The sequence below is a fragment of the Pelodiscus sinensis genome, chromosome 14 (assembly GCF_049634645.1).
Source record: "Pelodiscus sinensis isolate JC-2024 chromosome 14, ASM4963464v1, whole genome shotgun sequence".
In the NCBI taxonomy this organism is placed as follows: Eukaryota; Metazoa; Chordata; order Testudines; family Trionychidae; genus Pelodiscus; species Pelodiscus sinensis.
Genome location: NC_134724.1, coordinates 10,005,090 through 10,149,268, shown reverse-complemented (window position 1 = coordinate 10,149,268; position 144,179 = coordinate 10,005,090). Strand labels below are relative to the sequence as shown.

General features: G+C 40.8%; 1 long non-coding RNA gene across 3 annotated transcripts; it reads left to right on the top strand.

Moving 5' to 3' along the window:
- The first annotated feature begins 28,179 nt into the window (after positions 1-28,179).
- LOC142818262 (uncharacterized) lies at positions 28,180-135,640 on the top strand. Of its 3 annotated transcripts, none has more exons than XR_012895645.1 (4): positions 28,180-28,445; positions 32,698-32,826; positions 128,924-129,060; positions 135,417-135,640. It is a non-coding gene; the product is annotated as an uncharacterized LOC142818262 (long non-coding RNA). The 3 variants fall into 3 exon arrangements; XR_012895647.1 differs by lacking the exons at positions 128,924-129,060; positions 135,417-135,640 and adding exons at positions 34,737-34,817; positions 50,246-50,520; XR_012895646.1 differs by lacking the exons at positions 128,924-129,060; positions 135,417-135,640 and adding an exon at positions 50,246-50,520 and having other exon boundaries at positions 28,188-28,445.
- Positions 135,641-144,179: the final 8,539 nt, after the last annotated feature.

Below are 144,179 nucleotides of genomic sequence, written 5' to 3'. Positions count from 1 at the left end.
ATTGATGGTGGGGTGTAGGTTGTTAAAATCTCTGTGGAATATCTCCAGTGTTTCTTGGCCATGCGTCCAGATCATAAAGATGTCATCGATGTAGCGTAAGTAGAGAAGAGGTAAAAGGGGACGGGAGCTGAGGAAACGTTGTTCTAAGTCAGCCATAAAGATGTTAGCATACTGTGGGGCCATGCGTGTACTGATCTGGAGGTATAAGTTGTGCCACTGATCTGGAGGTATATGTTATTCTCAAACTGGAAATAATTGTGGGTAACATGGAACCCCAAGAAGAAGAACTCACCTCCAAGACCCAGCCAAAGATAAGAGCTGCCAGGACTCTCCTGCACAACTGTGACATGCAGCAGATAAGATCCAGAGAGACTGACCGTGCCTGGTCAAGAGGGGAAGACTTTATCAGGATTGGCAAGCATGACATTGTGCTTAGCATGTGTATTTTGCTTGTTTGGGAATTGTCAATAAATAGAGGATAAGGATATTACTGTGTGAGGCTCTTTCAGTGGCTAAAGATCCTGCAAAACCCGCAAGAAGATGCTCCCTGAGCCCTAGGAATTGGGTAGGGGTGGGTGTGTAAATGAATAGGATTGCACCTTGAGCCCTAGAAACTGGGTAAAGGTGTGTGTCCCTACAATGTGGAAGGGTTAGAGAAATTTGTGCAGGCAACACATGGACTGAAATATTAAGCAATTTACTGGAAAAGAAATTAAAAACATATAAACATAGCAATTGCAAAATTGCATCAGACCAGTATTTCCATGGAGACCACGATTTTGCCCTGACTGTAGTCTGTAGCAGCAACTTCAGAGGAAGCAACGTTGCATTATGAAGTTATAGAATAATCTGTACCCAAGGAAAAAAAATTCTCACTCAAATTTGTACGTTGGCTTTTGCCCGAAGCTTCAGAATTTACAGTCCTCCAGAGATCATGCTTATTTAATTTGAATATGTTTACTACTTTAACTTTGATCATTCTTCTTATCCATATAGAAGTCTCTTTCTTTTTTGAATCTGGCTAAGCACTGTCTTAGTGACACTTTGTGGCAATGAGTTCCCAGGGTTAATTATATTATTTCCTCCCTTCTTGAAGCACAGAGGGATGAATGGACTTGCCCAAGATTACGTAAGAGATTGTCATATTTGAACCAAGATCTCCTGAGTCCCCATCTAGTGTCTTCTCCTCCAAGTCCAAAACCTGATACTCTACCGATGGTTTCCCTTTGATTGCAAGGTTTGGAGTGGAGTCAAAAAGACAAAATCCTGGCAGAAAGGAAGTTAAATCCTTCTCCTTTTCACTCCAGGTTGACGACATATTGTTGGGCATGTCAGGCTAGAGTCTGTGTATGGAACAGACTACTGTATGAACAGCTACTTCATTGGGTTACTCTTCCAGCCACACAGAGGACAGCTCTAGGTATGTTAATATTACTGTAACTCACACCCCTGCTGGGTGTGGTTCACTCTCCCATCTAGTGACACTTAAACCACTTACAGAGAGAGAAAGAATGAGTTTGCTCTACCGCCTTAGCTGAGAGCCAGCTGGTTTTAAGCTCAAACGGCTCATGCACTAAGCTCCAGAGGTCCCAGGTTCCAGTCTGCCGGTTGGTGCTACATTGCCACTTGTCACTTTAAATTCTGCTCTGCACATTTGCCCCCCTTGCACAGGCTCAGCAGGTGGGAGCAGGACTCCTCAGCAATCTGAGGGAGAAAGAGGTCCAAGAGGCAGTGCAGAAATCCTGAGATCTCTGGAGATAGACCCTAATTTCTCCACAGGCCTGTAGGTTGATGATTCAGAGAGGCCATGCCCTCCTCCCCTTCAGTGAGGAGAGAATGTGAGTTTGTGGAACTTCTGCCAATCTTGCAGAGTTTGTTTACCTCTCCAGCATTGTTTTTCCTTAGGCGGTGAAAGATATCTGTTGGGTTTTTGTGAAAAATAAAATCTATTTTCAAAAATGCTTCAAATATTTTGCTTCAAGCAATTCAGAGACTTCTGCTATGTGCCCCAAAGGCATTTTCTGCTACAGATTTTGAAGCAGGACATTGGAAATGTTCATATGCAGTTTAACTCAGTGTAACTCTGAGGCACCTGCTTATGCATATGCTGAACAAGGATTCTTTTATTTTTTTCCCCATGGGTGATTATAATTTTCAACTAAGTACGTACATTAGTGTGGTGTGGGGAAGTGGAGATTTAGATCCTGGCTTTTGTTCTTTACTTTTCTGGGTATGTGACTTCAGTCATATCACTACAGTCCACACTTTCAAAAGCACTCAGGCTATGTCTACACTAAAAGGTTTTTATGCAAAAACCAGCAGAGTGTCCACACTTCAAGCATGTTTTTGCGCGAAAAAAAAAAAAGAAAAAGAAAAAAGAATACAGTAAATTGATAGGACAGAGGGCTTTTGCCGGTAGAGTTATTCCTCTCCCCGCAAGGAATAACTTCTTTTTGAGCTACAGCTCTTGCGCAAAAAGGCATGTGACGATGCTCCACAGGGGTTTCTTGCGCAAAAAGAGCCTACCAGAAAAAGCACAGGTGCTCTGATGGCCATTCTGTTAATGGCAATCAGAGCTTTCTTGAGCAAGAGTGTCCATGCGGTGTGGATGCTCTCTTGAACAAAAGCGCATCGCTTTTGCAATGTGCTTTTGAGATATGGACGCACTTTTGCGCAGAAAATTTTTGCGGAAGATCTCTTCTGCAAAAGGTTCTTGCTCAAAAACCCTGCAGTGTAGACAAAGCCTCAGTGAATAGTTTATTTAGAGAGTCTGAGCATCAGCAAATATGCTACCAAAGTCAGCTCGAGACTTGCAAGTTAGGCAAAAAGCCTCTCAATTTGAGCACTTAAAAATGAAGCCAAAAATAATGGCTATTTTAAAAGATTTTTGCTTTAACCATTCAATGCCTTAATTTACCCCTCAGTAAAAAGGGGCACAATACTTATTACCTACATGAATGTGGGGTGATCCTGAAAGTAATTAATATTGATAAAGTACTTAAATCTTTGGATGAACAAGCCAAAGATGTACACAGTTGCTGGACTCAAATGCCTAGGAATTTCAGTAATATGCTTTTAAACTTGCATCATCTCTGGTGCCAATTCAGCAAAGCATAACGTTAAGCATGTTAGTAGTTCCACTGGGGTTCTTCACATGCTTACTGCTAAGCTCAGGCTTCAGGCTGAACTGAGTCCAATATGAATTCTGCCTTTTCAGTATCTATGTGAGAATGAGCTACCCACTTTTTTCTTTCGAGATTTATGCTAAAACCTCTGGGGTATGGCAGAATAATGGTGTAGTCAAGAAACACAATAATAACAACAACACATGCATAGAAAAATGAGACCTTCAAAAATTAATGGAAATTACAAATGGAAATAAGTTATACCAAAATCATGTCTGGAGTATCTCTAAAATAGATTCCTGAATTTACGCCAGTGTGATCTGATATGCATAATGTATATATCACATGTGTGTAAAATTAGTGTGTATAAAATCAGGCCTTTTTATTTTTTTACAACTTACTCTATTAACCCGTCTGTCTTAGTAACAATTAACACAGTTTCATAGCTGATACTTAATCAGATCACACTCTGGCAGTTTCAAAGGCTGCAACTTCATTTCTTCTTTTTAATGGAATGGTATGTGTCTAGAGAAAGGAGACACACTGAAAACTGCACCAGAAACATTAACCAGCTCAAATGAGAAATACAAACTAAAAAGCCATCTGACCATTTTGGAAACATGCAGATAATGTGTATGTCACTTGAAATTCACATGCATTTGGGATCTGCAAAGAAAAGTAATATACAGCAATGATATCTTTGATCATCGAAAGAACTCAGAAACACAGGAACTGTGTCGAGTGTAGTTATCATCAACCCATTTTCTATTCCCAGTGCACAAATCATTTCATGCATTCTACAACCCAAGCCACGATGCTGGGCTTCAAAAGCAATTTCAGCAGCAAAATAAGGTGCTTTTCTTCAATTTTCAAGCCATTTGTACGAGGTTAGTGTTGTTTACCCACCTGGTACACTGATATTTACATACCCCTTTAAAGAAAATTGGTAGGTATGATTTATGGAGTACTGTAAGAGCACAATTTTCCATGTAGTGCACCTAATCTGAAAGGGCACATGCAAAGGTCACTCTGGCCATACAAATACCAAGTCTTCTCTTTGGAATAAGTTAGGATATTCATTTTTCTTGGAAAATGTCAGCAGTACCCTACTCCAGGGGTTAGTTTATGCAGATAAATGCGTAAGCCTTTAATCTTAAGGCAAAAATACTCTACACCAAGGTAAGAGAAGTCCATCTATCACTGTTAAGACCTGTAATTTGTTTTTATTTAAATCCCAAACCAGGGCAGCCTGGGCAACAAAATTGTTAACATGGTAGCTCACATCTGAGCCAAGATTAAAGCATATAAACATACGTCTGCTTTCAACCTGGGTGAACAATACACCATGTCTTCTGAAAGCCATAATCTGGATTTCAAACATCTTCAGTATCTGCTCTTGTTGTGCTGCTATATAGTCTTAGTGTGTCTGACCCTAGCATGTTAAATTGTCCAATAAGTGCACTGTACATTTCCAGCATTTTATCTTTCCATGAACAACAGAGACAAATGTTCTTCTAGTAAACAATCCATAACTTAAAGAAAGAAAAAAAGAATCATTTTCCATCTTTGGACAAAAAAGGACGTAGACCAAATAATTCTTTTTAAGTTTTTCCAATGCCATTTTTCATAGGGGGTATTGATTTTATTTTTATGTGGGAATGCTTCATAATCTGTGGTTATTATAAATCAAAAAAATCTTCATAAATACGGGAAGTTGTTGTTGGCAGCATGCAACAGACTCATCTTGATTGTTAATATATGTCCATGAGGGTAGATGTTTCTTGAGAGAGATTTTCAGGCCTTGTTTTAAATCACGTTGCAGGGGATTTTATAATAAGAGGCTTGGCTTTATCCCAAGCACTTCTTGAAACAGGAAACAAAGTACATAATGTTAATAGGTTCTAAGAGATTTTAAAAGGGAAATCTTATTACTTATTGAGGTAGGCTTATATAAAAAGATGGGAAAATAACATAATTATTGCAGGGGGGTGGAAAGATGATGTCAAATAGTCAAGAACTTTGTCATCCAGCCTAAGATCTTTTCTATACTTACCCCGAGATTGACTCTGGAGATCAATCTTCCATGGTCTGATTTAGTGGGTCTAGTAAGGACCCGCTGAATTGACCACTAATGGTGCCCCCATCAACCCTAGTACTCTACAGGGTCACAAGGAGTAAGGAAAGTTGATAGGAGAGTTTCTCCCTTCGAGTTCCCGCAGTGGGGATGCTGCAGAAATTTGAATGAAGGTACCTCGAATCCAGCTATACTATTCTCGTAGCTGGAGTTGTGTATCTTAAGTTAACTTCCCCCCAGTGTAGACCTGGCCCAAGTAAGATTCTAAATTTACATATAGTTTTGTGTGCATATGATGATATGGAGTCAAGTTTCTACCTAGGGCTCGTCTAGATTATGCCGAAGTGTCGAAAGAGGATTTAGTGGGTCTAGTAGGATTTAGTGGGTCCTGCGGAATTTGCATATCTTCTTCCGAAAGTAGTCGGGATGCATTTTTCGTCAATCCCCCCCTTTTAAAAAAGCCGCGTAAACCTCATTTTTTGAGGAAGAGCAGCTTTTCAACGGGGGGTGAGAGGGGGTGCCGAAAAAAATGCATCCCGACTACTTTCACTTTTGAAATCTCTGCTTTTGGAAGTGAGATTGGAAGAAGATATGCAAATTCCCACCGAATTTTGCATATCCTCTTTTGGCACTTTGGCGTAGTCTAGACATAGCCGACTATTCTCCTCCTACTCTCTCCCCACTTCCCACTTGTTTTCTCAGGGATGGCTACTAAATACTCAACCCTTGCTTCTCCTTATGCCACAAAGCTGGGCCACAGCATGACCCTAAAGAGGACCCTGTCAGAATAACCCAGAGGCCCTTCCCACAACCTCCTCATCTACAGCTGGACATTTTGCGATTTGCTATATAGTTCAACAGATTGTACGTGGCACTTTGCCAACAGGAAAACAAGACTAACATCTTCAGGACATGATTCAGTGCAATGTCTTTGTTTGGTTAAATTTGGAGCACTAATCAGCTTCATAGCATGCTACAGAGAAGTCAATGTGAGGACTTTTCTGGCCACCAAGACCTAAATATGCACTTTTTCTGGCTATATTGTTTTCTTTCTGCTTCAGCTCTCAGCAATCAGGAATTTCTAAGAACAAAGCTAACATTTTATATCGCTAGTATTAGATCCCCATCCAGAAGAGTGATATGGGTGAGCAGACTCAAGCATGCATGGAATCTGCCTCTGAGCATATCATTGCAGGTCCAGGAGCCTACTTACCACTGGTGAAGTCCTGCCCTATTGAAACCAAGGAGAGTTTTTCAATTTACTTCAATGGGGACAGAATTTTACCCTCCTTCCCTAACACATTTTCTTCCCAAAAAATGCTTTATTTTGATAGGGCAAATCCATTTTATAGGGTTGGCTATAGACTTCACTGGGCCCTGGGAAATTGAGGGGGCTGGCGCTGGACCCCCTGGAAGTGGCAGGGCTAAGGGCAGCCAGTCCTCAGCACCACTGGACTGTGCTGTGTGGGATTCCAGCAGTGAGTTAAAGGGACTGTATGGCCTTTTAAAATCACTGGGTCCCAGGGCAACTTTCCCTTTTGCTCCATGACAGTGCTCCTGTCATTGTAGTAACCAGGCATGCTACAGTTGATTTATGACTCTGAAAACAGGGTTTAGAGAGTTTCAGTAGACTAAGTCAGTTTTTTTTTTCAACCAGTGGTATGAGTACCTGTACGGGTACTCGAGAGAAGTCTGGGGAATATGTCAACACAACTGAAATTTGGAGAAAACTGAATTTTTGTTTTATGTTTTATGTGTACTTTTTACACCCAAAAATTTCATCGCCCACCCTTCTACGATTAAGTTATTTAAACAAATGTGTTGCAGTGGTAGAAGAAAAAATGTGTGTCTGAAAACTGTAGGTAATGGGGTTACTTATATATTTGAAAAGGTGGTACTTTATTTAAAAAGTTTGAGAAACACTGGACAAAGTTACATTGGTATTTCTTTAGCCATGGGAATGACCCTTTAAAAATTCTATTTGTAACTGCAAAAGAGCAGCAACTGAATTGTATTTGTAGATCTTTTGGCAGCATGTAGGATGTGGGGCTATTATATCTTGATCCAGATTTGTAGGGTTTCCTATATGCATACATTGAATTAATTCATTTGTCAGGCATGCAGCTGGAAGGAAAGGGTGGAATTGGATATTCTCCTGGCAAACACTTCAAGGGACAAGAGGTAAAGCAGAACCCTCCTCCTTGAAGCATACCTTTGACATCTTGCTAGGCTAATGCAACTCAAACAGGGAGTCAGTCCCAGAAGCAAGAGTGGCCCGATCCAGGAGAGAAAATATGTTGGTGCCCCTCCTTAGGCTGGAAATGGGGCCAGCGGCTGAGCCCCTGACCATGGGGCTAGCACCTGAGTGGGAGTCAGCATGGAGCTCCTGAGGACCGACAGACCTGGCAGTCAGGATCCTAACCAACAGAGGACAATAGCCAGAAACTTGGAAGAAAGGGCTTGTGACCGGTATGCCCAAATCCCAGGAGTGCACCCCCCGCACCTCCTCTTCCCTATGATTCCATCCAAGTCAAGCAATCATCAAAGCAAAAAAAAAAAAATGCAGCACTTTGGTGGCCCCTGGAAGTTGGTGGCCAGGGCACCTGCTCTGCTCTGTCCTCCTCACACCAGGCTCCAACCTGCAAAAGAGGGAGAGACGGAAGCAGGGACTGCTGGGGAACAGACCAACACCTGAACTGCAGAATCAGATTGTCCCCTGGGTTTTCTCTAGCCTTGCTGATTGCTGGTAAAAATATGTCTCCCCTAACTTGTAAGCTGTGTGCGTCTGGGGTGCCACGAGTGGCCATGCAGCCATCTTGTAACTACCCTGCACGAGTCACATGGCTGGGAGCAGTGCTACTGAGGCAACCTGGTACTGCTCTGATTCTATGCCCTCCACATGCTGAATCCATGGCATCTGGGGGTCCTGGGAAAGGGTAGTTATAGGGGCTTACATGTTGGGAGGAGGGTCAAGCTGTTGGGGTGGGGGTGAACTAGTCTAGTCTATACTTTCCTGGGTTGTTCTTATTTCCCTTTTTATAGATGGAGCACTCTATTTGCCCTTTCTCTCCAGACTTCCAAGATTTTTCAAAGATGATAGCTAAAGGCTTAGATACATCCTCTATCAGCTCCTAGAGTATTCCAGGATGTATCTCATCAGGCCCTGGTGACTTGAAGACATCTAACTTTCCTACGTAATTTTTAACTTGTTCTTTTTTAATTTTAACTTCTAATTCTACCCCATTTCCACTAGCATTCACTAAATAAGGCATCTAATCACCATCAAACTTCTTGGTGAAAAATGAAACAAAGAAGTCATTAAATACCTCTGCCATTTCCTGTTATTGTTTCTCCCTCTTCAATGGCCTACACCATCCTTCACCTTCCTCTTGCTTTAATATATTTGAAGAATGTCTTCTTGTTACCCTTCATTGCTCTAGCTAGATTGAGCTCATTTTTATGCCTTTGCCTTTCTAATCTTGCCCCTGCATAATTACATTGTTTGCTTTTATCCATCCTTTGTATTCTGACCTAGTTTCAACTTTTTATATGACTCCTTTTTGATTTTTAGATTATCTGAATTCTCCTGGTTAATCCAAGGTGGTCTCTTGCCATACTTTCTGTCCTTCCAACGCAGTGGAAGTTGACAGCAGACACCCTCCCATTCACTCCACTTACCCTTCACCTTTTTGGTGGAGTGCCGGAGCTGATGGTAGAGCACTACATGGTTGATTTATCACGTTTATACTAGACACAATAAATTGACCCCTGCTGGATCAATTGCTGCCCATTGATCCAGCAGGTAATGAAGACATGCTCTCCGAATTGGAGAATTGCAGAATATCACCCTGAGAAAGGTACAAACACATGGCTAACACCTGGAGGAATGCATGTAGAGAGAGGTCAGAGGTGTAGCAAGCTCCATAGCTGTGACAGACAGTAATTAGGAATGAGTGAATTTAGTCTGGCTAAAATAAGAACCAGTCTGAATGTCTGCCTAAAAGTCAAACCAAATGAAACACTAAACTTGGCATGAAAATGAGTCTAATTCAAACTCCAGTCAATGTCCAAAACTTGGAACTAAAATAAGAGCTAAAGTGGATGAAAAACATTGAGTTAAACCATTGTTTTATTTAAAATGTTCAAACACCCTAATGATCTTTCATAGGGTTTGAAAGGTGACACTTCTCAGTGTTTTTTTTAAAGAATCTGTTGAATTCTGTAGCTCATTAAAATGAATTCTAATGAAAGGAAATGAATTCCTTCCACAAGAGAATGTGATTCTGGGAAACAAACAGTTTAATTTTCTTCTTACAAATAGTTTCCAAAAGTGAAATAAAAATATATTCTTGGTAGAAAATCAAAACTTTTACTACTGACCATGGCAGACATCTCCTTATACAACCTCTCCATATTGCCATTAAAATAAAAAGTAGCACAAACTGGATGAGATTCTAAACAGCCTATTAGTTTGCCATTGAAGCATAACCAATACCTCAACTAAAACAAGCAAACAAGCAGTCAAACATGTTAACATAATTTTCTATCATTTCTTTTTGATGTGGGTTGGATGGAAAAATCTGGGATGCAAGCCATGATGTAGATTTTCAAAATTGATTAGCATTTTTGGACACTGGCAGCAATTTCTGTGGTGGTGTAATTTACTTTAAGCTAAAATTGATTAACTTTTTTTATAAAAAATGTGTACCAAAATTGCTATGCAAATCAAAGCAAATGAAGCCATGAAATGATGGTAGGAAGGAGAAATATAGTAAAATATTAGATCAATCCAATGAAGGCCAGTAGATATTGCAATTTCTGATATATGGCTGTGAATTGTTAGTCTTGTTTTTAGATTAGCTATTTGTAATTATCAAATACTTGTTACAGTGTATAAAGTAGTTAGCATGTTTGTGGAAGAAAGGTTGTTTTATTCAGTGTCATAACATTAATCACAGATAAACTCATTTTAGTTTTAATGTGGATGTAATATATAATTCCACAGAAGATCCATTGTGGCTTAATGTTAATGTCCACTTACTTTAATGTTTCAATGACTTTAAGAACTGTCATTGCAAATGTTCAGTCAATCCCAGATGACTGCTAGTGTAAATGGATTGTATTTTTACAGTTCTTTGACTTCCTCTCTATTACCAACGCACAAAAACAATCCTTACAGCAACTATGTTCCTTTGGTGTTATCAAACACAAACAGAAAGTTAAGGAGTGAGTCATACCAGGGCAGCTCTCAAAAGAATGAGATCCTTCAAAGGTCAGCCTTTCTTGCTCGTCAATTGTTGACATTTAAGCTTTTATTTCAGTCACTGATAATGTTTTCTGAGATAGTAGGGAAGAATTGCTGTGGTGGTATGCAATTATGGCTATAATGGGATGCAAAAATGCAAATGAGGTGGCATGTGCCAGTTCTTTGGAGTGCCTTTTGTCAGAATTGCTGGCACCATGAGCCTTTGATAGATACCATGTTAGTACTCGTAGTTAGAGCTCTGATATCTTTTTTTTTTTAAAGCATCTATAATATGCTATCTCCGGATGCTAATTAGAAGTAACCTTTGAAGATGAAAAATCCAGAGATCTGGAGGGTTTTTTTTTCGGTAAATACTAAAAACAGCATTGAACTAATTGTGACAGTATCACTTCACTGCAGAAGCAGATAGTATCTCTCTATAGGCCACATTTATCTACCAGTGCTTTTGTATCACTTTCAGTACTATTTATTATACCTTGTGTCCCTGAAATATTTTTCACACACTACTGTGCATTACTTTATTTTTATTTGCATTTTTGAAAGTAAGAGCTTATAAAACATAATGAACATGGGAGAATATTATTTCCACATATTTATTCACAAAATTAAACTTTACCTAAGATCTCTGCAACTTGAGTGTCTAGCTTTGTGTCAGGAAAAGCATAAGAAATATGATCTTCCATAATCATGTAAAATATCAATATACAATCTCTCACTCTCCCCCCCCCCCCAATCTAAATATATATTACACACTACATGATATAAAGCTTGATCTTGCAAGATGATAACCACTCTGGCCGTAATTCAGCAAAGAACTTAAATACATGTTTAAAGTTAAGCACTTGAAGTCATTCCATTGTCTTTAATGAAGTATCTCATGAATAGAGTTAAGCACTTACTTTATGGCTGGTTTGGGACTAAAATGTACAGCAGAATGAAGGATCAAATCTGTAATTCTCAGGGCCTACCACATCCCAATTTCTATCTAGTAATTACACTTAAAAACTCAGTGTAATTAATTATTGTGTTTTTGGTAGTTCAAAGTCAGGCTGATCTATAAATAATAATTTAAAAAGTGATGTCCACAGAGATATACATATCAAAGATGTTGGAATCAAGCATATGAAATGTTCAGACTTTTGTCTTGACTTCAGCCACCTGGATTCACTGTTATAAATTTAAAACATGCTCATGTATCAGACCCGGTGCAGAATCTGTATGTAGATAGGAAACAAAAAGGTAAAGCAAAAGGAAAAATGGTGAATCTCACTCAGCACTTCCTTATACCAATTCCACACTTTTAAAGCTCCATTCGTCTGAAAAAGTGGGTTGTACCCACGAAAGCTCATGATACCATCTACATGTTTTGTTAGTCTTTAAGCTGCTGCTAGACTATTAATTGTTTTTTAAGTTTTTCCAATTCTACAGTGTTATTACTCCATTTAGATCAATAGTGAATCAGGTTCAGTAAAATTCTTTTCATGATGTTTTAGTGTTTCTTAAATTTAGGTGATTCCAAATGCAAGAATAGCTATTCAACTGTTAGTGGAAAAAAGGGAGCACATCTGAGTTTAATTGTACAGCTGTCAATACTTCTCTCTCCTTTGCTGCCTCTAATATATTCAGATTTTTAATTTCTAACACAGAAACCTTAAAACAATTAGATTAATTTCTGTGTGTTTGTGGGGTGTTTTGCATACAATATGCATTAACTTTGATGTTACTTCACTAGGGAGTTGGCTGTCAATCCTTGCGTACAGTATACTCCACAACTTCTTTATGTGGTTTTCTTTTATGATGCTCTCAGATATAAAGCTACTGTACTTTGGCTACCAACTTAATCAATCCTCATTATAATTATACTCATCACATTAACAACTTTGTATTACACTCAAAAATACTTAGCCCTGGGGAATGGTGTTAATAAATGAGACAATACATATTCCCGGCAAAACTTGTGTCTTTTCTATTCCTCGCAGATATAATTTTCAGGTAGCTGTCTTTGCTTGTGAAATAAAGTAGATGATAGATTTTGAAGTCTTCCATCTAGTACTTGTGCCCGCTTGCTCTCTCTATTTCTCTTTTAAGAGGAGGCTCAGTTAAATAATTTCCTAAAGTAAAGCTCCATTAAACCAGAAGGGTGTGCAACCCTTAGATGTTTATAAATCAAAAAAGTAGTTTTGAGTCATACTATTCTAAAAACAGAAAGTTGGCTATGGCATAGAAACGTATTTATATTAATATCCCATCTAAGAACTCCAGTCATAGGCAAGGATCCACTGAGCTAGGTACTGTACAAACATAGAACAAAAAAGGCCCTGCCCCAAGGAATAAGGCCAGAGACAATAGATGGGTAGATACAGACAGAGCTATGGGCTGGGGCTATCCCAAATGGTGCTGGTGCCCTATGCAGTCCAGCGTTGGTAACCCCCACCATAAGCGGGGTGGGGAAGGGGTTGTCAAATCTCTTGGAATGGATGGACTGGCTGCCATTTACTGTAGTGATGTCCAGTCCATTGGGTCTATGAAAGTTGGCAACCTGGAGCAGGGCCAGGAGGGAGGTGCAAACCAGAGGAGCAGCAGGTGGTTGTGCTGCCGGCCGTAGAGAAGCAGTGCTGCCCCTTGTTCTGTGAGTCTTCTGGCCTTGCAAACGCTGCTTCTTGAATGGTGGGGCTGGGCACTGACCTCGAGAGGGGGCAACCAGGGGATAAGGGTGTGGCTGGCCAGATGATCACTGAGCCAGGGTTGGGCAGCCGAGTGATGGGGCTGTGGGCAGCCAAACCGGCACTAAGCCAGGAGTAGGTGGCTGGGGATGAGGAGGCCAGAGTCCATAGGCAGCATGTGTCTGCATAAGACACCATGACATTTGGGGGAATTTGGTGCCCCAAATTTCATGGTGCCCCAGTGTGGCTGTGTGTTTTGCCTATCAGTAGGGACATCCCTGTACAGGGGAGCATAAGGAAACTATGAGACAATAGTGGTTATTGAGACAGGGTGGGTGAGATTGTAGCCTATTTTGCTCTTGTCTATTACATGACGAATCAGTATGTAAGCTAAAACCAAGCTGAAGCCTCTATAACAACACTTTTAGCTCCTCTCTGTAGCATGTCAATAAGCCCTGATCTATAGAACAGAAAACTTTAAACAAGTTACCATGATATCCGGTTCTTGTTGAAGTCAGTAGCAAAATTCCCAGGATTTTACTCTCTATACAACAAAAAATTAAGCACCTCAACATCGGGCTGACAAGAACGGATTGGTTTGCTCTTCGTGGAAGTTCTTATAGTGCAAAAAAACTCTTTCCAATATGCTCTGATCTTCTGCAGCCGTTTACTTCGGAATGAGTGATTTTCTTATGATTTTCTGTATCGGAGTTCCATAAGTCTTCTCCGTGAGAAGGGCAGTCATAGTGGTGGTATTAAAAGTGTGTATTTTTGTGTCCATGACAATCATGTTACTTTTCCAAATCTTTTGGGACATGTGCTTGTAAAAAAAATAACTGATGTTATTCCAAGGCTATGTGAAGACTGCATCCCAAAGTATCCTGAAATACCAACACTGCGTCCAAGGAACGTGCCTGCTATTTCGGAAAAAAATTTGAAATAGTGGATGCTTTCTTTCACCATCCCTGTAAACCTCATACTATGAGGAATAAGGGATGGCTTGAAAGAACACTTTATTTTGAAATTAAATTGAAAAAAATATGCAAATTGTGTATCCTTTTTCTATTTTACAGTGCAGTCTAGACACAGCCCAGCTATGCTAGTTGTCTAGTCTTTGGTCTAATGATTCAGTTAATAAGCCCATCCTGATCGCACTGAAGTGAATGGGAACTCTGCTGTTGGTATCAATGCCTACCCAGCAGCTGGTCTGATGGTTTGATTTGGACATATGTTGATGTGGGAGTCTGCACAAATTGAAAACAACTTGTCTTCTGCAGGAAGTCCCTTCTCTTCAGAAATACTTAAAATATGTGAAAAACATAATTAGTTCCAGCATATAAATGTGAAGACCTAGGCTGTGTCTAGACTACAAAGAAAAGTCGGAAAAAAATACGCAAATTGTGGACTGCAATTTGCATATCTTTTCCAGCTATTCTTCTGAAAGAGGCTTTTCTGACATTTGGCCCATCTACACAGGCCCAATGTCGGAAAAAAAGCCTCTTTTGGAATATCCTCTCTTCCTTGTAGAACGAGGTTTACAGGGATGCCAAAAAAAATGTGTCTACTTTTCCTAACTTTTTTCCAGAAACTCTGCAGTCTAGACATCCCCCTATAGGGGCGTCTTATGGTCCTGACACTGAGACATGGAGTGCGCCAGATCTGGTAATCAAAGTACATCACCTAGTATGAAATTTCCTCTACTTTCCTTCCCACAACTCCATCCTTGTCCTCTGTCATGGAAGCAGCAGGGGATCCCCCATTGAATCTCGCAGGAGCAACAGAGGTGCCTCTCCCCCTGGGTTTTTCAGGAGTGGCTTCAGGGGGCACCCAGTACATACTCTAGCATCTGGAGTGACTCATACAGTTCTCTGCTGAGGATTATTAGCATGGCCTTAGAGCAGCAGTTCTCAGTCAGGGGTCCGGGGCCCGGGGCCCGGGGCCTCCTGGAGAGCCATGAGCATGTTTCAGGAGGCCCACAAGCAGGGTCAGCATTAGATTTACTGAAGCCCAGGGACAGAATGTTCAAGCCCTGATGTATAGGGCAGTAGCTGGGGGACCCAAACCCCACCATCCGGGGCTGAACTTAAGCTTTGCGGGGAGCCCTGTGGCATGGGCTCCCAGGCAATTGCCCTGCTCTCTAACACAGGCCTCTGGCTTCTAATCTACTGGCTATGGAGGAAAAACAGGTGTTGTGGTATGGTTGGGCTATGAAGTTTTTAACGGCATGTTGCAGCAATGTCATCTTGGATTGAAAGGCCTCAGAGGGCTAGTCTGTGACTTTGAATACAAGCAGGCCTGGGGCACCTTAGTGACTCACAAACATATTGTGTCATGAGTTTTCATGGGTAAAACACACTTCAGATTCTGGGAGCACTTCATCTCTCTCGCAGCTAAGGCTACGTCTACACTGGCATGATCTTGTGCAAAAACTCTTTAGCACAAGAGTTCTTGCATTAAAGTAGTTGCGCAAGAGAGCGTCTACACTGGCATGTGCTTTTGCACAAGAGATGTGCTTTTGCACAAGAGCATCCTTGCCAGTGTAGATGCTCTCTTGTGCAAGAAAGCTCTGATGGCCATTTTAATCATAGGGCTTTCTTGTGCAAGAAATTCATGTTGCCTATCTACACTGGCCTCTTGTGCTTATTCCTGAGTGGGAGCGTCAGAGTTCTGGTGCAAGAAGTCCTGATTTTATACATTAGAACGTCAGTTTACTTGCGCAAGAACACGCGGCCAGTGTAGACAGGCAGCAAGGTTTTGCACAAGAGCGGCCGCTTTTGTGCAAGATCGCGCCAGTGTAGACAGAGCCCTACTGTTTCAGGCTTCCTGAAACTCCCCTGTCACAGAGTTACAGTCTCAGAGCTGTAAAGCTACTCCGAACGAAGTTCAAATAGGACCCTAGTGTGGTGTCTCACCTCAGGGCACACTCTCACTAGGGCAAATAGCCTCCTCCGCTTTAGCACTTCTTGGGTTTGACCTTTAGCGCCCTGTTCATCTGCTCCTGCAGTGAGTTCACCTGGGCTATGTCTAGACTGCAAGCCTCTTTCGAAAGAGGCTTTTTCGAAAGTATCTTTCGAAAAAGCCTCTTTCGAAAAAGCGCGTTTAGACTACAATACGCGGATCGGAAAATCAATCCGCTTTTTCGAAAAAGAGCGTCCTGACTGCTGGACGCTCTTTCAAAATTAAAAGCCACCCGGAACTGCTTCTGCCAGGGCATAGGGGCAGCATTTCCTTCCGGGTGCTGTTGCCTGCCCTTTGCAGAGACGCGTGGTTAAAGGGACGCCCCTGAACACCTGTTGCTCTGCTTCTGCAGCTGCCTTTGCTGTCCCTCTAGGAGGTAAGCAAGGCATTGCAGTGCTGGTTTGGAGTGCTCAGCTTCCTGGGACACCCCAGCAGGTTTTTTTGTTTGTGGAGGAGCGCTCGATGGGACACACATTCCAATCCATGCACCGCCCCATCGAGCAGCCCAATTCATTAACAGAAAGGGCTACTTTTCTATGGTCCTCCAGGCCCAGGTCGACCATCATGGCCAGTTTTCTGACATTTGTGTTGGGTGGTCAGGGTGGGCACATGATGCCCGCATCTTCAGGAACTCGTACCTCTACCAGAGGCTTCAGGCAGGAACATTTTTCCCGCATCATGACTTTGCGGTTGGGGATGTGCACATGCCGGTGTGCATAGTGGCTGATGCCGCCTACCCCCTGATGCCGTGGCTGATGAAGCCCTACACCGGCCACCTGGATGCGAGCAAGGAGCAGTTTAATGCTCACCTTAACCGGGCTCGCAACCAGGTGGAATGTGCGTTCGGATGTTTAAAAGGGAGATTCCGGTGCTTGCTCACACGACTAGACATGGGGGAGAGCAACATCCCTGAGGTGGTGGCCGCGTGTTGCGTTCTCCATAACCTGGTGGAGAGGAAAGGAGAGGCCTTCCTACCAGGGTGGGGTACAGGTGCTAATGGTCAGGAGAGGCACTTTGCTCAGCCCCAGACAGCTGCTATCTGCCAGGCTCACCAGTCTGCTGTTTGCATGTGGGAGGCCCTACGGGAGCAATTCTCGATTGGAGGCCACTGACTCTACTGAGGGGCTTCTGCCTGGGGACTGGACCCTGGCCCAATAGAAGCTTCCCTCCACAACCCATCTCCTGACTCTGTTTGGAGAAATAATAAACACCAGGGTTTGTCTCAAAATAATAAGTTCTGTTTTATTTTTTTAAATATCACTCACTGGAAAATAGTATAACTGTTGCAAACTTAAAAAAGCTTTTGTTCATTTTTGATGTAGAAAATATACTTTCATGCCAAACTATGTACAATAAACATTTTGTTTAACACATTCCTTTTCATTTAACTGGGGTGATGGGGGTGCTTGAAACCTGGAGGGGGGAAGGGGACTTGAAACCTGGTGGAGGAGGGAAAGGGGACTTGAAACCTGGAAGGGGGAAGGGGATCAGGTTGCACGGTGCTTGCCTGATCTCAGTCTCCTGCTTGGCCTCTGGGGTCTGTGTGACTGGCTCCAGGGTGAGGGTCACCGTCTCCTCACTGTCCTCCTCTGGCACTATGTCCCCATCTCCAGACTGCTCTGGGTCCTGCTCTGGCGTGTCCACCACAGGGTCCACCAAGCCTGACTGCACGAGGCGCCGTGGTGTGCGTGGTTCACCACCACCCAGGATCTGGTCCAGCTCAGTATAATAGGGGCAGGAGTGGGGGGCTGCCCCAGAATGGGAGCTATCCTCCCTGGCCTTCACATATCCTTGGCGCAGCTCCTTAACTTTGGAGCGCACCTGGTTCTGGGTGCGGGGGTAGTGTCCTTTCTGGGCCAGGGCCTCTGCCATGTAGCCATAAATGTCCGCATTTCGCCGCCGGCTTTTTAGGGCTTGTAAGGCCTCCTCCTCTCCCCAGAGCTCGAGAAGGGTCTTGAGCTCTGGCCCAGACCATGATGGTGCCCGGCATTTGGAGCCCCTGGTTGGGTCCCCAGAAGGGTCTCTAGAAGGGCCAGGAGGGTCTTGGCGCTGGGACATGCTGCACTTAACCAGCCGTGTGCTCTGGCTGCTTTGCTGCCACAAGTGGCTGTGAGGGTGCCTGTCCCTTTAACAAATGGCTGCAGACAGGAACCAGAAACATGTAACGCATGCCCCAGATTGTCCACCAGGGCTTCTTCCTGGAGGCCATTATTTTCGAATAAATGACCGCCCCGCGTCCACACTCACTTATTTTCGACAGATCTCCATCGAAAAAGGCGTTCTTCCTCGTGCAATGAGGTTTACCACCGTCGAAAGAAAAGCCGCGTTCTTTCAATTTAATTTCGAAAGAATGCGACTGTAGTCTAGACGCAGGTGAAGTTTTTTTGAAAAAAGGCTACTTTTTTCGAAAAAACCCTTTAGTCTGGATACAGCCCTGGATGGGACAGCTGGGGAAGCTTTACACTCACTCTCCACCCCCCAAATGGGAATGCACACCAGCTTCTCAGCCAGAAGTGACTCTCAGAGACCAAAATACAGGACTATGTAGCACTTTAAAGACTAACAAGATGGTTTATTAGATGATGAGCTTTCATGGGCCAGACTCACTTCCTCTGGCCCACGAAAGCTCATCATCTAATAAACCATCTTGTTAGTCTTTAAAGTGCTACATAGTCCTGTATTTTGCTTCAGCTACACCACACTAATACGGCTACATTTCTATTACTATTCTCAGAGACCAGTGTTTCTCAACCAGAGGTATGAGCACCCCTTAGGGGTCCTTGAGAGAAGTCTGGGGGGCACATCAACACAACTGAAATTTGGAGAAAACTGAATTTTTGCTGTAAGTTTTACAGCGCTTTATTATTTTTTTACTTTTTACACTCAAAAATGTCATCACCAATCCGGCTACGATTAAGTTGTTTAAACAAATGTGTTGCAGTGGTAGAATTTTTTTTTAAAAGGGGTACTTTATAAAAAAAAGATTGAGAAACACTGGTCTAGACTGCAGGCTTCTTTCGGAAGAAACTTTTCTGGGAGCCATCTTTCAAAAAAACGTCTTCTGAAAGAGAGCGTTCACACTGCGAAAGTGCATTGAAAAAGCAATCTGCTTTTTTGAAAGAAAGCGTCCACACCAAATGGACGCTCTCTCACATTTAAGCTGTGATTACTATGGATGGAATGGCCACCAGGGCACCTGTGCTTTTTCCCCTTTCCTCTTCTTGCAAAAGAACTCCCTCTTCCCCGTCCATACATACCTTTTTCCAAAAGAGCTCTTTTGGAAAAAGGCTTCTTCCTTGTAGAAAGAGGTTTACCAATGTCGGAAAAAACCCTCTGTTCTTTCATTTTTTTTCCTGAAAGAACACAATTGGATGTAAGTGAAGTTTTTTTTAGAAAAATGGCAGTTTTTCCAAAAAAACTCTGCAGTGTAGACATACCCTCAGCCTGCACTGTAGAACAGAAGGGGTTATAAGCCATCTTCAGTCAGCTCCTTGCAAGGGACAGGCGCTGGCTATCAGTCGCCAAGATACAAAGTGTCAGCCACTCTCTGTGTCTGGGCAGTCAGTCAGTGTTCTCTACAGTGATCACACATCCTTATCCCACCACCTAGATACCTGAATAACACATTGGGGAAACTGAGGCATGCACCCAGTATTTAGAGGAAACATTACGAACAATCTCACTTTGTAACAACTCCATTTGTTAATTTTTCTTCACTATTATTTGGATTAGAATTCTACTTTATTTTTTAATGCTGTCCAGAGCTCCCTGTAAGGTGGATTCATGTGCAGCTACTCAGGAGAAATTCAAATGCTTGCCAGCTGATAGCAGAGCACCCACACGTAGGTTTTTTGTTTCTGTTTGTGGTGCACACTCACACATGCCTTGGTGCACATAAAAATGTATTCCGCACTTGGATGGAAAAGATTAGAGGCTAAGATTCTGCCCTTTTCACATCACCCCAGGGTCTGAGGGCCTTGCCGTGGGCATATACTGCCTGTGTATTGTTAGAGAAGAAACAGGCGACCCAAGAGCTGATGGGGTAAAAGGAACTGCTTTATTGCCTACACACGTTTACTTTGGACATTCAGCACAACATCAGAGTGGCCATAACTTGGTGCCAATTACACCCTTTTATCTATTTTAGTATGTTAATTCATACATCAATCATTACTTTTCCTAAAGCCTTATTTAGTAACGTCAACACCCATAAAATGAATATTAATAAGCAAATAATAAATACAATTATACCCACCCCTAATTACAATGTACAGAATTTCTAATTGAATCAAAACTTTCTAAATCAGCAGGTTATAAAGATTACAAGAAATTTTATAAAAATTAAAATATTTTATCCAGCGCCAATGAGGATAAGCAAAAGACGCAACAAAATAGAGCAGCTGCATGCTTACCTATTTTTCTAGGCAACAAAAACAAAGGGAAAGAGCATGTCCAAAGGTAACGCCAGCTGTGGTTGAAATCCTTACCACCATCTCAGACCAGTATTCATTTTACATATCCCAACATGTATTAATATAGCCTTGATAACATTAGGCATGTCTACATAGCAGGGGTAAGCCCAAAATAAGCTACGCCACTTGATCTATGTCAATTGCGTAGCTTACGTCAAAATAGCTTATTTCAGCTTTTGGTGCTGTCTACACAGCAGGAAGACCGAGAAAGAGCACTCTTCCTCCAACTTCCCTTATTCCTCATATAATGAAGGTTACAGGTGTCAGAGTAAGAAGTCCTCCAGCTTGACAGTATTTTGACATTATGTCGAAATAACTGCTTGTAGTATAGACACAGACTATGTTATTTCAGAAGAATGTGAGTTATTACTGCTGTTTAGTCCATAGTTCTCAGAATCCATTACATAGCAGCTCAGTGAATAGATATAATATGGAATGAAGCACAAATTGTCAGCGGTGGTGATATGAGCAGTAGACAATAGTAACTTCTGGTTTATAGATTTTATGTTTTCTGACAGGTGCTAACCCCCCAAGTTGTGTTTCAGTGGGTACCTGTAAAACTTATATATTTTGACACCCTTCGAATTATTATGAGGCTGCACACCAGAAATGTGGCTTAAGCCATGAAATGAAAGTTTAATAGGAAAGGAACGCAAAGTGATGGACACAAATAGTTCAGCCACCGTGTATATTAGGCAATCACCAGCTTGGATTTCTCCTTTACTTTTGGCATGCGAAATGTTGACTGAGAGTCAAGTGGATCCCTATAGCTGATGAGCTACCAAATGCTAATGTTTGTTTAGCTCAACTGGCGCTGATCTGTACTTTGTTTTTGGAGCTAAAGGTGTAGGGTTCTAGTCTAGTGTTTGCATCCATGCGAGATTTTACATAATAATTATGTCTAATGTCTGAACCTCTTGGGTCCCTCGCTACTAGTGCCCAGCTGTTGAATTTGGATATCTGTGAAATTTAAGTACTTAGTACTAACTTTTTTTTCCTAATGTAGGTGGGTGTATATGTGCAATCCTTTTCTGGCTTTGTGAAGTGTAGGGATTGCTTTAACTTTTCCCTCTTTAAACTCTGTACTGGATTCTGTGAAGGGGCTAGAAAACAGTATATACTAATCTTGTCTCTCTCAAAACTTTTCTTTCACAGCTTGAGATCTGCCTCCAACAGTGAAGCAATAGAAGTTCCACAACACAAACTGATAGAATCTGTCTGACTTTTGCTGATTTTTTTCTACACAAACTGTTACAAAAAGTCTATCTTAAAATAAGAAGAAATAACTTAAAAATCATGCCTGAAGAAGGAAAAACACTATTATGCAAGATAAAAGGACAAAGGACGCAAGCCAAAAGTGACATCATTTTAGTAGGCTGGGAGAAGTTGATAGGTCTCAGAAAGGTTTCCTCCACAAATTTCTCTTGGTAAAAAGAGGAAATTAGCAAAATTTATCAGAAAGTTGCCACAACCCCACAGAAGAAGATTCCTATCAATTGTACCTATAAGGATGCCCCAGAAGTCAGAGCCTGAAGCTTGTGACTAGAACTAATCATCCAACTGTACCTCATCACTACTGAGCTTGATTGGGCACTAGAAGAACCTGGGTTCATTCAACTCCAGAGCTGTGCAGCTCAGACCCTTTTAAAAGAGGAACTGGCTCATAATCTTTCCCCTAAAAAGAGTTAAGCATTGCTGTTTCAGTCAGAAAAGGAGGGAAACTATTTAGATGCTAGCTAACACAGCAATACACAAAACTAACTCATATTCTTTAATTTAACCCAACTGCCTTCAAAATGACCACTCAAATTCTAAGTGACATTTCTCAGACCTACAGTCAGAAGGCCCACCTTCTTTCTAGGCATATAAACTCCTGGGCAGTTTATATGCCCTGGGTTCTGGGTAGTTCTGTGGTAAGAAGGATATTCATATTAGGATATTCATATGATTCAGTTCTTAGTAATCATCCCCAACTACCTGACTGCAACAATTCCCCATTAAGGTATGTTTCTGACAATTGTCTAATGTCTAATTGGTCTCTTAAATGTTTACTGTTCCCATGGATAACTCCTTTGCTGTTGCGATACCCAGGACAAATATAGGCTTTTATTGAAAATAATTCTTGCTACCTGTGCTCCATGCCTTCGAAAGGAGGTTTGTATTTTTCAATACTACCCCAGCATACACCAACATAAAGGCAAGGGTCTGCTTGCCTAATGCCAAGAGTGATAAAACCACACCCACATGTTTATACAAGTGCAGGCAGTGAGCTGTGTGTCTTGGGTCAGGCATCTTTACCCTACAGTCTAGGTAACTATTGAACATTGTAATTATTGTGAGCTGTTGCATCCCAATAGGCTATTAGCCAATTAATCCCTGATGCCTCCTGAAGATCCCAGTGACAGTGGAGTTCAGAGTAGCTCCAGGAGTGTGAGAGGAGCAGCCGATCTTAGAAAAAAGTGTTACCTGTTACTGAGGGGATCCTTCCCATGCTTTCTTGCAGGGGTGGGGAACAACTGAGGACACTTTCTGGCTGACCCAGCTAATGTCATTGGTAGGGCTAGAGAATCTCCCTCTGTGCTCTCCAGCATTTACAGCTGCCTCATCTAGGTAAGCTAGAAAGCAAAGATTGCAGTGGGGGTAGATATTAGAAAACACTATTTTACTAGGAGGGTGGTGAAGCACCGGAATGGATTGCTTAGGGACGTGATAGAATCCCCATCCCTAGAGTTTTTAAAGTCCCAGCTTGACAAAGCCCTGGCTGGGATGATTTAGTTGGGGTTGGTCCTGCTTTGGGCAGGGGTTGGACTCAGTGACCTCCAGAGGTCTCTTCCAACCCTAAGATTCTAAGAAAGAAGCTCCCAGTCCCCTCTTGCCCCATGAAAGACCATACTTATTTTGGCCTATATGGATTAAATCCTGCCTCTGTGCCCTAAAATGGGGGTGGGGGAAACAACCAGGATTCGATGGCTACCAGCCTCACAGTGTAAATGAGACCTGCTCTCTTTGATGCTGTATAGTGTGCTTCAAACAAAACCCTCATTAATAGACTTTGGATAAAGAGCTTCACAGACTGTACACCACAGTCATACATCTAGTCTCTCCTCTACTTTGTTTGCCGGCTTGCAGTATCTCACCAGTGTTCTCAGCCTGCTGAGCTGGAGTGCACGTTTGCTCACTAGGAGTGAAGGATAATTAGTTCCCCATGTTGGTTATATCCTGCGCCTCTTCTGAGTTGAGGTTGACAGCCATGTGGAGCATTGTGATGTGGAACACTGGTCATTAGGGACAGAGCTGAGATTACCTATCTTATTTCCTCTCTGACCTAAGGTCAGAATTGAATCATGGTCCCTGAAGTGAAAGGCTTTTGCTTTGTACCTAATGCCAGTATGCTAAGTAGCTTCTTCATAGCCAGCACCTCAGACAGCCTGGAAATCTAAAATAGACATCATAATTAATGTGGGTAATATGAATAAAATGGCCCTCCACATTATAAAGCCTGATTTGTTTGCTTAGGAGCCATGTTACCAGGGAAGCAATGAGAGTTTTGGTTGTATGAATGTTATTAGTCCAGTATCCGCTCACCTAGTAATGGATTATTGGTGTCATTGGAAATAGGAAGATAAAAATGTGTGACATTGAGGGGCCAAAGACCAGATCCTTGCTGCAAAGGGGCCTCATTAAAGGCATAGGAAGCCTTATCAAAGCCTTATTAAAGAAGCCTTCTTAAAGGCACAGGAAGAAACCATCCCGATGTGCAGCAGGAAAAGAAAATATGGTAGGCAACAAGATTGGCTTACTGGGGACATCCTTGGTGAGCTTAAACACAAAAAGAAAGCTTACAAGAAGTGGAAACTTGGATGGATGACTAGGGAGGAGTATAAAGATATTGCTTGAGAATGCAGGGGAGTTGTCAGGAAGGCGAAAGCGCAATTGGAATTGCAGCTAGCAAGGGATGTGAAGGATAACAAGAAAGGTTTCTATAGGCATGTTAGCAATAAAAGGGTGATCAGAGAGGGTGTGGGGCCCTTACTGGATGAGGGAGGTAACCTAGTGACAGATGATGCAGGAAAAGCTAAAGTACTTAATGCTTTCTTTGCCTTTGTCTTCACGGACAAGATCAGCTCCCAGACAAATGCACTAGGCAACACAGTATGGGAAGGAGGTGGACAGCTCTTGGTGGGGAAAGAAAAAGTTAGGAACTATTTAGAAAAGCTAAACATACACAAATCCATGGGCCTGGATTTAATGCATCCGAGGGTACTGAGGAAGTTGGCAAGTGTCATTGTGGAGCCTTTGGCCATTATCTTTGAAAACTCATGGAGATCAGGAGAGATCCCGGGTGACTGGAAAAAGGCAAATGTAGTGCCTATCTTTAAAAAAGGGAAGAAGGACAATCCAGGGAACTACAGACCAGTCAGCCTTACCTCAGTCCCTGGAAAAATCATGGAGGGGCTCCTCAAGGAATCCATTTTGAATCACTTGGGAGAGAGGAAAGTGATAAGGAATAGTCAACATGTATTCACAAAGGGCAAGTCTGAGTGCCTGACCAATCTGATTAGCTTCTATGATAAGGTAACTGGCTCTGTGGATATGGGAAAGTCAGTGGATATGATATACCTTGACTTTAGCAAAGCTTTTGATACAGTCTCCCACAATATTCTTGCCAGCATGGTAAGGGAGTATGGATTGGATAAATGGACTGTAAGATGGATAGAAAGCTGGATAGAATGTTGGCCCCAACAGGTAGTGATCAACAGCTCAATGTCAGGTTGGCAATCTGTTTCTAGCGGAGTGCCCCAAGGATCGGTTCTAGGACCAGTTTTGTTCAACATCTTTATTAATGACCTGAATGAGGGGATGGATTGCACCCTCAGCAAGTTCACAGATGACACTAAACTAGGAGAAGAGGTAGAGATAGGGTCCAGAGTGACCTGGAACAGATTAGAGGATTGGGCCAAAAGAAATCTGATGAGGTTCAACAAGGACAAGTGTAGAGTACTGCACTTGGGATGGAAGAATCCCAATCATTTTTACAGGCTGGGGACCGACTGGCTAAATAGCAGTTCTGCAGAAAAGGACCTGGGGATTACAGTAGATGAGAAGCTGGATATGAGTCAACAGTATGCCCTTGTAGCCAAGAAGGCTATTGGCATATTGGGGTGCATTAGGAGGAGCATAGCCAGCAGATCCAGAGAAGTGATTATTCCCTTTATTCGGCTCTGGTGAGGCCATATCTAGAATATTGTGTCCAGTTCTGGGCCCCCCACTATAGAAAGGATGTGGATGCATTGGAGAGGGTCCAGTGGAGGGCGACCAAAATGATTAGGGGGCTGGAACGCATGACCTATGAGGAGAGATTGAAGATTTGGGTTTGTTTAGTCTGCAGAAGAGAAGAGTGAGGAGGGATTTCGTAGCAACCTTCAACTTCCTGAAGGGAGGTTCCAAAGAGGATGGAGAATGACTGTTCACAGCAGTGATGGTTGGCAGAACAAGGAGTGATGGTCACAAGTTACAGTGGGAGAGGTCTAGGTTGTATATTAGGAAAAACTGTTTCACTAGGAGGGTGGTGAGGCACTGGAATGGGTTACCTAGGGAGGTGGTAGAATCTTCATCCCTAGAGGTGTTTAAGTCTCGGTTTGACAAAGCCCTGGCTGGGTGGATTTATTTGGGATTGGTCCTGTCTTGGGCAGGGGGCTGGACTTGATGACCTCCTGAGGTCTCTTCCAGCTCTATGATTCTATAGAATCCGGTGTAATGGGCACCCTGGGGATTTCAGGGAATGTAAAGAATTCCTGAGCATGATAGGGTACGTCTACACTACCACCCTAGTTCGAACTAGGGTGGTAATGTAGGCAACCGGAGTTGCAAATGAAGCCCGGGATTTGAATTTCCCGGGCTTCATTTGCATATTGCCGGGCGCCACCATTTTTAAATGTCCGCTAGTTCAGACTCTGTGCCCGCGGCTACACACGGCACGAACTAGGTAGTTCGGATTAGGCTTCCTATTCCGAACTACTGTTACTCCTCGTGGAATGAGGTGTACCTGTAGTTTGGAATAGGAAGCCTAATCCGAACTACCTAGTTTGTGCCGCGTGTAGCCGCGGGCACGGAGTCCGAACTAGCGGGCATTTAAAAATGGCGGCGCCCAGCAATATGCAAATGAAGCCCGGGAAATTCAAATCCCGGGCTTCATTTGCAACTCCGGTTGCCTACATTAACCACCCTAGTTTGAACTAGGGTGGTAGTGTAGACATACCCATAGAGACATACTTCTTCCTTCTCCATGTAGGAAGTCACTGGGGCCATAAAAAGCATGGTTTGTGAAGAGTGAATGTGTATACGTGAACCCAACATATATATGTTCTCCATCACCAATGTAGGAGCCTGATTTGTGTCTAGTGACTGAGCCCTTTTAGGCCCTATCTAGCTGGTTGACTCAGAAGGAGCCCTTATTCCAGGACTAGAAATAGGTTCCTCAATGGCTCTTTTCTTTGGCTGCTCGCAGCTGCTATTGAGAACAAGGTCTGCAGGACACCTAATCATCCCCTTCCATTGTCAGCCAGAGGTTTGGAGGGTCTGAATCACTTTTATTCTTTCAAGACAAACTGATAATATGTTAAGCAATCTGTCTTTCCCCCCACCCTGCCAACATCATTGTTGTGTGTCTTTGCATGTATGCTAGATACACATTTAAGTATATGTGCCTTATAGACATGTGCGTGTTTATATAAATTATGCACGTGTGTAAGTTATTTTATCCCTTTTAAAAATCATAAAACTGCCATTAGGAATGTGGGTTGTACTAAAAATGTATCAATCACAAATTTTTACATAATATATGTATACTTAATTAGCTAACACTGGTTTAAATTCTTCATGGTATTCACTGATTCCATTGCAGTGACTATTTTGTCACAATCTAGTATGCTATTTTTACAGCTAGCTTCTATCACTGCTGGTAGGTAACTATGTGATATATAACTTGCAAGCAGTCCTGCTGTTTGTTACTGGCAATTAATTTCTCTGCTGCCTTTCTTCCATTCAGACCAGGCCTTTATGCTCTAAATCCAGCTATTCTAATACTCCCCACTTCTGCTGTGTAGAAAAGACTCAGACTGACAGATTATCGCAGGGCAGTTAAGCATGTAATTGCTCAAATGAGTTAAAATCCCTTCAAATATCTGTCTTTGTACCTCATCACACCACTTCATGGACTCAAATATTTGACAATTGATGAAGATAAACTAAAGGGATCTTCATTAGCTACCAACCACCGTGACAAGCTTCTTTCAGCTAAAGGCTGGCGAATTTTGGGACTTATTATCTACTTAAAAACTGCAGGAAAGCAGAAAAATACTTCAGTGTACTTTAGACTAGAGAAAACTAGGAGCTTACATGGTAGTTAGGGTCAAACAAAACTGCAATTTGTTAATCTAGAGCTGTACTTGTCAAAAGTGTGCTGTGAGACACTCAAGAAATCTGAATAAAAATTTAAGGGAAATATATCAAAGTTCTGATGGCAGCTGTCATCAAAACCTTTTGGTAAATGGCAAATACAATGATCGTATTCATTACAACATCAGGGAGCAGCAGAAATCCATTTGCCAAATGAAGCCCTTTTATTAGCGCATAGCAGCTACACTGGTGTGAAATAACAGCTTCTCACTCACTCAGTTTTGATGTCAGGTGCCAAGCCCAAGTTGAGGGATGGTGGAGGTGAGCTGTATGAGAAATCTTCAGGTATCTTTAGAGTTCTGACTGAACTGGAAAGGATTAAACTGGATGAGCACTGAGGGTACATCAAGCCTTCCTCTGTTTTGATAGCCCACCAATCAAATGGATAGAAGTGCCCATTAATGGCACCTAGATGAGAAGTGGACACAAGTAAGTGTGTGTGTGTGTGTGTGTGTGTGTGTTTGTTTCATGGTTTCACTGAAGTCAATGGGACTAGAATGTCAACCATCACTGGGAAAAATCATGGTTTTGTGAAATGTGGGCACGCATCTGCATGTGTGTCTGCATGCATACACACAGGCACAAACACATCTGTGTGTATGCATTCTGTGTGTATATATACACAATGACATACACACACTTGTACTGTATATCACTTTTTTCCTCAAAAAATGGCATTCAGCTTGTGAATGGAAAGAAATTGTCATTTGACTGTACTGGGTAACATTTATATCCTTTTTACCTTTGTGCAAGGGGTAGATTCAGGCCATTCTACAGTGACACCAGGTAGTCAGGGAGGTAAAATTTGAATAACAGTATTTTTTTTTATTGTTTCCTTCCTTAAGTATTTTACAAACTTTACTTAAAGCCTATGACTCTTGTGAGGTATAAATGGGATTCATATCAGCCACCACTGAAATTCATTCATCTCTAAGACAGTGGTCCCCAAATGGGGGGGAGGCAGTGGACTGTTTGGGGGATGCATGCCATGGGGGATAGAGAGCGAGAGTATTCCCCAGTCCTTCTGCTGCCAGCCCAGCAAGCTTCAAACCCTGCTGCAACTCCATTCTTCCTCCGGCTCTGCCCATAGCTGGAGCTCCAGCTATGTTCCACTCCCAGCTGCAGCCCCACCCTGGCCTCAGCCCATCTCCTGCCCTGGCTGTAGTTCCACTCCATCTCTGCTTCATCTGCAGTCCAGCTCTTCCCTCCCCCCACCTCCACCCACAGGCCAGTGTTTCCTCTGGCCTCAGTTCTGCCCAAAGCTCTGCCTTCATTCCAAGCACCTTAGCTGAAGAAATAATGTGTGAGAGAGGTGGGACGGGGTTGCAGACAGATTGCATTACTGGTGAGGGGGAATGACAGGAAAAGTTTGGGCCCTTCTGATTTAAGGTGTCTATCTCTAAAAGTTCATAGGAACACAATGTAGGAATAGATGATGTTTATGGGAACTCAAGTTTGGCCAGAACACCAGAGTAACAGCTCCACTTACATACAAAAATACCTTGGGATTTGACCTTCAATTTGTAGAATTATTTAGCTCTTTGCTTGATGTTTCATCCTAAAGCAGCATAATGCACTTAATCCTGTACTTGATTACGAACAGAATACGGAAGTGCTTTCTACGAACTACTAAATTCCCAACACTATTTTTGATGAATCTGGGTTTTCCTGAGAAATTCCCCATTAATGTATTAGCCCAACATAGCTTTGATCAGTTTATGACATTGCACGAGGCCACAGCACAAGGGGATGTGTTTGCAGGTTGGAAACAATAGTAGCATATGACCAAGGCCCATGACCAAAAGGGACTTGTTCCTTTTTGTTAGCGGGTGGATGAAAAAAGATGATTATTGCTTTTGCTTTTTGAAGCTTAAGAAGGTTTGGGAAGAGTGGAAGGAATTCCATTATACTTTTTAAAATTAATTACTGAATCCAGGAGGCAAATAGATGGTTCTGCCATGCCTTAAAAATTAGTTTTGACCAAGATAGCACATATATCAGAACCAATGCAGTTAGTAGGGACTGTCTATTTGTTCTGTGTTTGATCAGCACCTAATACAATGGAGGTGGTCGAACTTATGACTGCTACTGCATATAAATTATAGAACTAGGGATACATGCTGATTCTTGAGTTTCCTGTCAGTCTTTCTTTTTCTAAAGCTGGGTAAGGCTGACAGACCCCAGGTCCTCTCTGGGTGGAATCAAACTTGGGACCTCTGGAGCTTCGTGCATGAGCGTCTATTGCATGAGCTAAAAGCTGACTGGCTACAATAGCAGATTCATAATTCTCTCTGTAAGTGGTCTTGGTGCCACTAGATAGGAAAATGTAAGGGTTACAGCTGCACATGTTACTGTAGTTCTAGGGAAGCATTCCTACCGTGGGTTTTCTCTAGGAGGGAATAGATATATCTGTGTAATGATTCATGTTTTACATATGGAAACACGGCATGTTCTTAAAACCTGCATTGTCTATGTATTGATAGTGCAATAGCACATGTTGCCTTATGTTACATACTCTAGCTCAGGGATTTTTCTATTAGTGCAAGTTTCAGAGTTTTTCTGTTTGTCTTATAGCCAAAGGGCCATGATACCCGTCCTGAGTCCTCTGTGTGTGCCATGTACAAGGGGGGAGAGATTTTTCTGGTAACTGCCTGTTATCCTCTCATGTCTTTTCTCCTCAGCTCAAGGATTTTATACTTTCTCTGGGTTGGGATGGGAAGTCTTTGGCAGTAGAAGTTGTACCCTGTTGCCTAGTTAGGGGAGAACAGCATGGGAAATACAATGTGACCAGAATGAAGCTTCCCTGGGAGAGTCAACTGGTCAGGCCAATGCTTTATGTGTGGATAGACAGGAGTCTTAATCTTCATGAGGTGACCTCACACAAACACAGCTCCATTTTATCAATGGCCCACTGTTTCTTTTGGTGGCTGGCCTAGTGGGTAAAGTTCTGGCCTAGAAGTTAGAACCCCAGGCTCAGCTAATGACCTGCTCTTGGACCACTTTCCTCTGCCACCTTTGTTAGCCATGTCTTTCTCCATTCTGAGCTCTTCAGGGCAGGAGCTGTCTCTTAGGGTATGTCTACACTACCACCCTAGTTCGAACTAGGGGGTATGTAGGCAACCGGAGTTGCAAATGAAGCCCGGGATTTGAATTTCCCGGGCTTCATTCGCATATTGCCGGGCGCCGCCATTTTTAAATGTCCGCTAGTGCTGACTCCGTGCCCCGTGGCTACACGCGGCATGGACTAGGTAGTTCGGATTAGGCTTCCTATTCCGAACTACCGTTACTCCTCATTCCACGAGGAGTAATGGTAGTTCGGAATAGGAAGCCTAATCCAAACTACCTAGTCGGTGCCTTGTGTAGCCGCGGGGCACGGAGTCCGCACTAGCGGACATTTAAAAATGGCGGCACCCGGCAATATGCAAATGAAGCCTGGGAAATTCAAATCCCGGGCTTAATTTGCAACTCCGGTTGCCTACATACCCCCTAGTTCGAACTAGGGTGGTAATGTCCACACTACCACTTACTATGTTCATACAGTGCCTATTACAATGGGACTCTAATCTGCCTTGTCTGTGGTGGGGTTTTATAGTGCTGCCCGGCACTATAGTATCTGAGCATGGCTGAAACCTCTGGCACTAAATATAATAAATACAAACTGTAACGTGACAGACACTATCCAATTGGTCTCTGGAGAGATTACCAATGTGCTGCAGAATTACAGGGGATAGAGGAGAGGGTGACATTGGGCTGAGTGGGCTGTTGCTGATCATTTGGCAGTGTGAGTTGCACAGCAGTGGCTGGTTAGGTATTTGAGTGTGCAAGAGAGCCAAAGTGGAGCACAATCAGGGCCAAACCTAACCAACTGGCAACTCCGGGCGACTGCCCAGCTCACCTGTAGGGTCACCAGGTGGTTTAAAAAAATACTGGGCAAAAATTTGTCAAGCAAAATAATAATAATAAAAAAGGTTGGGGAGTGGGGAGTAACTGGGGAAGCTGAGGAGAGGATTCGGGAGGTCAGGCTGAAATGCAGTCGCAGCCCACCCTTAGGACTGGCTCTGAGCACAATCAAGGGAAGATGAGCAGTGTGTCTGTGAATTCCTGGGACCAGGTCTACACTAGACATGGTAGCTTGGCTGAAGGTATGCAACTTCAGCTATATGGAATACGTAGCTGGAGTTGGCTTACCTTACACCGAGCTTGGTGATATCTCCACAGTGAGAGGCTGACAGGAGCAAATGCTCCCATCGGCTTCTTTTACTCTTCACAAAAGTAGGAATATGGAACACTGGTGGGGGGTGCCCTCTGAGTTTGATTTTGTGAATCTTAGCTAGACTCACTAAATCAAATTCCAGAAGATTGATCATGGCAGCAGTGATATTCTGTTTAGAGAAGAGAAGGCCTAAGTCAAATGGAACCAATAGACCCAAACACTCTAGTAGAATGAATTCACCAAATCTGCACTCCTCCTCCAGCAGAGAATTTGGTCTTGTGCATTTTATTCACAAAATGTATTTATAATGTAAGTGTTCCATTAACTGTTAAGACATGTTTATTTAAAAAAAATTCAAAGCCTTAAAAATGAATGCTGTCTTTTTTTATTATTATTTGTACTGAGTTATTATATAATACTGGTAAGCAAAATGTCATTTTTAAATCTTTCATATTTTTGTTGTCTTAGGTCCTGCTGGGTTCTTGAAATCTGGAAATGGCCAGTATAAATGTGTCCACTACTCCTATTTTCTTGTGTTGACAGCAAGCCTGAACTATTCTGCAACGGAAGAACTGTGCTTAATTTTCTCTGCTCATAGTGAGTTGAACTTTAAGTTTTCTACTGAAGTTAATCACACTTGCTCTCATGAGTAAAAATGTTTTTAATGTGGAACAATAATACCCCAATGAGGTTTGACAAACTATATTTTAATTGTAATTGATTTATACCAAAAGATAAAATGAGTTAATTAGGGAATGCGATCAGAATTAGTGGCGAGGGAAATATGCTATACAGCTAGCAGATATGGGGTAGAAGATGAAAGATTTTTTTAAGGGACTAGATCACTGGCATATTTTAACTTCCAATGGCTGAATTCAGTAATGAAAATATCTCTGTCTAGCACAAACCAAGTAGGTGGATATTCCATATTATGAAATCTGGCTGGAGACTGAATCCTATCCAAAAGATGTAACCGGTTCTGAGTTCCTCACACTTGGCCAACAGTAGGTGGTTGACATTAACTGTACAGTATATATAATACATATGTTTGAGTCTCAACGTTTCTTCAGAGTGTTCATGTGCAGTACACATGTAGGGCTCGATCCTGTAAGTTTTGCTCACCTTGCATGGTGAATTCAGTGGGGATCACTCATCTGAATAAATGTTACTCCAATGTGAGTAAGGCTTAGACAATCAGTCACTTAGTTACTGGTAGCATTTCTGATCATACTGACATGTTCTGTCTTGAGCTGTTACAAGCAGGGGGAAGTACAGACACTTTGGCAGTGGAATGCAATGTATCATCAATAGGGCTGTAATTGCATCATGGTAAATTATAGGGAAAACCCAGTTGCCCTTGTGGAAGCCCCACAAGGGTTTATTCTGAAAAGGAAAAAAAAAAAAAAAAAGAGGAATGCTGTTGCACCTTAAAGACCAACAGATTTATTTGGGCATCTTTCATGGTTTTGAAGTTCTGAAGTTTTTGCATGCACCTGATGAAGGGGGTTTTAAGCTTATGACCTCATGAATCTATTAGTCTTCAAGGTACCACAGGACTTGTTGTTTTTGTAGATAGACTAACATGGCCTCCCCCTCCAAGGGATTATTCTGAGGCCATCAAACAATTGTCCTTTGGAAACTCTCAATGTGATGCAATAAGTCTTGAACCTGACTTTGAGTATACGTCCATGATACATCCTCTCTTTCAAAGATTTCCAGTGTGGGCATAACAATTACTCTTTGATGAAATTTGACATATAAATGGATTGCCTAAAAATGACTGTTTTGTTTAATTGCATCACATTTGTGTTAAAATTTGAGTGGCATAGAGACAATGCTTAAAAACTGCAGATGATGTTTCATGAACTGACTTCTCAGCTGTTTCATTTGACAAAACACCCAGAACCCTCAAAGCAAGCCCTTAGGCCAGGTTTTTCTTAGGGCTTCTGGGAGCAACAGAGAGCCCTTCCCCTGGGTAATGCAAGTGGACAGAGCTCCTTCTGTGACATCAATACCAATATGATATTCCTCCAGTTTCCCCTGGATCCCACAAAGTCACCTCCTCAGGGGCTCTACAGGTTTGGAGTCCATGTTTGGAGAGCAATCCATCCACTCTCCATACATGGACCCCAAACCTGCGTACTTCCTAAGGAGGTGTCTCTGGAGTGGATGGAGTGCAGTGATATGGCATGTCTACACTGGGAAATTATTTTGAAATAACTTATTTTGAAATAATAACTCCCAAAATTACTATTTTGAAATGAGCTTATTCCCCAAGGAAAGCAGGGGTTGTTATTTCAAAATAACCAGTCCTTTATTTCAAAATACAGTAATGGGGGAGGAGGGGTAGTATGGACACTCTGCTTGTTGTTTCAAAATAAGAGGAGTTATTTCGAAATAACTCCCCAGCATAGACCAAGACATAGTCATAGAAAAGGCAAAATTTCCCTCCAATGCCATGGAACTTCTGTGTATAATTTACATACCTTTCTCGTTTGTGTTTTGAGATCCCTGTAGGAATGCTCTGATACTAGGAATCTGAATCTGGATCAGGAACCAGACTAGATTGGAATAGAGGATGTTCTGAGGTGAGAATGAATGTCTTTTCCCTTCTTAAGACATTCATATAATTGGGATCCTCTGATGATACAGAGAATTTCCCCACATCGTGGAAATACATGGAATTGCTATTCAACAAGGTCCAAATCCTATGCCAGTCTTGAACTTTAGGAATGAGTTGGGTGGAAGATTTGCATAATACTGCATATTGTTTACAGTTAATGCCTCTTCTGTGCTGGCACTCTTGGGATTGCTGAGGACACCTCTGAATTATTTTGATTTTTCATGGACTTTGTGATCACAAAGGTAGAATAAAGGACTCTCCATTGAACATCAAAGAATAAATTCCGTGATGTTGGCAAAACATAGTATAATCCACTATATTTCACCTCTGTTCTGTTCATCTTTTATTAGAGTCCTTTTCATTGTTACTATCCTCCTCCTCCTGCATGACAGGTGAGGTCAGATGCAGGATAGTCAATAAAGTGTCTCATGTATATTTCAAAGAGCAGTAGTCAATTAACCTTGAGAGAGTTAGACATTCTCTTGTCTATAACAATAGTCCAACACACTAAATGCAGTCAGGCTATATGTAGGTTCTTGACAGTAGTGAGCAACCCACATGCTAATGAGTAAATCAGAGTAAAGTCCTCTCCTCTCTTGGTAGAAAGCTTTTTAAAAAAAAAAATAAAAAAAAAACAATACAGTATTTGTAACACATCTGTAAATGGGGATGCTCTCAGTTAAAATGAATTATTTGTATTCATTGTTTATAGGTAGCATCATTGTATGGCTTATTCCTTTATGGAGAAATAGAAAGACAAGGTCCTCGACCTTAGAGGCTTACAGTCTAAACATAGACAAAAGGCACAGCCAGATAAACAGCCAAAGAAAGTCCCAGAAGAACAAGTAGGGTAATAGAGACAGTGTACCAAACTATGCTAGTTTTTAACCTTTATAATGATGTTGGATGATGTATGTGGCATTGCTTGTGTCCTTAATTCAATTACTTTTTGTGTGTGTTTAGGAAAATAAAATGAAAATGTCCATGCTTCATTTGAATCATTGCTCTGGAGTGGGGCTGAGGATAAGGGGTTCAGTACGCAGGCTGCCCTGGGAAGAGAGGACTACCCCGGCCCTCTCTCGCTGCCAGAGGCAGCCCATGAGCCTAGGCGAGCTAGGCAGCTGCCTAGGGGTGCCGCTGGCCCGGGTGCCTGATGATGACATCATGGGGCGCCGGGGTGCCCCGTGATGACATCATGGCCATTGATGGCTGTTCAGGCCACCCCGCCTAGGGCGTCAGCTGCTGCAGCTGGCCTCGAGCCACTCCTGCTCACTGCAGCAGTTTGGGGCCAAGTGAGAAGCGCCGATCCATGGCTGCTGCAGCTCCAGTTGGCACAGCCAGGGGAGTGGTGCAGGTCTCCCAGCAGAGCAGGTCCAGGTTCATCTGCCCCTGCGCTCCCCTTGCAGAGTGAGGAATGCAGCAAACTATGCACTTTCTCCTCACTCCTTAATGAAGGGGAGCAACATCCAGCAGTGTCCCTGTATGAATTTGGAGCTGGGGGGGAACTTCAGCCCCCTTGCCCTCCCGAAAGAAGGCCTCCGGGGTGGTAGGCTTAGGGCTGGGGCAGTATTGGACAGTGTGGGAATGCCCCCAGCCAGCATCTTGCCCCTGCTTTGTGATTCTGTCTCTTTTCTGTATGGTGGTATGAGAAACAGTCCTATTCCAGGCACATCCCATTGTCTGGGCCCAGCTAAACCCTTACCTTGCTTTCAGTTATAAGAGTTAAAGAGGAAGCTGTATACTGAATTTAATGGTCCTAGCTCTTTCCATTTAGGGGGATTTCTTAGAGGGACAGACAAACTCCCTCAAATATATAATAGATAGATCTCAATTTTTAGTATCTCAGTATTACAAAATACTTGCCAACATGAATCAAATCCGCTGGGAACTCCTCCTCTGTGAGGCAGGGTAATAATGCTGGAGGAGAGAATTTTCTCCTTCAGGATTTGGGTCTGAAGAACACCTTCCACAGGCAGATTCACCTGGAAGGAAGGAAGAGTGAATCATTATGTGGAATTTTAACTTTTTAAGTTTTTCCGCTGCTCCAAAACATCATTAGCCTGAAAACTGGTACACGTGCACAAAATTGAAGTCAGTGTGATTTTTAAAGTTAAGCAGAGTTGGAGGGCGGATTTTCAAATTCATTTTGGTGACTTATGACCACATGTTCTATTGAAAGTCATTGGAACTTTCTCCCCTAAATCTGAATTCAGCTTACATTAAGCTGAGCCACTGTGGTATGTACGCTGCAGGATGCTGACAGGAGCATGTGCTTCTGTCACTTCCCTTATTCCTCAGAGAATGAGGAGTACGCAACGCCAGCAGGGGCTGCCGTCACTGTGTAATTTGGGTGCCTACCCTAGACCAACCCTCCAGAGGCTGATCTTCTAGTGTTTGATTTAGTGGATCTTCTTCATAGTGTGGACAAGCCCTGAGATACTTTGATAACCCTACTTAGAATCTACCTCCTGGTAGCTATTGTCTACCTCCTACTTGGCCTGGAAATGTATCCGCTTTCTTTTATTAAACATTGGAACATTCACATGCCCAGATTATAACAAGTCCTATCACAATTAATTATAAGCTGTTGCAGAGAAAAAAAGTTGTAATGATTATTGCTTATTTTTTTTCTTTAATGCACCGACACAGGGAATATTAAAAGAAGGCATGTTGTTCATTTTTAGAAAATATTCTTCTTCTCCTCAGGTATTTAGTTAGTGTGTGTGTGTGTGTGTGTGTGTGTGTGTGTGTGTGTGTGTGTGTGTGTGTGAGAGAGAGAGAGAGAGAGAAATACTCTTTATATGCAGAGAGGATCACACTATGATAGCAGAATGGAAATTACTTTTTTCATATCTGTTAGCAAGAAACCCCGGTAGACGCTCCTATCCTTCCAAGGACTCCTCTTCACCTTCCATAAGGCCTGCATTCATCTAGTTATTTTAAATTGGCTGCAAAACACAATTATACATAAAGAAACGGTAAAGAGCTCACTCAAATGTACTAGAGAAGTAAATACTGTTTTCAATTAAACATTAATCTAAAAGATATTATTTCACTATCTGCGCTATAACCAATTTACTTTTTTAAGCAAACACATTTTAATTTCATTTGCTGGCTCAGAATGTTTGGTCTTTTATTGATTATATTTTGAAGTTATTTAGTGTAGTCTAAGTAACTATGTAGACTGAAGGTCTCATCCTGCATTTTGTTAAGTACCTCAGGTCCCTTGGATGTCACTTCTTTAGAGTACGACTACACTTAAGAAAAGATTGAGACTCTGGAGGACGGTCTTCTAGCTTTCGATTTAATGAGTCTAGTATAGACCCCTAAATTGAATGCTGAGGGCAGCTCCCACTGATGTTGTATACTCCTTCTGTGAGGAGTAAGGGAAGCCAACACGAGCGTTTGCTCCCATCAGCCTTACACTGTGTGGACACCACCAAGGCTCGACTTAATGTAAGCCGACTCCAGCTAGGCATTTTGCATAGCTGAAGATGTATACCATAAGCCAACCTGCCTGGTCTAAAATAGACCAAGCCTTACCATGTAAGCAACAATTAGCCCCAAAGTTGAGACAGTGTCTCTTTGAATAACCGACAAAGACTCTCTCCCGCTCTCCCCCGCATATTAATTTTGGTGATTTATGACTCCATGTTGAATGAAGCTACACTAGTTTACATGAGATGGACCACTTCATTTTAATGTCTAAAGATGTAGTTTGAGACTGATTATAAATATTGGGAAAGCATATTGCCACAAATTCTTATCCTGTCTTAGCTTCAGTTCTAGCTGTCGCAGTTAACAAAACATTGAACATTGCCTTTCTTCCAAAAGTTTGCCTTCTATTTTAGATTGCTATCATTTTGGTTAAACAGTTGCTTGATAATTAGATTCCACTGTAAACTGGGGAAGGAAAAATTCAGGTAACCAGAATTCTATTCTATTCTTCAGTCCACCAGCTACGTGCATCCACCCCTTCCATAAAGGCCAATTTTTAGATGATCGTAAGTGGAAAAGTAGTAGAGTGTGACTCATCTATGCAACTTACATGAAATGGGTATTAAGTTAAATGGGTTGCTTGCAGTGCAAAGTAGAAATTGCTCAGGAAGTACTGGGCAGGGAAAGAGCATATGCACAAATTGAGTAGGAAGAGGAAAAATACACCATTTTGGATAAATTGGCATGAAGTTTAATGCTGCTCCAGGGTATTTTAATTCACCTGGCTGGCATTTATATGGCAGGCGATCTATACAGATAGTGACCTTGTCAATATTACAGGGTAATCAATAAGTGCTCAGTTTAATATTAACTGATAGCCTTGTGTGCTCTGTAGTGTCAGAAGTTAATTCTGATTCATAAAAGTAAATTTCGCTTATCTTCTCTACTCCAACTAAGAAAGTAGACTCGGTCTGTGTGTCAGACAACACCATCCAGAGGAGCACTACAGATAAATTTTAAAGGATTAAATTCCTCTATTAATGGCATGGAGTTAGAGCTTAGTCTTTTGTCCTCGCTTTTAATTTCTTGTATAGTTTTTCCAACACAAAGTTGCTCCTATTCCTTTGCCAAAATATGAAATGTGATCTGTTTGAATGTTGTGTTAATTTATTGCAAGGCATCTATCTCTAGAATGACCAGAAACAGAGAAATACTTATAAAAACTTTGATAAAGAAAAGTCTAGTCAGATCACATATAGCACTTCCAGATATTTTCCTTTCTTTGGAATTATCTGGGATGATTTGATTAGTCAGCTATATCAACCTTTAAAAAAAAAGTATATTGGACTTGAACAAGTCAACGAAAAATCATTAGGAACCCCCCTTTTTCAGCAAATTTCAGTTTACTGCTCTTTTACCATACTTTCAGTGTCTGTTGTGCAGGTTTCCTGAATCTATCACCTAAAAATATTTCCAGATTAAAAGTTTTCAAAAAGCAATTAGAAAATGATTGAAAAATTCATGTTGTAGAAACCTAAGATTGCTCATGCTGAGTAGTGAAATAAAGAGGCTAGGAAAGTGATTTGTATATAATCTACCACTCAGTGTGTGCGTAGCTCCCCCAGGCCACAGAAGACAGGATGAGTCTGTTACCATCCCCATCTACAGAGCCTACCTCATTAGCTTGGGCTGTAGAGACTCCTGCTCCTAACTCTGTTTGATCTCCGGTGTGGATCCAGTTGGAGTTTGTTACATATAGACTTGCTCTTTTTACTGGGCTCACTTTGGTGTCTGATTCTGCAGGATGTTAAAGCTCAGCTCTTGAAAAAGATTTAGGATCCTAACTCCCTAGGTTCCTGAAGATCTTAGGAGGATCAGGGCCTCAGGACCCTCAACTTTCATTAGCCAACAGGTGTCCAATGCAACAAGACTGGAACAGGTTAGCTTTCTTCAACAAAAAAACAAAGCACCTTCCCAGTCTCCCCCGCCCACCCGCCAAAGCTACAGTGAAGAGGCCCAACAATAAGACAAGTGATTAACTCTGGTTAAAGTTTAATTTACAAACACATAGCTATCCAGTGAGAGAGAGATCTCTGCTTAAGGGCCCTCAACCAATTCTGACTGAAGTCAATGGAAGTCAATGGACAAGTCAATGGACTTCAGTCCCCTTGATTTCTAACAGCGCAGGATCCAATCCTTACTTATGTTTGACAGTCAGCCTTCTGGAGGCAACACGTCAGAGCTGAACACATGGAAAATGTATCTGAAGTGCAGCCTTGTGTTGCTGCAGTACAACAGGGTGTTTCATCTGAGATTGGCTCAAGGCATCATAAGCACATTTTGCTGCTCCTTTCTGCTGTTGGTCCCATTGTGTGCATGAGCATGCTATTTTCAGCTCATCCTCCTTTTCCTTCATCCATGCCCCATTAAATGGCCTGATTTGATTTGGTTTGGTGTAGTTGGTCAGGAGCATCTGCTAGTGTGGTGCACAACCCCTCATTTGTCTCAGACGGACCACATTATGTGCACACAACTGCTGGGTACTTGTGTGGAGGTTGTTTGCTGTTGTTATACGTGTTTAAAGATTGTATTTCAATCCTTTGGGTACTAAAAAGATATAAACGTTATGGGAGTAAAGAGTCTGCTGATCTAGTGACTCCGTTCACCAGCACATAAGATTATTGTTCAAGTGCACCATTTTGTTGATCTCCTTCATGTTCCCTGAACCACTGTCGAACTAAGAATATATAGAGTAGGTTGTGTATGCCATTGAAACAATGACCTCTGATCATTTACATTGGGGATCTTGACACCTCATTCAGGGCACTTTCCAATTTCCATTAAAACTCAGTACAATTTGTGTGCTTAATTCCCTTAGTCCTTTGAAAGTCTTTTCCCTAGAATGCAGCATCTCTGATCACCTAGCTCAAAAGCACCTCACTTCTTCATAGCTAAGAATCTTCCAGATCTTTCTTGAGTTGAACAGTATCAGGCTTTTTTTATGAGGTGAATCTCTCCCCTTTACTCCCCACAATGTTTTAACCAGTAAGACACACAACTGTCCTACACTAATTATGTTTAAACCTATAGTAGACATCCTTATTTCAGATAACATCTTTACCATAATCCAATAATGTCCAGTTACGTAGGTTTTATAATGATTTCTCTCTCAGCTCTTTTCATCATTCAGGATGATGACCTCAAGAATGCCAGTGAGCTCCACAAAAAAGATTACTAGGGTAAAATTAAAACGTGTAGAAAACTTGTTAAATGTTGTCAGGGTTTATAATTTAAAACTCCTATGTTATTAGATATTGGAGCTGTATAAAAGGTAACTCGTGCAGAGGTGTTAACCTCTGGCCCCATCGATGCCAATTAAAGTGTAATGTGTAATGAAATTTTAATCTCATATAATTAAACATGGTATTAATTTTGTAAAGTGAGGAAAGCTTTTTAACCTGTATTAATCATCCTTTTTTTAAGAAAATAAGTGTTTCTTGCAAGTTGTGTTTTTCTTTTTTTAATTAAAAATGGCCAGAATTTCTATATTTATGCAAGTTCATATAAACTTAAAAAAATTTCCTCTACCTTTTTACACTCATTTAAATATCCAAGGCATGGTTTTAAAAATGCCTTTTAAAATACTATGGTTTCCTAAGGATAGGCTAATATATTTTGTAGATTTAAGTAACCAAAGCTAGATTTATATTGTAGAATTGCCAACTAATATCCATTAAAATCCTTTCCCCATTCCCTACCATGGTCTATCTCAAAACTTGTTAAATCTTTTCATCTTCATCTTGAGTTTTGTCATCCATTAATCTTTTTATAGCAAACCTATTGTAGTAAATATACATGAGGACCAGTTTCTGGTCAATTTTCTAATTTCACAGGATTTTGCATAGGCCTTGCATTTCAAAGGGGTGGTACATTAAGTAGGGTCTATTCCTTCTTATGTGATCATTGGAAGTTTTGCCGTTGGCTTCAAGAGGAGAAAAATGGGTCCTTACATGACTAACGCAGTTATTGCCACTTCAGACATGCTAAAGTGGTTCAGAATGTCTTAAGAAAATTGACTTGGTCCAATAATTCCCTATTTGAAAACATATGGGCTACGTCTACACTGGCCCCTTTTCCGGAAGGGGCATGTAAATTTCACTAGTCGTCGTAGGGAAATCCGCGGGGGATTTAAATATCCCCCGCGGCATTTAAATAAAAATGTCCGCCGCTTTTTTCCGGCTTTTAAAAAAGCCGGAAAAGAGCGTCTACACTGGCCCCGATCCTCCGGAAAAAGTGCCCTTTTCCGGAGGCTCTTATTCCTACTTTGAAGTAGGAATAAGAGCCTCCGGAAAAGGGCACTTTTTCCGGAGGATCGGGGCCAGTGTAGACGCTCTTTTCCGGCTTTTTTAAAAGCCGGAAAAAAGCGGCGGACATTTTTATTTAAATGCCGCGGGGGATATTTAAATCCCCCGCGGATTTCCCTACGACGACTAGTGAAATTTACATGCCCCTTCCGGAAAAGGGGCCAGTGTAGACGTAGCCAAGCAGAAAAGACACATTTTTACAGCTCCATGTTCATCATACATGCTGGGAAAAGATACTAGAGAAGAGCAAAGATGCCTGTGACATACATACTCAAAGGCTAAGTATCATGCTATAAAATATGACCATACAATGAGATGACTTAGCACCAGTGTGGAAAGATTGCCTTCATAGAACCTCTGAGCATGTCAATTGTGAACAAGAACCATAATTCTCCTTTTTTTTTCTGGACCTTACTGTAGTAATTTGCCCCTGTACAAAGTTGGAAGGGGGTATCATTCTGACCTCATGGTATTTTGTATCCACTCTGCACTCACTTTTCCCTGGCATTAATATCTACACATAGTGAAGTACAATGTAGAAACGAGCTCTCAATGTTTTGTAAAAACTAAGCAGTGTGATACTGAGCTGTAAATAATGCATGTGTTATGCCTTCTCTCTGACCAACTTGCCTCTGGCAGCTTACTGAGCATTATTGAGTTGTTACGTACTTTACAGGAGCAAATCAGGAAAGACTATTAAAGAGAGAGTCTATAATACAATTGCTGCAATGGCAACAGATGTGTTCTTAGAGCTTTCTGATTCAGGATACTTGAGCATTGTAATTAACTGTTGGCAATATTTCTAGCTTTCTATTTAAAACTGAGGACAACACAGTATTGTTAAACTTTGTCTCAAGATTTTCCCTTCGCATCAGCTGATAGCAACTGGGCATGTCTGTGGGCTTTCACTTGTCTTGTCTGAAACAATATCACATGTCAAGTGCATATCACATGCAAGGAACTTTAAAAAGGAGCACAGGTTGCAAGTAGAAAGAGTTTGGAAGTAGCACCAAAATGTCAGGCTGTGTGTACATGGTTGGACAGTAGCTGCGTTTGCAGCACTCTGTAAATCATTCTCTTGTAAAACTAAATGGCTGTTTTTTTAACATGAATCAGTGTTCACAACATGTATGAGAACACTGACCAGCTAGAAATCCAGTCTGATTTGGCCAAACTTGCTACAATAGTAGGTACATACATTGTACATCAGGAGGAAAGTTTAGCTGAAGAATTGAGAAGACCACTAAATACAATTAAAGAGACTGTCATTCAGGGGTGGGCTAAAAGCAGCTTACGGGCCAAATGTGATTCACTGGGGTTAGCCCCTGGTGTGCCACCAGACACTTTATTTACCTGAGCATCATTAGGTATGGCCACTTGCCGCTCCTGTTGACCACGGTTCACTGCTTCCAGCCAATGGGGCCTGCAGGAAGTGGTGTCCCAGTCACAGGGGCGGATATAGGGCAGGGCGAGCCCCGGGCCCCGTGCTTCAAGAAGCCCCGCGCATGTGCCGTGGGGCCACTGCACATGCGCCGTGGGGCCACCGCGCATGTGCCGTTGCAAAGGGGGGCCCCGCGAAATTGGACTGCTCTGGGCCCCGCAAAATGATCATCTGCCCCTGCCCAGTCAGCACTGCTTCCCGCAGCTCCTGGTGTCCGGGAATGGTGATCTGTGGGCAATGGGAGCTGTGAATGGCCATACTTGTAGACAGGTCGGTAGATAGTGTCTGGAGGCCTACCAAGTGGCTAAACCTGGCGACCTGTGTCTGGCATCCGGGCCACTTAATTGCCCTCCCCTGCTCTAATGCATATGAGGAAGATCTTGCAAGAGTCTGTGTCATCATGCAAATTTGACTTGTGAAGTCACTTGATGAAGCTCAGCTTGCCCAGGCAGTGAAATGCAGAAGGATGTCTGTTCGTACAACCCCTGGATTGGAATACCCAGGTGGGTTCATAGGGGTAAATTGCAAATCATCTGGATCTGGGCTGGCTTCCTGTGCTGTTGAGGAAGGTCTACACAGAGTGGAGTATCTGCTAGCTTTCACTTCCCATTGAAGCTCCATACAAGCCCTCTAACAGAGGCTACTGAGGGGTTGACCAGGCCTCTTTTTGGAGAGTTGAGCAGCACTCATCTCACTGAGCCATTCACATTCTGCAATCGCATCTTCTTCTCATAGTGAGCAGTCTGCTGCCTGCCAGGACCTTCACTGGAAGGAGCTGGCATAGAAGTTGTGGTGAACTTGACAACAATCAAGGCCTAGAACTAAGAGGGACAAAATCAGCCGTGTGTATGAGTTGGCGAGGGGAACCAAAAAAGCAGCTCAGGAGTAGATGGTTCGCCAGACACAGCACAGAAGCTCAGCTGCCACTGAGCCATGGTTTCATTTTTCAGATGAAAAACACCTTACATTTTTCAAGGAAAGCACACACCTAGTGTAAAATCTTTCATTGTGTAAAATTTCAGTGGAACCTTTTCCATGGGTAGGAATGGTGTCTCTAGCCTCTGTTTGTCAGAAGCTGGGAATGTGTGATAGGTGAGGGAACACTTGGTGATTCCCTGTTCTGTTCATTCCCTCTGGGAGCACCTAGCATTAGCTACTGTCGGAAGACAGGACACTGGGTTAGATGGACCTTTGGTCTGGCCTAGGATGGCCATTGTTAGGTTCAATTACAATGTGATGTTTCTACCCTAGAGTCACAAATGAGTTCCTTCACTCTGTGCAATAGGCTGCTATAGAAGGGCATCTGAATGCATCGATGGGTACATTTTGGCCTTAGAAAACATGTGTCTCCAGTGAACACCACTGTTTTCCCTCCTGGCAAACCATGGCCCCAACCATGCTACCAGTGGAGTCAGTGCAAGAAAGTTTGGGCCCTATCAAGCAGGTGAGCCCAACGTCCAGATTAGCAGGTCTGAGGCTATGCCTCTGCTTATGACAGTGTGTAGAGAGTACAGGAAATAGACATATAGCTTCATGCTGCTCTGAGAGGCCATGTCACTGCCATGCATAGCTACCTGCATCAGGGGACAGCCCTGGCAGAGAATATGTAGCTGGCAGCTGCCTCCCTGCTGCCAAAGTCTTTCACTTTGGCAGGGTATCAGTCGATGGTCAGGGCAGTGTGTGTGTGTGTGTGTGTGTGTGTGTGTGTGTGTGTGTATGTTACACCCGAGTCTTCAACTGATGGGACACAAGGCCCCGTCGCAGTGGGCAGTCTAGGAGAGACTGACGGGCACCCTGAGGAGTTTAACGTCCGTGTCTTAGTCCGCTAGGATCAGGTCCCTTCGCGGAGGGCAGCCAACAGGCTGACAGATACCCCAGAGTTTATAAGAAGAGCTTATTACATCTCAGATTTTAACTGCTAGGATACAGGATCCCTTCACAGCGGGCAGCCTAGGGAAGACTGAGAGATGCCCCTACGGATCTGTCCTCTGGAAGCTACACGATGCAAATGGCCCAGCTCTTCCTATATCTGTCCCTTATGACTGGCTGAAGTTCTTTTAAATTGTGCTTGGTTCTGTTACAGCAACTGAAGGAGTCAGGTTAAAGCTTAAACAGTTACAGGTTTATTAAAGAAGCTTATAAATCATATGGTTACAATGGCTAATGCTCTATTTCTTAACTGCTAGCAAATATAGATTTTAAAAATAGTTACAAAGAAAATAAAGATAGAAAATAGAAATAATGGTACCAAGTGACAGCTTAATCTTTAAAGAGCTCTAAGTCTACGTGTACACTTAAGACAAAGGACCACATCCAGGTACAATTTTTACCCCCTTCTGTGCCTCTCAGTCCCAGCGTGTCAGGCCAGGGCCGGTCCCTCGATTCCTAGGAAAGACGAATACAAGGTGGGCGTCCCCGTGGAACCTCGGGAAGCCAATCACCTAACCTGACCAGCAGATAGATGGTAGATTGACACTCAGAGTAAATGTGCTGCTGGACCCATCTTTATACCCATAGGGGCCCGTATCCTCTTTCTTATCTAAGATGCCAAATTGTGTTGGTCTGTCTTTATGATGCCAGTTCTTACAAGGGAGTTTCTACTTAATTTACACTTGCAAGAGAGATAACTAAATTGTGAGTACTGGACATTTTTTTTTACTGGGCAGGAGATTCCTCCCCCCGGACAGTGTGTGTTCGTATCAATATGGGTTTCAGTCAAGGGCACTCCTTGGAGCCTCTTGGTCAGCAATTGGCGTATCTCTGTTTACAACCATCCAGGGTCACAGCAGCCTGCATATCCGGGCCTTCTGTTCAAGGCTTTCACTGCTCTGTGTGCCCTGTATGCTTCAGGCAAGCAAAAATGGATGTTACAGGGGGGTTCCTGTCTGGCTACACAGGGCAACGTTAAAAAGAGCAGCGTAGATGTGGGAGACACTGCTTGAACATATAGAGAGTCCATGCAAGATACATACTGGAGGGTTCAGGCATATAGTGCACTCTACTCACTTAAACTGAACCTCAGTGTCAGCACTGGCATTTATACCAGTGCTTGCTGGGCATGTGGTGTTTGGACTCCACAGACTGCCATAGGGGCAGACATACTTTGTGGTATGTACTGTTATGAGGGTTCAATCCTGTGAGTTACCCCACATCCCCTGAAACATCCAGAGCTCCCTAATCACCTAACACAGGGGTGAACTATACTTTTTTCACAAATTTCAGAAGTGGCTGCAGGCTGACGTGGAAGGAGTGGAGCCTTGAGCAGAAGGGGCGGGGCCTCGGAAGGAAGAGGTAGAATTGAGAGATACCCTACCATGAGCTTTGCTTGGCCTCGTGTCCCTCTCCACTGACTTCTGGCCAATGGAAGGGATTTTGGAGCAGGTGGGAGAGTGCTGGGGCTAGCCTCCTCCCAGAGTTGTCTGGGGTAGAGGCTTAGAAGTCACATAACAGGGCTCGCAGCTCCTGGCCCTGCTGCTAACCTGTTGCCTGGCAGCCACCCGGCAGGTACAAGCCCTTGAACAGAAGCAGTTGAAAGGGCTCGTGACTCCCAGGGAGTTCCCAGGCAATGGGCCAGTGGAACCGAGAGCTGCGGGCTGTTTCAATTGCTTCTCTTTAAAGGGCTTGCACCTGCCGGGTGGCTGTCAGGCAATGCAGCCACTTAACAGGTGTGAGCCCTTTAAATAGAAGCAGTTGAAAGGGCTCATGCATCTCCAGCTCCCAGGCAATGTGCTAGAGGCACTAGGAGCTGAGAGCACTTTTATCCGTTTCTGTTTAAAGGGCTCTTGCATTCCCTGTGGCTGCCAAGCAACACATTGCCCAGACAGGTATGGGGAAGGCACAAGACCTTTAAATTGAAGCAGTTAAAAGGGCTCATAGCCCTGGTGCCGCTAGGGCACTGCTAGGGAGCCAGAAATGACATGTGAGCCCTTTCAACTGCTTCTATTAAAAGGCCTTGCGCCTTCTCTGGGGCTGCTAAGCAAGGTGGGGGGAAGACGTGAGCCCTTTAAATAGAAGCAGTTGAAAGGGCTCACGTATCTCTGGCTCCCAATCAACGCACTAGGGGGCAGGGCCTGGAACTACCTCGCAGGCCGGATCAAAGTCCTAGACAGGCCAGATTCAGCCCCCTCAGAGGTTTTTTCCAACCCCTGACCTCGCAGAAGCTCATATGCACTGACTCAACCTACCCATCAACATACCCTGTAAAACTATTGTTTCTATGGGCGCGGTTAGACAGAAGAATAGTTGCAGCATAATTAAGAAGCAAAATGGGTTTAAAAAAATTCTCCAAGTTCCCTCGACTCACAAATGTGAGCTTATTCAAAATGAACAGAGGAACTGGAAAATGTGACGGCAAAACAAACTAAGGCAATGGGAGTTTATGAGGGGGAGGAACAAATAATATTAAAATAAAAAAACCTCCTGCACTAGGCAAGTTTTCCCCAGCTTGCCTGGCTTTAATATTAAATTACTGTTTTCTGCCAGGATCATCTGCAAAACTCTGATTTTGTTTCTTCCTCTGTTCATTGCCTGATAATTGAGGCTGAATTCCCTTGTCTTTAATATGCCATATATTTTCCACCTGGCAAAGGACTCAGACAGATACAGATAAATACCCTGTAGACATACAGACAGAGAAACTGCTGTAATTGCTTTCATAATGACTCTCAGACATCAAAGGAAGGCAAATAATGGTATTTAACACTGTTTCCATTCTTTAGCTGAAATGTAATTTTATAGAGTTATTGTCAGGCAGTACAGTGAATGTACAAGTGCAACTGTCATATTCTACTCATATTAATTAGCTGCCCACAAGAGGTCCAGGATAGTAATGGCAAAGTTCTCCTCATTTCAGATGGTCTGATATTCAGACAGAACCGTAAGTACAATAGCTTGATTAACATAGTTGCTTAGATCAGGTTTTCCCTGGGAGTATGTCAATTGGCATTTTGAAGAATCAATTAATTAGCACTCCAAATAATCTATTCTTGGGTTAATGAAAGTATTTTGTACAGCTGCAAAAACTTACATGCAATAACACCCAAGCCTTTCCAGAGTGCCAAGGTGAAAGATTTATAATTTGGGAAATGCTGTACACTCCATGGTCAATTTCACAATAAAAAGTTATTGCAAGAGATTCAGTTGACCAGGGCTTTTCAAAATATTTAGAAGGTTATTGGAGGCAGGAAAGGAGAAATGAATCTGGGGAATTTCATGGTGACATAGAAATTAGAACTTTACTATGCAATCATGTGATTAAAATAGCAGATTAATTATGGGACCCAGGCATCAACATTTTGCATAATGGTATCTTTCATTTTCAAAAATTAGCTCTTGAAGGCAATTTAGCTTATTTAGATCCTGCAAAGCTTTACTCATGTGAGTAATCCATACCCCTGTGATAGGTCCCATTGAAGTCAATGAATAATGGTTGCTTATGAATAAGGCTTTGAAATTAACAGGACTACTTACCTGAGTAAGCATTACTCATGAGAAGAAAGTTCTGCAGGCCTCTAGTTTCCTCATCTGGTACTGAAAACCTCAGAAGCTGATTCTTGTATCAGTGAGAATTATAAATTAGAGATGTGATTTTTTGTACAATAAAGTCCACGTATGAGAGTACTGCATTTCTTGAAAGAATCTTGACCTTTGCTCCAAAACACGAGGTCTCATTTTAAAGTTTGTTGTGCTACAGATGATTCAGTGGTTTTTTTTTATTATTTCTTTTATTTTTTTGGTTGATTTGTCCTTTCCTCATCTTGATTTTCATGCTTATATCAGTGATGGGCCAACACCAGAATTTTATATAAAATTGTGTCCCTGGCTTTCAGTAATACGAATGTAATAAAACCTGAGTATGAACCACCCCAAATTCCAAGGTTGGTTTTAAAAAACAAGGTACATTGTCATGAAAAAAAGGGAATAATTGCAGCAGCAATTAGATATAGTTCCATGGTATAAGTATAAACATGACGATGGACTCATTTAACCTTGTGTCTATATCATTACTAGGAATGGGTCATATTTCTTCACCCAAAGTAGCAACCAAGCCCTAATTAAGCATTTTTATGTGGTGCACATAGAGACTGTCTGTGTGAATGATCTGCAGTTGTCCATGCTTGGAAGATGATGGGGGGTATCACTGCATTGCAGGTCTTCTAAGGGCCAATTGTATCAATGGTGAATTTCACTCAACATGAACAATGAATCCAGAACCAAGATCAAAGACCAAGTCCAGCCCCAGTCCTCTCTCTTCCCAGCCCTGCAACTGGAGGAGACTCTGTGACATCCTCACCTGATCCTAACAGATTCCTACTCACTGCTCTTAAATAGTTCCCAAGAAATATAATCTACTTTGCGCTTTGTCTTTATAAAGTATTTTATGATATAATAAACAGCTGTGTTAATCTAGCCTGTTTAACAAGTGTAATCTGTCCTAACATTATTACAGTGATCTGATCAAAAACATTGCCACTCAAATGAAGGCCAAACAAAGCACTGGTTTCACCAAACTGATTCCTACCATTGCTAAATTCAGATGATGAGAAACTGACACACAGAAGAAGAGGGCAAGAGACTGGACTCTGCAGATCTGTCTTTACTTCTTGGTTCTGCCACAGACTTCCTGCTTCTGCCACAGACTTCCTGCATGACCTTGTACCAGTCACTGAGCCTCAGTTCCCAATCTGTAAAATGAAGCTAATATATTTCCTCCTGTCTGTACTGTCTATTTACATTCTAAGTTCTTTAATGCAGGGTCTGATATTTAGTATGTACAACACTGAACATAGCAGCATAACAACCTGGAGTCTATATATATTACTGTAATATAAATAAAAAACAATAAAGCCCAAAGCTTTGCAAGAGTTTTCTGGGAGGAAAAAGTCTTTACTGTGCAGAATCTTTGCTAGGTAATCTTAACTATAATTTTATTTCTAAATCGCCCTCTCCTCCTGTGTATGCGTTTTTTGGTGCTTTACAACATTATGCAAACAATTTAAAATGCAATTAAAAACAGTAAAATAAAAGGCTACCTTCTAAAATTCTAGCAAACAGAACCACATTGAGTAATGTTGGCTCTTTTCCAGATTTTTTTTTTCCAGGAAACCCATCGTGTTATGAGAGCTCTGTATTAAGCTTTCAATAGCGACAATGCTCATGGAACTGGCTAAGGTCTGTTTATTCCTCATTTGTAGGTCTCTTTTGTTTAAAATGCATAATATGTAAACTTAGTTGTTAGTGCTTGTTATGGACTTATGCCAGAAGTAAGATCTTCCTTATTTTGCTAATCAGGTTCTTCCATATCTGCATGCTCATTTTCTGATATCTGATGAGGCGACAAGGTCATTGGACGTACAAGTACTTATTTAAAAACTGACATGAGAGAGAGATAGAGGTTAGTTGGGTCTATCAGAGCTGTCAATCAATTAATGAATATTATTGAGCAAGGACACTGTGGGGGAAGCGAACAGAAGGAATGAAAATGACCATGGAGATACAACATAGGGAAAACGACAGGACTGACTAAATGAGCTCACGTGAGTGCTAAAACCAGACATGCTCACATCATGAATGAAAGAAAATACGGAGAGACAGTAGGGCCAGAATATATACCATTCAGTAGGCCAAAAGACTGACAGATTACTTCAGCCTTTTGTCCAAAAGCACAATATTGAATGCTGCATTTGCGAAGAATAAAGTTGTGAAATCCCCAATGCATTCTGAGTGGCTTTCATTAAGAGTCTGAGTACTGCAAATGTACAGCATTTTTTTAAAAATGCGCTGGTCGAGGCTACAGAAGCCTTAGCGCCTGGAATTTGAAATTAGTCAAGGGGAAATAGACTAGATTCTTACCTGTAAATAAATGGCAGATATAAATAGCAAAATAGGGCAGTACTAACAGGGCCTCACAAAAGCTCACTTAAAAGCGGCACTATCACTCCAGTACATGGTGTACTGGCACAAGACAAGAGTATACTGTTTATCAGGACAAAAAAGAAATAATTTATAATTTGATCCTGAGGGGGGCGGGGGGATGGAGAAATAAAAATTAGACAAAAAAGAAACAAGAGAGGAGAAAAATTGCCAATATGTTTGTGTGAATGAAAGATAGTGAGGGGAAAAAATGAAAAGACGGCGAAGTCAGAGGCAGGGAGATACTGACACCAAATCTCTGCAAAGCGTTCAAAATTCTCCAGCTGCCACGCTTTTAATTTGCTACCGTTCTAATTAAAATGCAAATTAAATTTATAATTAGCATCAGCGTTTTCTAAAGAAACCTCCTTGCATGCAGCACAAACATATGGGACGATGGTATAGTGTAAAGTTTAAAAACCGAAGGAGAGAGACAAATGGAAGGCTAGAAATGGTGCTAGAAAATAAGTATGGGGAATAAGGGTATAAAAAGGGTGGGAGGAGAGAAGAAGAACAAAGTTGATTTTAAGGAAAAGAAGTGGATAAGCATCCCAGCGTAACAAAGAGATTGCTGAATATGAAAGATCTATCTGGGAGTTACTTTTAGTTGAATCAGGTGTCAGGGGTCACCAGTGTTGTATAGAGTATGCCAAAAAGGCAAAAAGGGTCACAGCTTCTAATCAAAAAGTCTATGGCCAAAAATTAACCGCTGCTTGCTTCCAGATAATTAATTTAAAAATTGATGGGTAACAAAGTACTAACATCACGTCATGATTCAAGAGCATCTAAGATTTTAAAGGTAAACTAGTTTCCCATATGAAAATTAAACCGAAGAGGTCACTAGGGCTCCAAGAAAGGAAGAATGCAAAATTTGTGTCCCTTAATTTGTGTGTACAATTGTACAGTTTCCTTGTTACTTAAAGCTTTTATTTAAAAATAGTTTTCTTTGTGAACTACTTGTAGAATAAAATATAAAATAAAAATAGAAAATGTTAGCATAAATCAGAATTATATCTGGATAAATATTGCACACACACAACCTGCCCTGCCAAAACCAACCAAACAAAATTTTTACAAGTAGTTTATTCAGGTGTTGAAATTAATTTGCTTTGATTAAACACATGCCAGTGTTTGAATAATTGAGTATGAGTGGCACAAATATTTGTACAAATATACCCAAATTGTAGATGCAGTTGTGCATATTCACAGGCATTCTATTTAAAATTTGTACCAGAAGTACATGTGAATCATCCAATCAAGGAGGAAAAACACCATCATGTGATTTAGCTGATCATTCACCATTAAGCTTGAATTTCACATTAATTATTTACCACAAATTATTTGTTTATTATTTATGTATTTTATTTTATTTTTATTTATCAATCACACTTGTGGAAATTCAGATCAGCAGTTGACTATTTCTTGAGCTGAAAGAGATGACCTTTAATCTAATAAATGAGTTGCTGCAAATTATTCTTTTGTCTTTACTGAGTAGTGAGCCTGGAGGATAGTGGTTTTCCATCTCTACATCTACTATATATTAAGCAGCTAATGTGGTATTAAAGGTTTGATCAAACTACTATAGGACAAAATTGGCTTTATTGTAATAGTGTTTTGTTGCTGGGGTGTCTTTATGACTTCTAGAGGGAAAAAATAAAGTAAGTCTGATCTTAAGAGTAGTAATTTCTTTGCTTCCTACTGAGGAGCCTTGCAGAAAGCTGGAGTGATTTTAATATTCTAGGGATTCTGCTTTATCTATTAACCATGCTCTTCATCAGATATTTTAAAATTTGAATGTAACAGGAATGAATATTTCATAGATGTGTGTTAAGCTGTTATTAAACTGCAATGTAAAGCAGGATTGTAGGAATATTTTTATAAGTCAAGAAGTCAATTAAAAATGATAAGCCTGCAATATCGCTATTGTAGCACTATACAAAAATCCATTTCTCATGTGCTTTCTTTGGGGTGAAGAGGAATTATGATACAGAGAGGGGAGTGTAGCTAAATGCCATTAATATTTAGAGAGACACGGACCAACAGACGATATTACTTCACCCACCTTGTCTTTCTAATATCCTGGAACCCACCCATCTATGAACTGCAAACAATTATTAAAATTTAGATTTATATTTAGACTGAAATGAAGGGGAAGAGCTCTTGGGGCCAGATTCTTGTGCAAATTGGCATAGTTACACTAACAGTGGAGTTACACTGTATTACCCCAGCTGAATCCTTTTTATCTTTCTGTAAACCCGGGGTGAACAAGATCTGGACCAGCGACCAGATCCAACCCAGCAAGCCTTTCAATGTGGCCCCTGGCCCATCGCACTGGATTTACAGGCAGGGATCAGCCCCAGACCTCAAAATGGCTGGCTGCTCCATTCTGCCTCTGTATGGTGGGGAGAGGAGGAAGCTTTATGCGTTGTTAACCCCCTTCTTTGCTCAAACTCCCTCTCAGACCCTACACCCTCTCTTGCACCTCAGTCCCCTACCCTGAGCTCTCTTCTGCACCCAACCTCCATCCTAGACCCCGCACTCTCTCCATAGAAAAGTGTGGCCCTTGACCTTTTCCCAAAAATCTGGGGTGACCCCCATCAAAAATTGTTGCCCACCTCTGCTGTAAACATTGAGAAATAGCACCATTAACCAACTTATTCAATATTAATATATTTTTAAAGCCTGTCTAACAATGATTGAATGGATAGAGTGTATTAAATTATTTATTTTATTTTGCAATCACAGGTTTATCCTTAAAACAGACCGCTGTTCTTCTACAAACACTTGGCTTGATTTTTCAGAGGTGTTGAGCCTTTGCCTTTCCCGTGATGTCAGTGGGTTTTGTGGTTGCTCAGTAGCTCTGAAAATCAGGCCTTGAAACCCAGCACCCGTAAGGAACGCATCATCCTCATCTCCATAGCAACTCACAGTGTTATCGAAAATAACATGGAAAACAATAAACTGAATTAAATGGGGGGAAATGATGGGCCTTCTAAAATAAGTATGTGTAGAGAGAATAAAATGTATTGTCAGAACCTGGTGAGCAAATTTGTGTCTTTATGTTGTGGAACTTAGGGTGTGTCTAGACTACATGCCTCCTTCGACGGAGGCATGTAGATTAGCCAGATCGGAAGAGGGAAATGAAGCCGTGATTAAAATAATCGCGGCTTCATTTAAATTTAAATGGCTGCCCCGATCTGCCGATCAGCTGTTTGTCGGCAGATCGGGGCAGTCTGGACGCGATGCGCCGACAAAGAAGCCTTTCTTCATCGGCACAGGTAAGCCTCGTGAAACCAGGCTTCATTTCCCTCTTCCGATCTGGCTAATCTACATGCCTCCGTCGAAGGAGGCATGTAGTCTAGACACACCCTTAGTGATCAGTTATAAAGAGACTGTCAAAATTACCATAGGATTTGGGGCCACCATCAGCTTGCAGGGAAGAAAGGCTTCTAAACTTTGTTAGTAGTCTTGGTAGAGAACTGAAGAAAATATGCAAACAATATCCTACCTCTCTAGATGAATTTTATAAAGCAAATGAATGATAAGCAACCATTATTATATCCCCCCTAGTAATGCTTGGATTTTGGTGTTGTGTAAACTTGTCATCGTGACTACAATCATGAATCCAAGTTCCGCAGCTTTTTCTCATGCTGAGTAGCATCTACCGAAGTAGCCTGGTTGACTTCAATACAGCTACTCAGGTGAGTGCCATTCATTTGTGAACAAAGGTTGTGGATTCGGGTTCATGGAGGACAATGTCATTGAATTGCCTGAGCTGAATGGGTCAATTGAATAAGTGAGGGCAGGTCTATGCTAAAACCAGAAGGTTAGCTTAATGTACGCAATGCCAGCTATGAAAATAATGTAGCTGAAATTGATGTACCTTAAGCCGAGTTTCTGTGCCATCTCTACAGCAGGAGGTCGATGGAAGAAATATTCCCTTTGGCTTCTCTCACTCCTCATGACAGCATGGTCAACTGGGGCATTGTCAGTGATCAATTTAGCAGGTCTTTATCAGACCTGATAAATCAAACACCTGAAGATTGACCACCACAGCATCAAGCCCTTAGGGTTCAATCCCATAAGGTTTTGAGCATCCTTACTTAATCACCCTCAGTTCCCACTTAGCACCTTGTAGGATGGGGCTTTCAGTGACTCAATGGTTCCCTGAACAAAAAGATTAACTATCAAAAAATGTGCATCTTGGAATAAATTTTGCAGCTGGGGATGATAACATTCCAAAAACTAGATTTGAAAAAGCTCCTCAGGTTTTGGGAAACTGACAACATGCAATTAATCAAGACTCTTTTCAACAGCAAAATAGTTCTACCAAAACCAGGAGCTGGGAAGTGTTGTCTTCTGCAGAGAATTCAAGTTCCTGGTGTTCAAGATGAGAGGCAGTGAGTCTAAATAAAGTCTTCTGTGTTGACAGACAAAGAGGTGAAAAATGAAGGCATAAAAGAATTGCTTTGTTTAATTTCTAATTGTTGTCCTTTTCCTATTCAGTAAATGAAGTCACCTTTGAAGTGGCTTCATGAACCACTGGGTAATCAAAATTATTATGCCGCCACCTGTTGTCCGTTAATTATTCTGAGAAGATACTCATAAATCATAACACTGGACAATAAATCAAACTGTCAGGACCCAGGCCAAAGGTTATGCATGAAAAGTTATAGGTCACCAACAGGGTGTGAAAGATCAGGGTTTTGGAACATCACTCATTGTCAAGTAATGTTGGGAGAAGTGCCATCAGAACAAAAGAAAAACTAAAGTACAGAAGAATTTAGGCCCAAGGATAGCTCTGAGCTCATGCACAAAAGAAATCAAATTGACATGTCATTACACTGCAGATCTGACAACCAGCAAGATTGACTAGCAATGCCGTGACTCAAATACTTTTTGTCTAGTCTGATTCTTGTTTTGAAGCCAAGGTTCCTTTTGAAATGTTTCATAGATCTGGCCCAGAACCTGCTCTCATAGAAGTCAACAAGTGCTTTGTCCTCTGTGAATCTGGAATTTAAAGTAGCATCACTTTTTTCAGGTTTGCTGTAGAAGCTTGAGGTGCTCTACAGTAATCAAGAGTAAAATTCCTGAAACTCATCTAATGTGTCAGGATTCAGCCTTTGTGCACCTGTTCTGCAGCATTGGCAGGATTAAACCACACCCTCGTGAAAGAACAAGCGCAATGCTGCAGCACAAGTCCTTTTTTTCCAGCCTGTTGCCTCGCGGTCCCTCAGTGCAGGTAATTAGCACTGCATCTTTTTCCACCAAAGAAGTAGTCTCCAGCCTCACTATGAATACACCAGTGCAGAAAGGAGAGTGACAGGGTGAACTGTTGTTATAGTCACTTTGCTTACTGGAGTTGTGCTGATGTTGAGAGACCACAGCAACTTCTGGCAGGGTTGATAACTGAATATGTCTTCCCCTTTCAGCCTTTTAATAGCTTTGTCAAGGCTGAACTAATACATTCTCCCTTCTTCCCTACTGGTCTTTCCTGCAGTGTATCTGGAAAGATTGCCCCACTGCCCATTCATAAGGAGCACAGTTGTGGGTTTTAGAATGGAGTGGCAGGCATTATCAGCCAGAGGATGTATTGATTCTGCAGCCCCATCTAGTCTACCCTAATGGTTCCAGTAGACGTTTCCCAAGTTCAAACCCAGCAGCCTACCCCCCAAGCCCATCCATAATGTTCTCTTCTGTAGGAAGAGCCCACTTCCTCACTAGAAAGAAGATGCAAGGACTTCCAGAATAGCAGGTGTATCCATGCTTCCGTCCCTCTATACGGGCATGTCTACACCACAGAGAAGATCGACTCTCTGGAGGTTGATCTTGTAGCATTCGATTTAGTGGGTCTAGTGTACACCCTCCAAATCAAATGCTGAGGGCAGCCGCCCCCACCAGCATCCTGTACTCTTCATTCTGTGAAGAGTAAGGGAATTTGAAGGGAGTATGTGTTCCCGTCGGCCTCCAGCAGCATAGATGCTTCAACAGCTTGGTTTAAGGTAAGCTGAATCCAACTATGCATTTTGCATAGCTAGATGATGTACCTTAAGCTGACCTGCCCTGATCTACTGTAGACCAGACTCACAAGAGGAAATCAAGACTTCGGTGTTGTGGAGGGCTATGCCTTGGACCGTGAGCCAATGGATGTAAGCATATTGGATATGGGAGGGGAAAAAAGTGTCAGCCGATCTATTGAGCACACTGACCTACTCTCACTGAGTGTCTTCACACTCAAGCACTTGAGCTACATTTAATCTCTTTTAACTCCTTTACAGTGAATGGCCTGTCTTTAAAATCACATACTCATTTAGACGCAAATGAGCACGGTTAGGAAGCCACTGATTTAAAACCTGTCTGGAGCAAATTGTTTCTGGTGTGAAGAAAGCAACTTTAGGATAAAAACCTAATAATGAGAAGGCTACTAGAAACAGCTCTGCTTCTTCAGAGATGTGATGTACTGTCTACTGCCTGCTGTTTGCGTTTACGTGCTGTTAGTATGAGCTGCTGTAGTACTGGCAGCTAATGGCCAAGCAATTTTAATTTAAAAAACGCTTGATTCCCTGGATGTGTTATGGGTTTGGTTTAGTTCAATTGAGTGTTTTCTGATTAGATAACGAAGATTTTGCTTCTTTATGCAGGGCTCCAAAATCACGGAGAGCCTCAGCCATTGTACTTGTAGATTGTCCATGTCTTTCCTAAAATGTGGTGCCCAGAACTGCATACAATACTCCAGCTGAGGCCTAATTAGTGCAGAGTAGAACAGAAGATTTGCTTCTCAGGTCTTGTTCACAACGCTCCTGCTAATGTGTCCTAGAATGCTGTTTGTTTGTTTGTTTTGTTTGTTTGTTTGAAACAATATTACACTGTTGACTCCTATTTAGTTAGTGGTCCACTATGAACCCTGGATTCTTTTTCACAGTACTCCTTCCTAGGCAGCCTTTTCCCATTTTCTATATCTATTAGTAGATAAAAGTAAATTTCTGAACACTTTCAAAAAAACCCTAAGCCAAGCAGAACTTTTGTCCTAAAAAATAGAAGTGACAGAGACTTCACAAAGTTCACTAGGGATTTCACTGTTGCTATTGCCTGTGTTTGGAAGATGCTTAGATGTAATAGCAAAAGCACTAATATAAACAAATGAAAGAAACTTTCCATTATGTGGAAATTGAAGTAGTTTATGGAAGTTTGGTCATCGAACGAGAAAAGAAACAAACATGAGATAATTACAAGTCAGGCAGCTCAGATTCTGAGATTTGAATATTGGGTGCCAATCATGGAATGTTTGTAGAAAATTCAAGGCTCAAATAGGATTGAAAAGCTACTTGAGGTATAATTAATGAATAAATAGATCAGAATTGTGGTGTATACACAGACAATTCACAAACAGGGAAAGAAAAAAAACCCAGAACACTCCACAATGTATATCTTCTATTGTAATAAATACTTCTGCCTGTATATGCAGTGACTTGAACTAAGAGGCCAACCGCTTGTGCGTATAAGAACTATTTGCACAGAAGAGTTTGAAAGATTGGCCTTTATGTTAAAAATTAAGCACCACTCTCATCAGGAACAGACACTGAACGTAAGGTGGGAACATACTTACTAATCAATGGAACTTTGTAATTTTTTTCCTGCTTATCTCATTGATTTCAACCTCAAGTTCCCATTTAACTTCACTGATACATGCGCCTGAGCAAGGAAGACCAAGGTTATGGAAGTTTTCTAATCTAATTACTTTAACTTCACATACAAAAAGAATCCTTTAAAGCAATTTATGGAGAGACGAAGACCTGAATTATAAGGTACATCTCCTTACTTTATTATTTCAGCAGGACATGAAATGTCACATACATGTTTCTAATCTGATATGACTTACATTGAATGATGTAGCCTTTGGGTTGCATTAACCTATGGTCCGTGGTGGCTGAAACCAAAAGACAGAGGGCCTTCAGAAACAGCCCACCTACAAGAAATCCAAAGGTGACATCATTCAATGTTCTCTGCAAGTCATATCAGAGGATGCCTTTTTCACCTCCCTCTCATTGAGGAGCCACTGGAAACCAGAACCAAACCCAAATATGTGTGACACTAATGGGATACATCACTGGAGAACATCCAGGGACAGCATATCACTGTCATAGACACCGGTAGTCAATGTACTAGGGAGTTCCTGATGGAACTTCAATCTTTCCTTATGAGGGCACAGAAGGCAGTAAAATATCTAAAATTATTCTTCTGTACCTTTTTTGTAAATATTATTTGACTTTTTATGAACTGAGAAATAGGAATTCAATAACATGAACACAAGAATAACCATGCACTTATTTCTTTCTAACCTGGCATGTATTTGTTTACAAGTTAGTAATAAGAGTTTTGTCCTTCTGAGCATTTACTTTATTTGACGCTCATGTTAATGGAAATATACGAGCAGACTATTTAGAACGTTGCTTTCATTTTCCATAAAAGCAATTTGTGTCAAGATAACTTAGGTCAATATACAATATCCAAGGCCTTTTTTCTGTTTCACATATAGCTCTAAGTAACTTAACCTCATGCGTGTTGGCAAGACTGGACATGCTTATTTGCAGTGTTGGGTCGTAAGTGCCTTATTTGTGGCCACATGACTATTTTCCTATAATCCATCATACAAGGATATCTTTGTTTAGAAGGAACCTTTTTTTGTTCTTTTTTTCCCTTAAATGTAGGATTTGTTATCAAAAAGAATTGAAATGAAAACTAGGAAAGAGTTGTTAGCAAAATGACATTTAATTTTGATAGCGAAGCAATGAGGCAGAACATTTTGCATGTTTGCAAAATAAGCTTCATTTTTGATGCATTTAGCTTTACTGATTATATTAATTAACTTAACACCAAGTGTGAAGATTATTTATGATGCATTAAAAACGATTAGACCTTAATGGCTTCCCTGTAAGAACAAGGAAGTTGAATTTTAGGACCAGACTGTGGAGAACTCCATTTGCGTGATCCTCCTTCTCATGATTTTCACAAATGTCCTTTCAAAGCAAAGTAATTATAATAAAACTAGCCACTGTGCTAAAATCAGTGAGCAGAATTATTGTCATTGACATAAACCTGAGACTAATCTGGCCAAGCACAATGAGTTTGTGTTGCTAATCCAGTACTGTACCAAGATTCTACTTTTTAATTTAGCCATATCATAAAACTCCCCACAATCCTCTTTAGAAAGACAGATCTTTCTTGATGATCAGCGCTATTTTGGATAACCCTTTAGATACCCTGGCCTTCAGTTATCTTTGGCTATTTCTGAAATGGAACTTCTTTGAGATCATTATTACTTACTGAACTGTATGTCTGTTTTTTTTCTTGCATATGGTTCAGCTCTGAATTGATAGGTACAGCTGTGCAAACTTCATTCAAATCAGTTAGCTCCCTGGGACGGCACCTGCCAGTTTCCAATAGTGAATTTAATTTTGGGGAAGCAGGACTTCTTGCACCATGGGGTTAATGAGCAAAGTTTCTATAACATTGTATCATATACACAATAAGTGGCTATGAGACACAGCTGTTCAAAACACTATGATTGTCTGAATAATTCAGAGATGCTGATTTTATTGCATATAAAGGAGCAAAATTTGTTTATTTTGCTATCGGATCTTTTATTCAAGACTCACTACTTTACATCCAATCCTGTACCTACTTCATACATAGTAAAGCAAGGCAGATCAGCAACAAGTCTAAACAGAGATACTTCAGATTAGAATTATTATTATTGGAATTATTGTAGCCACACAAAAGCAGGTTAGCCAATACTTTTTTTTGTTCTTAATGCATTTAAAATTGTGTAGTAGACTGTGTATTTGGTATGAGCCCCTGTATAATATCTCTCTGATAAGTGTCTTCTCACACCCTGAGGTCTTTTATAGGCAATTTGCATTCTACAATGAGAGAAATCAGCTGGACGAGGTTTGTTTGGTGTAACAGAAAAGGAGTGTGAAAATATTCCAGCCGTACAGATGGCGTTGCTTGTTAGCCCTGAACATATACAGGTGGAAGTATGGGTTTTCTCTTAACAAATAAATCATTTTTTTCTGTGTATGAATTTATAGAGTGGAAGTCATAATTTGGTCCGATTGTAATAATTAGTAGTTCTCTGAAAAGAAAAAAGTAGGATAAAGTCTTTCTTTGAACCAAGGTGTGCTGAGTAGTTTAGAGACGCTACAAAGGAAATGTTCCCTTTTCATTGGTCTTTTAAGACAGTCGCCTGTAATAGGCCAATAATAAGATCTGTTCTTTTTCATAGACAAAAAGGTAAAGAAGCTAGACTTTTATCAAATAAGATTATATTGCTGTGGTGAGAAACTTTCCATTGCTGAAAAGAGACAGGCAGCTGTAGAGACCAGGGAGTATTCCTCTAGAAACTAGCATGCACAGACATTTCTGTAGATTGTGCATACAAAAAAATGAAGATTCTGAACTACACATTCACCATGAGGATCATTATAGCTAATGGAATTTCTTTCAATGTCTTCAACCAAATTTTGTTTAGGTGGTTGTTTTGTTTTGTTTTGTTTTGTTTTTTTTGTTGGTGGAAAGATTCCCACTGGCTTTAGTGGTCCTCGGATCAGGACCTAAAAGTGCTGACTTTGTCTTCAAATAAATTGTTCATTGAACAGCAGCCAGCAGTGGGGATGCAGAAGACTCCAACCTTTATTAATAAGGACACCATGCTCAGTAACTACTAGAGTGTGTCCAAATTAAAGCAGAACTTTTTTAGAAAACTGCCAACTTCATTCCTCGGTTGTAAGAAACAAAATAAGAACCCAAAGTCAGCATGCCCTGTTGCCATGCTCCTCCAATTTAAATCAGAAGTTTGAAAGCCTCATCTGAAGGCAAACATCATGATATTGCATGAGGGTGGAGGGAAAGATGATTTCAACGGACCTGTGGCTTTTTTAATTTCAGCCATATCTTTTAAAATGTATTTTAGAGAGTTTGTGCATTAAGACCATCAAACTCAGTATGCAGCTTCCTCTTATCATAACTCAAAGCAAGGTCAGGGTTTGGTTGTGCCAGAACAATGGGATGGGTCTGGAATTAGATTGTTTCACATGAAACGGAGTGGGGGGGATATGAGAGCAGGACAGTTATACTCATAAATGATCATAGGAAGGTAGCAAACACCGAGGGCATGTAATAGGGCTAGGCCCTAAGGCCATAGAGAAGTCCTCCAGGAGGCTAGAAAGGCTCTGGAGGAACCAGCCAATCAGGGGCAGGGAGGACTACAAAAGGAGCTACAGAAAGAGAGGCAACTTGGACGGGAGAAGGTCCAGGGGGCTGGCTAGCAGAACCAGGGACAGCTCAGAGTCAGAAGCTGTTCAGGACACTGTCTCCAGGAGGAGAAGCCCTAGGGGAACTATTGTCCTACAGAGTGGGGAAAGAGGTTGAGGGGAAACAGTTTCACGAGGAGTAACGGTAGTTCGGAATAGGAACCTAGTCCGGACTACCTAGTTCGAGCCCCGTGTAGCCGCGCTGCACGGGGTTCGAAGCAGCGGGGATTTAAAAATGGCAGCTCCCCGCTTATGCTAATTAAGCCCGGGAAATTCAAATCCCGGGCTTCATTAGCAAGTGCGGTATGCATACATTATCCCGCTAGTTCGAACTAGCGGGGTAGTGTAGACATACTCTGAGGGACTCTGGCTGAATGGAGCCTAAAAGTGACCAAAAAAAGCCCACCGAGAAGCAGAAACATGGAAATTCAAAGAAGGATGGTTTTGGAAAGTCCACCTGCACACCCATGGTGTGCAATAGCCCTGTATATGCCTTGAAATGCCCAAAAAGAAGATATGTATACATTTCCTTTTGAAGTTCCTCTAAAAATTGTGGCAGTATTTTTCTGCTCCAGAATCAATGCAATATAAAGATTTGGTTGTTCTGGCTCTATGAAACTACGGCAGTCTAAGCCCTGAGGAAGCAAATGGAACAGAGGCATACAGAAGAGCTTCCCATCCTTGTGTTTCAGGTGGAAGGGGATCATCAGATGGGAACAGGAACAAATTGTTTCATGACACAGCACTGAACACTCGACTAGATGCTTTGGGGCATGTTGATATTCCTCTTAAATATCTGGCATAAGCCACTGCTGGCAGAACATGGAACTAATTGGACTGTTAATCTACTGTGAAATCACAGTTCCTATTGTGTATTTCTGTAGGAAAATCATTTTACTTAATAACCTCAATGGCTGGTGGTTCATCAAGATATTGATTATAAAGTTTTATTGATTGTTTATAAAACACTGCATAGCCACCTCGTGGGCTCTGTAAGTGACTTGTCTGTCCCATATGTTCTAGGTGATGCGGCTATTGATAATCCCTGTGCGACTTCACTCTGTTGGTGCTCAGACTATTGCTGATTATTAGTCCTTTCTTACATAATTCCCCCTCCTCTGGTCTATTGCAAGGTCTTGTATGAGGCATTTGTTTTGTCCACCCTGGTAGTTGGAAAAATGCATTGCTACCCGAACACTTTGGATTATGCACACAAAGAGCTTATGTTCCTAGTGATTGATAATTTTATCACAGGAATAGATATGGTTATGGTGCATTTTAAAGCTTGCTAACAACATTCATTATGTTGTACAAGGCGACAGGGGCCTAGACTGGACCCCGGCTGAAGCAGACACAATGAGCTGTCTTACTAGGGACTTCTGAAAAAGGACAAGATTCTACTTGGACACAATTGTGACTGGAGTAGAAGATTTTGTCCTTGGGAACTAGTTCATTCATCCTTCGTGGTGGCACTCAGTGTCTTAAAAAATAAAAAAAAAAAGCCAACCAAAAAAACCACCTCTGTCAGATTTCAGTTTCCAAAGTCCATGAAGCTGTCAATTGTGATTTTCACCGAAGCCTAAGGGAGTAAGATGATCGACTCCCTTAGAATTCCAATAAGATTTGGGTGTTCAGCTCCCTAAGGTTATGTCTAAACTAAATCCCTCTTTCGAAAGAGGGATGTAAATTAGGCAGATCGAAAGTGCAAATGTAGCAGGGATTTATTCATTTGCATCACAGTGTTCTTTCAAAAAAGGGTATTTTGAAAGTGAAACCTCTGTCTAGACATGGTTCTTAAAAAAAACCAACCCCTTTTTCGAAAGATCCTGTACTCCTCAAAAAATGACATGCCCTAAGGGACACAGGATTGCCAACGCTTTGCACTGAAAATCTGTAAGTCAGGCCCTCTAGACCACAAGATTGGCTTACAAATCATGAGATTTAAAAAAAAAAATAGATTCTGGTTCTTTTCATGGGCTATCTGGTTTCTCAGGGTTTAGGCTGCATTCATGTCACATTTTCGAGCCTTTCCCCACATCTGTGGAGACTAGAAGTGTACTTAAAAAATGAAAACTGAGATGCACTTTCAGCCATATCACTCCAGAAGGTGGGTTTTAAATTAAAATACCAAATATTCTGAGACTCACAATAAAATCAAAAGGATTGACAACTCTCTCCCTCCTTTTCTCAAAATATCAGAACCACAGACTTTCCAGTGCAAAGTAGCATAGTAAATTAGCCTAATGATGATTGTGTCAAAAATTGCATCAGATGTTGAAGCAGACTGTGATTTAAATGAATATACCAGTTGGAAGTAAACATGTGTAACCAGTCTAAAAATCTAGATTTCTAGTCTTCATACAATAATCTTAATCAATACTGGGACTGAAAAGGCGGAATAAAATGTGAGATAAAATGGATGGTCCGGTATCCCCTTTAACTGCAAAAGGGCTTTTAAAATCCCTTTACAGAAATTGTTTTAAGAAGAGATCTGAAATTCTGAAAAAAATATTTGTTGACCAGTGAAACAGCAGAATAATTCATCTGCAAACTTCTAGCGACTAATGCAATATATTTAGTACTTTATAATCCTTACACATTCCACAGTCTTAGTTATCTGAAGGTCAGACCTAGGGGAGACACTTCAGAAAAGTTACATAAACAACTCTGAACCCTCAGTAGAGAAAATGTATACTTTGAACATGTTGAAACTATCCATATTAAGTCAGTTTAGCACTTTGATTAAAGAGTTTAATCAATCACCATCCTAAGCTGTTTATTAATCACTTTATCAAGCAGTTGATGCATTGCTGGTTTTAATAGAATCCATTTATTTTGATTTCTACCTACTTCATCTTTCCAAAGGGCTTTCTGAATCAGCCGTGATAAAAAAAAAGGAAGCTTAGTTGCATCTAAACACTAGGACGAAAGCTCAGACCTCACTCGCACATACTTCATTATCAACACACTGCACCGACTTAGCCAATTTATTAAGGGTAAAAAAAAAATCCCTGCTTGGAGTGAGTCTTTTGGTGAGCCACTTGGTTTAGCTCAGATAAACAGAGGCCATTCGTTTGCTTTCACACCTGACAACCTCATGATATACGATCCTAATAAGATTAATCTCCCCCCCCCACCCCTTTGTTTTGTTTAGTGGCCCTAGTTTGTGATCTTCTTTCTTTCCCCTTAGTAGCCACTTTCAACACCTTTAGTTAAGGCTGGTGGTTAGAAGTAAAAAAAAAAAATCACTTTCTCATTACAGGGCAACAAGCTTTATTTATAGAACAAGTGATATATAAAAATCACATGAGATTTGTGACAAGGCTAAGACTATGCACTGGATGAGTAGTGGGGGAAATTCCTATCATGCACAATTTGGGATTAAAAGCCAGCAGAGTTTGGAAAACAGGTGTAATTAAACATGTTTGTAAATTCTGTGCAGGATGGAAAAAGTGAGCAATTGGTGCTACTGCTGACTTTTATTTTAAAGTAAATACAATGCTGTCTTTCGTGAGGTTTCATTTAACTGTTTTCCTGTGTGTGGCACTGTGAACCTCAGAAATCTAGGGGGATGTGTAAGGCTTTGATATATGTTACGCATTAGCAGCTGCACAAATTTTATATTTGTGAATTTTTTAGTTTTATCGGTGGCATGGTTTATGCTAAATCTGTGTGTATTTTAAAACATTGCTCCCACTTGCTTGTTGTTGTTGGTCCAAGACAGGTGATGAGTGGGTCATTAGAAATATGAATATATTTGGCAGGTGAGTAAAAACGTGCATTTAATCTGAAATCTGCTTGTGTCATATATGTCACATACACAGTACATCCAAAAAGCAGCAGGGTCCTAGAAACCAAGGCTTCATAATGGATTTTAGCATTATACACTTTTTTTTCTCACCCTGTCAAATATGGCTTCTTCATTTAAGCTTTATCACTATAAATAAAGTGAAAGGATCTGTTCTCTCCATGTGAAACTGACTCCCTTGTTTGTTATGATGAGATCAGATGTTATGACATATTACTATAGAAATGGATAGTGAGCATCTCATTGTGAGTGATAGCAACTGTAAGCAGATATAGAAAGCAGATTTTCTGGGTGCCATGTTGTACAGTGCATCTTCAGAGAATCCAGAGGTTTCCACTCACATGAATAAGAGAATTCCAGTTGACTTGAAAAGGCGCAAGAGCGGATCTCAGGTCTGGAATCCTGAACTGTACAGCTTGGTGTCAGGGAAATGCAAAATAGGTGAGATTCTCAATAAATCTTCACTTGGTGTTGGACAAGGAGCAGTTAAGAATTGCCCATGTTTAAAGACTTTGCCCTAAAGATAATGGTGATACTGTATGGGTGATGTATAGTGTTTCTTGCAGCGTGTTACAACAGCACTGCAGCTTATAGTGGCTGTAAAAGGTGTTCCAACTGGCTATCGAATGAAACAGAATGGCCACCAAGCTGACTTGCGTTCGTTCCAGAAATATTAATTACGGCTGTAAACAGTGCTGCAAAATTAGTGATACTGCAGCCTCCCTGGGCATTGGATCAGCAGCCCAGCTGTGAAAACCACTTCTAGTCAGCTGTCAATTGAGATGGAATGGCCATCCAGCTGAATTGCAGTGTTTCCAAAAATGTTAATTAAGAATGGGACACTGCTGCTAAGCAGCAGCTTTGTAGCCCCTGCAGGAAGCTGTAACACGACAGTTAAAAATATTACACTGGCATATCTGGGAAACTCTTGTTAATACCATAGGACAAACCCTCTCTTGCCTTCCCCATCGAAATAGACCCAATGGTGCAGATAAGATGGCTCAGGAGCTGAACCCAAGAATCCCTAGTCAGGGTTTGGTCCTGGAACCCTTGCTCCTAGGATTAGTCTGCATGAAATAAGTTCCCCTGGGTCTCATTATCACAGCTCACTTAATGTAAATGTGGCAAAATTGGGCCCTCTGTTTTTGCACTGTCCTTAGACAAAAGTCCCGTTGACTCCACTAAGAACTACGTAGAATTTTAAGAAACTCAAGAGTTTGTTCTATATCCAGTATAAGGTCCCAATCCTGCAAGCCAGCCCCCAGGTGAGAACTCCCCTGTAGCCTGCGCAGAGTGCTGGTAAAGACAGAGGGCACAGGTGCAGCAGATTAAAATGCAAGATTAGGAGACCGAATCTCTGCTTGGAGGAGTTTATCAATTGCACAAAGTAAGGCTACGTCTAGACTACGTGTTTGTTTTTGAAAGAGGATATGCAAATTCCCTGGGAATTTGCATATCTTCTTCCAATCTCACTTTCAAAAGAGGCTCTTTCAAGGATCTTTCGAAAATGAAAGTAGTCTGCATGTGTTTTTTTACAGGAAAAAACTCCTTTTTTGAAAAAACTGCTCTTCCTTAAAAAATTAGGTTTACACGTTTCTTTTCAAAAAAAGAGTTTTTTTTCTCGAAAAAACCACATCCAGACTACTTTCACTTTTGGAAGGTCCTCTTTTGAAAGTGAGATCGAAAGAAAATATTCAAATTCCCACGGAATTTGCAAATCCTTTTTCGAAAAAAAAAGTAGTTTAGACGTACCCCCTAAGTAGCTCACTTGCTTACACATGACTGCTAAACTTGAAGAAACTTTATTTTTTAAATGAAGTGTTTAATCAAAATCTGTTATATGTATTTTGGTCATTAAAATGGAAAAAAATCAGATTTTTTTTGACTGCTAGAAGGGAAGTTTGATTTGTACACAATATACACAAGTGAAAATGATTAAGTGTGGACAGAGGTCTGTTTGGGAACAAATCAATGGAAGTGTGCATGAGAGATTAATGTTCATAATATAATGCACATTCCTTCTGCATGGAGGTTTAACTGTAGTTCGAATTAGGAGCTTTAATTCGAACTACCTAGTCCGTGTCGCATGTAGCCACGGGCAGGTAGTTCGAACTACGGGGCATTTAAAAATGGTGGCGCCGAGGAACATGCAAATAAAGACCGGGATATTTAAATCCTGGGCTTCATTTGCAAGTTTGAATGCCTACATTAGCCATCCTCGTTCGAACTAGGGTGGCAGTGTAGACATGGAGGTTAAGTTCATAAATGGTTATTAGCCAGAATGGGTAAGGAATGGTGTCCCTAGCCTCCGTTTGTCAGAGGGTGGAGATGGATGGCAGGAGAGAGATCACTTGATCATCACCTCTTCGATTCACTCCCTCTGGGGCACCTGGCATTGGCCACTGTCAGCAGACAGGGTATTGGGCAGATGAACCTTTGGTCTGACCCAGTATGGCCGTTCTTATGTTCTTATGTGTGAGCTTGGGTAAAATATTTCACCGTACTGTGTCACCCTTTGCCCGTTTTGTTGAGTTAGTGCCTGACTTAAATGCAGTCTATCTTCTACAATGAGTCTCTTCTATAATGAGTCTAGACAGTTCTTGATACCATATGGACCACACTTGGGTTTGGGCACCTAAGCACAACCATAACATAAATAATATGTGTTTATATTGTGGCCCACACAAGCACACTACTTACGCATCCAGGATTTAAATAGACTCATGTGGTGATGATGCTAATTGGTTGTGGCAAATCCATATTTATATCAAACGTGTATTTTGATCAGATCTGCTGCAAAGAAATAATGTAGAAATTTCAGTGCTAAATAAAACTCAAAACAACAAATGAAAAAATCTGCAGAATAAAATCCCCATGGAAACTCTTATAAAAAAGGAATGAAAGAAATTTTCTGTGTGTTCTGACTAGAAATGAATGGACTAACCTTAAAATTAATGAACTAACCTTATAACTTAAGTGATCATTTTTGGGGGGATGGGTAATCAAAACTTATCCAATTTTTTTTGAGAATTCTTGGAAATATTGTGAAATCATGGTTTTTTGTTGGTTTTTTTCCCCAAAAATTGCTGGTATTATCTGATTCTGGAATCATACAGACAGAAAAAACATGATGTTTTAGTGTCTCCAAGGGAATATGGGGATACCCATTTGTCCAGGTCTTGCTATTTCCACATACAGGCAGTGTGTGTGTGAATTCTTCATACTGGTCTAACAGTGCTTAACAGCAGGTGAAAATATACAAAAGAGAGAACTCTAACGATTTTAGTGCAGCATCTTAGGTTTTAAACTGGGATGTAAGTGGGTTTTCAGCAAGTAGTGAGGAAAAGAAAGGATAGTAATTATTAATTTTGTTTGAGACTTTTTCGAAGAAAGAAAGAACAATACATCTGAGTAGAAGTTGAGAGGCTCTATAAGAGAAAGAAATATGTGCCCGCATAAGACTTCCAAAATGAAACCATCCACAGGAGATAAACTGAAAACTAAGGGATGTGTGTGTCTCGTTTGTCTTTCAGGTCTGTTTTTCTGTGACTGAGCAAAAAAACAGTAATAATATTAAAAACTAATTTGTGAGTTTCACTTCTCTTCCCTTTCTCCCTCCAAAGTATTTGGCACATAATTGTAAATACTGCCATGAAGATGGAAGAGGCCAATGATAAAGACAATGGCAAATATGTCTCTTCCATAGGATGCACATTGTGATTTCCTAAAAGTTCACAATGTGACTTGTCAAACATAAAAACTCAATCACTACTTCGTCCAATATTCCAGCCTAAATTATGCATCACTGGGACGTACATGAGTATGTAGAAATGCTGGGGATTTCCCAGTATCCTACTAATAGTTTGAGGGCATATGGGCAAATACAGAAAAGTTTACTGTATTGACTTACTGGCTCAGCTTTCCAAGACTTGTCATATGGGTGCATAGTTCAGAAATGTCTTTGTAACCAAAAGACATTTGCTAAATCAGAAGCAGAAAGTGGTGCTTTATGATATTTATGAGTCGAAGTAAATTGGAAAACTAGTAACGACTATATTTTTTAAAAAAGTAATGGTATGAACACAATAGCTATAAAATTCCACAAGCCAATGAGACAAATCCAGGTTAAAACTAGTTGAAAAGCATAAGACAACAAATCCTGACTTTTTCATTTTCCCCCTGCATTTATCAAAATTTGAAATTTCATTGGCATGTTGAAATTCAAAAAAATTCCAACTTGAGCTACAGTTGGCTGAAAGAAGGAAGGAAAAAAAATTATGAAAATGTTAGTTTTGTCCTTATTTTTCATTCATTTCAAAATATGAATAATATTAACAGTTTTAATTCACACGAGTTTTATGGAATTCCATCCATACAAAGTTCTCAGCAGGGTATTGCAACACTTTCATTGAGTGAAACACAAGATAGGAAGCATTATGTCACCAACACTCTCTCATTGGTTTATAATTAGCCCTAAGCTAGAACTTGTTTCTCTGCCAGCTGTTGAGAGCTAATTAACCCTTTCTTGAGTGTCACATACACTATTTTTGTCCCACAATATTTTTGTCCCACAATATGTAGAAGATGGACTTCTGTGCTTTGTTATATTTGTGCCAATACAGAGTTACCTCCATTGACTTCAGTGAAGTTTCTCTGGATTTAGTACAATATATAATATTCACTGAAGCCAGAGTGAGTATCTCCATTTATTTCAGGACCGGGTCCTTAAACTAAAAAAGAACTTTTTGTTCAGAATTTTAAAGATTTCAGTTATATACTTTATGGCTTTGAAATCCATGGTTAGAATTTTTGTGGCCTACAGCGTCAGCTGTTTCTCTGAATTACAATGCACTGAGTGATTACTTAATCCTAGGCAAAGCAATAAGTAGAAGCACTCACAGAATACCCTACTATCTCCACCAGGTAATCTCTGAGCAAGCAAGTGCCTAGAAAGGTCAGAAAACCATTCAATAAATCACCCCTGAAGAAAATTTCTCCAGTACTTCCAATTTTCTGATGCTTAATAAATTATGGAAGTGCAGTAAATTAGATATTCAGCAAAAATATTGTTTTTGTAAAAACCTGAAGGAAACTGTGTGGGTGATTGACTCATGAGGGCTGGGGAAACATTTTCACTTGCAACTTTTTTCAGTGGAAAAGACTTTTTTTGACAAACAATAAGAAAACATTTTTACTTTGACTCAAATTTTGTTTTTTTGAAGAAAATGTCTCATTACAAATTTTTAATTTTGGGGCTGCTGACCCACAGAAAAATCAGTCAAGTGGGGTACAGTGGGGGCTGGAATGCCAGTGCAGGCTCTCCAATGCTTGGGGTTAGGACCCCTGCCCTATGGGTTCAAAATTTGTAAAGCATGTAATTATTTCCTCCTTCAAAGAAAAATACATATTTTAATTGAAAAAAAAAATAGAAAATTTCAAACAAAGCTACACATTTTCATTTTTTCCTTAATTTTGTCTCCAGATAGTCTCAACTTTTTAGACCAGACCTACTCATTCCCTCAAAAAACTTCTCGGTTCCTGAAGTTTGATAAGTAATCCACAAAATAACAATTAGGATATCAGTTCTCATGTTCAGGAGCCAGAGGTTACATGCATGAATTCATGTGCCTCCTGGTGTGAAAATATCATGTTTTATGCCGCATTCTCTGCAAATACCACACACTTGCAGCTAAGCACCAATCTGCTGGCCGTGTTGTTCACCATTCTCTTTTCTGGATGGTGGTTTGAATGCATTGAGCCTCACAGTTGGCCCATCCGCTGCAGTGTGAGCTTATTTGCATCTGAAAGGAAGCTTCAACAGGTACTGGCCCTGGTTTGCATCTGTCTGGATGCAACTTTCCAAGCAGACACTGGTGCATGTATACTTTGTACTATCCCCAGCGCATGTATGTGAATTAACTTACCGCACATGAGTAAAACCTGATCTCCACTGAAGTCTGTACAAAGACTCCCATTGACACCTTTAGGAGTCTTCTTTGTAGAGGCAAATGGATTTTGTGCATGTGAATTAAGAGGAAATGTTGGCTTCAGTTACATCAATGACATTTCAGTTGCTGTAATAGTTGAAATGTATCAGTTCTCCATTTTGCTGTTTTGGCTCGGCAGTGGAATTGGGCAGAGTGTTAGAACTAGGTATTTGCGTAGTTTCCAATAGCATTTTATTTGTACTGCAGCTCTTCATGTTATAGAGAGTAGACGAGAAGCAGAGGGAGGAGTGGATGGACAGTGGAGGATTCCTTCGCATGGAATAGTTGTATGAGTTGCCATTAGATGTTTTGCTATTAGAACAAGCTGCCTTTGCTGTTTGGCAAAAAATGTCAAGAGTTTTGCTTTGATGGAATGAGAGGGAATGACATGGGTAGAGAGGAAACAATGATGCTTCTCATGCTGTTTTTACAAGATGTTACTCCATGGATTTCATTGAAGTTGCACCTGATTCACACTGATGGGTATGGAGAGTAAGGACAGAGAACTAACCGTCTCAATGTTGGGCTGACAGATTACATTTTATCCAGACCTGTTTTCTTGTGCATTTTAAATCATTTATTGTTAAGGATTCCTTAACACGTGTCATGCACCCACACGTTTGCTAGGGCATAGGTGAGTTCATCTGTTTCACACTGTCATGACCATGAGGGATGGCCAACAGCCTGGGGACTAAGGGGTTAACTATTCCTAGCCAGGTAGCAGTTAGCCAATAGAAATGCAGATAGGAATTTCAAACTGGGACACAGGAATTTTGGGTTTTTCCCTTCTTTGTCCCTGGGCAGTTGACTCTCCAGATACTGAGAGGGACAGACAACATGTCTCTCTCCAAGAAAAGCCTCTTCACTATCTGTAAGTAGGATAAAGTTTAGATAAATCCGTTAGGTTTTATTGTTTTATGGTTTGGGAGAGGAAAACCCAAACTTTATCCTACTTACAGATAGTGAAGAGTCTTTTCTTGGATAGAGACATGTTTTCTGTCCCCTTCAGTATCCGGAGAGTAAACTGCTTAGGGACAAAGGAGGGAAAAATCCAAATTCCTTTGTCTCAATTTGAAATTCCTACCTGCATTTCTATTGGCTAACTGCTACCTGGCTAGGTATAGTTAACCCCTTAGTCCCCAGGCTGCTGGCCATACTTCATGGTCATGACACACACGCAGGCCCATCTCTGCAGTTGTGTGAGCTATGATGGGAAAGCTTCTAATGACCATCTAATAAGGTCAATAAACAGAACAGTGAAACTGTTTCCTGATGGGGTATAATGAATCAAAAAGTCATACTTCCTTGATTTTTTCCCCCAACCTTCCCATTGCCCTACGCCACGCCCTGCATGAAAAATATAAACTAGCATATCTCTTACACATCCATGCCATAAAATCTGGCTGATTGAGGCATTTTGTCCTCCCACCTCTAAGTGAGATATAGATAGATAGATGGATAGATAGATATCTATATGGCTCACTCCATTTTAAATGCAAAGTCCTCAGACAATCCTAATCATATTGTCAATCAGATAGCCATCTTCTGAAAAGGGATCCTTCACCTTTAAGAATGAATGTACAATAGTGATATGTAAGCAACTCAAAGACTCAATACTCCTTTTTTCTGCAAAGCAAGGCTGGGTTAGGAAAAAATCAATATGTTGGAAGTAAAGGTCACACAAGGAAAAGTGATATGAAACAGTCTTCATGAAGGATATTGTTCCCTTAGTTCTGTTTGAAGTTTCCTTTACCCTTGTATTAGCCTCAGAACAAAAATATTTTGTCTTAGAATAAAAGCTCGTATTCCTGTTGTCCCCTTTAAAAAGACCTATTTTAAATATTTGTCTTTTAGGCTATATTCATATTTTATACTTTGTAATGTCATATGGGCTAAGTGATGCGGGGAGAGAGAATATTGGATAGGTGACATCCTAGTTTGTTTGCTGGTCAGGGTTCCTTTAGAAATACAAGTATATAATGAACACAAATGTATTTGCCTATCTTTTTATCAGTTCTCAATTTACTTTTCAAGTGGGCCAGATGCACCACTATAGCTCTTCAAAGGGTCAGGAATATCTCCTTATTTCGCCACTCTCTGTACTTACTGCTTGGGTATAGTTTTAAAGTAGTCCATGAACCCTTTTCACCCTTGCAACACATTTACCCACAATTAACAATCAAGCCCTCCTTCCTTCATTCAGCATCCCATTCTCTCTCTGCCTCATTTTCCCTGCCTCTCTCTTGATCTGCCATTGTGCTGAAAGCTGTTTGTGCCATCGCAATCTGCCCTCCTTACTAACTGCACAAGGCTTGGGAGGGGGGAAGAGAAAAAGCACACAGCATTCAGGCATTGAATAGCAAATTGCTCTTGAGTGTCCTTGCTTCCCCCATTTCTCCCCCTTCCTTCAGAAGGACAAGGGGGGCCCTGAAAGCAACTATACATTTTGCTTAGTGCTCTTGAAAACAAGCGTTTCACACCTGAAGCCTTTCACAGCAGCCCAGAAGCACCCCTTCAAACCACTTAATTGCCAATTGCTTCTGAGCTTGTTGTAAAAGTCCATTATGTCAGCCCGCTCTATGGCGAGTGACAAAGTATGGGAAATGAAAGAGTCCTCCTTCCAGGGCCAACACAGCATTAAAAATCCCCAGATCCCTGGTTTGCTTGTTGTTAACAGACAGTTATTGGCTACAGTCAAAGGTATGCACAACCCCCCCAGCTTGTATTATTATTTTTTTAAATGGAAGATGCTATTTTCCATATGTTCTCACACACATATACGCACGCACGCACACACACTCGAACACATACGCACGCAGATGCCAAATGGAGTCAGGAAAGATATCTTCACACAGACCTAATCTGTGTTCATGGGCCTCAGATTGTACCATTGGTGCTATTGTTCTTCTTAGGCATGTTTTCATTAGTGGGGAAAAACGTGTTATGATGATTTTCAAGGTGAAGAGACTGTATCAGTCAGGTTCTAGTAAACGAGCACTCAGGTGTGCCGTTAAAAAAAGAAAGGAGATCATCTTGAAGATAAATGAAATAGCTCATTAAAATACAAACAAACAAAAAAATTCGGGCTTCTATTAAAGCCTCAGTTGTGGGGAAAATTCTGAAATATATTCTTACCTTAGAAGTGAGGCTTTGTGAGGGTTAATTGTTCGTACTGAGCTTTAGAAGTGTGTGTGTGTACGTGGGCGCCTCTGTTTATGTAATACTATTAGAGCTAGGTGGACTTTCAAACATTTCACACTTGTATGTGAAAATTCTGTTGAATGTATAAATGAATTTGCCTTTAGAGCCCAAACCCACATCTGGTGAAGTCCCTAGGTGCGTTGCCAACGAAATCTAAAAGTACAAGACTGGGATGTTGCTGTGTTCTTGCCCCTCTTGTAGTCACTTCTGACAAATATTCCCATGAGCCAGTTTTCTGGTGAGATTGTTGAATGAAATCCATTGTTGAACAGAATCTAATATTAGAGGATATTTGTGAAAAGCAAACTTTGAATACATAAATTTCAGTATTTACAGCACAAATATGATTCTAAAAGTTTCTCTTCATCCAACGAGGGAACAGAAACAATACCATCTGATCTTTGCGCCCAATCAAAAGCAGCCAATACATCTTGAATTCTGAATATTGAATATGCACAATCCACAGATAGCTAATGAGTTGCAAATCAAGGTAAATTATCTGAATAATTTTTGAGAAACAAGTAAGTTCAAGAAAATAGCTGTCTGCATGAAGACAATTCATGAACAGAGAAAGAGCTGACATGCACTGAATTAACTGTTCATTAGGAAATATTTGCCCAGCTTTAATTAACACCTTTTAGTGGATTTAAAAGAAAAAAAACTTCAAAGTTTATTGTCGAATTCAAAATGCCTAAATAGTTTCAATCTGAACTTTAATGGAATAAAATTCTTATTATGGGCACATATACTCTTTGGGGAAGGGGCTTGCCCTATTATTAAAAGAACAAATGCAAACATGTTGCCCTGTTTAGTGCCTCATTAATAAACTAGGTAGGGAAAAGCAAGATCTTAGCGAAGGTGCTTATTCCTCTTTCCTAGCAACTCTGGATTTTTTTTTCTCGGGATTTGTTTAATATAAATAAATGCACTGACTTTTTTTTTCTTTTTCACATACTTTGAACAATCCAATCTGTCTTGGTTTAGGATGGTTTGCCAAAAAGATTTTTAAGCACTGTTGTGTTAAGGACATGAGATTTTTATTGTCTATATTTGTGGCTTTTAAAAAACCATTGTTACTTTTATTCCTTGGGGTGAAAAAAAATTCTCTTGCCTTCCCCCCTATGTATCCTGACCAAAGGAAATAAGTAAGTTGTATAGCTGGGGTCAATACATTTTAGGAATGAAAAATATACTCTAGAAATGAGCACATTTAACTGTGGCCAGATTCTCAGCTGATGCAATTTGGTGTAGCGCTACTGATTTCAGTGGTACTATGCTGATTTATACTTGTTGTGGATATAACTGAATGCACATGTACACACAATTAATATCATCCTTGTATGGAGGAAAAAAACTTTAAAAATGTGCAGTCACTTGGGCTACCATCCAACAATAGCTGGATCATTTCCTGTTTTTTTCTCCTCGTGCTTCCCTCTCCCCCCTATACACACACACTTGAGCTGTCCTTATATCTGCTAAATTGATTTCCTTATAAAAGCTGGCAGCTGCTTTCATGAAGGACAAAGTACAGGATTCCATGAGGTCCTACTGCCTTGCTCCACAGATGGCAAAATACAATACTAGTTCTAAGAGATCTCAGCACTCCTGGCTGGCGGTATAAGAGTGAGAGCATGTCCACTTCCTTCACCAAAGGCTACATCAGTTCATCGCTCTCCTCTCACATGATCAAGAAAGTTTTAAGTTTATAAATAAATCAGAAGAACTTCTCCGAGATGCCGCCGACAAAAACTCCCTCTTGTCCCAAAGTCAAAGGAGAAGATATCATTTGATTTCCAAACAGACATGATTTCTCAGGCAAAATATCGCCCTGGGCTGTAAAAATAAGCATACGTTTGTCACCTACTCCTTTCCATCTTTCTCTTTAGAGGAATAGCCCCTCCACTGTATATTTTGCATTGGTATGTAATAATTTCTGACAACTCATCATCTACCTCTTTGACTCATGCTCTTGGAGGCTGCCTCTTGTTTTGCTGTTGTGCTTTTTTCCTCAGGAGAGGTGGGCAGATGTTACCATGGACACAAAGGGGCTGTCAGTCATATTCAAAAGATATCCAGTAATAGAGCAGTGCTCTTACCCCTCCACCCACTTGTGATTTTTCTTCTCTCTCAATTTCCCTGAACTCCCTGAAATTAACAGGTGCTTCTTCTCAGTCACCTCCCCTTCATCCAGCCCATCTGTCAGATTCTTCTACGGGAAAGATTAATGGGACACAACTCACATCATCTAGTTTCCAGCAGATCTCAGAGTGGATGGGTAGGTGAGAATTCTCTCCAATTTTAGATAGAAATTTCATGATGGAGACCTGGTGGTATTCTGGTATCAGCACATTTGAGAGATTTCATAGTGTTGATATGTTTCCAATGTATTTCACAGACTCATTTTTGAATGTCACCATAAGTATGTTATTTTAGTTCCTCCTCTATAGTTTTAGGGTTTTAGCTGGGAAGTGGTTCTGTGCTCACACAAAAGTGGCACATTTACTTCTGAAGGAGCTTTGATTTGCTGAATGTTTTTTTACTTAATCAGTGGCATTCAGTTTCTAATGGATCACTTTGTTCGTGCAGTTTCACAGTTACCCCATAGAAAGCTAAAATACTATCCCAATCTGTGCCAGGAATGTGCACGTCCACTCAATTAAGATCAATAATGCTCCTCACAAGTCCAGAGAGAAGTTTTGTTACCTAGAAAACATGCTGTCAAAACATGCCACATCTGAGTATGAGATTACCTATCACATAGCCAAGGCCACCTATGGGCTAATAGGGGCATCTGCATGAACACAAAATGACATATCTAAATGGTGTGCCAAAATCCTTATTGGAGCTCTGGCATTGAAAGCATGCTCATAACAGCTCAGCAGTGTTTATCTAGGCACCTTTTCCATAGGGCCAGCTTGACAGACACCTAGGCAATGTTTTTGTTGTCCATTAAAACAAGGCACCCAATCTCAGGGTGGTCAGTTTGGCTTCAATGTATCTTTATACAGTTTGAACTTGAAAGCACATCAGGTCAATCTCATCAACTGGAAAGCCTTTACCAGAGGAAAGTGGGAGCAGGTATGTCATGTTGCCATTAACCTCTTTGAAGCAAGGCACATCAGCACCTTATGCAAACAACGAGAACAAAGATACAACGGGCAATGGTCCTGGTCAGTTTTTGTTTGTCCTTCATGCAACCATGTTTGACCTCCAATATATATATTCATTTTATAGTGTTCACTGACTCCTCATTTGCTGACATCAGAATCAGGCTCGATGACTGTCAAATAGTGTTTACCTTGCAGTTCTCCCTATATACATCTGTTCATTTCTAATATGTCCACTGTTGGGGCATTTAGGGTACGTCTAGACTACAGGCTTTTGTCAACAGAGGCTTTGTTGACAGATACTATCGACAAAGCTTCTGTCGACAAAGAGCGTCTAGACTACATCCAGTTCTGTCGACAAAGCAAGCCGCTTAGTCGACATGAGAGTGTAGATGCAAAGGACGGTGTAGATGCAATAAAGCCTTCTGTCGACAGAACTCTGTCGACAAAAGGCATTATTCCTCGTAGAATTAGGTTTACCACCATCGACAAAACTGCCAAGTTCCATTGACGTTATGTCGACAGAACTCGGCAGTAGAGTAGACGCAAGTATAGTTTTGTCGACAAAAGTCCACTTTAGTCGACAAAACCCCTGTAGTCTAAACACACTCTTAGAATCTGTGTACGTAGCTATGTATATTATCCTTTCTGTTTCACAAAGGGCCAAACTCCCTCCATCCTTAATTGAGGCAGCTTTTCCAAGTGGATGTTAGTTCAACCGGAAACAGTTTTTCATTCTTCACCAAATATTCCATGTATATCAAAAGACCTCCCTCTTCCTCACAGTTTCCTCTGCACATTTCTCTTTCTGTTACAAAATCAAAACCACCTCTTTAGGACTTGGCTCTCTAACTTCCTTTGCTGCCAATTGTTGTCAGCATTATTCCTGTTGAGAAGGATATTTACCTACTTGTAAGCTTCATTGAAATCAATAGGAATACTTGTGTACTATTGTATTTCTAACGCATGGGTTCCCAAACTGGGGGGTATGAAGAAACTCCAGGGGGGTAGCAAGGTGACCCAGCCCCACCCCCGTCACTCACCCCATTCCGCTAAGTTTTGCTGCTATTTTTGTTTTTTGGCCCCGGTCAGTCCTTTTTTTTTTTTTTTTTTTTGCTCAACAAATTTTGCAGCTATTGTGTGTGTGTGAGGGTTTCTCAAAAAGTGGATCTGGCAGTATCTTACTCTGTGTTTGCTTTCAAACACATGTATTTTCCTCATCTCCCCAGCCTCTCGTATAGGCTTTCCCCTAATCAAGCAATTTATACTCCTGACGTTCGCAACCAGATTTGGCTACATTGTGCTAGGTGCTGTACACTCAAATAATAATGACAGACGCTCTTCCAAAGAGCATACCATCTACATTTTTATGTAGTCTCCCCTAATAGGAGACTGAGAATCAATTTTGGAGTTGAGTTTTGCACATGTGTTTATCAGACGGTTGATGTCAGCAGTGAAATCTTCTACACACAATAGCTTCCTTTAACAGTAACAGGAAATGCTGAATATTGATACATTTGAAAATTAGTTTGGTCAAGAGACGGGTCTTTCCCTTCCCTCGCGCAGCTCTGCTAAGTACTTTCACTAACAGTGTGGAAAGAATTGCACAGAAACTGAGGGTGCGGCACACACGCTTTGAAACTAAGAATTGGTTGTTTTTTCTTTTAAACAATACAGACTTGTGACCTAACCTATTTCTGAATCCATGAAAAGTGCACAGTTGCCTGGTTGAATACTACGGTGCTCACCTTTGAGGGTACTATGGAAGCACTTGCATTTTGTGGGTGTAGCCCTTGGATCCATCTCTTGAATAATTAGACCCTAGAAGTTCTGCTTCACCCAGCCATTTTAAAGCTGCCTTGTCTGAATAGGTGTTAACTTTCCTCTCTATGCTTTTAGTAGCTTTGCATATGGTGAAGGAATCTGTCCAAATGTATAGTCTGACGCCTTCTGAAATCCCTTTGGCTCCACCAAAGTGCTGCACAGGGTGTACGTTTACACAAAATTTGGTATTAATACTCTGGGTCAGATCATACTCGTTGGTTCATGACCATTTAACAGCAACATTTCTCAGTTTAAAATAAAAAGAGTATTTGATTCCAGCCAAATACTGAGAAGCCCTGAAGCCCACTAGAGTCTTTGTGTTACTTGACTATTAGAAAATAGGCTTGTGTTATATACTATCGCCTAGATGAGCAGCAAAAAATGAACATTCCTGAAATGCCAAAACTGTAAGATTCTGAATACACTCAGCGAATGTTCAAATGCACAAGACTGGGTATCCTAGGCCCATTGTAAGTACTTAGCTCCCCTTGAAAATCTCACACCACTCTCCTCTCTACCCCACACATGTCCCTTTGCTCCCATCCATATCTCTGTGGGACAGGGAATTTCACCCTATGAAAGGTTTTCTGAAACACCTATCACAGATGGCCTAATTTTCAAAAATCTTCAGCACCCAAAAGTGTTCTTTAGCATTAACAGGAGATATTGAGTATCAAACACTTTGAAATTAGGTTTGAAATAGTGTTCACTCTGATAAGTATTAAATGCACACAAGAGCTGGCAAGAAACTAACTGAAATTTTACTTCCTGGCTCCAGCACATGATCTGGGTCAGGGTTACAAAGGTTACCTGTTATGGATGAGTGTGTCATGAATGCAATGGCTACTGTTACACCCAGCATTGTTACTGGGCTCAGGTTGCAGAATGGAGTTAGGACATCCATTATAAAGCCCTTTTCTGATAAAAATACAGTGTGTGGTTTTGCAAAACTAATGTATTATCAGAAATGTCAAATTCGGGGGTGACCATTTATCTTTCATTTGGAATCGAAGGAACATAAAGGGGTAATTAATAGGGTGTTTTTTTGTAGCTGACTCCAGGGGAAATGGCTTCAGGTTCTAGAAATCTTTGTTTGCAAGAGATTTGCTGGGCACTTTTTGCACTGTTTGAAGATGTTAGTATTAGGGTGAATAGGGAAGGAAATAGACTTGCAATGAGTTTGTCAAGTTGAGCTTCCATTTTTATCACTGTAAAGTGCCAGGCCATATGAGAAGAATAAGGCCTGTATTTCCATTATATCCTCCCATAGATGAGCTATGCCAACCTTTTGTATGTCCAGGGATTTAGTGCTCTGGCTTCATATCTGTCCCACACATTAACTCTTGGGTTCTTCATCTGTAGCATATTACAGTAATGGTTTCCAATACAAGGAAACCGATTCTACAATCGGCAAGGTCAATCAGCTCTTATGTGCTCCCTGCTGGAGGTATTAGTAACATGACATTTCCCACCCCGAGGAAATCCACTTAGACTGAGTGGCCTACAAAACAGTCCTCCAAAGGCCTAGAAGGACAAGAAGAAAATACTGACCAATCAAGAAACACTTGTTCAGTTAAGAAGGCTCGCTCACTTTTGCTCTGGGGCAGTGCTGAGTGAAACTTGGACAGAGGAGAGGCACTTTAGGGCAAGCCCAGGTCAGGGCCTTTTTCTAAGCACTGCAACTCAATGTTTTCACCTGAAGTTTTTTTACCCCCTCCCCCCCCCCCCCCTTTGTTTAAAGGTGCAAATAGCCGCATCCTGAATTGCTATTTTGTTACTTGGTGGTTTGGAGGCTGATGACAAGCTCAAAGAATAAGCTACCCTGCCCCAAACCAGCAGTCAAACCATCAGGGCCATCCGTAGGTACATAGCTGTGCAGGGCACCAGATTTTCAGGTGCTCCTATACAGTTTGTATGATTGAGGATGGCCCTGAACTTTTCTGCTGGTTCCTTTCCAGCCCTTCCCCTTGGCTGCTCTCTCATGCCTGTGGGAGGGTTTCTCCCAGCTCCTTCTTACCTTCCTCAGGTATTCCTCTTGGACAGCAGCAGCCAGTGGCTAGTGAGGGCTTCCTGCTGCCGGATTTGGAGCAGAGACGCCCCCCCCCCCAGTTTCCGTAGTTTCAATCCAGACCCAGGGAAGACCCTGAACAAGGGTGGAAGCTGCATGGGGTGGGGAGAGACAGGGAAGCTGCACAAAGAGGGAGGGAAGCCCCAGGTGCCAATCAGAAGCCACACCGGGAGAGTGGGGGACATGAGGGGAGCAGCAGATCCCCATCAGAAGCTGCTCTGTGGGGGGGGGGGCATAATTTGCAAGTACGGCCATGCAAGCTGACCTTGGGGAATTCTGCAATTGTCGCATTTGGAGCCATAATATAATTGCAGCATTCCCCCAGGACTGAAACCTTACAGACTAAAGCAGGGAAAATGTGCAGTACTGTACATAGCCCTGAAGGGGGCACTACACAGCAGTCCATGCTGGGCAAAGCTGTTAATTGGAGAGAAACTTTTCCTGGAAAAGCCTAGGCTTTAATTATTAGTGGATGAAATAATGTAACATAAAACAGAGATTCAGCAGGGTTCTGAAAGAAGAGAATAACATTTATTTGATTTTCTTTTAGAAAATAAGCACATAATACACAGTGGACACACACAAAGGTACATAAACCATTTCTAAAGAAAACATTTGTTCTAGCACTAATTTTCTATTTAAAGTACAGAGATCAGTACCTGAAAACTCTCTCAGATCAGAACGAACTTTTTAGCAGTTCACTGTACAAGTACATGGCAAAATTTGCACTATGGCCAACCCCAGCTGTTCAAAAATCATGAGTCAAGGTCCGAAAAATCATTAGACTGGTTTAAAAAAAATCAAGACACAAAAGCCCAACAACAGCCCAACCTACACTTTAGGTTATTTTTCTTTATCTTGTATCTTTTGAGCCTTTGTGATTCACTCAGGCCATATATCAAGTTTTCTTTCAGAATCATGAGGGCTAGTAGCTTAAAAGAGAGAGAGAAAGAGAGAGAGAGATTCTAATGTAATCCCTTACCTCCAGCAGCTGGGGATTTAAATAAAACATCAATTGTTATGACGCTCATGATAAAATCCTAAGCATTGGCAATAATGCTTGACTAAGCTGTTCAAAAGAAAAGCAATCATATTTTACACATGTATACTGCTTTCCCATTGGAGGATCTCAAAGCGGTGAAGCGATATATAGGGACGACCTAAGGATGATTTAACTGTTGTTATCTCTAAGTTAGCACTTGCACGCATGCTGCTTTGTAGGACTTCACTGCAAAAAAAGATGTATTCTTTTGGTTAGCTACCTCTGTTCTAAATAACAGCAAAGACACCACAGTGAGGTTTTTAACTGTCGCTCAGGTAAAGTCTATAGGGAGGGCCCAGGGTTAAACTCAAGATAATAACCCAAATTTAAGAACTGAATGAATGCATCTTCACTCTTGTTTAATCTGATTTGGCTAACCTGAGTTATGAACAAATGCCCAGCTTTTAAAAAAATTGCATCTATTTTACCCAGTGCCACTGATAAGCACTGTGGTTGAGCTAGGAAAAGAATCCAGATAGCTTAATTCTAGATCAGTACTTAAACTTAAGACTATCCTTTGTCCCTTCTCAATAGTGAGACATGTTTCATGACAACTATTCAATTTTCAAAATACTTCATACCCAACATACAGAGCTCACTGGAAAATCTGACCACTCATTTTGGTGCCTAAATATTTGCCTATGAGCACCACTGAAACTCTGGCCTATTATAATTGAGCTTATATATATATTAAGATACTGTAACTTATGCCAATGTGTTACAATGTGTACAGAAGTGTAAGGAGAATTTGACCCACTTTTTGTAATTCCAATGGATTCAATAAAGTTACTTCTGATTTATGCCAATGGAAAAAGAATTGGCAAATTCATATTAGACTCTTAGAATGGATATTTATCTTTGTGAAAAACATCTTGAAATGCCCTTAAACTCTTACAAGTCACTGAAAATACAAGCCTGAAAATCATGACAGCTAGCAATTAACAATGGGTCATAAAAATGAGATTAGGATTTCCGTGGGATTTCATTGCTTTTTCCATTTGAAATACACAATATAACAAGCTTTTAACACAAGACTTGGGATTGTTGTTTGTGGTTTTGCATATTTACTTACTGTGTCTTCCCTGATAAAGTTCTACATGCAACATTTCACTATGTTTGGTAAAATGAATATGAAGAAAAGAGTTTTCAAATTGAAATATTGTGGCTATTGTCAGTCTTTAGCTTAACCTCCGTGAGTTTGCTCCATCTTTAACCTAACCTGTATTCTCTCCAAAACTTGGCCATTTGTTCTGTTTGACAATGTAGCTTTCTAAACAACATGTTCCTTAATCTAAATCTATGGACTCTTCTATAACTTTGTGCTGTGTGAGGGAAATATGGATCAGTTTTCTGCAATGAAAACTATAAAACCTAGCAAATATTTTAACCACCACACTACTGGCAATTTAAATATATGGAGTACTGGAACTCAAACAGTGAATAATGAACTAAAATTATACAAGACTTTTTAGGCAATTTGCATAGGTTGGGGGGAGGCATAGAATGTTTTCCTTAGGGTATTTTTTTAGCCTGAAATTCCTGGAGAAGTGTACACATAATTTATCTCTTTCTTTGCTCTCCACCCATCAATTTTTCTTCTCCCCCTTTTTAAAATCTGTGCTCGACTGCTGCTATCTGTGTTGTTCAGCCTTCCCTGACCTGGGTTGTGGCTCAGAGGGAGTGGTATAGGCTTCTTAATGTTCTGCAGGAGAAAACATAATCAGAAAAATAATTGTCTCCATTGCGTTGGAGGGGGAAAAATGCAGCTGAGCATGTATGATGGAACATGCATGGACCACCAGAAAAGTGCAGTGGAGTTGGAAGGTGGTGGACTCCTTTTAGAACAATCTGCTTCAACGGCATACCTCTAAAAAGAAAAGGAATCCAAAAAGAGTGCTGAAGTGCCAGAATGCACTGGCTAATAACTTTAAATAGTTCATTGAGTCTTCCGGAATTTTTTTTGTTCTTCTTCAGAAATAATCTGCTTACATCGTTAAGACCTTCAGCTAAGCCCAGTAACACAAATTACCAGATGTTGTATCCCCTTGTTTTTTTCCCTCAAAAGACCAACCACCAAGCTTGTTGAAAGAGAGAGGTCATTGTCCCTCCCTGGCAATAAAACTATTTTTGCAACTCCTAACAAATGAAATGAGAATACTTTTCAGCTGTAGAGGGGATCCTATCTTCTACTTCTTCCAAGACTCCCAGTTTGGCTTTGTTATTTTCTAATAATGCACTCATGTGTAAGCTAATAATGTGAACAGAGGGAAAATGAAGAGACTAAAAAAAAAAAAAAGCAGAATGAATTAGGGCAATTGAGGTCGCTCTCTTTCATTTTTGCTGGAAGGATTGTAGCCCTAGTTTTTACCTTATCGCTTATTACACAATTTATGATAAAATGAGATGTGATTCCATTCTTATTGTTGTGCTATAGCCTATTGAACATGCATATATAGAATTCATTTCAAATTTAAACACTATCTTAATTATAAATTGAATAAAATGGACAACCTATCAGGTTCCCTAAATTGCATTCCAACAAATAATTTCACTTTCCATTACTTTTCCACCAATGATATATCAGGCATAACAATGTTGAGTATACATCCTGTTCCTTTAATTGTACCAGAGATTTTACTGCATGACAACTACATTTATGTGTGCATTTGTGGTGTTTATCACTCATATTTCATAAACGGTGCATTGCAGATTTGCAGTACAGGCACATAAAGACTTTGAGAAATATTTGTATAAAAACTGTATTTTTTAATCTTAATTTACCTTACATTTCTCTTTCCTTAGGTATAAATATAGAACCAGGTTCTGATCTCATTGTGAACCTTTCCTACAACTATAGGACTCCACTGGCATCACTAATTACTCCTGATTTATGCAGGATTTGAGATCAGAATCAGGCCCATAAACTGTGGGTTAGAAAGACATGTCAATAAAATAGATCTTAAAATAAAACTTAAGAGGAGATCTAAAAATGTTTCAGTCCAAAGCAAATGCATTTTTAGAAAATAAGTTGGATTTGACAAGACACTTTGCAAAATAATTGAAAAAGTTTTCTGAAGTTTGCCATTAACTTCTCAATAGTACTCTAAAAATATCACTAGTACTAACAGAGTATGAGAGACAAATAAATGAAAAAATAACTAACAGGAACCAGAGTGCAAAGAATGAAGACAGATCATGTTGTTGTTTTTAAAAAAATCTATATCTGAGGTTTTTTCCTAACATATAAACATGGATTCAAATTCTACCCTTCTTTCCCCATTGCCTGCTCAGTGGCTTCTCTGGGACTGCACTGTTGAAACAGACCAGATTTTGCCTCTTTTTGCTTGCATTGTTCTAACTTTCTAGGAAAACATGAATTTATAGTATGGTTTTTAAGTCTGATTTAATTCCAAATCAGAAACTTTTGTTGAACAAGATTTTACATTTGATACAAAATGTTGATTATATTAAAAATATGAGTCCCGCGGTCTTACAAATTTCTAAGTTTTCCATCTAATCAGTCATCTATTTAGATTTGAGATGTTATGTTTCAGTGGGCTACAAAGGCGACATGTGTTACCTTAGAAAGTCTTTGCTATGTTATTGAAGTGAGTTTTTGAGAACAAATCTGTAAAAACCAATTGTACTTTTCATACTATGTAATATTATAAAATATTAAATGTCAGTAAGATATAAGTTGTCATCTGACATTACAGTGATTCATTTTTTTTTTAATCAGAGCAAAGTGAATCCATTTGGACAAACATTTTGAAACTTAAAAAACATATAATTAACTAATAGTTATACAACTGTTTGAGAGCATTTTCTGTAATTGATCATTATTGAAACAACTCTCTTTAAATCCATAGTTCTCTGCTTTTCTATTGTTTTGTTTGTATTTATTTTCAGTTTAGCTGCATTGACTTTTCCTTTATCATAACTTACTTATAGTTCTGCATAGTATTAAAATGGCATAAAAGTAAAATACTTGTTGCAATGAAAAAACAGCTTTTTTTCCTTCTGAAGTTTGCAAATGGGGCACACAATCTAATAGTCTCTCAGAAATTCTAGGAGCAAGTTGCCACCACCCAGCAATGTAGCACTGACGACACTTCTGAGCATTACAAAAGAAACTATTCCTCTTTATTTCATTTTCCTTTAAGCAGAGAGTTGTCCAACACACACAAAAAATACAATTTTCGTCCATTTTTTCCCCAATTGAAATGATTTGCTATCGTAGTTACTCCATCTTTTATCTCCCAAATAGTTTCAACTCTGTTAATGTGTGAGTGTACTCTTTTTTTCTTATCAGGCTCTCGGCAGCATTTGTGATTCATAGCAGTCATCAAAGTGATAATAAACTCATTCACAATACTAACAAACATGGGGCTCCCAGTTATTTACGAGGCAAATTCACTGCAATGCTGGGCAGTGGAACAGGGGAGAATCAAGATGGTGTTGATTGATAAATTGACAGGTTAATTTACAAGTGGATAATAGGAGTTAGACCCAGGGGGAGCAAATGCAGGCTGATATTCTAGCTTGGTTGCACTGCCATCTGTCTTATGCTTGGAAATCTGCAGGAGCAATGCTAGTCAAGATCAAATGCATACATATTCTTCCTAAGTTAAAGACAAAGACCCCTATTTATTGCAATTTTGTTTGCTGGGTTGACACAGAGCACAATAGACTCCCCTCCCCAAATGCCATATAGCTAAATAAATTCTCAGAATTGTTTTTCATTTAAAAATGTAACTGTTTCCAGCTGTTGGAATACTTTTGTGTGGGTTTTTTTTTAAGTTAGGGAATACAAGGAATATTTTTGCAGATGATTATAGAATGAGATATATTCCTGCAATTCTGTTTTTCAATATGTGAAAGTAGTCTTTATTTACCTTTTAAAGCCTATATATGTTGTATTCGTAAAAGTTGTACAAGATTATGTGCAAGACTCTCTTCACTTTTTTTTTTTCTAACTGGAAAGCCTGTTCTTGAAAATTCGTGTTGTTTTGCCAGCACTGTATTGCTACCAGGAATTTAATTTTTTTAGACACAATATTTATTGTGCTTGGTATAGAATGCTATGCAACTTTTGTCAGTCTCCTTAGTTCTGCAGTCCAAAAACTGAAGTACCATTTTTTAAGACTCTCAGACATTATTTTGGTCACTGACCATGGAACTAAATTGCTTATTGCCTTTTCAAAGATGACCTGAAATTTGATGGAATTCAAGATCAAAGAACTGTTGTCATTACACAACTTTCAAGTTAATGAATGCCTCTCTTGCATGAAAGAAGTTTCATACAGAAAAAAATTAGTAGGAAGAGAGAGAATTTTCTTCCTTGCATTATAAAATGTAAACTTTTAAAACCAAAACATTATTTTTTTTGTCAGTAACATTGTCTACTTGCAAGCTGTCAAGATTTTAGCAGTGTTATTACAACTCCAGAACAGATTTATTAGCACTCCTCCTTTAAATGTAGGGAATATGTATTATGAGTATGTATCTTCTAGCATCCTGTTCATAGCAGTAACACATTATGCTTATTCTCTGCCAAATCACTAAGACCTTGAGGTCTGGAACATGACCATGAATTCTAGGCTCACATTGTATAGCACAAAATTTTAAGTGGGATAAAAGTACTGGTAAATCAAATTGCTGGGTTTATAGTATGCTCAGCTGTGCATTAAGTTAAGACATATTTAAAGCACTTACTCGGTCCAGATTCTGCAATGACTGTTACTCCATGAACTCCCAGAGGGGACTGAAAGTCAGTGGAATTGTACCGAATGTAAATCAGAGCAGCTTGTGTGTCGTGGTTGCTAGTGAATCATAACATTCTAAATGAAGCTATGAAGGCATTTGGGGCAAATTCTATCCACGCCTAGCCCAAATACAGAGGCTTGACCTGAGGAAACTCTGCAGGGGTCAAGAGGAGGAATCATCCTTCTTGTGCATAGGCCACAGACCTGCTCTGTGGTGACGGCTGTAACCTCCAAGCCTGCAGTAGCCTACAAGTTCCAAGAGCCACCTCTATGGTTGTGCCTGTCCATCACTAGGGTAAATAGCTTGGGGATCTGCATAATAACAAAGGTGCTGGCCTTGCCGTTGCTCACTCCAGCCCCCACATCAGCACATAGGAGTCTGTGCCCGCCCTTTATGCATACTCACAGTGCCCTGTATTGTGCTCCCACTGCTTGATGAAACCACGTAGTTTGCTGACCCTGCACTGGTCAATGAAATAATTTGTTCCATTGCATGAAATAGGGTGAATTGTTAAGCGAACGCATGTGCCGCAAAACACACAAGGTTGTTTGCTTTCACAATACAGTATTTTAAAATGGTTCTTGCTACTTCTTAGATACCTAAATATAACACACTGAGAATTTGGGCTATTAAAGGAATACACTTTGAAAACACAAATCTTTCCCTCTTCATGGATACATAATGATTGATAAATGGAGCCTTTCTGGTTATGTATCCAAATTAAATGGGCCAGATTCCTCCTTAGTGTAGTACTCCTGAAGTGGAAATTAAATCTGTCATGATATACCAAAAATGAACATCTATTTATTATCAACCTCATCAGTATATAATCTGAGCCACTGTATGTAGCTAATTTTCACTCTTCTGTGTGCACACTCTTTTGCAGAATACATTGGTCTCTCTGAATATTTAAAAAGGCACATTTTCCCACCTTTCTTGTTGCCAATTTTTATTTTTAACTATGTGATTTTTCCCAACTAGTTTTGTTCCTTGGCCCTTTCAAAGAATGTTAGAAAATCTCCTGCACATTTAATTTAAAATGTAAAATGATTTGATTAAGTAGTAGAGAAAAATATTTGGAATTATACAAGCACTAAAAAGTTAGGCTAAAAGGGAAATAAATAGTCATATAGGTATATTGAAGGTTTATAGCTAGGTATTGTCACTGAACCTCACTTTGTTGAACACACTAGTAGTTTGGAAACCTACACAGTGAACAGTCACTAGATTTCCTCCCCCTCCCCGCCTTCATATTGATGACATCATCATCAAAATATCTCTTCTCTGATGTAAGTGTAATAAACGATCTACTGCACTCTCTTCCTAGGGCCAGACCAAGTGTATGGTGTATGCTAATGCAGGTAGAGGCCCCTAATGATGGAGAATGTTCTGACTGGGGCAACAGAATATCTACAACTTCCATTTACAAAAGAGAAACATATTTTCTGCTGTAAATGGACGCTTTAGATTCCAACTGACAACCATGTAGCGAGGGCAACAGCAATCTGCTAATGCTGCAGTTCCATTCCAAGGTTCCCACTGGCAGAACTTTTGTGAATTCTGTTTGCAATCCCAGGTGCCCACCCTGGTAGTATCCTGGAGGGAGGCTAGAAGTTGGTAACAATTGTGAATCCCTCTCACTACTTCATAGATAGAACTTGTGGGGTCGTTTGGACTTTATGGCTTCTTTTGTTTGCAACTCCATATTTTCACCCTTATTTTTGTACAGGTGAAGATCAGTGTATTGTTGTGTTTGACTGTGGAGTTTGTTTTGTCTACTTTCATATGTAAGGTCTTTGGACAGGGACTTGCTCTGGTTTCACAGTGCTTACCACAACTGAGCCTTGATTGTGGCAGGCACTTCTAGGAAACACTGTAGTAATAAGAACCACAACACAATAATAATAGTGCTTATCAATATTCATGGAGAGCTTTACATCAGTAGCTCAAAAGCACTTTACAAAGGAGCTCAGTATCATTATCCCCATTTTACAGATGGCAAAACTGAGGCTCAAGGAAGGCCGTGACTTGCCAAAGGTCACAAAGCAAACCAAATAATTGTATCTTGGTCTCTTGAGCCAGAATTCAGTGCTCTGTCTATCTGTGGTATATAAATTCAGTGTCAGCTGTACACAGTTGAAAAGCACAAACATTCACTAAGAAATTCTCTCTCTACACACACACACACACACACACACACACACACACACACAGAATTTCTTTGTGAATGTTTGTGCTTTTCAATTGAGTTCAGCTGCCACTGGTTTTTGTTTGTTTGTTTGTTTGTTTGTTTTTTTAAGATATTGTAGTATTGCCCTGTGGATAAAATGAATTAAACAAGAAAGTGCAATTGGGAAAAAATCCCACAACCGTAGAGAATAACTGGTGAGTTAAAAGCAGAGAATATTTAGACTCATTGATTTTCATTATTACTTTCTTCTCATTCCATATGTCACATCAGGCCTGATGATATTCTGCTTGGAAAGGAGATCAATGCCAGTAGACAGTACTGATTCTTGCTATGCAAGAGGAGTTTCCAAAGTCAGATGGTGTTTCAGGAGAAAGTAACCCTGGATTTGCTATTACTCTTTTTTTTTTTTTTTTTTTTTTTAAAGTTTGGCTAGATGGAATCTTATTTAAAGAGAGAGAGAAAGAGGGAGAAAGAGTGTGTGTGTGAGAGAGAGAGAGAGAGAGAGAGAGAGCGGCAGGCCGCCTACGAAAACTATTCTCTCTTAATTGAAACCTATTTTAAAAACTTAGATGGCCTTTCCAACTATCATACTTCAAGATAGTCTTAGTTCCTCTCTATTATTCAGAATCATTTCAAATAAAAATATACATCTTTTCTCAGTAAACATATTTTATGAATCAATCCATGCAAATAATGCTTTCTTCAATTGTGCACTTCCTAAAATAACATGTTGACATCGAATCATCCTGTTTTGAAGAGTTTGTAATAATAAATAATAATCAGTGCTGCAGACTGAAGGATGCATCCATTATATTTATTTTACCTTCCATCGAGCATCTCTCTCTCTGTTGTGAATTTTTTTCTTGGTAATTTTGCATATTTTTGTTGTAAAGTGTCCTTCAGTCTAATTGCTGATGTGGTTACTGACTGCTGATTGAGACAAAATTGTGCTTTGCCTGAAACAAAAATTGAGTTCTGTTATATTAAATCTAAAATATCGCCCTCGTCCTGCCCATCTGTGGGAAGATGCTATTTGTCAGGGACGAAGGAGAACTGAAAAACAGGTAGCGCGAGGAGATAGAACTTGATGATGCAGAAATTGGGAAATGGTGCTTGGAATCTGAGTCAAATCACCTGGGAAGAACACAAGGCAAATTCCAGAGATTATAAACTCATGTTAAATGAAACTGCAAATTCAGGAGATTGTGGACCTGTTTCAGTTTCAACGAGCTTTGAAATGTGTGCATGTGGATTTGTTTAGCAACTGACTTTTTGTTGAGGGTGAATGGTGCAGACAGAGAACTATACATGAGTCAGGAGTAGAATGTCCCCTATTTCTGGACATGGCTGCCTTAGAGTGGTGTAGGCTGGAGAAACAAATGGAGCTTTTGGTTTTATTTTTCCTTGAGCAGATGTTGAATTGGGTATCACACAAGAGGGGCTGAAGCTATAACAGACACGTCCTCAATTATACAAATTTTCCAGGGATATTTTGAGGGGAGAAAAGATCACATATGTCATTCTCAGTGAGCACAGAAATTCCCTTTCAGAGAGTTTAAAATTCCCCTCCAGTCTGTGTCTTATTTTGAGCCTTTAAGAAATAGTATTTGAGCCCATGGGGAGAGAGCGCTTGCTAACTTGTAATTTCATATGATTTGAAATGTGGCACCTGCAGGCCTCATATGTGGCATCACTTAGGAGAAACAGTGAATATCTGTGAGACTGGGTTGTCTAGCCAGTCATCGTCAGCAAAAATCCCCCTTTGCATTTTTATCTTACATATGAAAAATACAGAGTGGTTTATTTTAGCAGTAGATGCTTATCTGTAGATGTAAATTTCTCTTCACCTTAGGGAAGGCAAAATTCCTACAGCAGCTTTATTCAATGAACATAAATGTTAGAGATATGTACCAAGTAAAAAACGTACTGGCTGTCAGGCAGTATAGTTTCAAGAAGCTGAGCTAGGAAAGATATAAAAGACCAAATGGAACACACTGCAGAGGAATCTAATTAGATCATGTTTGCTGGGGTCCATGGATTACAGTTAAATTATAAACCATAGGGAGGAAGAGATGGTAGAGTGAATTAATGTAGGAACCATTCATCTCTAGAGATTCAAGTTCAAAGATGTGTGGTCAAATCCTTCCGGATCAGATCTTGCAGCAAGTCCTATAGATCATAAGTGAAAAGAAATTTGGTCTCATTCCCGACAACATATGCGAACATAAAACCACTCAGAAAAACAGCATGGCTGGTTCTCTTTGCATAAGTCCTCAGTAGGACTCAGCACTCACTATTGGCTTGTCTAAACAGAAACTGGAACCAAAATAAGTATGATGGTTGTGATTCATGCTTTTAATTATTTTGGTCCAATTCTGTGTTGGACACTCTTAGTTTGGACTAAGCATAACCTATTTGCGTCTGTCTTAAGTCATTTTTAATTATTTCTTTAAACAAAGGATAATAACCTAAGGTAGGAATGATCATGGATTCAGTTTTTTGGTGTCCAGTTTCTCAGTAGAGCAGCTCTGAAATACAATTATATCACAGTGTCATCCCCCCGCCCCCTTCCCCCCAGACATTTTAAAACCTTTTCTGGTTTGTTCTCAGTTTGTTCATTGAGAGGTTGCATTGTAAAGGGGAATCTTGGTCTTGTGATTATAGGAGGGAATGGGAGATTTGTCAGTCAGTTCTCAGTTCTGCCACCAGTTTATGATGTGACCCTGGGCAAGTCCCTTAGCCTCCCTATAAAATGTCCTCAGGCTGTATCACACTATTAGTGCCTGAAATAGCATGAGTAAAGGTGGCAAAATCTGTCTCAAATTAAGTTGTACCTTACACTGCATTCCTCTTTCGAGAGAGGAATGCAAATGCAGGTGAGCGAAATTGCAAATGAAGCACGGATTTGAATTTCCCACGCTTCCTTGCTTAATCGCGGCCGTCCGCTTTTTTTAAATACCCTATTTTGAGATTAAAAACGCTGTTTAGACATGGTTATTTTGAGAAAAAACCCTTCTTTCGAAATAACCCTTACTCCTTATAAAATGAGGTTTATTTCAAAAGAAGTTTTTTTCTGGAAATAACTGCATCTAAACAGCATTTTTTAATCTTGAAATAGGGTATTTCGAAAAAGCGGATGGCTACAATTATGCAAATGAAGCGTGGGAAATTCAAATCCGTGCTTCATTTGCAATTTCACTCACCTGAATTTGCATTCCTCTCTGGAAAGAGGAATGTAGTGTAGACATACCCTCTGAGAGTTGTACCACTGATTTTAATAGTATTTCTTTCAGTGTACCATGCCATGTAGTAAGGAGAACGTAGCCCGTCTAGTTCATCCCTCATATCACATGCCAAGTTTAGGCTCAGGACCTGGTTTATGAAGAAGCCAAAATACTTTTGGCTAGTGCCGAATCTCTGACTTCAATTGGCCACTAGAACTCTTGCTACTTTGTAGGGCTGGTCCCAAACTCAGCTACAATGCACTGAGTGTAGATGCCCGACACTGAAACGTCTTGTGGGACATCTGTTACTTTAAAAATGATTTCTGCCTCCCAGCATGGCAAGCTTGGGAAAACATTGCAATTTAAGGGAAAGGCTATTTCTTTCACATAACAGTGCCTTCCATCCTACTTCTCTCCCTCAGCCCCCTCAATATCAATCACAGGTTCTGTTCAAGTCCTTCTTCCTCTTGTTTGTTTGTTCCTCATAACTGACATTACTAACTCCTTAAAAGAAATGGGGAGGGCGCTGTAAGTGATAGGGGTCCTCTCCATTAAAGAAAGCTCCACCGTCAGATTGCCACAAAGTCAAGGATGAGTGCATTTCTATCTTCTAGAAGCCTTTTACTCATTAATTTGTGGAACAAAATTAGATGGTCTTTTTTTCACCCTTTTCTCCCTAAGATACCATCACCTGAGGTAAAGCATTTAAGGCAATACATATTTAGGCAAATAGAATGTTAGGAATAATTTAAAAAGGGATAGAAGATAAGACCGAAAATAACTTAATGCCTCTATATAAAACCATGGTACGCCCACATCTTGAATACTGCGTACAGAAGTGGTAGCCTCATCTCAAGAAAGATATATTGGCATTAGAAAAGGTTCAGAAAAGAGCAACAAAAATGATGAGGGGTTTGGAACGGGTCCCATATGAAGAGAGATTAAAAAGACTTGGACTTTTCATCTTAGAAAAAAGGAGACTAAGGGGGGATATGACAGAGGTTTATACAATCATAACTGGTGTGGAAAAAATGAATAAGGAAGAGTTATATACTTATTCCCACAATAGAAGAACTAGGGGTCCCCAAATGAAATTATTAGGCAGTAGGTTTAAAACAAACAGAAGGAAGTTTTTCTTTACTCAGCGCACAGTCAATCTGTGGAACTCCTTGCCAGAGGATATGGTGAGGCCTAGGACTTTGACGGGATTCAAAGGGGAGCTAGATAGATTCATGGAGGTTAGGTCCATCAATGGCTATTAGCCATGATGGGTAGGATTGGTGTCCCTAGCCTCTGTTTCTCCCGAGGTGGGTAACCGGGGTGTCCCGTGAGGATTACCTGTTATGTCCCCTCCCTCTGAGGCATCCGGTATTGGCCACTGTTGGCAGACAGGATATTGGGCTGGATGGACCGTTGGTCTGATCCATAATGGCTGTTCTTATGTTCTAAATACTGCCCACAGTAGACAGATGGAATTGAACAAGGACTGGCAGCTGACTTTCCTGACTCATGAAATGTAGGACCAAATTCTCTCTGAGTGTAACTAAGCAGTGTTTGTAGGCTTCCATTAAGTTATTTCCATTTACCCTGACATGGAAACTCTTCTGTGGGTCTGATTCTGCATCCAATAGAGACAGTGGCAAAGCTCTGAGTGACTTCAGAGGAGCAGGAGCAGCCTATGTCAGGCAAAGCTTGATAGCACATATGCTACTTCTGTTTTCAGATCCCTTTCTGCAAAACCATCGATCTCTGGGGAGTGATGAAACCAAATCCCAGGTTGGGAAGAGAATACTGTCCCCATGTTGTGCTCAGATGGACACATTTAGGCATTGTGCAGGCAGGGGAAAGCACATCAGACAGCAGTATGATGTGATTAAGGACTGAAAGTCAAGAGTCTAAGAGGTGAGAGACTGGTCTCTTGATTTTGGGACAGTATCTATCTATTAATTCCAGTGGAACTTTTCCTGCATATACAGTATGTATAATAGAGTTAAGTGGTGGTGTAACTTAGGAGAGAGTGGTAAGTCGAGTAGGAAGAAGCATTGAATTTGGAAGAGTGTGTAAGGCAAAAGAAAAGTTATATGTTGTGGTTTCCTTTGAGCTGAGGTAGAGGAGATTTTAGCAGTTGTTTCTTGTGGCAGAAAATCATCCCTGATTGTTTTTAGAAGAAGAGGCATAAGTGTCAAACAGATGCAGCAGATCTACAAAAGATAAATCCTGACCTGTTTGTCTGCTGGATGCACATGTCATGGCTGTAATTTTGTCATGGTAAAAATGTCAAAAGTCATGAAGACCCAGTAAAAATGAAAGAGGAAAGTCACTGATGAGTTCTGAAGTAATCAAATGACCCTTTAGGGCCTGGATCCCCTAAAATAATTTTCCTGTGGTCTAAAGAGCAGCTTCTGCTTCTTCTCCTCACCACTCCCTAACCTTTTTGAAAAGCTCCTTCTGGAAACTATTTTGTAATATGCTGCTTCTAGTTCTAGAAACAGCAGCACCTGCAAGTGGCACTCCCTCCCCAGCCCTACTTGTCTGGATCTGATTAACCTCATAATTGTCTCCCAATGTATTCAGCTCTTCATCTACAAACTCACTGTCTTTCTCCTATACACACAGAAACATACCTTCATGTCATGGACACATCTTTTCTCTGCAAAATATTCCTCCTACCCCCTTCTTTTATTCTACAGTGCAAACCCTGATCTTCGGCATGTTGCTCCTATTTTCCACCATTAGGCCAGGAAGCAGATCAAATGCTCCATCTTGGGGTAAAACACATGGGTTATGCGAAACAGTGAAAGAATCAGGGACTATTCCTACAGAATCAAAGATCTCACTCTAAAGGAAAAAGAAGAGAATTCTGTCACTTAAAACAAATGGCCGTGTGGCCTTGCTCAATTAGCACTCACTATTGGACTACCAATACTGTAACATGTCAATTCCTGGTCAGAACACACCCGAAGCATCCTTCACTCTCCTTATCTGAACTAAATTGAATGTTTTTCAGGTTCAGATCAGATTCAATCAATCTTGCCTCCCAATATGCTTCAGGCTTCTTCTTGTGCCCTGCAGCTTCACCTGCCTTCAAAGATCAGGTGGCTGGCTTTTGGCAAGACCCATTGCTGCTCATCACAGACTTGCTCTGGAGATTCCCCTGAGGTCTTGCCTCAGTCAGCATGGCATCCTGCTCACAGAGGAGCCCCAAAGCCACCCAAATCTATGTAAACTCTACCGCTTCAAATCACCCCGGGCTCGAGGATAACTAACAGGGAAATCCTAAAGGAATGTGAGACTTGAATATATTTGATGGCAGCTTGAGGCACAAGCCAATGGTGTGTCGCTATAATTCCTCCTCACGCTGCTGAAGGTGATGGCAAAATTCTCATTGAGTTCAGTGCAGGCTAGGATTTCTCCCCCTGTGTTTGGAGGGCGGGATAGGAGAGAGGAGATGATGCATGGGCTATACCCATAGTGCTGTGGAAATTTTTGCCTCCTGCTTTGAAGGGGAAACTGAACTCCCCTAACAGGAAACATGCAAGAAGCTTTGCCTGTTAGCATGGCTATCCAAAGTGGGGAATATGTTCCCTGCTAGACCAGCTGAAGAGGCACAAAACCAGGAAACGGTAGTTTTCCCCAAGCTGCCGTGACACCATGTTGGGCTCCAAGGGAGAGTATCTGCTTGATTTTTCCAGGAGGCAGGAGGTGGCTCAGCTTTCAAAAGTTTGGGAAGTGCTGCTCTAAGGGGATTTTAATAATAGAAAAAAGTTTCTTGCACAACAACACAAGCTACATTGTCTTGTACCATCCCCAGGATAACCAATTTGGCTGAATATTCCTCCCAAAGTAGAGGGGTTCCTGGGTAGTGTCAGCCCCACGTATTAAGGTAATAATTGGGGCATACTGTAACAGTAACCTCTCTAAAATTGTAGACCGTCACTTCAAATTTAAGGGAGGTCTCCTGGCCCTGCTTGCTGGCAGGGGAGCTTTGTAGGGAAGCCATCGGTCAGCAACCAAGTAGCCTAGAGTAAGGTGGGGTGAGTTGTGCTTCTGTGTTTTAGGGCAGTGTTTCTCAACCGGTGGTACGAGTACCCTTAGTAGTACTCAAGAGAAGTCTGAGGAGGAGGATACATCAACACAACTGAAATTTGGAGAAAACTGAATTTTTGTTTTAAGTTTTTCAGCGCTTTATTATTTTTGTACTTTTTACACCCAAAAATTTCATCGCCTGCCCGGCTACGATTAAGTTGTTTAAACAAATGTGTTGCAATGGTAGAAAAAAGAATTGGGTGTCTGAAAACTGTAGGTACTGGGAGTACTTATATATATTTTGAAAAATGGGTACTTTATAAAAAAAAGATTGAGAAACACTGTTTTAGGGTGAAAGCTGCTTTTCTCTCTCTGTTTTGGAGTTCTTGTGTGTTCTTGTTCTAAATTATAAGAAATAAAGTAATGTTACTTTGCAACTTGCCCTTGAGAATATTTATGCCTTTAACTTCTGTGTGTGCCATGAATATAATCATTACACAGCAAGGAAGAGGAGATAGTTTGGATGGTTGTGGGAATAAAGTTCTTTGACAATTTAGGAAGCACGTCCATATTGAACTGGGTTTGCTGTATGAACAGAAGCAAACCTGCTTCTGTCTCGCATTCAAAATTGTCACAAGAAAGAAAAAAAACACTGCCAAATGCAAAAAAATGTTTCTTAAACAATTGAGATGATTAATGTAAACTTTATGTTGGTACAACGAAGTCGCCCCCCTCCCCCCCCGAATCTACTCCATTGCCCCTTAAGCACAAAAAAATGGTGAACCAGGTAAGGGAAAATTTGCTTTTTCTCCCTGGGACCACTGAACAATTTTTCTTTTTTCTTTTTAAATGAGATCTTGATGTTGAATGCTTAATTTCTGCCTGATGTTCTGAAAAAGTCAAAATGGGGGAAAAAAAGCCTAACTAACCTTTCATCAGAGTAATCCATTTCTGTGCCACTATAATGAGTGATATTATAACTTCAATTAATTATTCACAAACTTGTATAGTGCTGTATTGAATATATGTTTGGGTCTAATTCTTATTTCATGCTGGCTACAGACTGGTTTAATGCCAATGATTTAGTGGATTTACTCTTGATTTGCACGGTGTAAGTGAGAGCATAATCAATCACGCCCTTTGCCAGAAAGCCTATTTCAGGGTTTTTCACAGGAAAAGAGGTAAGGTTTCTACAAAATGTAGATTACCAGACTTTCTCATTTCCCTTTTCTGAAATCTGCTTTTAGGAAGGGAATTTTCCCTCATATCTTCTCCTTCTTGTAGTTATTACTTTACCCCTATACTCTTCACTCTCTTGCCATGCAAGTGTCTATAATGTCATGGGATTATATAGGAATAAGGAATCCAATAGGAGGAGAATACAGACTAAGTTAAGCCATGTGGTCTCAGGTTTTTTTTCATTTTGAGATTTAAACAGGGCAAATTCAAGTGATTTGATCTGTTTTTATATGGATGGGTGAGTGGAACTTGGGCTTAAAACTCTCAATTTGTCTCATTTTGTAGAAACAGCTCATGCGTATTGGAGGCTACACAGTTTTGAAGGATCGAGTGTTGCTGTGCTGTGTGTGAGAACTAAGGCACTGATTGCTCTTTGTTACCTCCTCCTTCGCCTCCATTCCCCCTCAGACCTGTATGGCATTTGCCATCCAAGCAGTGCTGTAAGGAGACAGTAGTCTATGGTTCCTAAAGGAGTCATTTTCTAATGAATGAGACACGGAATGAGAGACACCGGGGAATAGTGCAGAAACACCTGAGTCTCGGGGTGAATGTCCCAGCATCTGATATTCCCCAGACTTCCAGCAGGAGGATTGAAATCTTGACTTTCCAGCCTTTAGATGAGCTTTTCTTCATAGAAAGGGTTGTTTGGTTTAATATAATTTCAGTGCTGAGGGAAAAAGCTTCTGCTTAAACTGAAGGCCTTACATTTTGAGCTGTCTTACATTTGGACAACCCCTTGTCATTCAAAAGAGGATTTCACGAGTAAGTGAGGGTAGAATTTGGCACTGAGGATTTAGGGTTTGGGGAGGAACTGAAAAAACTAACAATCACAAATGTTTGCACAAAACTCTGCAAAACCAAACCCAGTAGCACTGCTCAACTTTAGAGTCAAAGCCAGAGGGGAAAATGACAGATGCTCTTTGTCTCCATCAGACTGCCCTAAGAATTCTGCCACATCTTCCCTCTGGCCTCCCTTATTTAGGTGAATTAATTAGGGAATGGAGTCTGCTTGATAGGGTTCTTGAACCCACCCATAAATCCCTCCACCAATCTCAGCCCTCGGCCTACTAACCTGCTTTCCAAATGGCTTCTCAATCAAAATCTTTCTGCAGGTGCAGATCTATCTGAATCACCAATAAACACAAACCACATGCCAAGGAAAATGGAAGAGTTCAATATTTAGCACCTTGCCGGCTCTCATTTCAAAGGACCCATTACAGCATGGTCTTGCTGCTGCATACCTCCATTCCCTCTCTTGGATTCCCACCCTATAAATTAGATTCATTCCAGATGAATCTCGGTCCAGGCATGCAGATAAAGGACAAATAACGCAGCTGCTGGAGTGACTGACTGAAACAAGAAAAGGTTAGATTAGGGAAAGTGAAAACCATCTGCCCAGCCATGCTCCAGCTTAGAGAAGTTAAAGGGCCATCATCGTTACATTATCTTGTCCCTCTCCTGAAAGTGGAAAAGATTATTTGATCAGGGAAAAAAAAATCTGGTGTCACATTCTGTTGCCAAGGTCAATGAAAAATGGTAAAGGTATATGGCTGCTGGGTTAGGACCAACTCCTATATGGTACAAATACTCTCTCTTTTGTTCTATTGCAGACATCTCTATTTGGTCTCTTTAAAACAAGTTCCTGCCCCTGGAGAGAGTACCTGAAACTCTCCAAAGGCCATTTGACGGAAAGCTATTCTTTTTCAGTCCTTGAATAACGAGTCTCTTGGGAGAAAAGTTTCATTCTAGTGAACTCAATCGCTTCTTCTTGACCATTCTCTTCCTGTGGTAAAACTATGTTTCTCTCTTCTACAGAGGCTAGCCACCTGACTTAATGGGGCATCTCAAAGTCTGGATTAATTGAGAGGACATACTATATAAATGGACCTTATGATACAGGAATAATTCTCATTCTACAAAGAATACGGGACCTTAGATATTGAGGCAATGTCAAAGTATTGTATATATCTGAAGTACTATCCTGTTGAACTAAGATGGCAGTGGATTTGTTTCTTGGTAGCTTCTTACAGGAACTCTGCACTACTTTGATTTTTTCCACTTGTGTACAAATATTGTCACTCCTAAGAAGAAATCCCAGGTATGGGATGGATCTTTCGGCCAATGTAAATTTCTTTCTTTCTCAGTTCCTTCATTGTAAACCAATCTTCAAAGTTACAAACACATTACATTTACCAAATAAATACATGTTTTTTCTTGTCACCATGCTATTCATCTCAGTGGTAACACAGGGCCTTTTTGACCCTACAGTTTGCTGCTGATTTGATCTGTCTCTGAGTTAAAAACTAAAAGAAAATACAGATTCCTGCTTCCAATGATCATTACATTCCATGATTCAGAAGTCATGGAATCAGAAAGGTTACCAATAGAAAAGGCTTACTAAGCGAGCCACCTTTCCTCCATAGTCTTGCTTTATGCCACTGCAGGATTGTTTTCCACAACAGTGCTTTGTTTCAAAGGGGTTGAAACAATGGATTCAAACAATGGATTTCCACTTTCTCCCTTAAAGGATAATTCTACAGTTTGATGGATCTCACCAGAATCTATGATTTTAAAGCAGAACTCCCTCCCATCATTAAGCATGCATGCTCTGCTTAACTATCAATGACCTGATATGGCCCAGTTGAGGACAGTGATATGTATCTCTTCTTTCATTTCAACTTCTTGTTCCTAGTTATATGCAGCTTCATTCCCTTCCCTAAATACCTCTTCTGCATCCTTGAAATATTTACAGATAGGTGTCATGGCTTCTTTATTAATTACTTAACCAAATTATACATTGTCATCTCTTCATATTTCCTTAGCTCAGTGGACTAGATTGCAGGGAGCAGCTGAAATCCAGCAGGTCAAAGGATTCAAAGTTGTCTTAATATGGACATAACACTCTCCTCATCCTGCTACCACTGCTTTCCCAGTGTAGGGACTGTCTCCTGAGCTAACTGGAAATAGTCACAAGGGGCCAAAATATGCAGCCTAAGCTTGGTATGATGCAGGCTCATTTTGGCCACACCCGCTTATCCAGCTGCTGGTGGCAGAGCAGGGATAATGAAAGAGTGTTAGGTCTGAGTCACCAGAGGATTATCCTTATACTGGTTTGATTCTACCTGGGTCAGCTGAGTAACTTTAGGGCTAGATTTTACCATTGGTGGTTGTTTGCATTACACAACTGGCAAAATTTGGTCCTAAACTTACAGAGACTCTGACCCATTTTTTCCAGCCCTTTGATCATTTTCATTTGCAGGTCCTACATTTGCAGAAATTCACTATATAAGTATACAGACCCACTCCTATGGAGCGCTGAGCTAACTTGACCTCTCAAAAATTACATTGCTTGATGGGCAGATTTTAAAAAAAATATGCAAAATAAGACAGTTATTTATCCTCCAAAAGATCAAGATCTCTGAGATGAACCATTGCTGTCAAGTGCCCATGATTACAAGGCAGAGAGATCTGGCTAAGTCTACACAAGCACTTCACAGCACTGTAACTTTCTGGCTCAAGGGTGTGAAAAAAACCCAAAACCAAACCCCTGCCAATGCAGCAAGTTACAGTGCTGTAAAACTACAGCTACTCTCATGGAGGTGTTTTGCCTAGTGATTGTGCCATGGCCACACTTTCAGTTTAAAGCGTTGCTGTGGCTGTGCTTTAAACTTGTAAGAGTAGAAATGTGACAGTGCACTGTAGCTATGTGCCTCTTAATTTGATCTATGGTGTGTTCAGATTTCTAGCTTTGCGCTTGAGCTGTGTGTAGCTGATCATCATGTTGCACAATACAGTGATCCTTGAAATGTTACTTCCGTTAACAAACTCCCAGACCTCAAATTTGAGCTCAGCTGGCTGGCTTACATAAATATATTTCAGGGTTAGCTTGATAGTTGCAAGAGATGCTTTCCTTTTTCATATTACGTAGCTTCATGCTAGTCTTTTTTTTATGTAGAGGGAAAGTATTTTTCCTCAAATTAGGGGTATAACTTTTTTTCTTGAACAATTTTAAATAAATGTTTCATGTTACAAACTACTGAGCAATCTTAATGCCTCATTAGTACACTTATATCTGCTCAGCAACTTTTAATGCTATTACTGAAAGAACCTAGGAGAGAAGAAAAGATTTATTTGCTAAACTCAAACATGGGTGCATCCCACCTGATCAAGTGTTGCTTAGAACAAATGGCAGACTAAAAATAATTCCTTTATACAGGTAAATTCTGCTAAACTAATAAAACAGTTCTGTGTGTGTGCGTGGAGGGGGGGGAGGTAATGTTTAAATATCACCTCGAATATGATAAAGCAGTGTATAAATTAAGAATCTGTTTAACTATGCATAGATTTAAACACATAATTATTAAGTGATGTATATTTTGCTGAGATTACATATGGAAATTTATTTTTCAAATAAACATAGATCTTGTCCCCACCCCTCAAGGGCTCAGTGTTTCAATGTAATCTTTCTAATGCTGATTTTTTTTTAATTGACATTTTTTTCAGAAAAAAAGCCATGGCTACTTGTCCATGTCTGTGCCCTCTTGTTGTGCACCTTCACTTCTGGGTTCTGTCCAGCTTCTTACCTTTAGCCTCAGGCATTGCTGTCTGCTCAATAGTTTCCAGCCCCTATAAAGAAGAAACAAGATGACGTATTACTTTTTAAACATAAACTACACATGACTAAGACCCAATAATTCACTCGCTCCCACTAGAATGCTGAATGATTCAGTCTGACATCAGTCAGTGCCAGTAGTGTATTTTTGATAAACCACAGTTGTCTGTTGTATATGCTCACATCTGTATTTTTCACACCAGAGGCATCTGTCTTGTTCCAGAAAATGAGACATGTAGCACACTGCTTGTGCAAGTATTAACACTGATAAGAAACTCTACCAGTTATCATTCTAAATAGAACTCCTTTCCAAATTGATGTCAAATGACACATCTGGACCACTTTTTAGCAAAAGAATTCCAAGGAACTCACTCCTGTACCCTATCATGAAATATCTTGGGTCACTGTTCTTACCAGCAATACCATCTAGCGCTGGAGGGGGAGAGGTTAGCTAACTTTCCCATCTCTGTTTACATCATTCTTAACAATCATTTTAAAGTTTTCATTCTTTCTGTGTTATACAATTATGATCTTTTTAATTTCTCAAATCTACCCATCTGAGAAATCTTGAAAATGTCTTGAATAGATGCAGCACAAAAAATATTTACAGAGGTTATTACATGGCATATTACCTCCATTTTACCACTAATTCATAAAGGAATAATTTAACCTTGCTTTACCCTCACTGTAGATTTGACCTGGAATTCTCATTGAAATTAAAAAATTCTGATTATTAGATCATATGTCTGGAATTAAGCCATTTTGTTTTCAAACGGTACTCTCTTCTGTTTTTGTTTTCTGTGTCTCATTAGTCTAAATCTTGCATCTTGGACCTCTATTTCTATTTTTAATGCACCTAACTAAAAAGTTACCATGTGAGAAATTTTATTCATTTAGCCACACAGTTGCAAGTAATTATTATTTACACAACAGTCACTTGCTGTGTCAGATTAACTAAAGAAGATGTTGCTACCTAAAAAAAAATTCTCCAAATCAACTTTAAATGTAAAAAGTAAGTCCAGATTTGAACATCTAAAACAAAGGCGTGAAAAAAAAGAAATCATTCCAAAGCCCCTTGCATAGCAAAGAGAGAATAGCAAAAAGGAAACAGAAAGGTACTTTAAATAGAATTTTGAAATAATAATAAGTGATCATGTTCTGCCTTAGCAATGTTACTTCCAACAATGTACTTGCAGAAGGCATCTAACAGCTTTTGTGGTCTAATTATAAGTTTAAAGGAGATTGCAAAATCAAAACAAAGCAGTGTTTTCAATTTTTGCAATGAAGGGAATGTTAGACTTTGATCACAGTGAAAATGACGGCCCATTCAATAGACAGATTCTTAGAAATGGCAACTGCTTTGGAGCATGTCCTTTAAAGTGCTATAGATCCGCTACTTCTCCAGAATATTTAACAGGGGAAGTCCTAAAAGGGTTAAGAAGCTGTTGCAGTAAGGAAGGCTAAAAATGATAGACTGGAAGAATAAGAGGTAGTAAAAATTGAAGGATATAAAAAAAGCAGAGGAATGTGGCTGGGGAATAATAAAATGAGAGAGAGAAGTTAAACCAGTGACCCTTGTCGGCAGTGAAAAGCGGGAGATTAGAAAATGTTTCATGCTAATTTCCATGGAGATTTCTTTAATTTATCGAAAATTACTTTCTTCTGCTTTGATTTGTCCAACTGCCTGCCCCCTCGCAGCTTTTTCGGGGTGGTCCTACCTGTCACACCATGCTGAATACGGGCCTCATTTGCCCCCACACTGGGCCAAAGCGTCGTGAGATTACTGAAGCGGCTCTGACGTCTCTATCAGCTTGTGCCACCACAATGCCCTATTCCCTTCCCCCCCTTCTTCTCACAGCCGAATCTTAGGATTCCTGTCACATGATGGCTTCATTGGGGAGGGGCCCCTTGCTGAAGCGCTTTCGCTTTCCTTCTGATCCGTTCAGTTGGGTTCTCTGTGCTGCCTGGCATATCAAAGGAGATTTGTGGGTCATTGAGCCATGGACACAGAATATAAAGTCATCAGCCTGCCTGGCAGAATCAAAACAAAACAAAAATCAGTCATCCTTTACCATCTTCATCCTTCAAGTGGCAGGAGATCATTAGCCTCTTTTATGAATGTAGATTGAAAACACTTAATATTTAACGGATAATCAGGATGTAGCGGTACCAGCTAAAAAACCTTAAATATTACAGCTTTTTACAGGGCCTATCGGATTAAGTGTGATGGCGCTAGCAAGAAGACGACGTTGTTCTTATGTCTGCATTTAACGGCGCCAGCTCACATGAAGGACACAAACTAATATTTTTAACGATCAGACTGGTATTTTTATGGCATAACACAGTCACTCCTTATAGTCTTCACAAGTGTTCCTAAGCTTCGGAGGGGTAGCCAAGTTAGACTGTAACAGGAAAAAATTAAAAAACAACAAATAGTCTAGTAGCACTTTAAAGACTAACAAAACATGTAGCTGGTACAATGCACTTTTGTGGGTGCAACCCACTGTTCATGTAAGTTGAGCACTTGGGTGGCTGCCCAGGAGAGATTCAGACAATGCCCAGCTGATTAGCAGAGCACCCACAGCCAGCAGCATGTGTTTCCACTGGTGGTGCACATCTGCACATGCCTCGGTGCACATAACAAAATTTATTCTGCAGTGGGATGGAAAAAAATTAGAGGGAACACTAGGCTGTGACCAATCAATGAATGGGTTTGTTTATGGGTACTAGGATCCTGATCAGTTGCTGGTGCAAATATCTCTATATGAGGAGTGAGGTTCATGATGCCATGAGCTGTTATCATTTGCCACAGTTGTATGAATTGTCTGACAAGCCTCAGTGCATTTTCCTTATTTAACCCTAGAACAAATACTTGTGTGAAAAATGCAGGGCCCGTTCCTGTGATGGTTTGAGCATCCTTAGCATCGGTGGACTTTCCAAGGGAGTGGCTCGCACTCAGCAGCTTGCAAGAGAACTGTGCATCATTGCAGAGGTGGGTTTGGCCACACCTGTACTGAAGTATCCGTGGTGTATTAATTAGAAACATTGCTGGATAGGCATCCATGTAAAGTCATGAAGAGATGGGGGTGCTCAACACCAATGAAAACCGGGCTCATTACTCTGCTTGAAACCAAACTTTATGCTTAGCCGTGGCTTTACGTGATGCTTTAAACACTCATAGTAAGTGGGTGGGGGGGGGGGGGTTTCATCTTTCTACTGTAACCCAGCATCACCTCAATCTCCTATGTCTGCTGCTAGGTTTTCGGTATCCCTGCAGAATGGCTCAACTAGACTGTTAGGCCCCAGGACATGTTACCTTCCAATCTATTTAAAATTCATAAGGTGCTGTCACTGCATCCCCTGGAGTTTATATTGCCAGGTGCCAAATGTCTCTAGATACCCTGGTTCATCTTTGCAATGTTGTACCACTGCTGAGTCTGTCCTGACACTCTGTCTGTGTCTAGACTGGCAAGTTTTTCCACAAAAGCAACTGCTTTTGTGCAAAAATTTGCCAGCTGTCTACTGTCCGAAATCAGTGCTTCTTGTGCAAATGCTTTGACGTTCCTGTTCGGGCAAAAGCCCTTTTCTGGAAATGTTTTTGTGCAAGAGGGCCAGTGTAGACAGCTAAAAACTGTTTTGCGCAAAAAAGCCCCAATGGCAAAAATGGCGATCGGGGCTTTCTTGCACAAAACCACGTCTAGATAGGCACGGACGCTTTTCCGCAGAAAGTGCTTTTGCGGAAAAGCATCTGTGCCAAACTAGACGCTCTTTTTCGCAAATGCTTTTAACTGAAAAACTTTTCCGTTAAAAGCATTTGCGGAAAATCATTCCAGTCTAGACGCAGCCAGGGTGTCCTCTTGCAGATAAGCGAATGAAGTGATTTCATACTTTGCCTCAGTGCAGTCAGAAATCCAAAAATTCAACAGGGAACAAATGAGCATCTTTTATCATATCGAGAATGTGTTCTGGGATTACATCTACCTGGGCATTAACAAGCACTCTGCAGTAATCTTGGTAAAAATCGGAGAAGATTCTTAATAGTCTCCTGACTCTAACAAGGAACAAACCTGAAAGTCCTACACTAACAAAATTCCTTTGGACTTCAGCAGTGACTCAATTAAGGAATCTATGTTTTGGCACTTTGTTGTATACAAATGTAATATATGTTGCTCTAGTGGATGACAAGCACCAGGATGATTCTTCTGTCTGTCTGGGTTTTTATACAACACCCATAACTGAGTGCATGCTGATGAAGATGTTCCTTGGGTTAAAGGCAAAACAAATCTGCAGACATGCTGCTTTCTGGTCCTTCGGAAATGGATTCACAAATCTTACTGAAAAGGCAAAATGATACCAGGAAATTCACCAGGCCAGTGTAAATATGAAGGTTAGTGAAATTAAGTGACCAGGATCTAAGCCTCCCCCGACTAACAAACCTGCTGCAGAGGTGTCATTTCCTAACCAATTAATTATAACTAGTAGGATGCTTATGAATACAGGACTTCTTGAAATGCTTTCGAAGCAGAGAGAGACAGAGAGAGAGAGAGAGGCCAAAAAATGGCTTTGCACTGTCTGGCTTCGGTGCTACTAGTGGTTTAAATGGTTGTGCTGCATCTTGGTTGCAGAGACAGCTGTCTTAGATCTTCTGATTGTTTCTCCTCAAGTCAATGTGGGAGTTTCCAATCTCAAACAATGAGACACTTTTCACAGTCCTAAATCACAGAACCTAATTGAAATGGACATATCAAATGATCGGTTTCTCTGAAAACTAGGACAACATACTATATATGTAAGGAAATGTATCATCCAGGAAAACGAATCTGAACAAAAAAGTCAGCGGGCCTGGTTTTTGGCTCTATCCAGGCTGAGCTTGGAGCAGGGCTGAGATGAGGTAAAAATGGGCAAAACAAGCTTAAATCTATTTTGCTGCTTCAGTCCTACGGACTAATTCCTCTACTGGTGTATACTAAAATAGGCCCAAGTTATATACAAGTTGCACCTCCCTGGTCCGACACCCTCGGAACCTGTCCCTCTCCTCATGGCCCATACTGAACCGTTCTTCTCCATGGCTCGGGCACCAGCCTGACCCCTGGAGCTCTCTAGCTGCTGCTGGCCCCGCTCTTGTGGGGGCCAGAGCTCCCTGGATGCCGCCAGGCCAGAGCTTTTTGGCTACCACCAGGCTGAAGGTCCATGTCCAAAGCTGGCCCCTGCCACTGTCCAGCCACTGGGGCTAGAAATCCCTTCTGTGCCACCCACCCCTGCCTCTCTCACAGGGCTTCTGACTGAGTCACCACCCCTCCCCTCTCCCGGCCATGCTCTTGTCCCAGGGCCAGACCTGCCTGTGCTTGGACTCTGTGGTCCAGAGACATGTTGCTGGGAGGTACAACTATTTCTGTGTATTTCCCCACACCATCAAAAGTTACCTGACATTTAGCGATTTCATATAATCTCCTCATCTGAATTAATGTCTTTCTATCTGTGTTAGCTTCTTCATATGCATACCACTTAGTCTGTCATGTAATATATTCATGCTTCTCTTTCTAACACTCACCATCTCAGTTTCCTCTTGTATTTAAATCTTGGCTCCATAAATGATTTCAAATTCCCTCATGATCAAACATGATCATGCAGAGCTTGAAGTTAGAGAGAATGTTAAGTGTTCTCTAATTAATTGCATAAATGTGGAATGCAAAAATTAAGTGTTAACTGGTCATATCTGTGTGCAGTAGGTTCCCTCAATATGTGCTAGATTATGATAATTTACCAGTGCCTGAGATATTAGCGATTAACGATTTGCATAAACATTATTTTCCAAAGGTTATAGTGATGCTTTCTTAACTTAAGTTCTATAAAGATTGTTAATACAGGAATGGAGGACTCGTGGAAAAAGGGAATACAGAGTGTGCCATTGTGTCAATCCCTTTAGCTATGTTTTTCTTTCTTATAGTACACCCTCACTGTAATATTTATGTGCCACATTAAATCAAACAGAACTAGTAAATAAGTGAAATTTACACAATTATGGTTCATTAACTAATTGATTGATGATGTACATTTTTTAATGGCAGGTTAGAACAGCTGCCTTTGGAAAATTTATATCTATTCACACCCTCTTCACTTACAGTCGACCAAATATGACTCTTGTATTGGATTTTGAAAGACAAAACTTATAGGCTATGTCTAGACTGGCATGATTTTGCGGAAATACTTTTAACGGAAAAGTTTTTCTGTTAAAAGTATTTCCACAAAAGAGCGTCAGATTAGCAAGGATGCTTTTGCGCAAAAAGTGCTTTTGCTCAAAAGCAACCATGCCAATCTATACGCGCTTTTGCGCAAGAAAGTTCCGATGGCCATTTTAGCCATTGGGCTTTCTTGCGCAAAAAAATAAGGTGCCTGTCTACACTGGCCCTCTTGCGCAAGTATTCTTGAGCAAGAGGGCTTATCCCTGACCAGGAGCGTGAAAGTATTTGTGCAAGAAGCACTGATTTTGTACATTACAAAGTCAGTGCTCTTGTGCAAATTCAAGCGGCCAGTGTAAACAGCTGGCAAGTTTTTGCGCAAAAGCAGTCACTTTTGCGCAAAATCTTTCCAGTCTAGACGCACCCATAGTATGTGTTAATTTGTAACTTGGAAAGGGGTATTTTAATCCCTTTAGATGTTAACCTTTCAAAAGAAACATCTACTTTATTGTGATTTTGAGTTTGTTCTGGTAAATTGTAATGTTTTCCTTTACTTTGCAAACACAGAGTGAGATGACTGTATCAAGCCTAACTTTAAATATTTCTTTTTCCAGGTCACCCTCTCTAGCTATGTCTATGTATATCTTGAGCCGGGGGGGAAGGGCCTTGACTTCTGTGCCATTCTGTAGGCATTAACTTCACTTTGAGTTTCTTGCTAGATGAACCCCAAAACTCTAAGCAAAACTGAGTTAAAATAATTGATTTTTGCGTCAGAAGTTTGTGAAAGCACACACTGTATATGGTTTGGATATTAACTTGGAAACTGCCCCAGATTCAAAAAGTTCACGTTTTAGTCTTTCAAGAAATCTATTCTCAGTTTCAAGTTTGTAATGAAACCTCAAGCTAGGAGAGTGTCATGTCATTATTTACTTTGACAGACAAAAGCACAGCTTTAATTCCAAGCCGTGCCAGTCTTAGACAACAGCAGAAGCTAAAGCTGGTAGGAAAAGAAAAAAAAATAAATTGTGAAAAATGTTGTGGAAAAATCCTTTTTCACTTCAAATTTTTTGAATTTGAAATTTTGTCTGCTCTAAGAGAAACAGATCTGGACTTAGAGCAGCAACACAACTACACAATAGGTGGAATCCAGACCTCGCTGACTTCCACAGAGTGAGGATTTCATCCCATGTGTTCAACACAGAACTAGAAAATGGTTCCCTATCCAGAAGTCCTTCACTTGATTAGAGGGGTTTCTCTATGAATGGGAAGACCAAGAGCTCCACGAGTTCTTACTTCTAACTTCAATATGTAAGAACAAACAACAAGAAAAAAAAGATATACTCAGGTATAGTTAGGCTTCCTGAAGCATCCATCCTCTGCAAGTCTGTCATTGCCATTATTAATATTTATTGTTATGGCTAGTCAAATTTTTTAGAAAATAGGAGTTTTGATGTAAATTCAGATTTTTCTTTTTCCCCCCTGTTTTTATCAGCTCTAATGACTATTATTTTTATTGTCGCTTCAGTGATGATCGGGGACCCTTGTGCTTGGCACTCATCAAATATTAATGAAACCTCATTCTCTATTATCACTATGGCTATGTGGCAATCCCATAGGGAAAACGATTTTTAACAGACTTTATTTTCTCCCGTCTGAGAGAGTTGAGGGGAAAATAGAGAGCACGTTGTGCATAAAGGTGTCTTGCAACCATGCACGCAGCCAGTCATATTTTATTCTGTGTACAGTGTTGGCTAGCATAAACACAATTAATGTGGTCCTCTCTTCCTTTGGGATCTCAGCCTGGCAGCAGTGATAATGGAGCTCAGTGTTTCATTAAAGTTGTGGGCCTGATGCAAGAAAATTTGGACATGCAGAATATCAAGTGAAATAGCCAGGAGAAACAATGACCAGAAACCACAGTAGCTGTGCCCTGGTGGGTTTGGTTGTGGCATATGCATGATCATTCACTCCAACTGTCGCTAATTTAGAGGAGGACTTTTTCTTTGTTTTTGAAAGAGAGCGTTAGCTATTGCTTTGTGCTCCTACCTATGGTCAGCTCCTTTTTTAGACCTGCGAAGGCAATAAAGCAAGGAAATGTACTTTACAATGATGATAGAAATGTAGCTGTGTTAGTCTGGCGTAGCTGAAACAAAATACAGGACTATGTAGCACTTTAAAGACTAACAAGATGGTTTATTAGATGATGAGCTTTCGTGGGCCAGACCACGAATTTGACCTGAGGAAGTGGGTCTGGCCCACGAAAGCTCATCATCTAATAAACCATCTTGTTAGTCTTTAAAGTGCTACATATTACTTTACAATGAGTATCTTACAGTATGGCCTGAGTCTGCCCTGGCCCTTTCCATCTGATTGTCACATGTGGCTGGAAAGGGAGAAGAACCAGTACAATCCCGCTTTGGGGGAGAGGTGGGAGAGACTGTGGAGAATAGCATGACTAGATAGCAAGTGTGAAAAATAAGGACTGAAGTTGTGGGGTGCTTATATAAGAAAAAGCCCCATATATTGAGACTGTCTCTATGAAATCAGGACATCTGTTCACCCTACTGGAGAGGCCACATTGGGGCCCTAGTCCTGTATCTGCCATAGAATATTTCTTTATAGCAGAGGTGGGGAATCTTTTTTGGGTTAGGGGCTGCTGACTCACAGTCGGGAGGGTGGGGACACACACACAAGTGAGAAGCAAAAAAGAAACAAAAAACAAACCTTCACTGATGTGGCCCCCAGTTGAGAAGCAGAAGAGACACTCCCCATGTTCCTCTTGCACACCAGAGTCGGGCGGGGGGAAGTTCAGGCTAGTAAATTTTGTGTGCTCTAGCCCCATGGAAGGTAGTGGTGGCGGAGGGGCTGAAATGCCAGATGGTGGGGGGATCCCTGAGCCTCGGGGGCTGAATCCAGGCAAGCCAGGGGCCACATTGGGTCCCCAGGCCTTAGGTTCCCCACTTAATAAAGCAGGGTTCTTGATCCAGATGGTGGGTGCTAAGCAGGGTAGGATAAGTATAGGTAAGTAGCAAGTGGATCTGCAGCAAGCTATTTCCTCAGATGAACAGCTGTCCCCAAACTCAGCTGCAGGAGTTACTGCCACACAAGGGCCTCCGTAGCATGCAAGGAGCAGATCTGCTGAAGAGAAGGATGGTGGTGTCTTTTCAGCTAGAACTCCTAAATGCGATGACTGTTTACTTGGGCTTTACACCAGGGAAAGGATTGTACCTGCGCAGTTGTTCAACTGGAAGTCATAGAAGGTGAATGAGAATGTTCCATTAAAAACAAAGGCTGCTAGAGAATGTGGACTCAAAAAGAAAACTCTTGCTTAGCTGGGAGGCTATACTTCGAGCAAATAAAGAACACAGAGTTTGGTCTAATAATTCCAAAAAATTGATGGGACAACAGCAAAGGGAGTATCTATGAACAGCTTTGTAATGGGACGCTGTACGACAATTATTTTCTGAGCTCTTCCACAAAATACATAGAGTCAAATCTTGGTCCCAGTATAATCAATAAGGCTACGTCTACACTGCAGTTTGTCAGCAGAGACAATACAAATGAAGCGCTCATTAGCATTTCTCATGCTCTCATTTGCATAGTGTCTTCCAATCTTTTTTTTGCGTAAGAGGTTTTTGTGCAAAAAAACCGCAGTGTAGACAGGAATAAAGCCTATTGCATAAGATCCTGTATACCTGCTTTTTTAAGGAATAAGGGTTCTTGTGCAAAAGGGTTTTTTGCACAAAACGGCCTCATCGACACTGCTTGTTTTTGCTCAAAATCCTCTTCCGCAAAAAGCATCGACAGAGAATTATGCAAATAACAGCATGACAAATGCAAATGAGTGCTTCATTTGCATTGTCTCTGCCAACAAAGGCTGCTGTGTAGACGTAGCCTATGAGTTTTGCTCTTTTTGATTTCCACTGGACCCAGATTTGGCCCAGACCTAAAAGAGGATAATATGGTGAGAGCCTGTCTCTGATCACCTTCACAACAGTGCATCTCCTCTATGGAGCAGTGCCTGGCCTATGCTGAAGTAAATGAGATTTTAATCAGGCCAAGAAGCACAGACAAGTAAAGCACTTGAGCTTATGCTTAACTTTCAGTACAAGCATCATCCCACTGACTGGAAAGTTAGGTATGTGCTTTGATGGTTTGGGATCTGAGACTGACTTCATTTTATTTACCTGAAAAATGTAAGTAGCATCAGTTACAGGAAAGTAAATTATGTGCTGCATAGTGCCCCATTTGGCAGAAGCAAGATTTCAAGATGTCCTTTTGAAATGACTTGTACCTAAGGTTTAGGACTGTATTACCATGAGTAATATTAAATGAAATGAACGTGATATCAGTGGTGGTTTTTATTATGTCTTATTGGCAATTACCTAGCATTTATAATTCTAACCTATGATGTTTTTGCTCTCAAATGGTTGGAACATTGCAAGAGCACAAGATGCAACTTGGCAATTTATTACTTTGATGTTGTACAAATATTTAGCATTTGTATTTGGGATGGGAGGGCAGGAAGATGATTGAAAACAAAAAACAAGTGGCTATGAAACTATTTTTAAAGCTTCATTGCGTGAGTTACACTGAATTTGATGTGATAGGTGTGAGAATCTTTTGTCACCGATGGTGTAAATCCGGAATGTCTCCAGTGATGTCAGAGAATCTGCATTGATATGGCAGAGAGCCAAATGAGAGTAAAATCTTTTCCTGCCTTATTTGGGAAGAATAAAATTAATGTTGTTTTTAGTTTAAGGCCTCATATCTGAGAATAGTAGTTTTGGAGTTCTTTTTATTTTCCCCCTCATGTTGTGTCATGGTTCAGTCATGCCTGCCAGCTGTAGAAAGAAAAACATTGTTTAAATATTCAAAATTTTAAAAATTCAAAGTATTAATAAGAAAATAAAGTGGTTCCAATATAAAATATTTTACCAGTGAGATTGTTGTGTACACGGAAGAAGTCAGAGCAGCATGAAAACCTGGCAAACTGCTAGGGCGGAGGAGAGCGATTCTGAAATCCCTGAAGAAAATTTGTAAGAAGGTTGAAGTTACTCCAGCTGCAAAGCCTGATCCTAGAAAACTGGGGCAGCATATTCCTTAAGCACTCCTTTCGGACTAGCCATAGAAACTTGAGATTTATTATTTTGAACTTTTGCATTGTTCAGTTGTGCTGTCTGTCCCTGCCTAGGTGAGTAGAGGGCATAGTCATAAATCAGCTTTTACTTATCAAATGTGCAGTGTTACTTCCTCAACACAGTGGACTATACTTCAGCAGTCACTTTCCAATCCTCTTACATAGCTAGCCAGCCCTGTAGCCTCAACTGAGAATGCTTGTGTATAAGCAGGGACTCTGGCAAAAACTCAATCCTTTTCAGCAGAGTTCTCATGATATGTTATTATCCGTAAGGGAACTTCAATTCTTTTTCTAGACAAGTCCAGCATCTTATTTTATTCAGTTCCTCCTGTCTTCATTCTGTCTTCCCTCTTACTGTATTCATATGCTATTTGTTTCTCAGCCTTCATGGGAAGATTGCTGCTTCAGAAGATTAAAATGAATCTAATTTTATGTTTCAAATCCACATAAACCATGGATAGTTATGGATGCTTGGACTCATTGTGACAGCAAATTCAGCCTCGAATGCTCTGCGGGGAATTATGTCTTAACATGTTGTATCTCTTTTTCAGTGCCTGCAAGGCTATTTCTTCATCACCCTATAAACTGCATGGTGAGGAATGGCAACAAAAAATAAGACACATTGGAACATAAAAATTCAGTGTAAATAAGGTGTAAGATAGGCAGTAAAGCAACAAATGGCTTGTTCTATTTAAACCTACTGTGTAGAAAACAGAAATGGGAGATGCATGTTCTTATTATCCTCATGAACTAAAGAAAGCTTCTATATATTTCCAAAAATAAATTTATGTTGCAGAATTAGTATTGCACATTGGAATCTAAATGGTTGCAGGCATAAAAGTGCATAAACACATAATATAACACAGCATTGCATTTGTATTTGCTGTCATAAATGCTAAATGTTTATTTTTAGCACAATCTATCTTCCCTTCTCTCCTCTTTTCTCTTTTTTTGGGGGGATGGCGTACAGGAGTGAAAAGAGGCATGTAATTCAGTTTTTCATCTGCAGCAATCACTAATTTCAGATGAGGAGTTAGACCACACATGAATAACTTTCCTAAACAATGGCTTCAATTAGTGGTCAGATATAGCTTGTTGGTGTTTTAGGCATTTTCTCACCCTGGACTATACAATAGACATTTTGCAAATTCATTCAGGGTTTTCACAACAGCTGTGTGAGATTTCTTTCTGAAGAAAATGTTCAAAAGGAAGGTTGGGGGCTCATGCAAAGAAATAGATGCCTATATTTCAGCATTTAATTATAGCCATTTCTGGTGTTACTGCTACTACTTAGCACTCATATAGAAAGCCGAGTGAATAATACGAAAATGCATTGGTGAACTTGTTTGTTAAATTCAGCTTGTGATTCATTTGGCTATGATTATTCATAAAGCTGGTCAAGAAACAGATTTCTTTTCCACACACAAAAAACTGAGTTATTGTGGAAAACAAACAAACAAGCAACCACCTGAAAGACTGTTAAACTTAAGATTAACTTTTCCACACTATGGGATTTCCATTTTTCCGTGAAAACCAGAATATTTTAAGTGATCACCATTTTTTTTTTCACGTGGGAAATTTAATGGTTGACACAACTCATTTTCAAATGAAAAAAATGTGTGTCAATGTTTTAGCCAGTTTTAATTATTTGCTTTGTCAATTGTTTTTCCACTGATGTTTAGCATGTTTTTTGTCCATGTGAATGTGTGTGGAAGGAATTATTCACGTGTATCTGAGTATCTGTGCTCCAGCTAGTGTATTAGAGGGAACAAATATCTTTTTGGTGGATATCCTAGAGACACACAAAATTACTTGGTAAGAATATGACAGAAGAAAATCGAATATAAAATTTAATAGGAAACAAAGCTGATTTATATCCTTCTGTATGCTTAATCAGGAAAGAATCCAGCTATTGTTAGATATGTCTAATTACACAGTAAAATATAATACACTTTCTTCTGCAAAACTGCCAGGGGAAAATGTTAAGGTTCAGCACTTCTGCTAGTATATAATATATACCACTTAGGATCTGGCCATAACTCTCCTAAAATTCTCTAGAATGGCTTATTTTCTGCTTTGTCTCATTAAGGTGATCACTGCCCAACAGACTCAATGCTTTAGAGAGTTCTCGAGGCATACGACCTGTTTTACAAAGGCTAATTCACCCAATCAGATAATGGAAAAGATACCATGTGATTTGGGAAACCAGTCAGGTTCTCAGATCCTAAAGTGATGGATGTCATTCTAAGAATCTATTTTGATGCTGAAGGATGGTTAAGTGAGGATGACAGTATTGGACACCTGTAGTTGTTTATGATTCTTTGAAACGTTTCATAAGACACTTACCACCATCTCCATCCTACCATGTAACTTATATTCACGTGGAATTCTGAGGATCACTGTGCTAAGAGTAGAGCTTTGTAGATACTAGAAACAGGGCATTCTTATTAGTGGTCCTGTGCCTTTGTTTGCCTATGTAAATGCACTTAAGTATGATTCTGGACACTGGTTGAAAGCTGAGATCTTGTTTTCCCTGCAGCCAGTAGTGGGGAGTCTTATGTAATCTCTCTCATTAAGACAATTCTTGTCTCAGTTTAGGAGGCCATATGCTATGGTCATGAGTACCCTACACTTAACACTTGTAATAATAATAATTGTTTTTATTAATGCTTTTTGCAGTTCCAGTTGGAGATAATAAGCTAAAACTATTATCAGTAAGCTTCCTCTCATTGGATTTCTTGAGCAAGGAAGTTGGGATAAACTGAGCTGAACATTGGAGTGTCCTCTGAATCTGGCCAGCTTCTCCTATCAGAACTGAAAAACTGTCTGTGTCAAAGGAACTCAGCTTTTTATCTAGGTAAACAAGTTATCCTGAAATATTAACCACATTACCAACACAAGTGCTCTTTTAACGGTGAAATTTACCTCTGGGCAGAGGATCAGCAGAAGACCTAAGTCCCACTGAAATCCTATGGAGATAGTGAGACAGAATTCAGGATGCATGCAAGTAACTTATGAAGATACTTCTTAAAATGGAGCCAGCTGTCCCTGTCCCTTTTAAGCAGAAGGGGTTATGTTTGGGCTGGGGTTGGCAGTCCTGAATGGCAGAGCAGCTAGTTGGGATCTGTTCTCTGTTAGCACAAGAGAGAGAATCGTTGTGGATAAGAACCAGTAAGCCCAGAGAAAGCACCTTATATTCGGATGGGGAGTGGTGGAGGAGAAAGGTGGTAGAAGCCTCCTTTTGCCCTCCCTTCTTGGCTGTGGTGAGTGCTGCATTTGATGTACTTTGAAGTCTGGCCCAGATGTTTCCAGGCCTCATAAGACCACCAAGTGGAACCTGGCTTTTTGGGTGTCAAGAATTCTTTGAAAACATTACAAACTTACAAAAACGTTTGATGTAGGTTGAGTTAAGAGATGAGCTGGGCTTACACTAACTTTCATAAAGCAGTTTGTCATCACTAAAATTAACCTTGTTTTGAGTCTCAAGTGTAGAAGATCAGGCTGTCAGCTGATAAACACCCAATAGTTTTGTTTGCCCCGCTTACTCTCACTCTTACAAAACACTACTAATCATGTTGTTCTGCATACACAAAGACAGGATATGGTTTTTTCCATACTTTAAGCAAGTGGCACTTAAAGTTTTGTAGATGGAGCTGGAGCCATGGTGTCTAGGAGACCAAGCATTCTGACAATCTTGCTTAAGTGCAGCAATTCAAGTTTCATAACTAGCTACCCAAGGGGCCTGTACACTAACAGCATCCTCCTACGTTGGCGCTATATGTTAGGAAAGTCGGAGGAAGTCCAAATTAAATGGCTTAATACTCAGGTGCCCTGGACCTGCACAGGGGCATCAGGGCAGAAAATAATAATATGAATGATAAAAATCATAATAACAATAATAAACGATATCATCCCTAGTGTCTCAATCAGTCAATAAGGCACAGGATCGATGAAGAATTGATTGTATCCATAGTAAAACTTCGGCTACTTACAGTATCAATCTAAGTTTTATTAATAGGTCCAATTTTAACTTTACATTGTCATTAATGTTAACGAGGAAGTGTGTCAATCAAAAAGTTTAGCACAAAGATATTTTCTATTGATTTCACATGCTGCACTTTTATTAAGTTAAAGCAACACAGTGCGTCTCTGCTAAAATGTGTGCCTTGAAACAAGGGTAGCAAGCTTGTACTTGATTCTCCACATCACTTTCTAGACAGCCTGATGCTGTGAGGTGCCAAACATCCTCAACTCCCATTGATTTCTATATAGGCATGACTGTAATTTCCATTGAAACCAAAGGGAATTCAGAGCTCTCAGCTCCTTACAGGATTGGGTGTAAATGGGTGTGTGCAAATGCAACATCAGAAGTCAGATCCTGAACCTGCCAACACCTGCACATGTGAGTAACTTCTTTGAATTTCGGTCCATGAGAGTACTAGAAGGACCTGAGCTGCTAGTGCTTATCTCTGCACACTGATGTGAAATACACATATTCATTCCCATGTTGAATTATAATGTATATAGAAAAAGTACTAAACTCTGTCTGTAAGTATGCCGGTGCATATGCATAATACATTTATAAAGAGAGGTCCATGTGTGCACAGAGATAAAGTTTCAAGATAAGTTGTTGGTCTTGTTGTCACAACATACTGCATTTAAAAAATAAAAGTTTTTGAGCCAACCTTCCTCCCCATCTGTATTTTGAACTGTTTTTGTGTGTTCACTAAAATGTAACAAAGAATTATTATACTGACCTAACACTATACGTGTTTGTGAAATATTTAGTGCATGTTAGTATTGTAAAGTACAGGTGTGAGGTATCTATTCCTACATGACTTTAATTTTCCAAAAAGATTTAGGGATCAGTTATGGCTTTGTCATTTTCGCATGCCCCGAATAAGGAGCAGCGCACAGTTATGTTGCTTCAGAACGTATCAAGAACCAGGTTTTTATTCTGAGAGTTGCAGTCTGGCTCCTTGTTCCAGTGAGGGAAGCAGAAGAAGGGATTGGGTGAATCAGTTCTTCACATGTCACAGGTGACTTCCACTATTGCACTGGTTTGGCTTTGCTAGTGTAATGCCAACAGCAGAATCAAGCCTGGGACTTCTGGAGCTTAGAACATGAGCTTCTACCACATGAGCTAAAAGCCATCAGGCTCTCAGGTGAGGCTGTAGAGCAGACTCATTCTTCTCTCTGTAAGTGGTCTCAGTGCCACTAGATGGGATAGTGCATCACACCCAGATGGTGTGAGGGTTACACTTGCCCGAGTTATAAGGGATTGGAGCCAAGGCTTCATCCACTCCCCAGCCTTACTCACTCCTCACATAAGGGTACAATGTCCCTGCACAATTTGTGTTCTCACGCCTTACTGTTACCACAATGTGGTGGTTAGCTAATGTATAATGAGCATCCTTTCTCCCTCTTAGCTCCCCTGTGCAATGGCATGGCCAGGCTCAAAATCTGGCCTGTGTAATGTATAGATAAATGCACATCTATTTTCCTACATCGTTCTGAAGTCAAAACACATTTGCCTTCCTTTCTAAGTCTTGCAACAAGTTAGGGGCTCAGAAGACTCACGGAAAGCATTTTTACAGCAAAATTAGGTTCTCAGACTTCCAGCCCCTGAGATTGCATTTGGATTTTCTGTATGTTTGAGACCACCTGCTGTCGACAAACCTCAACAGCACATGGGCAGGTGTGGTCCTGGCGAGGGATTTGCCTATATTGGAATGAGAATACATTTGAGTGACTACATCAGAGTGTTTATTGCTAGATCACATTGTTTCAGCAATTGCGTTCAAGGGGACTCTGCATTACATAGAGTACGGTTTTGGGAGTGCATGTTGATTTTGAATTTGCCATAGTGTGGCACAAAACAACGCTGCTGGATTCATAGTGACTCATTACAAAGCACTTTGATCAGAACCTGTGTGTTCTCAAGACCGGCAAGGGTCCTGCTTTCTGATGCCATTTTTGTTGTGTGTGTGTGTGTGTGGGGGGGGGGGGTTCAGAGTGGGAGATTGTATGTATGAGCTTTTCTAATCCAAATAAACATACTCTGAATATTGGGGTTCATTAGAACCCAGATCTTCAAAGAGAAACTCAGGGAATGTAAACCCACAAAAAAAATTTAATCCAGAAAAGAAAGGGTTTACTTACTTATTAACTAACTAACTAACTAAGCACAAGGACATGCATACACATGCATACCCCGCAAACCAAAGCCACAAAGTTTCACACTGGACTACGCACGATTTTATCTATCCATCTATCTATCTTAAGGAAGAAATTAGGAGTTACTTTAATGAAAGGGGAATAGAAGTCAATGGAATTTGGCTTTCGATGGCGTATGTACTGAATCATTCAGATGCTTTTATGTTAGATTTCTGAGTTATACCAATCAATGAAATTGGCCTGTGCTTTTCTCTCCCTTTCTTCAGTGAAGCGTCAAGGTGAAATTCAAAGGCTTGTGCAGAGCTACTTGAATCATTCAGACAATGACTGCCCTACTGAGGATTCTCTTTGTTTCAGCACTGGAACACTATTGGTTTTATTATCTCCATTCAGGTTTTGTGATTATTCTCATCCTATACTCTCCTTATAGTCTTGAGAAATGCAGACACAGAATGGATCCAGTCTTTGCACTGTTTGAATAAATGTAAATACCAACCACAATATTTTGTGACTTGGTGGCCATACTGCTAATGATCAATTATAGCAGCAGAGTATTGTAGCAAGTCTCAGCACACCAGAGGCCTGATCCTGTGAGATACTGAGCACTCTCTATCTCTATTAAGGTAAATGGGAGTCAAGTATGCTCTGTGCCGTATGGTTGCTCAGCATCTCTCCTTTTTGCCGAGAACTGGGTCTGTACTTGTTCTATAGCTCAGCTGGGTCTGTACTTGTTCTGTAGCTCAACCCTACAACTAATGTAGTTCAGTTAGTTAGGTATTAAGATCATCTAAGAAGAAGGCCAATGCCTAATTAGAGAAGCCTCAAAGAATACTTCATTTACAGGCCTTATTTAAAGTTAGTGATGCTGCCTCCATTAATAGCAATGATAATTACTGATAAAATCCAGACTAAACCCAACATAAGAAGCGTATCCAGATATTCAGTAATAATAGAATCATAGGGCTGGAAGAGACTTCAGGAAGTCGAGTCCAGCCCCCAAATGTAATGTAATGTAGCTTAATTCCCTGTAAATTAAGAATCAGAACTGATTCAGTAAAAAAAAAATGTAGTCCAATGTCCTCCAAGTCCGAGACCACGTCAAACTCAAATCTTATTTTAAGGTTTTATTAAAAGCTGTTTCTGTGTACTTGTTCAGTTTTTTTTCCTGACAAAAAAATCTGTGTGAGCATGAATTTGGATTACTTCAAATATCGCTTGGTGTGTTGATTTGCAGGAGGCAGGCTTGGTATTTGGTTTCTGCTATGTCACTATATAAACCAGCTCCTACAGGTTCAGTTGACTGCTATAGGCAAACCAGAAAGGGACTATTTCTGGATCTCTTCAAGATGGAGTCTTGTTAATTCAATAGAAGCTGATAACTCCCCTTGAAGTCAGTGGAGTTACTTGTGCCTGACACCAGTAAATCTTCCCATCCGAGACATTGATTGGTATAGTATCTCAGTGCTGAAATGTGAGTTGTGTGTGTGTGTGTGTGTGTGTGATTTAAAATGACAGACATTATGCTCTTCCACTTAGTACATTGGTATAATCTTCATTGTCTTTCATATGAATTACACATCTCTGAAGGAAAAGTAAGGATCTCAAAACAGAGCGTAAGATCACATACATTATCTGGTTGCTAGCTGGTCATCTTGGTTCTTGGTTGCTATTTACCATAGGCCTTTTTTTTAAAAAAGAGATTCTTTCAGCACCTTCTTTTCAACTATTTTGCTTTCATGCCTCAATTATTCATGCTAACATTACACTGCAACTCAAACTGTATTACAGTCACCATTCAAGGTGTATTGGGTATGTGTGTATTTCTGTGTGGTATCTATGTGTTAAATGGTGTGCAATTGGCTGTTTTTCTAATAAAGGTACAGTTAAACTATCCTCAGTACACTTGGAGATAGTTTACAGTTGGTCTCTTACAAAAGTAGGTGCCTTAATAAGGGTAATTGTTAGCACAGGTTTCACATGTGATCTCGTCTCTTCAGCATAATATTATTTATTTACAGAATAGAAATAACATTAATAATCTCTCCCCCTCTCCCCCTCCAATTGCCTAGGAAGGAGAAATAGCTTGATTAGTTTACAACTGTATGTGAGAGAAGAGCTTATTAGGATAAAACTAATCTGCAAAGATGAGTTTAACTCTGAAAGTAAAGATTGTTTGGTCATTCTTTTTCCTCTCTACAGTGAATTCTGTATTCTAGATCTAGCTTCTAGGAAAGTTTTTCTTCTGCACTCACAAACCTATCATTTTGATCAATAGGTTCATGGTTCATGGTACAGTTGTTATGGGAGGTCAAGGTAAAGAGAGATCAAACCCAATGAAGGGCTTTGAATATGTAGACATATGTTTTCCTGGATTTAAATCCAGCTTTGCAGATGTATTCCTATCCACGAGACTTTGAAACACCCTCCCACCACCCTCTTCGCAATATCTTATGTCTTGCAAGCCTTTCTGGGAACATTTATTTAACCTCATGCAACCAGGCTACAGTTAGAAGGAGACTTAGAAAGGAGATTGGGCTAAACAAGACTTTTAAAAAGGCATCTTGTGTCAGATCCCATGAAGGGTCCTGGGTTTGGTCTTCCATGGTCATCTTGGTCAACAGTGAACCAAATCCAAACTAGACAGTCATGGTAAATGTGGATAAGTAATGCACAAATGGAAAAGTGTGGTTCCCCATGACAGACCATTGAATATATCACTACCTACTACCCCATTTATAAATATGAAGGAGGCATTACTGCAATAAATTCTGCTACTCCTGATGTAGCCATTTGGTTCAGTCAACTTCAAATGAAATTATAGTTGGTGCTTTACATGAGCCCTACAAAATTGTATATAGCTAGAGGGCTTGAAATAGACTCCTTAAACAATGGGGAAATGGTGCTGACAGCAGAAAGCCATAATAATTTGGTTACAGTGACCTATGTTATGTGGACTCACTGCAGTGTTTTGTAAATAGACTATATTTAGTCAAGATTTACTTCAGTTCAAACCAGCTAGAGTAAAGATTTCTCGATGGTCTTCTGAAAAAAATAACTCCTTGACTTTGGCATGAACCTTGAGTATAGCAGAGTCAAAGTTCAGTCCCTGGTCCTGCCTTTTCTCCAGGCAGCAAGTATGCTGTAGAAGTCATATATATTACTTCCCTGTCCCTGCAAGAAAATTGAGGAAACAGGGTGAAGGCTTCACCCATCCCTACTGCTGTCCTACCTGTGAAGGAGGGCATTCAGCAGTCTCCACTCATTGCTGTGGGTAAATGTGATCTGGGGAGGTAAGGGGGCTCCTTAGATTTCCTTACATCCCTACACGGGCACATAAAATAAATACAGGTTGAAACTCCATAATCTGGACCTTTCCTAATCTGGCAACACCCCTGTCCAGCATTGTCGGTGACCCTGTGGGAACACTCACAGGGACAAACCGGTGAGCTCAGGCCAGTGGCTTTGTCAGACTATGAGCTTGGAGGCAGCAGAGGCCCCGGCCACCGTGAAAAAATGGAGTCTTGGATTGGCATTGATTTCCCCATGTCTGGCAAATTCTCTGATTCAGGACCGGTAGGGTCCCCAGGGTGCCAGTGCAGGGAGCTTCAGCCTGTGGTAGTCTTACCCATATTTATCAATGGACAGAAATTTTAACAACTCAGCAATATTGACCGTTGTAATACAGCACCTTCACTATTAATGTTTATATTTTCAGCAATACAACGCTAAGATTCACTCAGTGTTAATTTAAATTCAGACAAGTGCTGTTGTCAATACAGCTATTATGTTTTTGGATATTTCCAGTTCAAATTTCCTTGATAATATCAAACTGAAATACAATAGCCATTAACCCTCATTAACCCTCTAGAATCACATGGTAAGGAGATGTGTTCCCAACAGGACAAATAAGACAGAGGTCCTAGGAGGAGAAAAGAGTGCAGCTTGACTATATCCTCAAAAATAAATCTTAAAGATGGAAGAAAAATATAGAAAGAGAGAAAACACACACAAAAAAGAAGGAAACAAACTGTGGTAGTCCAGAGGCGAGCAGTCATTTATTAATGTTTGTCTGCAGAAAAGTAAAGAAGCACAGCATATCTGTTTTGCTTAATTATCTGGTTGACCTCAGTAAAAAGAAAAGCTGAAGTTAAATGCATAACATTTTTCTTTACAGCATTCCACCTCGCCCCTCCCTCCCTCCGAGTTCCTTTCTGATGAGTACCCATGTGGTTTCTCTATTCCTGAGCAGAGTGAGAGCTCCAGTCATTTTAATAACCTCTGAGAAAGTGCTTCAGGACATATTTGCAGAGCTGAGGTTGCCATGCCACAGCCGTGTCTCCTTACCATGCTCCTGATATTGAACCTTCCCGTAACTACAATTACAACATAAACCACAAAATGTAGATTTACAGATTGTTTTCAACAACACCCATTCAAATTTACTTATATTTACACTAGAAAAATTAGGGTAAGTGCTATTGTGATCAGAGACAGAGACCAAGATCAATAACCAACCAATTCTTGGCTAATAAAGCACTTCTCTAAGGTCTATGGTTGCTTTATTCTGACTTTGAGGTTGGCCTCTAATGTCTTATCCATTGACTTTTCCCGTAAATATGTCTAATAGAGACCAGGCTGAACCCTGAGAAGGAAAGATACACTTTGTTTGGTAAGAATTGCTAATTAACTAAGTATGTAAAACCTGTAGCTACTTACTGCTTTCAGCATTTCTTCCATGGATAACATGGATCTAAAAGTCAAACGTTAAGTCCTGGTTTATATGCAGATATTTTTCTGAAGGTCTAGCTAGTTATATATCTGCATGAATAGAGATTCCATTTCATATTCCTCTCTCTAGAAAGTTCATTTAAAAATAGTGTAGGGAATGGTATTAGGAATTTCTGAGTATCTTTGTAGCAGAGCAACTGGGTCCTTTTGTCATGTTCTTCAGTCACATATTTTAAAAGGTATTGATAAAAGGATAAGCAGAAACATATCATTCAATTTTTGTAAAATATGCATTGCATTGCTGATACATGTGGGCTATTGTCTAACTAAATTCCTGTGTGGTCAATCCTTCTTCAACTCCTGTTTGACTCTAGTGGGAATTGGGGGTGTTCTGCACCACTAATTATCAGACCCTTGAAGTGACTGCACATTTTGGCTCTACTCCAGCAAAGCAAATTTAGCATGGGCTTCATTTTAAGATCAGAAAGAGTTAACTGGGTTCCCATGACACATTCCTGCTTCTCTTCTTCCAGTGTGAGGGGGGAAGGAGACAGATCGATGGGAAGCGAGCCTATCACACCACTCACAGAGAAGTCTGGGTAGAAGAAATGAGATAGGGGATTGAGTGTGTTTGCACTTCTCGCCATATTGAATGGAATGCTGTAGCAACATAGATTTTTAAAAAGCCCAGCTACTTGCAATATGGGACTGATCAAAAGCACATTGAAATCAGTGGAAACACTCTCTTTGACTTCATTGAGATTTGGATCTGGTCCTGTATTAGCATCCTGACAAATTAACTTAAGACGATAGCATATCATGATTATAGAAGGGAACCAGCTAGCATTGGAGAGAGCATTTTTTTGATCTTGTATAGTGAAAGATGATTTTTTTTGGCTTTTCAGTATCATTGTAATATAGACAGTGACCTATAACAATCATTGTCAACATCTTATTTGCTCACTGCCTCACTATGTGTTTATAAAATACATGGATTAGTGTGAATGTGTACAGAGTCTATTCTTTAATTGGTCTTTAAAAATATTAAAGTGGGTAAAAATGTGGGTTTTTTTTAAAACATGAGGCAGATTTTTCCTTCCTGGAATATTTCAGCTACTTGTTCAAAAAAGTCTGAGGGTAGATTACGGAAATAATGCAAAGACCTTGCTTGTCACACTTAGTCAAGGATGGACTAATTTATGTGCACTTGTGGATCTATGAAATGTGTTCATTGGAGCTGATAGAGTGCAGATGAGTTGACCTCCAACTGTTTCCCTTGCTTTCAGACTCAGAACAGTAGGAGGAAGCTCAAAGATCATGAACAATAAGTGCAAATATCTGTAATATGGTCCTATTCTGCTTGGATATTTCAGCTGGAGCAGCCTGCATGTTAACTGGAATTGAGTTTCCCATCAGAAAACAGGTAATACCACTTCATATTCTTTGAAGGGTGCCGATGCTTTGACATGTGAGCAGGTCACTTGGCAAGGCTCCATTATACAATGTAATGATACGATGTGTTCAAGTGGCAAATCACTGGTCTCCCTCACGGAAAATTTTAAATGGTACACAAGAAAGTTTGCTGTCATCTGAACAAGTCATTTTCAGATGATTTCCTGATTTCTTCCTCATCTTCCTTCAATCCATTTGGACAATCTGCTTGCTATGCTAGAGTTAGGGAAAATTCACCCATCTGACTTTGGCTACATCTAGACTGCCTGGAAAAGCAATGCCATGTCCAAGGAACGCATCCACTTTTCTGAAAAAAAGATTCAAAAAAAGCAGACGTGTTCGTTTGCCATCCCTGTAAACCTCGTTCTATCAGGCATAAGGGATGTGTTGAAAGAGCGCTTTTTTTTTCCAAATTTTGGCGCTGTGTAGACATGCCAAATTTTGGAAAAGCCCCTTTCAAAAGTAAATCAGAAAAAGATACACAATTAGCGTACCGCAAATTGCGTATCTTTTTCCAGTTTAACAGTGCATTCTAGACTTAGCCTTTCTTACATATCTCCTTACAACATGCAACCTGTTTATGGCTGTACACTGTGAAGGGCAGTGGGTCCTCCATTCTGATTTAATCCCTGAGCATTACCATAATAAAAATAATAATCTTGAAAAAGTACCTCCAAAGTTATAGAATCATAGGGTTGGAAGAGACCTCAGGAGATCCAAAATCCTGCTCAAAGCAAGACCAATCCCAACTAAATCATCCCAGACAGGGCTTTGTCAATCTGGGACTTAAAAACCACTACAGATGGAGATTTTCTCTAGGTAACTGACTCATCCACACTACTACTATTATGAAATTACAATTTTAAAATAAGTGATATTCCCTGAGGACAGCAGGAGTACAGATTTCAAAATAACCAGCACCTAATTTGGAAATAATTGACTTGATAGTGTGGACGCTACATTTGTTATTTTGAAATAAGAGGGGTTATTCCAAAATAACTCCCTAGTGTAGGCCAGGGAATAGGGATGGACATTTTACCACCTCTCGAGGTAACCCATTCAAGTGCTTCACCACCCTCCTAGTAAAATAGTTTTTCCTAATATCCAACCTAGACCTTCCCCATTGCAACTTGAGACCGTTGCTCCTTGTTCTGTCTTCTGTTATCCCTGAGAACAGTCTCTCTCCACTCTCTTTGGAAGCCCTCTTCAGGTAGTTGAAGGCTGCTTTCAAATCCCCTCCCCCCCATTCTTCTGCAGACTAAATAAGCCCAAATCCCTCAGTCTCTCCTCATCAGTCATGTGCTCCACCCCCCCCCAATCATTTTTGTTACCCTCTGCTGAACTTTCTCAAATGCGTCCACATCTTTTCTGTAAAGGAGGGCCCAGAAAGTCCCTGTGGGGCACAAGAGCAGGCATTACCATCTCCATTGTGCCAAAAAGAGGGAAATTCATTGAACTCTTGGCTATCAGGCCTGTACTGAGACCACTGGTGATTACTCCTGTATCTCAAAGGCAGGAAATGACCACCAGTAAGTTGCCAATGCTAGGAAGAGTGTAATATAACCAATATAATGGCAAAACCAAAACAAGTTCAGAGGGGATATAAAAGCTCAAACTTCAGGGCTTAAATTAATCTTCAATTGGGTTTAAGAGGAGGCTTTCCCAAGAAGCTGATTGTACCACATATACCTGCTGGGGGGGGGGGGCAGAGCGGGGGGAGACGGGTCTTGTATTTCCCTCTGAAGCATATGGGATGGATGCTGGAAGACAAGATATGAGACTAGATCGACCCTAGATCTGATCCAATATGGTCATTCTGGGAGTAGCTACACTTCATTGTCAATGAGAAGTCCTGTGGCGCCTTATAGACTAAGGCTACGTCTACACTGGCCCCTTTTCCGGAAGGGGCATGTAAATTTCACTAGTCGTCGTAGGGAAATCCGCGGGGGATTTAAATATCCCCCGCGGCATTTAAATAAAAATGTCCGCCGCTTTTTTCCGGCTTTTAAAAAAGCCGGAAAAGAGCGTCTAGACTGGCCCCGATCCTCCGGAAAAAGTGCCCTTTTCCGGAGGCTCTTATTCCTCAAAGTAGGAATAAGAGCCTCCGGAAAACGGCACTTTTTCCGGAGGATCGGGGCCAGTCTAGACGCTCTTTTCCGGCTTTTTTAAAAGCCGGAAAAAAGCGGCGGACATTTTTATTTAAATGCCGCGGGGGATATTTAAATCCCCCGCGGATTTCCCTACGACGACTAGTGAAATTTACATGCCCCTTCCGGAAAAGGGGCCAGTGTAGACGTAGCCCATGGGTATGTCTACACTGCCACCCTAGTTCGAACTAGGCTGGCTAAGGTAGGCATTCGAACGTGCAAATGAAGCCCGGGATTTAAATATCCCAGGCTTTATTTGCATGTTCCCGGGTGCCGCCATTTTTAAATGCCCTGTAGTTCGAAGTACCTGCCTGCAGCTACACGCGGCACAGACTAGGTAGTTCAAATTAAAGCTCCTAATTTGAACTACAGTTAAACCTTCTTGCAGGAGGAATAACAGTAGTTCGAATTAGGAGCTTTAATTTGAACTACCTAGTCTGTGCCACATGTAGCCGCAGGCTGGTAGTTCGAACTACGGGGAATTTAAAAATGGCGTTGCCCGGGAACATGCAAATAAAGCCTGGGATATTTAAATCCCGGGCTTCATTTGCAAGTTTGAATGCCTACATTAGCCACCCTAGTTCGAACTAGAGTGGCAGTGTAGACATACCCTAAGGCTATGTCTACACTGGCATGATTTTCCGGAAATGCTTTTAATGGAAAAGTTTTCTGTTAAAAGCATTTTCGGAAAAGCGCGTCTAGATTGGCAGGACGCTTTTCCGGAAAAGCACTTTTTCTGGAAAAGCGTCCGTGGTCAATCTAGATGCATTTTTACGCAAAAAAGCCCCGATCATCATTTTCGCGATTGGGGCTTTTTTGCGGAAAACATTACTGTGCTGTCTACACTGGCCCTTTTCCGGAACAGTTTTCCGGAAAAAGACTTTTGCCCGAACGGGAGCAGCATAGTTTTTCCAGAAAAGCACTGATGATTTTACATTAGATCGTCAGTGCTTTTCCGGAAATTCAAGCGGCCAGTGTAGACAGCTGGCAAGTTTTTCCGGAAAAGCGGCTGATTTTCCGGAATAACTTGCCAGTGTAGACGCAGCCTAACAGATTTATTGGAGCATAAGCTTTCATGGGTCTTTTCCCACGAAAGCTTATGCTCCAATAAATCTGTTAGTCTATAAGGTGCCACAGGACTTCTCGTTGTTTATGCAGATTCAGACTAACACGGCTACCCCTCTGATACTACACTTCATACTGGGGCTGTAAGTCCCATCATGAGGAGATGTACCTGCACTACAGAGGAATGGATTGCCAGCCTTGTAGGATTGTCCTGGAGTTCCAGCAATTAAAGATTCATGTTTAATTAAAGAGCATGTCATGGGATGAAACCTCCAGGAATATATCTTACCAAAATTAGCAACCTTTAAGCTGAGTCAGAGAACTGGAAATGAATGTAGCTGTGGCAGTGCAAGTGGTAGGAGAGGCTACTCAGTCTGCGTGTAAACCTGTCCAAGATGGCCTAGGTAGAGGTTTTCAAGCTTTTTATCTCATGGCCCAGGTAAAGAAAATTGTTGATGCCTGTGACCCAATATAATTTGACTAGTGTGTGGAATCTGGGGTGGGGCTGAGGAGGAGAGAGTGTAGGAAGGTCTCCAGCTTTGGAAGGGTGGGGGTCAGGACTTATCTTGATCATCTCATGGTCATTGGTGCAGCGGGGGTGCTAAAGCAGCTTCCTGCCTCTCCTGGCACCGCAGACCATGCTGCACCCCAGAAGCAGCCATCAGCAGGCTTCCAGCCAATGGGAGTGCAGAACTAGTGCTTCAGGCAGGGATAATGTGAGTTCTCTCTCCCCCATCCCAACTTAAGAGCCAGGCCTGCTGATGTCCACTTTTGGGCACTGCACAGTCTGTGGTTCCAGGACAGGCAAGAAGCTGCCTTAGCACCCCACTGGTCACCTGATCCCCCTACAGCAACAAGACTCAGTGCCTGACATTCCGCAACCCAGTACAGGGCCACAACCCGTAGTTTGAAAACCACTGACCTAAGGAGATCACGTCTCCTCAAGCTGGGAATTACACAGACACCCACTCAGCTTGAAGTGCAGACACACTTTCTGTAGTGCTGAGAAGAGCTGAACTGAAGTTGATAAAGTGTACACTAGTTGAGGATTAAACCTCCTTTCTTGTTTCCTTCCACTTTTCATGCCCAGACCCCACCATTTTTTAGCAGTAGGGTGCTTTTGTACTCTGATCAGCTCAAAGGCACCCATTTATGTCCATATTCATTTGGGGCCCAGAATTCTTTCCAAGTGGTATGACTCTGTCAGAATTGGTCATGTTGGCATTAGTGTTTCTCTGCATTGTTACAATGAACAAAGCAATTAATATGTCTTTAATTTGCACCTAACAAAACAAAAAGGATGTGTTCATTCTGTGTGACATGTAGACAATTTTTTCTTTAAAAACAAAGTTTCACGCTGTGACTACAATTAGTGTAATTGTCAGCTCTTCTCTAAAAACAAATATGTATTAAGAGAAAAGCCAGTATTGTGCCCTCCTCTGGTGTGAAAATGAGACAATCAAAATCTATTGTAATTACCTCAGTGATATTATAATTAGCAACGATTAAGTTATTCCATGCTGCTTTTTTCCTCTTGGCTACAATTAAAAAAGTATATATCTTTCTGCTGCACATTACTGCTGATCATTTTACCTCCATACATGTCTGGTAAGTGGATAAATTGGAAGTAATTTTAAAGCACAACTCCGTTAAAACATATATCTTTCTATTTAACTGTTTTAACCCTTTATATGATGTGTACATCTCTTAACGTCTCTGTAAAATAAATAGTTGGGATTTATTTTGTTTTGTTTTATTTTAATATTGTCTAGGACACTAACTGAATACAAAAGTGGTAAAGAATGCCCCTATCTATTTATATTATATGGTTTAGGTTCTCAAATTCTGCTGGTGTTCCTGGCTTCCCTGCTAGAGACATGTGAATTGGCTTTCTTTTCATAGGAGAATGTGCAGCTATAGGCATTCAGATACCACAGTGATAAGTGTGGTATAAAAACCTGCATAGAATAGAAAAACATTGCACTTTCTGAACACCAATCTCCTTTAGGTGTCTCTGATTGGGCTCCCTAAACCTGCAAATTGATTTTGAAAATGTAGACCTAAGATACCAATCCTTGGTGCACTTAAGTACATGGTTAGCTTTGTATACATTTTGAGGTCAGTTTATAGTCAAGTGTAAGACATTGAGCATGTTTATCATTGTTTTAAGCATCAGAGCCTAGACTTGTGTCTTCAACATAACTTTTTAAATAGCACCACACACAATACTTACCAATTCACATCAAATGAGTGGCTTGTGGACTTCTGAAAGCTATCATTAGCCATTCAACAGTAATACAGGTAATCACACACATTGGCATCCCTTTTGTACAAACCTTGGCTTTTCAGGAATGGAGCAAAACTAAATTTGGGAATGGAGGGAATTTAAATTTCCAGATGAGCCTCTGTTGCCCTTCCTTCTCCCTTCCCTCATAAATACCATTTTACTCAAGTAAATGGAGTTGCACAGCATCTGTGTATCAATTGCAAGAATCCTGTGTAGACCACGAAAGGTAGCTGAATGTACTTTTGCGAAAAGGCACGTTAAAATAAAAAAGCACATGCAAACAGTATAAATAATTTTACTATTGGCTTTGTGCTTCCAAATACATTTGATGCACATTTTAAAATGTGACTTGGCAATTCACCCTTGGAACACTAAAGACATGCTACTAGGAGAACAGGTTCTACCAGGGCTTATCCTAATTTTACTTCCTTTTTAGTAAAATCATCAGTGGCATCTTCCCTCTCAATAAGTGTAGATGCTCTGCGAGTTTTTGTGCAAGAACAGCTGTTCTTACTCAAAAAGCCTGACTTGGAGACGTAGCCACAGTATCAGAGCCCCAAACCTCTGGCTTCCTTTATGTGCAAGTCAGTGATGTTAATAATGTTTTGATTGGTGGTGTGTGTCTGAAGCAAACTCCCAGGGCTTTTGTTTTGTGAGTGGAAATCCCTTTCTAAAATGGTTTCCATCTCTGACTTCGGATGGGGTGCTGCAATCTAGTCTCACTGGAGATGTGGAAAGCTCTTAGGCCAGCCAGGAAACAAGAAGAAACATTATTCTCTCCAAATCTTCCCCTCCCAAATCCACGGTTACTTTATTCTTACTTTTTAGGGTTGCTATATTTCTGCTCTCACAATGAATGGCGATGTATAGAGCCATATCCTGTGAGGTACAGAGCACCCTTTACTCCCATGGGCCTCAGCAGGAGAGGGGAGGACACGGCACTTCACAGGATGAAGAATGACGGGACTGGAAATGGAATTCTGAGGACGCTGAGAGACCAGATGTGGCCTAGCAGGTGTCGGGTAGCTCCCCAGGACCCCTTTATTCCTCCTCTGAACCCTGGTGCGAGGTGCGATCTGTTCTAAGGGAGAACTTGACCTGCTATGCTTCTGGCTGGTGGTTTCACAATTCTGGATGCTATCCACACAGTTGTGAGGCAGCTCAAAGCACTTGCTTGAACTTAGAAAGCAATTTTAACTGCTTCAGTGGGGGGGGTTCTCCCGTCCTATTTGTTCCATTGTCCGCCGTTTATGTTCAGAGTAGATTCCCACAAGTGTGCATACCTATGTGCATTGTGCTTCTGATTACAGAAGGGGAAAACAAACAAAAAAAAACAAGACAGTGAATGGAGAGGCTTCTAACTTGTGAAACGGATGAATTCGTACTATAATAGTAAGGATTTTTTTTTAAGTCTCATATTAATTGAAACACTCTTCTTGGAAGTAATCAGCTTCACTTGTGACATGTGGGGGTTGGAAAGCACCTGTATGCTGCAGGGAGCCTTTCCGAGGCTTTGTTTACATGGCAGCGCTCTCATAAATAAACTCATACTTGACTGGGTTTGGAGGTCATGGTCTTCCCCTCCACCTTGGCCCTTTATACACACCCCTCACACTGGAATGTGATTTTTAAAATTATTTTTAAATACTACTTATTTATTAGCACGCTGACAGCTTTATTTAAAGGATATTACTTTGCAAGGGAAATGCATACCTCTGGAGTTTTGATTAGGCTGCCATTCAGGGATTTGGAAGCAGTAATTCCAGGAGATTAGGGAACCAGGCCTTCCCGCAGCAGTCAGGCTGACACATTTTGCTGGGACAGGGCCTGTACCTTTAAATCTTTTGCGCTGAATAATCCTGTAATACAGATCTGTTTTTGCTAAAAAGATTTAGTGTGGGAAAATGATAGTCCATGGTTATAAGATTGGGATTTGAGAGACGGGGGTTCTTATCATCGACGTTCAGTGGGTGGTTTACATAACTACGGGCAGGTATCTTAACTGCTCTTGGTCAGTTTCCCATGTGCAAAATGGAGATGCCAACATTCCCATGTGCAAAATGGAGATGCAGATGTGGAGTCTTAGGGTACGTCTACACTGCAACACTAATTTGAAATAACTAGCACTATTCTGAAATAACTTAGTCCGTGTGTACACAGCAGGCAGTTATTTCGAAATAGTGTCAAGATACTGTGAAGCTGGAGGACTTCTTACTCCAACTCCTGTAACCCTCATTGTTTGAGGAATAAGAGAAGTCAGAGGAAGAGTGCTCTATTTTGAAGTAAGTGCTGTGTAGATGCTCCCTATTTTGAAACAAGCTATTTCAAAATAAGATACGCAATTGAAGTAGCTCAATTTGCATAGCTTATTTTGAGTTAACCCTGCGGTAAAGACAAACCCTTAGCCTTTTGCTTACAAATGTTTAGCTTTTCAGATGGAAGACTCCATAGAAATGCACCATATTATGTAACACAGAGGCACAGAAACTAATGAGTGAGTGAGATCTGCACTGGAGCCTTAACTAAGGGAGAGTTCGCTTTTTGCTGATGTGAAGAAGCTCACAGCTTTAGCTCCTAAGGTCTCAGGTTCAATCCCACTTGCTGTCAATTGGCATTACAGTTATAAATGTAATATATTTTTCAAATGTAGGGTATTTTTCAAGGTTTTTTAGTCTATATATGGGCAAATTGACGGAAACGACATTAAAAATCAGATGAAATCACCTAAAAGGAAAACTCAAAAGTTTGTGAAGTTTGAAAAAGTTTGATGAATTCTGTTTCCTTTTCCCACTGTAATTTCCAGTATGGGCACTGAAGGAAGGATCTTGTCATACTAGCCCAACCTTGCTAAAGCAGTACATACTAGAGCTCTTGAGAGAATGTGTTCTCACATTACTTACAGAACAAAGTGTTGTGCATCCTAATGTTTGGGGTTTGTCAGAGCTGAAGAGGACCTGTTCCACTTGCAATCTTTTTGGTTCCTTATAAGTAGTATTTCTCCAGCTGGAGGATGAGCAGGCTCCATCCTTACAGACAACTAAATACTCATATTGGAGGATGTCTTGCATGACCTTCAGAAAACTGATGCATAAGGGGAATGGGATTTTTCGTTAGTCTATAAAGTGCTATCAGACCATTTGTTGTTTTTTCTGTAACAGACTGTGACGGGGCACCATCGTCCCCACGGCGACTCCCGCTGAGCAGACTTTGGTTGACACCAGGGTGGAGGAGCCCTGGCGGTGCACCGAGTGCTTCCGCGTGGCTCGGTGGCTAATCGAGCCAAACAACTGCAGGCGGTGGGCTTGGAGTGTGGAGATGGGAGTGGGGACGGCATGGAGGCGTTCCTCCACCCCGTGAGCCCAGCTTGGTGGTGAGGCGACGCAGCACGGGGAAACCTGGGTGTCATGGCAACCCGCAAGGGGAGGTGAGCTGGCGTGGATACGCGACAGCCCCACCCCCTTGACATCAGGAAGGGCGGAAATGGCGCGGTGTTTAAAAGCGCTGCTGCCATACCCAGAAAGGGGGGGGGGTGGAGAGAATAGCCGGGGCTGTGGCCATGGCGCACTGGGAGAGAGCTCGGGGAAGGGCTAGGGTAGACCGGCGCTAAGTGTCCGGCGACTCCGGTCAACCGACCCCTTTTCTTCGGCAGCCTGTCCGCCAAAGGGAAGGTGAGACTGGAAGCGGCAAGAAGCTGCGGGCGGGGGAAAGGAAGCAGCCCAGGACAGAACCCGGCAGGGCTGGTGGGCTAACAAGTTATGGCGGGATGCCCCGTCAGCCGGACCAGATCCGGACTGATCCATGTCCTTAGGGCCCTGGGCTGGGGCCCGTGAGTGAGGGTGGGCCTGGGCCTCCCTTTCCCCTCCACTGCTGCCTTGGGGAGGGCGGTAGTCTGTCAGCAACACTGAAAGTGCATCAGCCATGGCGGGGTGGTGACCAAGCGGCCGCCCAGGAGGGCATCCGAACGACAATAACCCCCAAGAAAGGGGGAGGGGCAAGAGGAACAGCCGAGTAGGGCTGGTACACAGACTAACTTGGCTAACAGACTAACAGAGTGAGTGTGTGCTCTGTCAATGTTTCCCTCACCCTTGTGTGGTGGAGTGATGGAGTCTCTGGGGATAAATGAACATTATGGTGAAGACACAAACTAAATCATTCCATCTTTCTGGCACTAATACATAATTAGTGAGCTAATCGCCTTCCTCGCGTCTGATCAAAGTAAGGCATAGGAAGATGGAAAAAAAAAGATGTAGGGACCAGAGAGGCAAAAACAAACCAAGAAAACAGATTGCTACAGTCCCATATTTCTGATGAAGTGCGCTGTGCACCAGCAGCTGTAAGAAGTGAAGCTAGAATGAGCAGCTTCCCATTAGGATGAACGTGGCCCATGTTGTTATAATAAGGAAACGATCTTAAATCGACTGAGCTGTGCTGCCTTTTGTACACAAGAAAGCCTAATCCCATTAAAAGTAATGGTCTGAGATTGCTCACTCCAAGTACTGATAATGAGTCAAGTTTGTGCTGTCTGTAATGAGTCTTCAGAGTTCTTTATGTCCTCGTTGGTGATGAACTGCATAGCATGAGCCATCCCAGGCTTAATTATGAAAATTTCTCAGAGTGAAAATGATCTTTTTAGGAAGCAGCTGTAAATAAATGCCACTGGGAGTAGCTCATTCTGCACAGGGCTGAGCACCCTCAGCTTTCATTCCTTTTCCTGGGAGCTGCAGCTGCTCACTAGTGATCAGTATTTAGGCACCGAGAGTGGGATGTGGGTCTAATAATGTGAAACTAGAAAAGTCAGATTTAAAATACGGTAGGACCAATTGCTCCTGTTTTAGCACATGGTGACTTCTGCATGAAATCACCAGAATGCAGTTTGCAGTGCAGGCCTATTTGTTTTTATCTTAATTTTAGGGATTTTAAAACTATCCTCCTGTTGTATTACATTATTGCTTCTCATCACTCATCATTTCATATGGCTGTATGATCTGAGGCTATTCTAAATTTTCATCTACAACTCAGATTAGATGTATTATCTCCCATGTACTTCTAAAGCTGGCTCCTTGGCAAGTTTTGCTTTTTATGGCTTAATGCAATGATATCCATTGACTTCTGTGGGTTTTGGATTGAGTGGAACGTTGTATGTCTGTTCTTTTGATGACACTTTAGGAAGAATCTCATTTAATGATCAAGTGTTTAGTGAGTCCTTTAGTTTTCTGTGCTGCAGAGTTAGGCAGGAATAACTTTTCTCTCAGGATTAGGCTCATTAAACTCACACGTTGCAAGTTATGCATGTAAGTGTCTCCAGGATCAGGCCCTAAATTAAGTTACATCATTACATAATACTTTTTCCGAATATAAAAATACTGTAAATAATCACACGGTTTAGGTCACATCGGAAGGGATTGAGATAGATCTGATCCATGTGCAACAGTGTAAGAGAAATCAGTAAAACCCAATTATTCTGGAAGTCAGGTGGGTTGGGTTTTTTTTCCCCTCTTCCCTTTCTTTTTATTCCAGTTATTATTTACACTTAGATTTTCCTTCCTTTTATAGTTTTGAACGGGAACATTCAGTGCTAGTTGGCATGGAATGTTAACGGTATACTACCCAACATATGGCCACAGGATGCATGCTCACAAATGTATTGCCTGGCCACAAATTTGTGCAAAAAACTGTAACATGCATTACCCGTCCCCTCATTAAAAAGGTGCATTACTGATTATTTCATTTAAGTAGATGATTCACTATAAGCTGGTTTTTTTATATAGTAGGGCTCTGCTTCAATACAAAAAAAATTATGAACAATGACATGAATAACCCCAGTTCCTAACACAGAACTCGTTAGCTAAATCAGCCTGCAGCACAATATTAATACATCCATGAAAAGGCCAAGGAAAATGCAGGTGCTTTATTCTATATTCCTATCCAGCTTCTTTGCAGATGGCAGCCACTTAAAAGCTGAAAGGGAACTGGAGACTGTTTTTGGTTTTTTAGTAAACCCCATTTTCAAACGACCAAATCTATTTTACTGATTGGAATGGGGCTTTCAGTACTTTGAGACCTGATTTAGATCAGGAAAAAGATTAGATCCCTGGAACTGGGACACTGGATCCCAAACCCCTTATGTTTCATAGAAAACTCAGATACAAACTCTGCCAACATTCTCTAATTATCACTTATGGGCTTAGGGACCCAGTCCTGAATCCTGTTACTCACTTAAGTAGTCTTTACACATGCGCATCATTGCAGACTTAAGCTTGGCCTCCATGCAGCAATGCAGAAAATCTGCATGAGCGCAAATGTCTACCTGTTCAGATATGATGTAGGATCAATGCCTTAAATAGTTTCAGGCATAAGAAAGGTTTACAAGATTAGGCCTTATAAGTGGAGTAGTTAATCAGTGGACTGACTCAACTCTGCTGCATTTGCCACATTTACCAGATGAGAAACCAGGCTTCTCACAGGTTTAGGAGTAAATCCTCTAATGCACAAAGAGTGAATAAAGTTATCCCATAGCAACAGCAGTACTTGGCTTCCCAGACATCTTTCAACTAGAAGTGCTGTATTCCCTTTGAGTTTCTGTTAATTCACTTATAGTGAAAAATACAGTCAGAGCAACACACACACAGTCTAATGTTTTCCTGTTATCTTTGCACTGTACCATTGCCACAAAAACAAGCCCAGGGGTTTGAGTTTGCAGTACTAGGGTATGTCTAAACTACATGGCTCCGTTGATGGAGCCATGTAGATTAGGCTGATCGGCAAAGGGAAATGAAGCCGCAATTTAAATAATCGCGGCTTCATTTAAATTTAAATGGCTGCCGCGCTGAGCCGACAAACAGCTGATCAGCTGTTTGTCGGCTCAGCGTGCTAGTCTGAACGCTCCCCTGCCGACATGAAAGCCCTTTACCGACCTCCCCGATAAACCTCATCCTACGAGGCACAACGGGGAAGTCGATAAAGGGCTGTCAGGTCGGCGCGGGAGCGTCCAGACTAGTGCGCTGAGCCAACAAACAGCTGATCAGCTGTTTGTCGGCTCAGCGCGGCAGCCATTTAAATTTAAATGAAGCCGCGATTACTTAAATCGCGGCTTCATTTCCCTTTGCCGATCAGCCTAATCTACATGGCTCCATCAACGGAGCCATGTAGTTTAGACACACCCTTACTTATTAGAATGTAAAGATCCGCAGTCTGCAAATGGTAATTCTTTCAGGCACATTCTCCTCAGCAAACCAGAATTTGATGTCTTCCACTGCATTTTGCTGCTACACTCTCTAACTTCCTTTAAATTCAGATGATTGGGAGGTACAAAGTCAGGAAGTGTAGATGTTGAAAGGTCTCTGAAGGTAATAGGTGTTGAACAAGTTGTTAAACAAGAGAATTGGAACTCTTTTGTCACGATTCCCAAGGTAGCATTGATTGATTGGAGTCTCAATAGGTATTGGTTTTAGATAAACAAGACGAAGTGAAAGATCAACAACAACCAGATGGGGTTTAGGAAAGGATGGGAAAGATAATATTTTACACAGATCAGATTGAGCCAAATTCTGTTTTCTCTTACACCAGTGTAAATCTGAAGTCACTGCATTAACTTTAAAGTCACTGGCTTCAGTATAGTGGCTCCAGATGTTATACACTGCTAAAATACACAGCAGAAATTAGTCCAAGATGAACAGTATATTTTGTTCACAAATGGAAACACTTGAAACTAGTTTGTGCTGAATGAATAGAACTTTATTAGACCCTATGGACTGCTCTGTCCATGTGGCTGAGTTGCTTCCAGCCTAAGTCTCTCTGGGTTCTGGTGGTGTCCCATTAATAATAGTCCCTCTGGGGAACAGAACCCTCTTACTCCCATTCCCCAGGTCACAATATATAGTAAATCTAACTCCAGATGATCCTCAATGACAGAGTGGCCTGAAAAGCAGCAGTTTTTGTTTCCAGGGATTCATTTGCCCATTTTACAGTGCTACTGCTTTTGTACAATCCTCTCATGCCTTCTGCCCTATGTCTCCAGTTCAAATGAACCCCAAAATCATGAATTGGAATTCACTTTAACCTGTTAGGTTTGGCATGGTTTGTGCCCAAAGCCATCAGATATCATTCCTAGAATGGGATGCTCCACCAGTCTACCCACTATGCCACAACATCAGAATGAGGCTTTCAAAGCACGTTACAGGTATGAAGTAAGCCTCCCAACATACCTGTGACCTGGGGACCACGCTCATACAACAGACAGAGGTAATCTGTTTGCCCAGAGGAGAGCTGGAGTTAGAGTAACAATCTCTGAGTCACCGCCATGTCCTAACCGCTAGACACGTTTCCATCTATGTTCTAAAATCCAGGAAGGCCCGCTGACGGGGTGGGGGACAAGGAGGTAACTGCCCCAGGGTCTGCGGCTCCCAGCCGCTGCCATCGCTACTGCAACAACAATGGCAGAGGGAGCCCTGAGCTCTTTAAATCACTGACAGAGCCCCACACAGCATGTTCCAGACAGCAATGAGGATTGGGGGAAACTAGCCCCAACCTCACCCCTTTCACTTGAAACCTCGCCCCTTCTGGAGCATGGAGTTGGCTCCTCACTGCCTTGCTCAGCGACGCAATGAGTCTGTTGGCCCCACTGAACATAAGATATTTAACCAAGAGATTGACAGTGTACCCAATTCCCATTAATTTAAATGTCTAAATGCTTCATAGCTATTTAAGTCCCAAGTGTCATGTAAGTAATAAAAGTTGTGTGAGCAGGCAGACACTTTTAATCATTTAGAAACTTTTGTGGCTATTTAGACTTGCATGTACAATGCCTCGCACAATTTCCCCCACTCCTCCTGATGATTACTATTATAATAGTAGCAGGATACCCCCATGTAAATTGAAGAAGTGCAGTGGTCATTCACTGCCATAGTCAGACCAGGTGTATATCTCCAGAGAACAAAAACAAAACATAATGGTCTCTCTGAGGCAAGAGAAATCTTAGAGATAGGGGTATGAGATGCTGCAGGGATAAACCTTAGGAACAGCACACTCTGAAAGAAGTACAATGCTATCTTCTATGAATGTAAGTAAACCCCGGGAAATGAGATAGGGATAAGATTACTGATCTCACCTGTTTACACTGTAGTTGGATAATATTTACATTCTGAAATAAACGTCACAAGTCAGGAGGGTCTGTTCTCCCCCTTAACTCAGAAACTTGGAATTAATGACCCCAGGCTATTGAGAAATGGGATAGGAACCTGGTTTGGATTCTGAATTTACCTTTGCTGGTAAAATTAAAGAGCAGCTCCACGGATGACAATGGCGTTAAATTGGTGTGAGATCAGAAACATGCCCTCCAGGACTCTTGCCTTTTTGTTTTTCTTATACTGAAGACTGATTTTTGAGCTCTAACTTTAAAGGTTCCTTCCTTGTGTCATATCCCAGCCTTTAATGTTACAAGAATGACCTCCTATGTTTAATTATTTAATTTAATTTAATCCTACAAATTATGCTTAGCCGAGCAGTACTGTTTAATTGATTAATAAATTACCATTGACTGTCAATGTTCTTGGATTTTCTCTCTCTGATATTGGGTGCATAGTTGACAGTAAT